This window comes from Musca vetustissima, unplaced genomic scaffold (genome assembly GCF_032173495.1).
Source record: "Musca vetustissima isolate MV318-11 ecotype Yass unplaced genomic scaffold, APGP_CSIRO_Mvet_v1 utg3273, whole genome shotgun sequence".
In the NCBI taxonomy this organism is placed as follows: Eukaryota; Metazoa; Arthropoda; class Insecta; order Diptera; family Muscidae; genus Musca; species Musca vetustissima.
Genome location: NW_026887631.1, coordinates 108,578 through 215,255, shown reverse-complemented (window position 1 = coordinate 215,255; position 106,678 = coordinate 108,578). Strand labels below are relative to the sequence as shown.

Sequence of the window (106,678 nt, the reverse complement as noted above, 5' to 3'; positions counted from 1 at the left end):
AATATTGTCTTCCCAAATGTACGATTTAATATCATCCACATTATAATATCGGGCCTTTACTTTATGGCTGTTTAAGGATATTACAAGGTCGGATTGTAATATAAAATACTAAATAAAATCCTTATTTAACTCGGCTTTAACAAAAGTTCGGGCTGCTACTAATTTTTTGTTGGCATGACTTGTTAGCACCTTGTGAAAGTCGCTCAAAAGGTATTGTACTGCACTTTGCGTATCCCATGCCATGAACTAATATTTTTATGTATGAACTTTCCACAAAGGTAATTCATGTGCGGCCTCTAAATTAAGATTATAAGATTATGTCTCAAATGATCTGATAAATAAGTATAATCTTCAAACTGACTGAAAATTTATTTAAAAGCTATATTTTAAAACCAATTCTCCCATATCTACCCTTCGAATAACGTTTTTACCACTTAATTGCATATTTTATGTAAAATATTGTATTATTACTATGTTCTGAATCCAATTTCTCCTTCCTATTTGACCCTCAATAACTTATTTAATTGTATACATAACATATTTGACCATCTGCTTCTAACCATTTCGTGAATATGCCATATTTTTTCAAAAGGTCATCACCAAAAAAGTTAAATAACTCTTAGGACCGCAGGACTCCGCAGCTAATTTTTTTTATTCCTTAAATAACACACTTTTCACCACTCAAATAAAAAAAATTAGAGCTAACCTTTTTTAAACTTTTTTTTATGCTCCACTAATTTCAAAAATTGTTTTACAAATTTGATGAACTAAGTACTACAAGTGTGGACGACTGTATACACCATATGATATCTATATACATACAAACTGCAGCGAATTCTAGTTTTTAACATCCACAGCAACCAAAATAAACACTTTTATAATAACCGTTAATTTGAATATTCAAATATTTGAGCATCAGAAAAACACACCCATTTTTCGAAAATATGGTAAAAAATCAGTTTATAAATAATTATCAGATTTGAACCTTTGTAGAGACAAAACTACTCGACATATCGATGTAAAATTTCATATTTATTCTAATTGGAGTATTTTCTATCAATCCTCATCAAAAAATTTGTCATCCGTGGTACTTGGTTTTGACCATTTTTGGCCGCGGTCGTGACACTGTGCGACGAGGTGTTGAAAAGTCGAAACAATAAATTTGGCCAAAATGTATCTACATACAAAACACACGTTACTAGAACATGTTATGACCCATTCAAGCGTCGACAGTTGAATTGGTATTTGATACACGATTTCCCTCTTTTACATATTTTATAGTCATTTTTATTTGATTGTATTTTTATGAAGACAATGTTCAGCGGATTCTGTAGATAGTATATCTTGACAAAGGGAAATTAATAACAGTGCTATCGGATTTGGAAAATCTGCGAAACATTTGTTTATCTCGATTTGTTTCTACAGCTTCTTCTGTCTTCGTAGCTCTTCTAGAATCCAAAAACAATTGAAAAACATGCAACAGTCGCAACAAAAACATTTCTAATCTTCTTTGAAAATCATCAGCACCATCGTTGTCGTCATCATCATCGTCGTCGTCACGGCGGCTGATTGCACTGACATGCCACTCAGCCTGACAGACAAAACAGACAGAATTATTTCAAGTTTGAAATAAATAACTCTGTCTTGATGTGCCATTGTATTGACAATCGCCAAATAGACGATGGGAAATTTTAATGTTTAGTCGAATAAAGAAAACAACAACAACAACAATAGTAACTTAAGACAACCACTGGTATTAATTAAATTAATCATGTTATACAAAAGGCAGCCAACAAATAGAAGAAAAAAATAACAATAACAAAAAATCTCAACAAAAAGCTAAAAGATAAATTTAATACATTGTTGCTAAATAATATTCTATAATGTCGACAAAGTAATGACACTTATTTTGAAGAGAACAGAATATGTTGAAAGCCAATAGTAATTCATACAATGAACCTCCTCATATCGATATTTTGGAAAAAAAATTACGGGGATTTAGGTTCCACTGTGTTCTAGGAAAGGTATTAAATCCATAGATGTTACTGATCATGTACTTAGAATAACTATCTAAGTCTATTTCGTGCAAGCCGAGCCGAACAGGTATAGATAGTACTTGTTGGGGTACAGCATTTATGGTCTACAGCAATATCTCTTGCACTTAGTCCATACCCTTCCAGTTGTAGATATATCCCCCATACATATCATTAAATGCTTCCCCTACACTATTATGTTGGACTGCATATAAAACTCATTTTAGTTCTATACGCCAAGAAATATGGATTAGAGTATCGCAGTTATGATCCGAAATGTTTCACATTGTAGGTACATTAGGATAGATAGTAAACATCTATGATTTTATTGTGATATGTCAATATTCGGATGACTTTTTTGGAAAATGACAAAAATTGTCATTTGTCATTATATGGTTGTTGCGGGTAGATATAGGCAGCGTAAGATGGAGCAACTGTTGAACTTCTCATTGATATTATTGTCCACAAATATGGGAGATATACTAAAATATTGTCATTAGTCTTTATCAATTATTTTTGTGTGTAAAATGGAAATGGAAACTGTAAAGACTCATAGTTTCTATTGAGGGTAAAGTTAGAATCTATCATCTGCCAATGTACTTTTTATACCCTCCACCATAAGGTGGAACGTATATTTAATTTGTCATTCCATTTGCAACACCTCGAAATATTCATCAGAATAAAATTATATGTCGATTTATGCATGTCCGTCTGTAGAAATCACGATAGAGATCGCAATTTTAAAAATAGAATTGTGAAATGTTGCACAGGATATTGCGCGTAGGATATTTGGTGGTGCAAATGGGATATATCGGTCCACGTTTTGATTTAGCCCCCATATAAAGGTACCTCCAAATATTCGTTATTTTGAACAGATTTTTTTTCCACATGCCCGTACCACAAATTATTAATATTGAACCAAGTTTCCGGGTAGCCCCATATAACAGTACCCCCCAATATTCGTTATTTTGGCCATTTTCGACACGTGTTTCAATCGAAATGACTGTAATTTAGTATTTTGGTTTCTTATTGTACATCACATCTCCATACTAAATATTATTTATATTGACCCGAGTTTCAGGATAGCCCACCACGAATATTCGGTATTTTGGGATTTTGGACATGTTTTTCAACCGAGTTGGCCGTAATTTCGTATTTGGCTTCTCATTGTACTAAACATTATTAATATTGACACAAGTTTGAATATAGCCCCATATAACGGTACCCCCCCACATCTCTGTACTAAAAATTATTTCACTACCTCATACCAACACTAATAGGTAATCACATTTTTTCGCGTATTATCGGTATATTTAACACTAGATTGCCGAAGGCGGTCATTTTGACCGTTTTTCAATGTCAAGTGCAAAAACAATTGTGTATATTAATGCACAGCTTCTTCAAATTTGTTGTTTTTTGTACCACATAGAACTACGTTTATTGAGCATAGTAGCTGCGTACCCCCCTCTTTCATTCCCCGCATTCACATGCGATATACCTATATAGCCTAAAATCGGTCATTTTGACCTCTTGTGAAATATTAACCCTTTGTGGCCCAATGTTGCCCACAGGCAACAAATTGTTTTAAAGCTTATATTTAATATGCAGCTAGTATATATATATATATATATATATATTATTTGGATTTCGTACGTCTAGACCTGATTATGGACAACACATATCAAAAGAAAAATCTTAAAAATTCAAATTCTTGGTAAAGTTATGAGTTTTTCAATATAGAGAAGAGGGCAAAAATGTGTACAAAACCAATTTGTGTATACAGTCCAAATTATTTAAATCGTTTCGTATTCGAAATTTACGAATTCTGACATCAGAAATATTTTTGATTCTTGGAAAACGTAATATAGAGAATAATTTAAAACGACTTTTTCGTCGATTTCGCTTTTTGTTTTCTTGATGTTGTTCTTTTATTTTTCAGAAAGAATGTACTGTATCTGATTGTTCTTTGATTACGGAAAAAAATTCGGGCCACAAAGGGTTAAATAATCAAACTACTTTTATTATTGCATAAAGTACATTTCTTATATGACCAGGGAATCTCGAGAGCCCTCCCACCGAAAAAAATTATAACAACGTTTATAACGTTTTGTATGATTGTAAATAATGTAAAAAATAAATTAAAAAAAAAAAATCTTTACACAATAAAAATTCTTTCAGAATGAAGTCATTTTGACCGATTTTAGGCAATATCGGTATATACAGAATTCCGGTCTTTCTAGTGTTAAGGTCCTATCATAACTTAAAATTTCTGCCGAACCGAACTTAACAACACTTTAACTTGTTTTAATGTCTACATGCCGCAGTTTCAATGACAGAGTTTATGCAATGTTAGACTTACTTATAAACCCATGAACATATTCTAAGATATCCGATACTAAAACTGGACCAAATTATTTCGGTCTTGGGAACCCTCTATTTATGATGTATTTTTTATGTAGTGGATATCTGTATATTATTTTGGGTCGCAATTGAAAATGATCAGATTTAAACTATTCAAGAGTTTTAGCCTGTAATAATGTTTCTGAAATCAATAAGAACTTGCATAATATCCACCCAGTTTCCAACTAAGCATTTTAGACATAATTTCCGCATATGACGTATTTTTATATTTTTAGCTTTTGTGATTTAATAGTTATGTCACAATGCTGCACTGCTCTTTTCAAATCCCTTTATTTATTGTTTTAAAAGTCAATTTATGGATCAATTGATTGATGATTGATTTGATCGCCAATTTATAAAAACATTTCTATATCAACAATTATACCAAACACATTCAACATTTATCTAAAGTACTTTCATGTGTTTTATGAAAAGCGAATTTCGATTCATTTAATCTTTTATCGCCTCTACAAATGAATAGAAATAATTGTTGTTGTTGTTTTTGTTTATTTCTTGCAGATTAACAACGGCAACGATGTCCAACCGTAACTGGTTCGTGTCAACGGTTGTGCTGTCGCTACTGTTGTCTTATCGAAGTTACTTCATAAGTGCTCAGGTGAGTAAAGGAAGGTGTTCTTAAAATATACAAAAAAAGTATAAAAATATATGCAAGCCAAAACCAAGCTGTCCAACGTTGATTTTCGTAAAAAAAGATTATAAAAAAAAATATATATATATATATATATATATATGGAAAAAGACATTCTAAATGATAATTACTTTGATGATTGTCTCTAATAAATTTGTGATGAGTTAATATTATTATCTTCATTATCGCCAATTCAATAGCGTTTTGCATAACAAAAGATAGTTTTTAACTAAGAACTTAAAAATAAACAAAAAAAAAACTTTAATATCCAATATGACTAAGGCGCCATAATATTTCCAAGTTCTTAAAGATCTCAGGAATTTTTCTTAAATCTTAACTTATAATCAATTGCATTAAAGTTTATTTTTTTTAATTTGAATATAATTAAAGGGTATAGCTTAATTAGTACCAACAAAATCTATATGCAAAATGTGTTAACTATTTGTTTTTTTTTTCAAATTGGAATGCACGATTTCAACTCAATGCCCCGGGGGAATTTTAATTGGCGTTGAACCCTGCTTCACACGCAAGAACAAATAAATATTTTTGTTAACATAGCTAAATTGAATTTTTCGCAAAATTGCCCTACCATCCGAAAATGACAAGAAACATGTTCAATATGTTATCGATCCCGCATTATAAAACCTATCGATTAATAGAAGATCCCTGAGGTTCAAGATGTCAAGTTTTAACAAATATTATTCTATTTCTCATTTTTTACTTTTTGACCCAAAAGAAAAATATTTCAGATTTTTTTTTTTTTCTGAATGCACACTTAGAACAAATCAAGCTTATCACAACAACTCTTCTGAGTATGTCCGTCTGTCTATTCACTTGTAGTCACAATGTCAAACAAATTGTATTGTTATGCTAAATAATAGGGAAAATATGCAAAACATTCATAAGATAAACATAAACATACATTCGTAAACTACATTCCTACCCACTTTTGTTGTAGTTTTTTTTTTCAATAACATCGCAGCATCTTTAAATTATAATTGTTGGAATTTAATTATATATTATTGTGTTTGTTGTCGTGCCCACTTGAAAATTGCGGAAAATCTAAATAATTTGAATTGTGTTTTTGTTCTTCGATGAAAACGTGCCAAGCCGATGTTATAATAAAATCACTTTTCTATTCTATCACTTCATCAACATCACCGGAGTCGTCAATTTGCAAATCGATCTTGTCATTGGAACATAGACTGGTACTGCGGAATCATGTTAATCAGGAAAAGGGTAGTTGTTGCGCATTTCAGAATAAATTATTTACTAACCAACTAACTGATCGTAGAAATTTAATTACACGGCTCTGCCACGATATTCACTCAATACCTTAATAAATCAAATATCTTAATAAATCAATATCTTAAATAATCAAAAAAAAAAATAACAATGAAATTGCTTCGGAATAACTTCCCAAAGTGTCATGGCGTGTGTCTACCAGTAATGGGTGAATATGTCATCTGTCGATTATCGGAAATCATAGAAGTAAACATTACTTCTGGGTTTTTTAATTTATTTATAGAGAAACATACACATAGATAATGATAGCTCTAATCAAACATTTTTTTTTGTTTTTTTTTGAAACTAAGCATTGCACACACAACAACATACATACCAAACATAGATGTAGTGCGAAGATACGGCATTAGACTCAACCTCTTCTAATTAGAACAACACATTCTTAGTAGTTTCTTCTCAATGAAATCCAAACATCCTGAAATAATTACATTTCGATCTTGCCGACATTTCTTTACAGATACCGCCTCTTATCATCTACGCCCCTGCCAGTTAATGCCACTCAATTAGGTGTAAACTTGCGAAAACAGATTTTCATTAGTTTCTGCTTTTTGAAATTTTTCTAAAATTAGGGTTAAGGTTGGAAATCTTAAAATCTGCAAAGATCTGTTTTCAAAGAAAATGTTAAACCAGTGGCTGTACGTGCAAAGTGTATGTTTACTACAGACATAGACATCTGCAAATGCCCATGCCCATGCACCCATGTGTATATATTTTTTTAGAAACACCTTAGTTCGGCGTTAAGTTTTAAGAAACCAAATTATTACAGAAGATATTTGCTCAATTGCTTTTGGGAAATCAGGGAACGGATTCTACGGCCAAAAGGGGCTGTGTGGCCAATATTTTGAAATCTAATTTGTTATTCATATTTGATTATAGATTTGACATCTAAATAAAATGGTATTTTATTAAAATAGTAATAAAAACAATGTTGAGTTCGGCACGGTCAATGAAATATCTAAAATTAGGACCTTGAACATACCGAAAAATAAGTGAGAAAAAATATGATTGAACTGCTAAACATATATTATAGTGGGGCTACCAGTATATGGGTCTATAATAAAACGGGGAGCAATATTGATATTTTTTTGGTACTGAGATTTGAGAGCCAATGTGAATAAAAATCACCGTGCCCAAAATCACTGATATACCGAATATTGGGGGTAACGTTATGTGGGGGCTACAGCGAAACGTGGACCGATATATCCCATTTGCAATACCAAACATCCTAGGAGTACTAGCAATATCTGTGCAAATTGTCAGAGCTCCATCTTAAACATTGCGATCCCTATCGCAATTTCAACAGACGGACATGCATAAATATTATTGTGATCAAGAGTATATACTTTGTGGGAGCTCCGGTGAATATTTCAAGGTATTGCAAATATTCAACCTTATAAAAATTAAATTTTAATGAAATTTGATATACGAAAGACAATTTGTATGCCACTCTCTGGGTTAAGAATTCATTTAAAAACCCACAGAGCAAGATATCTCGTATAATTCGTATTGAAATTTTGAGCAGATTCTTGCATCCATCAATATCAGAACTCATTGGGGGCCCCGGAATTTAGGCCTAACAAAATTGAACTCGCGGATACATGGCTCTCCTTACCAAATCTAATGAACCCACTAGCCTAATGCATAAAGTGCCCAAGTACTTCAAATCAGCAACACAAACAATTATTTTCTGATTGCGTGGTATGCTCTTTAGAATGTTTATTGTTTTTTTTTTCAGAGTTTTGCAGCATCATGTCTTGTGTGGCAAATAAGCAAAAAAAAAAACTTAATTCCTGACACATTCAATTTGTGGCAATTTTATGCAAATCTAAAGTCAATTGAAATCTTCCAAATCTCAACATTACAAACGACCACTTACCAGTAAGGAGTATTACATTTAACAGAAATGGAAGTGTCTGTCTGTATGTGGGTAGATATTTAGTTAGCATTTACATGAACATAACATATAAGCGTGTGGGCATTTTGTGTATGTATGTACCAATCCACAATTTTGTAGAGTTTAACATATTCTACTTACTGTGTGACCTTATTAGTAGATCTTGTTCAATGCCTATTTCAATCGGTTACATATTAACAACTTAGAAGATATCGAGCCATTTCGCCTACCGATATAATGTGCCCTAACGTTATACCACATTTCATAAGCTCCACGCATATACCCTCAGAATAATTTTTTATTAACAATTTAAATAAAATAATAATATGTCCGTGGAATATCCCATATGTATAATTGTAATTACGAGATGACGTTGTAATTCCAGTTGTTATTGAGCAGCATTTCAGTGATCGACTCATAATTGTTGTTGATTTGTACTTGAAATGGTATTCTTCACCCACATTTAAAGTGACACTACCAAAGAACATTCACCAGCTACGTTATTCGAGACTTCAGATGCTGCAGATGATGGCATAACGATTCAGACAGATTGGTAGTTACGGTGATTACGGTGGCACTAAAGTGGTGTCTTGACGACTCTTTGACGTAGAGGTGACAAATGAAAAGAAACGTTTATGACCACAATTAAATACGTAGTCTATTATGGTTTATTGATCACCTGTTGGCATTTAGAAAAACCAAAAATAAAATAAATAAAACACGGACTAAAAAGCAACAACAACATCAATTATTTACGGAATATACATTGGATATTTATGTACATGGTGTGTATGCCTGTAAACAGATGAGTTTATAGAGAACCCAAATCAACCCATAAAAGGAATTTATGTGAAACACCTCAAAATACCACCGAACCAACCCCAAAAGTATTAAAACAAAAAATCGGTGCGTATTTTGAAAATGTCACCGATCGACCACCATAATGATTTTACACTGAAATCTATAGAATTGGTTCCACTGCCAGCGCCAGTTATTTATGTATTTGTGGCTTTCAGTTTGTAGTACACACAAAATGGTTTGTTTTTCTAGTTTGTCTCCAAGTGAATTCGATGCTCCAATGTGCTTCCATAAATGGCAAACACGCAATACGACAACAATGTTCTTTTCTAAGGAACCAAATGCCAGACTATGTCTTAATTACAAATATTGCAATGTTGAAAAAAACATCATGTTGTGCTTTATAAGGGATGCTCGTAAACTTTGTTGATTTCCATTGTTGTCTGTGACATTTCAGGGAGCGATCCAACAGTGTTCTAGCCAACTGTCTTACAATCGAGCCAGTTATTGTCTTGGCAATGAACGGAATATTTTAATAGTTTACAGGAGAAGCAACTTAATTTACTGTCATTAAATATTGAAAAACAAATATTTGTAGTTGTATTCGACATGAACACAATTGATCGAAAAATTGACACAATAAGATAAAGATAAAATAATAGTAATGACACCATTTTTTGTTAATAGGTTAACCGATCTAAAACGGTTGGTATAATCACGAACCGCCAAGAATGTGTGGTTAGAAGTTAGGTGATGGAAAAAATTCACAATTTCAGACCAACGTTTATTTTTCACTTCATTCACTTACACACACACACACAAATATATTTTCCAACACCAATATTTATCCCATAATTAAGCGGTATATCGATAATTAATATGCAATCGGAATCAAATTCCGACTTGTATGGCATAAATTTACATTTCAATTCAGAAATATAATCAATCATTTTTTGTTAATACAAAAGATAATTTTCATTGATTTTCTTGTATGCATTTTAATAAAATAATTACAAAGTGTCTTGCATAATTGAATTGAATAATTAATTACAATAATCAATTGCATCGAAATGAAATGCATAGAACGCGGACCAGCAGCAACACCCATTGAACTTTCAATCAAATCACACAGCGATCAGAGCGGTAATAGCCTTAGATTTTTCCATTTGTTTATTATCTAGAATTTGGACGAAACTCAAGGAAAACTACTCAAAATTTTGTATTTTGCAAGACGACAAGTTAGTTAACATTTAGGAAAAACTAAATTAATTTCAAACCATTATTAGAAGAGAAGATAACATTTTTAGAAGATTTTTATAAAATATTCAATATTTTTCAATGTGGATAGTTTTACAAACATTTTATATGCGGGGATTTATTTAAAATATTACTTCCCGTGCACAGTTTGCGGAGTTTTCATAAAATTATTTCCTAAAATATTCCTTCAGGCTTAGTTTTTTCTAATTATGCAGGGACCGTAACGGTTATAACTTATATCAAATCAGGTAAAAAATAACTGTTATTATGTGACCTAAATAAAAAAAAATCCACTTTAATTTTTTAACGGAAAAAATAAACGTTGATTTTTAACTGTTAAAAATGATTTTTATTTTTTCCGTCAAAAATAAAAGTCTTTCTTTTATTTTTTCAAAAATTTTTGAACAATAAAAGTCTTTTTGTGATTTTTATTTTTTCCGTCAGAAAATAAAAGTCTTTTTACGTAAATAAACATATAGAGTTTGGTACCAGTTATATAACCTTTGACCTAATAGTCAGGGGAATGATTCTTTAATTTATATTCATGATTTGGTACACCAGACTATTTTTTAAAAATTTATAACAAATATTTTTTACCTTTGATCTTGATTACTTATGTGTACACTTATTGTAATAAGGACAGAGATTTATAAATTGTAATTTTATAACTGATTACAAGTTGTATAAACTTCTTTACATAAAAAGAGTTTTATTTCCTGGCGGAAAAAATAAAAATCCCAAAAGGACTTTTATTTTCTGATTAAAAATCCCAAAAAGACTTTTATTTTTGACGGAAAAAATCATGTTTAACAGTTAAAAATCAACGTTTATTTTTTTCGTTAAAAAATAATCCTTAACATGTGAGAGTGTTTTCTTCACTCAATATCCTCAATGGGCTCCTCAGTACGAATCTATTGGTGTATGACACTATTAGTGTCCCATGTCGTCTCTAACATGAAGATTTTTTTGTTCGCATTTTAAAAAATAACTGTTATTTTCGGTCCCTGTAATTATGTCTTCAAGTGTCGATATTGTTAACAATTCTTTAGTCGTAGATTTTTTAAAATTTTTCTTCAATTCTTATTTAAAGATTACTAGAGCAGTCATAGTGGATTTTTATAGAAATCCTCTATCTTCGAGCACTATTTCCTGAAATGAGCCTATAAATTATGTTCTTAATTTCAATCCTGGCACATGTTATGGAGCGGAAAGCCCGCAGTTTTATATTTCTATATATATTTCAGTTTATATTTCTAAATATCTGTTCTGGATGCCTAGTATGTTTGAGGAATTTCCTAAATAAAATACCCACTCCAACCATTAAGTCACAGGAAAAGAAATCCTCTGCACTACTATTAAGCAAGTAGTGTATGTAGTTCATTTTTTATGTACTTAATTGATTGTTTATTTATGAATCAAATAAACATATTTAAAAACAAATACTAAAACAGTTTTTTTTATTTATGGACGTCTATATGGTGGGGGTTCTCAATATTAGTAATTAGCTCGATAATATTTTAATATTTAACGCCACATGTCAATCCTGGCTCCCAATGAATAAAAAACCTAAATTTTTTGCATTTTTTCGCAAATTTCACAAAAATACCAGGAGCCCAGAATTAAATAGTAAGTTGCCCGCCAAAAATAATTCGAAATTTTTTTATATATGGCAACACTCGGCTCGTGAAAAAATCCAGCGCCTAAAAGTATGCTACACATTTTGTAGTTTCTTAGTACGGTGTTGCCAGATGCAATTTTTTTCTAATTTTTTTTTTGTCGGGCTGCTTTCAATTTTATTCTGGGCGCCTGGTATTTTTGTGAAATTTGACCAAAAATGCACCAAAGAAGGTGAAAAAAAAATTGTGACATCATCACATTAATATATGTAGCACGCATAGGATCATGTATACTTACCGTATTTGAAATCCGTAAATAAAAACAAACAATGAATTCGTTTTTTTTCAATTTTTTATTAAATATTCTTTGTAAAAAATAAAAATGCAATAATTGATAAAATATTAATTTTATTTAATAAATTTCTTAACAACTAAAACGGTTACAGGATAGGATCATTCCAAAAGATATAATTGTCGGTATAGGCGGGCTGGATTGCCATATTTTCAACTTATTTGTAGTAGAGTTGTTCTATCTAGTTCAGTTAGCTGATCGCTCTTTATAGTTCAGCTCTTTTGACTGAACTAGTTCGTTCTTCTAGTTCAATCGTTCGTTTGTGTGAGTAAAAGCAATACTACAATTTTGTAAAACATTACAACATGTTGGACCTATATGGCGAGGATATTAAAAAGAAAAATTTAAGAACATTTTATGGACCTATAATGTGTGAATTTTTAAATAAATGTTTCAAAGGAATTGATAAAGTGGTGAAATAAAAAAGGTTCCAAAGAAAATGTGAACCTAATGGGCGTAGATTTTTAAGAAAAGTTTCAAAATAATTGAATAATTACTTGCCATAAATGATAGGCAACATATTTTTATTTGTGTTTACTAAATTAAAGCGCAGTTAATATCACATGCAAAATAAAACTCGATCGGCGTCGCATCCATTTAGACCAAATCGGACTAGGTCAGGAAAACGCTCACATTTGAACTTAAAGGAACGATTATTCCAAATCGTTCTTTTAATGAACTAAAAAGAACGAATTTGTAAGACCGGTCTTTTAAGTGAATCGGTCTTTTAAGTGAATCGTTCATTTGAACTAGTTCGTTCGTGAACTGTACAACTCTAATTTGTAGATCGTTGCCGATTGTTATCATACGGAAATCCGAGCAAATACAATTTACACCCAGCTGGAATGAAAAATCTATATATACATATATAAAAATGAATTGCTGTTCGTTAGTCTCGCTAAAACTCGAGAACGGCTGAACGGATTTTTCTTATCTTAGTCTTGAAATGTTCGTGGAGCTTCAATATTATGAAAAACAATATTATGAAAAAAAAATATTCATTTGTCAAATATTGAAAATTTTCAAAATGTTTTATTTTATTCAATTGACATTGTAACGAAACTTTTTTTCTGAGAATGCAAAACAATAGTTGAGAATATACGCGATCATTGCAGTACACGTTTTCCATAAAATTCACGTACATTTTGGAACAAATGCAAGGATGAAAATCTGAAGATTCAGAAAAGAGTTCTGATTTTAAGACACATGCCCTAGATTATTCTTCTTGAAAATAATAATAATAGGAACATAGGAACATGTTGTTATTGAAGTACCTAAAATGTACCATTATATGGTGGTTATATGTCTAATCGTTGGTCAATGTCTTTAATCGCATATGTGTATCACAGAGAAAATTAAGTTCATATTGAAAGAGAACAACTATAAAAAGCATTTGTTATAACAAAGAGTCTCATGATGTTACCTCAATATGTCAACTACCGATATATTTAATACCATGAAAAATCGTTGTTAAGATCGAACTTTTGTACTTCCTAATATGTAGATTCCTTAAATCGGCCGGGACATTTATATGGGGACTATGTTACACAGTTTGTGTAGTAGATTGGAAAACGGGGGGTAAGAACTTCAACATACTGAAAATTAAAAGGGAAATATGTATGGTGCATTTTTATTGCATTAAGCCAAATCCATGATCCATCCATTCCGTCAAATTCTTTACAAAACCGAAAATGGTGCGGGACCCGTATGTAGGAGCTATACAAAACATGGTCCTGAATAGAAATGTTTCCGCAAATGTGTTTTACCCTTTCAATATCACGGAATGATATATGAAATGAATGATATACGATACTACAATGGGTATGAATATATATTAATACCACATGAGAAAATGCCGAACAATAAGAGTATATCATTATATGTATATCATTATATGGGGCTACCCGGACCAATTTGCACCAATATTGATAATTTTTTGTAAAAAGGTTTTCTTCATCCAAAATAAAACATTACAGCACTTGGGCTTAAACACTCCCTAAAATACCGAACTCCTCAAAGTACCGAATATTGTGGGTACCTCAAAGATTTAACCAATATTGACAATTTCAGTACGATTCATTCTACCAAATATACAACCAAATGTGCCCAAATCCCCTACATTATCGAAAAAGGTGGATTACTATTACATGGGGGATATTTGAATGCTTGGGCGAACATAACATTGCAGCCAAATACCGGATATTAAGGGATGCCGTTAGATGGGGATATCCGAATACTTGAGTCAATATGGAAAATTCTAATTAAGGAGAATTTCTGCCCAATAAGTATCCCTAATATTAGGTTTGGGAAAAAGAAATCCATTAGACCGGTGGAACGATCGAATTTTACAGGCATGTCGTAACATCGTCCAGGAGCTAAAAATTAAACCATTCACACAAACCTGGATTCAAAAAGAAGCTCAATGGTTGGGTGCCTCACCAATTAACAGAAAAAATGGAATGGATCGAATTTCCATCTGCGAAGCCTTGACCAAACGGAATGAGATACTCTTATTTTTATAAACGGATGGTGACTGGAAATGAGAAATGGATCACATGCGATAACCCTATGCAAAAACGATCGTGGTCAAAGAGCGGTGAAGCACCTCAAACGGTGACCAAACCAGGACTAACGACCAGGAAGGTTCTGCTATGCATTTGGTGGGACTGGAATGGGATTATTTATTATGAGTTGCTTTCATATGGCCAAACTCTAAATTCTGATCTCTACTGCCAACAACTGTACCGTTTGAAGATAGCAATTGGCCAGAATTGGCCAACAGGGGAGGTGTCGTGTTTCACCAGTAGTCCTATTCTGTAACTTTTAACAACATTCGATATTGTTTAAATTTCTTTTGTTATTGTAAAAACAATAAAACAAACAAATGAAATTGTTGTAAAATAGACAATATCGAATGTTGTTAAAAAGTTACACAATACAGGTGCAGGACAACGCTAGGCCATCTTATGAGTAGTACAAATGTATGTGCAAATATAAAATTTATATCTTAAATCGTGGAGGGAGCAACCAAACTCACTCATAAACATCAAATTCAGGTTTGTAATGTTACCCTATGTGTGCTCTGATAAATACCAAGAAGTTACAAAAAATATACAAATCACCTTATGATGGTGGGTATAAAAACAACCTAAAATGCCGAAAATTATACATCAACAATATTGTTAGGCAAGACAACGTTTGCCGGGCCCGCTAGTAAAAGATAAATTACTTTTTTAATTTAAAATTTGGTTTTCAGTCTTATATATTTTTATACCCTACACAACTATGTTGTAAGGGTATTATAGCTTTGTGTGGCATCAAGTATTAGTAACGCCGTGAAATATTGTTGCTAGGCTTATTTTTGTTATACAGATCGTCATAATTCGACTATCTGAGTCGATCTGTAAAATGTGTGGCCGTTCTTTCGATTGTCCATTATAATTTGAAAACACAGTGCAGGTTTGCGAGGTAATAAACTCTAGGACCACACAAATCTATATTCCCTGACAACATAGTTGTGTAAGGTATAAAAATATAATGAATATTTTTTTTATTACTAAGATAAATTTTCAATGAATCTTTTATCTATGTTAATAAAATTTTTACAAAGAGTATTGTGCAATTGATTTGAATAATTAATTACAATAATCAATTGCATCGAAATGAAATGAATAGAACGCGCGGACCAGCAGCAACGCCCATTAAACTTTCAATCAAATCTCATAGCTATCAGAGCGGCAACAGTCTTAGAATTTTCCATTAGTTTATTATCTAGAATTTGGACGAAACTCAAGGAAAACTACTTTAGTAGACAACCAAAAAAAAAAAAAAAACATAAGTAATAATATGTAGCATCCATAATATACATATATGTGCATGATGTTTTAATATGTTGCACGTTAACGAAGCTCAATTTGTTCATGTCATCTTTGGCAATGTTTTTACTGGATAAATTATGATGAGGGACAATACATAAATTTGAGAGTCAAGTAGATATGAAAAGTATAGTTTAGGCCGTTAAATACATGAAATGCATATTAAACGGCTGATGTATGTATGTAGGTATACGGAAAACTTGAAGTCAATGTGACATGACTTGTAAGTTATTATATTTGTTATTATTGTGTTATCCCCCTCGGCAGGTATGCAACATATTGAGTCGAATTATTGTTCTTCCAGTTTACAATATTATTGTTATGAAAATAAGTAGAGTTTCTGTAGTGCCACTGGGCATATTCAACATTTAATGGCACATCCATTGAAAATGGTGTCAAAAGTATTGACTTCTTTATTTATTTTTTTTTTTTGCAATAGAATATTTTAGAATATAACAACTAATAACCTTCATTTAATTTTCATATTCATTATTTGTCGTCGCTGTTTAAGTTCAAGGTAACCCTGTCGCAATGTGTTAACGAGATAATAGATTGATGGTGATTTTTTATTTAAGAAACACTTTTAAAGGCTTGGCTAGCTGCAACTCTAGATAGTTTCGGTTTGTTTTGGCGAACAAACATTCCTTAGTTTTCAAATAGATAAAGTAGAAGTATAGATTGCATACAATTAAGTTATTTTCAAAAAAATAAAACAAAAAAGAATGTTCTGCCGAAACCCGGGATTGAACCGGGGACCTTTAGATCTTCAGTCTAACGCTCTCCCAACTGAGCTATTTCGGCACATGCCCAGTGTGTGCCTAACAATATATAAAAATCCACACACACACACATAATAGTGGTTGTTTTGATTTAAATCAATGTGTATGCAGGCATACATACATATTTTTCTATGACGTCATCACTTGACAAAACAAATGAAATGGATTTATGCTGTTATCGAAATGATTCTGTTAACAGCAACTGCAACTGTAAGCGAATTGAAATATTAAAATGTAGATAACATTTAACAGTCCATGTAGATAATATTTACATTAAACTGTTAATGTTCGCAGCGAATGCTAACCCTTATAATTATAAAAAAAAAATACTTAAAATCGAAATTACCACACCTCCTGCACCAAAAATGTTTTAAGCAACCCTCATTAGACTTTCGATACCCTCAGCCTTATGGCTAATGAGGGCGTATACACTTTGCTATGGCAAAAATGAGCCTTATCGAAATATTGTTTTTAGACATCATGCTTCTTTGTATCAAATCCGTTTTTTAATAAAAAATAATAATACCTATTCATAGTTAGCATCTGCAATTTGGGTTATATTCCAAAAACATGTTAAAATATTAAATCTGTTCCAATTTTTGTTGCTCCGCCATAATGCAACTCGCCGACATTTAAAGGTGTTGTCCATGTTAATGACGATGACGAGTGCATGGATGGGATGTGTAATCAAATTTTATCAATTTTTGGAGTTGTTTACGTGAGAAACGATATTGGCAACTTCGAGATGCTAACACAGCCAGTTATTAATATGTCAATCAAGACTAACTGACTGAAGACTTCTGTAGGCTAAGACATAACTGCAGATGATAAAAATCTACGTGTAGCAAGCAAAAAATGACTGTACGTGAGTATGTGTGTACATAAAGACGTGGACGTTACTACATTAATTTCCCATTGCAAAAAATGGGAGGAAGAAGCATTGTGGGATTTAATGGCTTGTTTCATTGTGAACTTTACTCTTTTGCAGAGATTGTCATTCCGTTGCACATTTGCAATGAATGCTTACAATTAAACTGATTCCCAGATTGCAACATACAGGACAGACTACAACATCGTGTAATACAAGGAGTCCCTTAAATGAAGATACTCTTCTACCACACACACACACACACACATCCGCCTTAGCTGCAACGAAACATGGCGGCTAGTAGTAGTTCATTGTGACATGTTTACGGCAAATTGTCAAATGGAGTGACATCATCACTGCCAAAAAAAGATCGATGTGATCTGATAGAGAAGTTAAATGCAATTTTGTTGCTTGGGTATAGCCTTTGGCTTTGTCATTACGACGGCATACTTATATTGGCGAACGTGCGATTATTAGATTGATCCTCACAAAATATTTTGATGGGAGTTGGGAATTTTAAGAGACGTGTTGATATTTTGGGTTAAGTGCTAGTATATTTTAGATAATCGAGCTAAGTTTGTTTTTGGTACAAACCAATTGGAAATTCATAGAGAAAATATTTTTTTAATAGTTTATCGGATGAAGAGCACATACAACAGATGCTCGGCCTAAAGTTGATATATATATGTAACGTATTAATAATGAAGTTTGGTATAATAAGCGAAATTGCTCTCTTTTTAATGTAATATTTTTTTTTTCAAATAGGTGATATGTCATAAGGTTACTGCCCAGTGCTGTATAACTTACAGAAAAGAAGACATACATTTGTTGAATAAAATGTTAAACTAAGAAAAATTGCAATATCATCTACCAACGATGTACTCGATGTTCACAGCAATAAAGTCGGCAAAATATTAACATTATTTTCGCTGTGACAGATACACTGCGGATACATAAGAGTAGTTTTAGTACGGTATATACACTTAGGTACATTTGATTAAGTATAAACATTATCATAGTTTTGACAAAGAATACACGAAAGTGCTAAGATAAAAATTTAAGTTGAAACAAACAATGAATTAAAAAAAAACATCACTACAAAAGGCGCCAACACATTTTTGATATAGTAGTGATATAGCCAACACATTTTTGGTATATCAAAATATTTTTTTTTTTCTATTTTCATTATATCCCTTGTCATCTTCAAATTATCCGCAGTGTAAAGCGTATTCTGCCCTTTTGTCTTGTGATCTCATGCAAATAAATGCAAACAACGAAGTGAACGTTACAATGGGTTAATTTAAACTCCTACTGCAGTCCACAAACAGAGTGTTCCTACGTACATGTCCATCAACATTTGGTTTTGTTGAAATGCCTAACGGACAACGAAATGACTGAATGACATTCGGGCTGACAGCAATTAATCTCCCAACTCATAAATTAAATATTTATGCAAAAATGTGATCTCAGTTTCCTTGGGGGGTATGATAAGATAGACCGTCGGATGGATGATAGCCAGATTAGTTTTGATTTATGACTTCATCATTCCACCATCGATAACTAACTCGACGAGTTTGATTCATTGCGACCGACTAATCTCTGCTGCGACTTTTTCTGATCTATGATGCTTGTCATTTTTTTATTTTATTTGTAGAGCCAAAATGCAATTGGAGCCCATCGTACCTTCGCAAAGACATCATTTTCATGTTCAGGTCGGCCGGCTGGTTATTATGCAGATATTGAGACTGGATGTCAGGTAAGTTCATTTGTTGCGAAATTCGATAAATTTGTTTATCATCTATTGAAATGCCTAATAAATAACATATGGGAAATTACAAAATTCTTTTAAAATTCCATAAAAAAATTAAAAAAAATTTTTGCGAGCACATTCATGATTTTTGGTACATATGTTAAGAAAAATATGCTGATTCGAAATATGTTCGCGTTCAAAAATTCGGATGCTGTGCACAAAAGTTATAGCGATTTTAAAACTTGTATTTCAAATATAAATTAAATTAATTTCTATTTGTTTTAATTCACGAATTTCTCCACAAATAGTTAAACACATTGGTTTTCTTTGCATACTTGTCAAATCACATTGAATTACGGTTTAATTGTCGCGAAAAACAAATAGAAGCATGAAGATATCGGAAAATAAAATAAATTATTTTTTTAATTAAATCGAAATGCTTTTTGAATTTTCGATTTTTTAGTATGGTTAAGGGAATACGGTTTTGCCTCAATCTTCTAAAATATGCGACGCTTTTTTCTTCAAATTCTTTTAGATGATTGTTAAATATCGGTAGATTCCTCTGGTTAGAGTTTTGACATTAAAAAGGATGCAATTCGCGTATTAGTTGAAATCAGTTGATGCGCATGCGGTTTTCGTATAAACCGATCAATGTCTTTCAATAATTATGAATTATTCGATGTTTAATTCACTTCCACGCAACTTATTATTTATTACCAATATTTTAAGATTTTGACAAGAACACTTCATTTAAAAACAATGCATTTAAATTATATGCAATATTTGCATATTTCGCGAGTTATAACCTTGCAAACCTCACTTTCAAGGAATTTAAAAGATTTTTGTAATTTCCCATATGCATGTATGTAGACACGTAATTTTGAATTATGGGATTGAATTTTCTGTACTTCTATAGGTTTACCACATGTGTGATGGCTTAGGAAGACAATTCAGCTATTCATGTCCAAATACAACGTTATTCCAACAGCGAATGTTAATTTGCGATCACTGGTACATGGTGAACTGTTCTAAGGCGGAAAGCGATTATACTGCCAATTTGTTAATAGGTGAGATTATTCGACGAAGTTATTCCGGAAAAACTCAAAACACTTCATTACTTTGCAGGTCAACGGGACAAACCGTTTGTCAACGAAGAAGAGAATAATTTACGAACACCACGACCCGATTTGCTGGATCGACCATATGCTCCGGACTACTCTGGAGAATCGTTTAGGAATCAGTATCAAAAGGTATTTGCATTCAATTCCAAATGAAACAAAACATTTACACATGCTCTGAATTGCAGTCTCTCTCTTCGATATTGAATCAAATTTATGATAAAGATGCACAGAAGAAGGAGAAACCCTTACAATCATCCGCAAATCAACCTAATCAACCCGCAGGCCAACAACGATGGAAAATACCACCACCAAGTCGTTTGATTTTGCCACCAGCTTACGAGCCACAAATACCGGACATTGTTGTAACCAGCACCACTAGAGCACCAACCAGTCGAAACATCTATTACAACCCCTCCACCACGACAACAACAGCGAAACCGTCGACTTATCGAACTGTCACAGCTAATACTCGTTCCCAGGGTCTGAAATTTAATGGTGTTGCCGCACTTCACCACCGCAGTGATGAACACCTGCAATATGATCACGATGATCTGGGCACCAGCCACAGTACCCGATACAATACTTCGGCCGATTTTAATTCCAATGAAGACCGAAATATCAAAAATCGTCAGAAGAATACACAGCGGAAAACCACCACCACGACAACAACAAGAGCACCGCCAACAACAACTACGACCACAACACGGACAACTACCAGGACCACAGTTAATTCAAACATAAAAGTTCCCTCAAAAATTTATGAGCCACCATTACTGTACCCAATTTATAATTTGGAAGAATCGAGTCCAACAAAAACAACAAGCACCACAGTCCGACCCTTCTTTAAAGCATCCACAGCATCGCCATTTATGACACGACAGACAACCACCACGCCGGCCCCCTTCACAACAAGAGCATTGTCGCGGGCAACGACCATGGTGGGGAAACCGTTTACCAGAGCACCGACTTCTACATCGACAACGGTAACTAGCAGGGGCTTGAATCGTTATGATGCCGATAAGCTAAGTAAGGAGATAAGAACACCCGCTCCGGCCCAAGGTTTTAAGGCTCCCACACCCAGACCCACATTCAGGTCAAATAACACCACCAAAGCCTCCACCGAGAATGTACCCTCCAAACATCTACTACCCCCCTTAACTGATTTCATACAACATGATGTGGCCACTACACAGGGACCACCAATTTACTACGAGTGGAAAGTTCCCTCAGATGGTCTGGAACCACCAAAGAAAGAGGCACCAATCGGTGTAGATGGACGTGAATATCCCGACACAGTGATCGATTACAATTCCATTAGTGCCAGTGGCAACTTTGTACCTATTAACAACTTCGGCATCGATCAGACAAAATCGAACGACAGTAAACAAACCTCACGAACCCCTTCGTCCAGATCTATTAAGGAAAGTGCTCAACCGAATAACATTGCGACGACGAGGCAGAAAGTAACTACCACCACAGCTCGTCCTGCAACGCCATCGACAAGTGCTCCAGTTATGCCTGAAGATATTTTTCAAATACGTAAGGAACTCTCAGTACCCGAGTATGCATTTCCATTGGAAAATATAGGTCGCACCGGTTACCTTGCCACAGATGTCTATAACTCATTTCAATTGAAAATACCCGAAAGGCGATCCGACACTGATGAACATCTCCATTGGTTTGGTGAAAATCCCAAATGTCCAGAATGCCATCCGTCCTATGTAATACCCGGTACATGTGAGCCCTGCCTAAGGAGATAGGAGTCAATAACAAAAAGATCCTTTGTGTAAATTGAAAGTATTCCAAGTAAACAAATTCAAATTCCATTTTGAGAGAATGTCATCGAAGTGGATATTGGCAATCCACCACCCTCTACCACAAAAACCCCACACATATGCGCACTTCCATTATTGTTAATTATTTTAAGTAATACATCTATATATACATACCTACCTACATACATATGTTCGTAATTCCATTCCATATTAGTCTAATTCATAAATTCAGTTTCCTAGAAATGGAGTGGTTCTGGTCTAGTGCCACCTTAACATTTTCAATGACAGTCTCTATGTCCTTGATCATTTGGACCGAGGAACCCGACAGACATCTCTCCCTTGTATATACAGAAACAAGAGAAACGAATTGAGTGAACCCTCTGTTGTACAAACATGTTGTACCTTTATGCATACATATGTACTTATATTACACCCTTGGTTTTTACTTATGTAAGAGCATTTTCTGTAGTCTTAAGTGTCTATGTATACCTATCTAATTATGCTTATCTAAAATTATATACGAAAACTATTTGTACTTTTTATATATATTATAAGATTTTTTGTTAATAAAATTGAAGAAAAAGAAAAAAAAAACAAGTAAAAAAGTGATAGCTTGTGGTTTGCAGAAGTCTGCGGAATTATACACAGGTTTTATTATTAGTTGTATAAGGGGTATATGTTTTTATCAAAGAGATGACCATTTCATTCGCTCCATATTGAAAACGGTTACTCTCTTCGAGAGTTATCGTGGACACCAGTCAGACAGCCAGTCAGACACCAGTAAATCGACTGCAAATTGTCTGAAAAGAAATTAAAATTATTTCAAACCTAATCAAATTCGAAGACGATACCCATCGGTCCACTCCTTCTGGTACCTCCCACACAATGTAATATTCCCCTGAAATTCCAATTTCATATTAATATTCAACTTATTTCGAAATATTATTTATTTCACAAGAAATTCAACGATTGTGCCTTTCATATGACACCTCTTTTATTCGAATACCAGCAATACGAAAAAAGTCATAGCAAAAAGAAATGAGGTATGCAATTTTAATAAGATAAATTGTCAGAAAGAATGAAATTGTACCTTTCATATGACACCAATTTTATTTAACTATCTGCAGTAGGTCCAAAGTTATAAGAAAAAGAAATAAGGTTTAAATTTTGCATAATCGATTTTTGAATCTACCCATTCTATAGATGAGCGCTGACCACAAGTGAATGCCAGTGCATCAAAATTTACAGAAAATCTAAAACCAATATTTTCGCCGTAGCAAAGTAGTGTATATACGCTCAAAGGGTTGATGGTATTAAAACATGGCCGATCAAAAAGAAGATACACCATTCTAGACTTAATTCAATACGCTATGTAAAATTTATTGTATATCGAACAAAGATAGTGACCACTCTGTTTACTTTACAAAAAAAAAAAAAAATAGTCGATATATATAATATCTTTGAACTTTCACATATTGCTAATTTTCCCTTAAATAAAATAAATTTATATATATTGTCAATATCGAATAAAACTTTACAATTCCCTCAAACCATTTGTGCAAAATTTATGAAAATCGGTTAAGTAGACGCTGAGTTATTTGCATTTCAATCCGACGATGTTCCGAAATATACTTACTGTTCGGTGCTGGGCGCCTATTACCTGAAAATGAAAAATCACACAAAAATGGATTTTTAAAAATGGAAATTTTTCTTCTTTCTTGATTGATGTGGCTGCTGGTTTGCAAAGAAAATTATAGCATACTTTTAGGTCAAACGCAGTCTGTATGCAGTGAGACTTTTAAATTGATAGGTGGTTGTTTTTATGCACAAATTTAATGTAACACGACTTTACATACATACATACTATTATGGCGAACACAATTTTATTTCCATTTTAATAAGACTGAGTTTTGTGTCATTTTCATTTTAAGGGGACAGGCGTCCAGAACAGAACAGCTAGTATATTTCGGAACACCGTTGAATTCAAATGCAAATAACTAAGCGAAAACTAAACCGATTTTTATAATTTTTGCAAAAATGGTTCGGGTGAATTTAAAATGTTTATTCCATATTGGTAATACATATATGTATATAAACTTATGTTATTTAAAATAAAATTAGCATTATGTGAAAGTTCAAAGATACATTAAGTATCGACTATTTTTGTTGTTGTATGTAATCAATACGCAAGTAATAGATCACTGGAAAAGTCGAAGGCTTGACACATAACTGATATTTTTTATAAAATATGGAATATTGTGGGAGGTACCAGAAGGAGTAGACCGATGGGTTGAATCTTCGAACTGGATTTAAGTTTAAAAGAAATGTAACAATTTGTTGATACTTTTCACAGCGATCATGTATAACTAGTTCGTTAGAATATTTTTTGGTACCTTGTTGATTTCAACGCTACATTACCTTCACTAAAAAAAATGACATCCATCATCCAATGTGATTATTTTCAATCTTTGAGATGTATCTCCACAATTTTTAAGATGTTTCCCTACAATCTTTGAGATTTTTCCCCACAATCGAATATAAAGAACAACAGTTTTTCATTAAAATCTTGGAAGTTTTATTAAATGTTTCCATAAATGTAGTAAATATTTTTTTTGTATTTTTCAACTAACAAACAAATGAAAATTTTTAAATAGGTGTATTGTGTGTATGTAAAATATGTGTTTTTTCGTTTTCTTTTTAATTACAAAAATGCTTATTTTTACAAAAAATATAAATGTTTAGTTCATGTGATATTTGAAATTAAATTCTTTCATAGATGCAACAGAAGAACTCCTGGGTTTCTTACTGTTCTGTTATTGTTGGTAGGCACTTTCGCAGAAGTAGAAGGAAAACAAAATTAGAGATTTCAATTAAATATTTACACTAAAATGCACACTAATTTAAAAATATATATATATATATATATAAAAATCAGATATAAAGAGACAGCTGATACAACTTGTTGTTTTGATTTGTTTTTTACATTTAATTTCAAACTTAATAACCAAATAGTTGGTGTATATACTCCAATTTGAGTTTAGTTTGCATTATTAATTAACAACAATTTAAGGCACTTTCCGAAATGGTAGTCTATATAAGTTACATATAAATAAATTTTTTGTTTTTTTTTTTTTTTTTGATTTATGCTTCTCTTTGCACATTTCACACTACCTCAGCCGTACTCGTATGTAAGAAACCTAACATTTTGAAGGCTGTTTATAACTAATCTTCGGTGTGAGGAGCCAATGTTTTGATGACTCCCAGTATTCGAGATTCCAATTCGTGTGGTTCCAAAGTACAAAATGATTTGTCCGTTGAAATAGCACTGCCATTCGTTTGTGATATTCGTTTTTTCTGTTTTGTTCTTTTAACATGGACATTGACTAGCATTGCTTAAAATTAGAAATATTCGTGGTATTGAATATTCAAGAATTATAAAATTTTATTTGAAATACACCTTCAGCTCCTTGTGTCGCCAAGCAGTTGATTGCCTAAATATCGCAATTCTTTGTGGGAAGCTCTGATGTGGTTGTATGTTGAACAGGATCATATAGATAAATACTGGGTATCCATGATCTGTTGGATGGATTTATTGTTGTTGTATTCACAGTTTCATATGTTTTCCAAGCAAGCGACTTGCATGTATTTGCTTGTACCGATGAGCTACAAAGAATTTCCAAAGTCGAGTCCTGCATTTCCATTGACTGTGCCACAAGTGCAACTTTATGGGGTACGGTAGTGTCAACATCGGTAATAACTGCGGCATCGTGCCGGCTATTATAAAAACGATTCGTTAAATTGCCGTCCACATAGATCTGAAATAGCCAAAATGATGTAATCGTGTAATTATTTCAAATTCAAATTCGTGTGACATACCTCATAGCCCGCAATACCACAGCAGTCGTGAATAGTCCACTTAACATAAAGGGATGTGACACCAAGCACTTGGACTTCCGTAATTGTGACGGGAAAACTTTGACGTGCACAAATTGCCGTAATGGGCATGCCTACATTCTGCAATGGACAAATGAAAATATTTGAAATAAAAATCTGTATTTTGACGACACAAGTATTGTGATATATACCTTAACTTTATTACATTTACACCGTGCATGATCCATGGCTTCCAAGTCCATTATTATCGAATCAATGAAATATTTCTGAAAATAATATACAGAGTATTATCATTGGAATATTCGTAATATTTTCTATAAAGTTTTATTAAATAACTTACAAATTTCTCGGCTTCTAGGGACAGCTGCTGTTCATTACAGCTACAAACATCTTTGTGATTTCTATTCTTAAGGCGTTCAGCTCGTTTCTCCTTTTCCAATTCCTCGTACTCTTCATCCCAATCATTAACATCTCCATTTGCAAGGGTAGTAGTCAGTTTATATTTACGTTCATTGGCTTCAGTAGGAGCGGTATTTGTTTCCAAATTGTATTTTTGGTCTGGGCTAAATAGAAATTCTTCCTCCAACGACTTTATATGCATTTCATTATTGTCATGTTGCTGATAATAAATTACAGAGTCACGCTTTAAACCATTCAATACGTTCTGATGTTCTGGGTGAATTTGACCATTTTCAGGGAAATTCTTCTTATCAATGTCAGTTTGTATATCAATGTCATTTGGAGCATACTTTTGATCTAAAGCCGCCTTAATAGTTTTATAACCATCTGTTGCTTCTGTATCGAAGACTTCATCTTTTTCCGCACATAACTGGCCACTTTTACATTCATCTAAAGGTAATGTTGAATGGGCCATATCTCTACTCGCATTATCTTCAGTGAACAAATCTTTTTTAATCTGAATTTCTGGAGACATGTCGCTACGTTGCACAATAGCACCGTGCTCTTCGAAGACACATTCCCCAATGTGTATTTGTTCTTCATTTTGTATAAATTGATTTTGCGTTGGCTTGCCAGAACTACAGCTTACGGGAGCAATGGAAATGGGCATAACCAAACCATGGTGTGCTGCCAAAAGTGTCATGAAATAATTACAAAATTGACAGGGATGTTGGGCGTTGTTTGAACAACTTGTCGATTTTGCCAGTACCTGTGGGCTCTTACATTCATTATCTTCCTCTTCAGTAGTAGAGTCCTTAAGAGAACTGAACAAATGTCGATTTGGAACACAGAAATCCTCATCTGATTTCGGTGACTGAGAATCCTCTGATTTTTGATTGTGTTTATCCAAAAGAAAGCGAAGTTGGGAGCATGGATCAAATTTTTCGTTTGGTTTTGGTAGTTTAAGGGATTCCTTTAGTGATTCCCCGGTTTTAGGAGCTTCCATTAACAAATGAAGCATTTTATGTAATAAGTCTAAAATGGTTTCTTTTGAGGTTATGTTCTCCGATTGACTTGTTTGTGAACAACAAGAATAATATTCACAATTGGGAGTTGTAGCTTCAGTTATTTGAGGGGCAGGCTGTAAACGCTGTGGCCTGGGTATTGTCACACATCCGGATTGAGCAAAAAATTTCGTGTTTGCCACACGATTTGAATTTAAAATTAATCTTAGAGGGATGTGTTCGGAGATACTAGAGGAAGAGCTGCCAGACGTTTCACATGTACTCTCTGTTCCAGCTGAGTAACGATATTCTTGCTGCTGAGACATTGAACTATTTTCATCTTCCACGACAATGGGGGACGTGTATGAACACTGATACACAAATGGTAGACCAGGTGGAGACTGATATGGGTATGTAGATAATTGATCCATATTTTGATGGTTCGGCTGAGTTTGGAAAACATTTAAAGGACTTGAAGGTTGCTGCTGAGGTGTATTTATATTCTCGTTATTTCGGTCAAAATTAGTTTCGGAGGACGCTGCGTCTTCTGTTGATAAGGAAATAAAAAAAAAATAATAATCATATAATAACACTGTGCGACACGAAAATTTTTCAGGGGTTCTAATGTACCAATTCTGTTTAGTTGGAGTCCCTGGACCACGAAAATACCTTTGATTTTTTTGGGTCACTTCGAAAATTAATTTTATAACGGTAAATATAGAGAAAAACGTGGTTTCATGGATTTTCCATTTGAAACTTAAATAACTTATTTACTTTATAACGGATTTATATTATTCTTTTTTTTCTTTCAAACAAGATATATATTTGGTAAATCGGATGAGGATTGGCTGAGTTACAGCGGTTGAAATGTGAAAAAATACGCATAAAATGACAAAATTTATTTTTCTTCGGACTGTACGATGAAATTATGATATCAAGCCATATAAGTTTTATTATATTACGGGGAAGAAAATTAAATTAGCTTTCGAAAATGTTAAAAATATATTTGTATTGATATTTTTGTATTGATTCTATGCATATTCTCTAAAGGAACTATGGGTCAATCTCGTTTCCTTTATAAAGTAAATAAGATATTTAAGTTTCAAATGGAAAATCCATGAAACCACGTTTTCCTCTATATTTACCGTTATAAAATTAATTTTCGAAGTGACCCAGAAAAACCAAAGGTATTTTCGTGATCCAGGGACTCCAACTAAACAGATTTGATACAATAGAACCCCTGAAAAAATTATTTTGTTATTTTGTAACACAGTGTAATTAATGTTATATAAAAAATGTGCTTTAGTTATTTCGAGGATTCGAAAAATAAAACATCAAAACATATATTTAAAATATTTATTAAAGCAAACTAAGATTCATTGAACATTTTACTGGCCAAGAAGCGCGTTGAACCGGGTCGATCTGCTTCCCACTCCTTAACATCGATTAATCGAACTTCTTCGCCCCGCCTTGAATTACGTAAACGACGTTCATTCCTATGCCACATTTCAAAACCATATAACTCCAAATGCTTGGCTTCGACCTTTTCACGACATGGACAAATATCGAAATACGAAATTTGACTACAAATCGATTGAATGTCGCCAAAATTATCAAATATTGTTCCTCTATTGCGACACTTGCACACTTTCAACTTGGAGTGTTTCAAAACATCCTCCAAGCTTGATGTGGCCCTTGGTTTCCAAGCGCATAGGCAACAGCCGCAATTGCCGGGACAGAACACCTGGTCCTTCTCATCCAACAGAGGACTGGGATCAAAGCGACATTTAACGCAAACATCGACATCTTTGTGTTGGGGTAAGGCTTTACGATAGATATTTGGCGAATGAGCTCTAATAGCATCTTCAGATTTCACAGGCAAATCTTCGTAAAAACCAGAGCCAGGCTTCTTCTCGCCTTGGCAAAGTAAAAGCTGAGATTGTTTCTCAATTTTTACCGAGATCAAAGCATCATCAATTGAAGTAGTGAAACTAACGTCTGCCTTTTGTTCTCCCAACGTCATCGCACCTTCTGAAGGCCTTTCATTATGTTGGCGCCCTAATGTTTTAAACGATTCAAAGCTTTGACAATGGCAAACGGGTTTAGGGTTAAAAAGTGCTCCATCAGAAAGGGATATTTTACAAAATGCCTCATTCCATCGCAGTTTACAGCTGCTTAAACCATTTTCTTCATATTTACTTTGGCAACAATAATTGTTGTCAATGGGGATCTTTTCGTCAGAAATCCGAAGTGGCGAAACCACATCTGTTTCTGTTAAAGTTTCACAGGAATAAAAGATATCTGCTTCTAAGAATGACCGCTCGGATTGTCGCTTTTGTCTTTGAATGGAGCTTTTCTTTACATTTCCTACATGAATATCCAAAGGTATTTCGATGTGAAGTGGTTTCAATTTGAATCTTTGGTGGGAAGATTTACGTTTAGAATTTCGCTTTAAATCTTGTCTTAGGCAGTTGAGGAGATCGTGACTGAGATTGGAAATTTGCATCAAACAACCACGAAAAAGTTGTGCATCTTCCATGCACTCGTATACCTTGGACATGTCTACATCTATTTTTTTTGGCAAATTTAATTCACAACCATTAGATCCGTCATGTAAAAAAATACTTACGATATTTCAGATCATTAACTGAATTTTGGGATTCTTTGTCACAAAAAACATCTTTTTCACAAGGGTTTTGGTGGAGGTTTTGGATTTTCCCACGAGAACATGTTTCGCGATTACAAAAAGGTTTAGTATTCATTATAAAGCGAATAGTTCAGAAATTTGACAAGGGATTTGAATGACGAACACAAAAATTTACAGAGTTTATTCAACAAAAACTGTTTTGAAAATAAATGATTTTCAAAATGTTTTCAGAGTTATTACCAAGGTAGATATAATAATATATCTTGGTTATTACGAATATTTTCAATGCTAGGGTGACTAATTTATGGAATTTCTACTTAGTGCCTATATAATTAGGACATTGGTCAACCGGTCACCTCAGCAACAACAATAATATTTTCTCTCATCAATATATCTGAAAGAGTGCTTCAATCCTTATTAGGACTTCTGCACAAACATACAGACATATAAAGTGTATCAGTTAGAAGGACAACGATAAGTACACACATACATACGTATTTATTATTGTTGAATTACACACGAATTTAACAAATTCTATTTCATATTAACCACACTTAAATATATAATCGATATATTCGTTGTCTTATGTCCGAAGTCAACATCTATGATATATTACATAATTGCTTCTTTCAGCACAAATTGAGAGATTTCTACGGCATTTGGTCTCCTAACCGGATAATATACAGTACAATAGAATTGCGATTCCATGTTCTTAGTATGGAAAGACATTAGTTGTTCATTTATCAGTTCTTCCGTTTGACTGAAGGCCTAGAGAAGTGTGGGAGATAGAATCTATTTTAGAAATGAATAAATAAATACGACTTCGAATTACCAACCGAATTTAGATGGGGTTTAAAAACATCTTGCAAAATATTCAGACATGACATGATCTTAACAAAATCTTCATAACTTCCGGGGGCATTACGTTTCGCGGCACATTCATCAGTATTCTGTGAATTTGAAAATGCCACCAGCAATTCTAAATCTTCTCGAAACTGGAGATCTTGCAACCAATGTTTATAAAGGCTTTGATAGCATTCACAAATTGTTCTCTTGGCATTCGGAATAGACGTTGTAATTTTATCCACGAACTTTCCCAAATGAATTGGTAGTTGTTCGGTGACAGAATGAATGGGAAAATCATCTGAGACTTGGACACCGCAATCACTTGATTTCACCACTATTTCAACTGACTTGTCAACCATGTCCGGTTTAATTTCACACCCAATGGCCATATCGACACTTGAGCAAGTGATATCCCTCGTATCTTCCTGTATAGAGTGGAAGCTGCTGTTGGAAGTATTTCGTTGCAACAGTGCGGAAGCAACAATATCCAATTGGGAGGTATTGCGAAATTTGCGAACTTGCATTTTGGAAACGATACTTTTTATACGATTTGAGAAGTTTCTATATCTTCGGCGTTTCCTAATGAGTTTGGAAATGAATCTATTCTTCATTGGCGTTGAATTAAAAAGCGCGGCAGTGTCTGTTTGTATTTCTTGTTTTCTAGAAAGTTTGCGTAATTCTGAAGGAACTTCACAAATCAATTTCTTCTGTTCATTGGAGCAAGAGGGCAAGGTGTTTTCCTTTATGGCAAACTGTGGTACTAAAGCAATGCCCACAGTGACTGAAATATCTTCAGGCTCTAGTCTATGGCCAGTCTTCGCTTCTTCTTCTTCACTTCGATCCTGGCCAGAGAGTACCTCTTCAAGGGATTTTGTTAACTTCATTGGCGATGAAGTTGCTAAGGGTTTGCGTTCAAGCGACTCATTGACTGTTGGGGTAAGCACCCCAGTTTCTGACAAACTTTGATTTTGGGATAGATCCTCACTCGAAACACCACCCTTACGTGCATAGTTTATTTCTTCTGTTGTATTGGCATCACTTACCTCATCGTCATCTTTTAAATCGCCATGTAGAAGAGTATCGGCTAGTTTCTTGACATCTCGGGCTACGGTTTGAAATTGTTTTTGGGTGGGAAGCATCTTCTCACATTCCTACGTGTCCACCGGAAAATAATTAGAAATCGTGCGTTAATTCAATGAGTTTCAGTATTTGACAGAATGGGGAAGGACTCACTACTTACAGTCATGTGTCTCAAGGCATTACCCAAACCTTTGCTAGCTGTTTGCAAATCCTTGACATCTTCGCGTTTGAAGCGCTTCGAAGGTGTATCTCCCAGTTCGTCAGCTAAACTATAGCCTTCTGAACGTTCCAATCGCTTCTCCAATTTTTGGCATATTTCATCCTTGGTGCGTATCTCGTCGGTAAGACAGCGTACCTTTTCTTCACAATCCCGATGGGCATTCTGCAGCGTCTCCACCTGCAGCTCCAATGTGGCCACCTCTTCCCTTAGCTCACCATTTGTCACCTCAATGTGCAGATATTCCTTCTTCAAATCAAATATCTGATTGCGCATTATATCCAGTTCGCTCTTGGTTTGATTTTCGGTTTCATGCTGCAGCTTGCGCATAAAGGTCAGCTCGTCCATTAGGCCCTTGTTACGTTTCTTCTCAACATCCAGGGCTTCGGTTAGGGGCTTTTGTTGTTCCTTCAGTTGGTCGTGCTGTTCTTTGAGACGCTCAAATTCATTTACCAAGCATTTGTGCTCCTCGACAAGTTTTTGGTGTTCCTTTGAGACCTTCACAAGGCAGGTCTTTAGACCCTGTTCGGTCTCCTCTAGTTGACAAATCTTCTCATTAGCTGAACGAGCATCTTCACGCAAACAGTCTTGCAATTTTTGTATTTTCTGTTTCAGAGAAAGCTCCTTCGATCGGAATTGCTCTTCGCGTTCTTTGTATTCCCTTTCCAGATCAACCCAGTGGGAATCGGCAGATTCCATGGCCGCATAGTGCCGACTATTCAATTCTTTGATTTGATGTCGTAGACATTTGATTTCCTCCTTAAGGTAGTTAATTTCCCGCTCGTGGCAAAGACAGTTGTCGGGACTGCGTACTTCTTCCCTTTGCACCATCTCAGCACATGGAGAACGACTACCGTTTGAAGCGGCGGTCATTTGATTGCCCATTTCTTTTGTTGCGGTTGTTCCCTGTTCTATGGGTGGTGGTATTTGTTGCTGAGCCTGAGATATCGTACAGGCGGTGTTGTACACCAACAACACTGGCAAAATATTGTGTAAAAATTCGAAATTTTCTTTGGCCTTTTGTTTGTCTTCCTCCAGATGGCGGATATGGGTTTCGTTTGTTGCTATGTCGTCACGTAAAATCAGACACTCCGAATGACAATCTTTGTACTTGGCACTAAGCGCCTCTCTGGACATTTCCAGCTCAACGTTGCGTTGACTGAGAATTTCCAATTCGATTTCTAACCTCTGGAGTCGGAGTCTGGTGTCATTCTCAGCCTCCTCAAATTCACACTTTTCCTCCTCGAGGGTGCAGTTTTCACTTTCCAAGAATTCGACGCGATCTCGCAACTCTTTAACTTCTTTCTCGAGGAGAATTTCGCGCTGCAGACGCTCGGCCAATCGTTTGGCTTGCACGTCTCCCGAACTCTCGTATATTTGTATTTTGCCCTCGAGAGCTTCCAAACGTTCTTTGTAGTATTGCAGGCGCTTTTGTTCACTTAGGTTGGGCGAAGGTGGGTACTGTAACGGATGCAGATGGTGGCTAGTGTGGGCAGGTACGTTTTTGGTTGGTGTGCTCAGATAGTTGTCGAAATCGGTTTGGGTACAGACCGTATTCTCGCCCGATTCGCTTAGGAAATCGGATTCTACGAACACACCACTTTCACTTAGACTATTGTTATACTGGTGCTGGACTCGTGCTTTGCGAGGCGAATCTGTGGGGCTGTTGTGCGGTACAATCTGTTGGCTGTTGTACGGCTGGACAGTGGCAACAATGCGAGGCGTAGCAGGACTTGTTGATGACGATGATGCTGATTTTGTAGCTGATGAAGTGCAGCACTTGTCGCTATTCGAACGAATGCTAGACAATGGCGATGATGTTGTACTGCTGAATTCGGAAATGCGCGTTTTTACCTGAAATTTGTTTGTTTGAAATGATTAAAACAATTTTACAAAAATAAAATAGAAATTTTTGAAAAAAAAACTATTCAACTAATATGAAATGACTTTGAATAATAAATCAAAGTGATGGGCAGATAGATGGCAAATGCCAGGTGAATTCGACTTACCAAGCCATCCATGCTACTGGCCTCTTCACTCGACGAATTTGCCAGCAGTGAGCTGGGACCACTACGCGGTGTTAGGGCATCCAATTGTTGCACCAAATTCAGAACCTGTTGCAAGCAATGCTTCTCCTCATCATCGAGCGTCGTCTTCTTCAGCAGGTCGCCCAGACGGCGACACAACTCGTCGTTGTTGATATCGATTAGATCATCGTGATGGCTCTGACTTTGTGGTGATATAATGCCTGAATCCAGCTGGGCACTGTTGGACGTTGTACTTGTGTGGCTGTTACTGCCGAATAACATTTCGAAGGGATCTGTTTTCGTTTGGCCAGCACCCGACGGACATGACCAAACATTCTGATTGCCCTGTGGCACATTTGCACCGGGATTGACAGCGCTTTGTAGCGACCACTGTAAAATGGAAAAGGAGGAAATATTTTAGTTTAAATTAAAGTGGAATAGAATAGTGCATCTATTTAAGATCTAACGGGGCCGTACGAATACCTGTGTATTGCAGTCAATGTGGCCATCGTAAAAATGAAGTCTGGGTGTTAGGTTTCCATAAATCTCTGTCATTATGTCATATTTATTCAGAGAATGATAAAAACAGAATGCATTGCATCCAATTCTTGTTGAGCCTGTGAACAGACTCGCAAAGATGTGTGAATTGCATTGGCTATGAATAATAAATAACCGCTAACAGACGAACTAACCGCAAACAGCAGAAAAGTAAAACTTTCCAATTAAATTATGCCCAATTAAAGCAGTAAACTTTGTTATGAACGAATTAATGTAAGATATTCCGCCGATGTTTTGCTGCTGCCGCGTGCACTACATGTTTACGCTTGGCTAGACTTAACTGTTTACCCTGTATCGCCAATGCAACTATTCAATGTTTCCCTCAAATGATGCAGTAGTCTGCCTTACAAATGCCCTACACTGATAACAGGAGGGTTGCAGCTTATTATATACATTAATTTTAAAATGGATAACAAATATCTTCAGGAGGATATACAAGGACCCATATGCAGGTTCCATCCAATTAGGATTGAACTAATATGTACTACAGTGCGTATCATAACTATAGACGCACCCTTAATTCAATTGGTATGTTAGTTTGAAAAGAGGGGTGGTTTAAAAACCACTACATGTCCATTATGGGACATACACTTAAGCCATAGTAGGCCTGTTGTGCGCTCTAGGAAGGAAAGTTATTTAGATTGGAATTATTCTTAAGTGTTTTGTTTGGTCTCCCTATTCTTCCCCACACGCTCTGCACTTGCTGCTTCCCGAACACCCAATCTTGTGTAAATGTGACTGCAGGTTAAGGTGTCCTGAGAGAATGCTGTGAATTTGCTTAGTCTTATCCTCATTTGGGTCTCCCCATAAGATTTTTGTGTTTTTTCCAGTCCTCTCGTTATTCCAGAGTGTTTTGTGCGCCTCTTTCGCCCATGACCTCATTTCTAGACGTGGCTATCTGAGTGACCCGGTACCCATATTATACGTACAAGACCGTGTCGTGAGAAGTTGTTTATTGTTTTTATGCATTCCAGTACAGTTTTTGATGCAACTGTCTGGGATGTTATTGCATTAATAGCTTGTTTACTATCATTCATGATGTTTATGTTAGTATGCCCAGAGTTAGAGCTTAACCATCTTAGACATTCCGTTATAGCTTGAACCTCCGCCTGTAGGATCGTGTTGTGATCTGGCAGGCGAAGTGAGATTTCAGTCCCCGGTTCTTCAATAAAGAGTCCCAGTCCCGTCTTTCCCGCTAGCCGGGAGCCATCCGCGTAACAACAGTTCCCCGGAGGCATATGAGCTAGTGTTCCGCTGCTCCATGAGTCTCTGTCCGGTATCGGGATTTCAGGTATTCGATCTGACTCCAAGTGGTTAATTGAGTATCCGATCGTAGCCTGTAGTATGTTTTCGTGCGGTGTGTAGTGTCCGTTGTCGATCCACTCGTTCATGGCTTTAAGTCTTAAAGCTGCGATGGCCGCTTCGTATTTTATTTGGATGTCAACTGGGTGTATATACAGTATAGTTTCCAGTTTCAGTTGGTATGTTAGTTGAGAAATAAAATGGACCCATTAAGTTATTGTTCACAATAAAACGATCAAAAACACATATTATTCAACAAAAATAATTAATTTATTCTTTATGGTTTCGCCGAATTCTGCACTTTCAACATTACTGGTGTTGCATAACTATAGACGGACTTTTACAAAATTAGAGAAATTAATTTTTTAAAACTTAAATAAAATAAAATAATTTTTATAAATAATGGGTAGGGCCTCCCTTATTTTGAATAAGTTCAAAAATTTTATCCATCACACTGTTGATCAAAATTATTCGCAAGTCTTCATCGATTGACCGCCATTCATCGAAAATCACTTCTTGGAGGTAAAATACAGTTTGGTATTGGAGGTTTTCTGCATAGACACGATGAGTCAAGATTCCACACATGTTCTCGATCGGATTCTGGTCGGAAATTTTAATATTTTTTAATTTTAACCGTACATGAGTCCTGCTAAAAAACGAGTCCTTGATTGTTGCTGCTTTCCCAAAATGGCAATAATTTGTCTTCAAAGACTTGAACGTACTCCATTGAATTCATCCGACAACATGGAAATGTCAAATAAAGCATTCCGTGGCTATATAATGCTATAAATTAATTATTTTTGTTGAATAATGTGTGTTTTTGATCGTTTTATTGTGAACAATAACATAATGGGTCCATTTTATTTCTCAACTAACATACCAATTGAATTAAGGGTGCGTCTATAGTTATGATACGCAGTGTATTATAACATAGACTTATGTGGGGGAGAATGGTAAGGTTTATGATCAAAAAGTTGCATTTGTTTAATTTTTGATAATTTGTATAATATTTGGGACATATCCCAGAGGATATAAAAATTACTATTCCAACTTGTTTGCTTTTAGGGTCATTCCATTCCATAATGTCGACCACAATATCTGTAGGTATCATTCATTGTGGATGAGCGTGAAGTCATTACCTGAGTCCAACACATTAAGCGTTTTCAAATACAAAAAAAAAAACGATCACATCAAAGATATTTCAACGAACAATTACTTATTCTTTGTTTTTGCGAAATATTTATTATTTCAACTTCAATGATTTTTAAGGTCTCTTTTGTTTTTAAAAACCAAAACCAAAAAAAAAAATCCAACATCAACAAATGATTCGCGAAAGCAGGTTACTGAACCAAAAAAACTGGCTGTGTTATGTGTTTTGTTTCATAGATGTGTGTGCGTGAAATTTGCGAAACTTACAAAAAAACTATCATCATTTTTTTTATTATTTATATTATTAATTTTTTATTATATATTTTTTTATTATTTTTTTTTTATATTTTCAAAAAATATAAACTATAAATTTTTGATTGAATACCAAACAACACAAGAGTTATGAACGGATCCAGCAGCGATTTCTCTCTAACATTAAACGAAAAATCGAAGAGAAAGAGGTTTTGTGTTTAAAAATAGATAGCTACATATATTTTCTTTGTCGGATGCCAAATACACTCATAATTCTTTGTGCAAATATTCACTCATACCATTATTATTATTTTTATTATTCTGATCAGTTATTTTGTTTACACAACCGCAGCAGCAACAACAACAGAAGTCTAAATAAATGTCTATGTTAAATATGGTTTACAATGATTAATCAACCTAGGGGGTGGCTGGTGGAGAGAAGAACATCGTTTGACGCGTTAGCGCTGATTTTCGATTCGGAATCTGATATTCGATAGTATGAAATTACTGTCGTATTTAGTTGTGCATGTTAATTGAAGAAGACATGACAACGGTATTTTTTTAATTTTGTCAAAAAGAAACAAAAGTCCGAAATTTCCGTAATAGAAACGTGCTAACACTCGGCTTACTGCTGTTAGGTCACAGACATTTTTTTATCAAGCCGCTAAGTGTTTCATAATCTAAAGTTATTTAATGCTTTAATTCCATTAAAAAGTACTTGAGTGTATGTTTCTTTGTGTCGTCGTCGTCGTTGTTGTTGTTATTTGCTTAGCGTCTCATTAATTGTTGTCACCGAAAAAACATCACTTCAAAAGATTTATTATTGGTCCCATGCGAATAGTAGTATGTACACTGAGAAAAGTGTCGGGGCTGAATAGCTTAGATGACGCTATGCAAAACATTTTCATAATTTATGCAAAGAGGGTGAATAATCGGCAATTAACACAACAATTTATAAAGTCATTAAAATGAATAAAATATATTCCCTTTAGAATAAGCGTTTTGCACATTGTCTTGCAGCCCGGCGTAACGAAATTAATTCCTGAGATAAATATGGATATTCTTTTCGCAATATGAAGTTTATAAAATTCTCACGCTAAGCCAACTGTCAACTGTCAAGATAGAAGAAAACGTCACACATATCCAACGGCTAAATCTGAATTTGAATTTTTGCACAAAAAATATCCTTCAATCTTCATGAATATTCAAATTTTGTGACAAGTAATTAAAACAGCACAAACATTTGTTAGGTTCGGTAGTGAAATAAACTTCTGCCTCTGTAAGTAAATATACAAATATCGCAAAAGTAGTGTTTGGCGGGTAATTTGGGATACCATTTGTATTTTGTTTTTGCAAAATAGTCAGGCTTAATCCCAGTTTGTTGTTTTTATAAAAAACAACTATTTATTAGTGGGGAATGTATGGCATTGTCCGCAAAAGAAATAAATATATTAGGAGTATTTATATTATCGCTTTGTGGTATGAATATATGGTTAAATAAGGGTATGGGAATGCTTTATGACTATTAAACTGTTTGCAATAATTAGTTTAATTTTTCAATACTTCCTCAGTAGTTGATTTTTGTAACTTCTTAACGGCAACACAATCTACAATTATGGATAACTTTAAATTATTTTTTATTGTGATTGTGAAAAAAATTTGTGAGTAAGTTGACGACTAAAAAATAATATAAAATTTTGATTTTACTGATTTTTTCACACTACAAGTATATTGAAATATTTATCATCACGAATTCCAAGTAATATAATATTATATTACTTGGAATTTGTTTCGATTAAGAAGATCGGGGGACCTTGTTCACAATTTAATTAATTATAATTTCATAAACAGAGGGAACATTAGCAACAATTATAAAATGAACTTCAGGGAGATATTGATACAGTATTAAATACTATATTGATCATTGGTACAGTATAAGTATAAGTGCTGATATCAAATTAGGTGTATTATACCAATATATTTTTATTTACAGGGAAATCATAAGACTATATTTGTTTTAATAACAAAATAGACTTTAAAACTCATTGAAGTTGAAATAATTAATATTTCGCAAACACAAAGAATAAGTAATCGCTCATTGAAATATTTTGATGTGATCGTTTTTATACCCTCCACCATAGTATGGAGGGTATATTAATTTTGTCATTCCGTTTGTAACACATCGAAATATTCATTTCCGACCCTATAAAGTATATATATTCTTGATCAGGATAAAATTCTAAGACGATCTAGCCGTGTCCGTCCGTCTGTCCGTCCGTCTGTCCGTCCGTCCGTCTGTTGTAATCACGCTATCTTCCGAAGGAATTGAGATAGGGTGCTGAAATTTTGCATGTCTGCAGGCAGGTCAAGTTCGAAGATGGGATATATCGGTCCACGTTTAGGCATAACTCCCATAAAAGGGTACCCCCCAATTTTCGGTATTTTGGGGTTGTTGAGCGCGTTTTTCAACCGAATTCGCTGAAATTTGGTACATTGTGTTCTTATTGGGTACTAAATGCCTCCACAAAAAATTATAAATATAGTCCCACTTTTTCTGGTAGACCCCATATAACGGTACCTCCTAATTTTCAGTATTTTGGGGGTTTTGGTCGTATTTTTCCACCGAATTGGCTGTAATTTTGTACTTTGAGTTCTTAATAGGTACCAAATATCTCCACAAAAAATTATGAATATAGGTCCATTTTTTTCGGGTAGCCCCCATATAAGGGTACCCCCAATATTCGGTATTTTGGGGTTCTTGAGCGCGTTTTTCAAACGAATTCGCTGCAATTTGGTATTTTGTAGTCGTATATGGTAACAAATCTCCCTACCAAAAATTATTTATATTCGCCCCCTTTTTGGGGTAGTCCCCATATAACCCCCTTTTTTATATTAATATAGTTATCTAATTTGTTCCGCGTTTTGGGTTTGGTTCTAAGAGTCTGTCGTAATCATTTAACCTGCGGAGGATATCGACATAAAGCTAGAACGTAAGGTTCGATAATGAACTATACATGAACTATAACCCGCATTTAGGCCTAGCACCTGTATGGGAGGTATCAGAGGGAGTGGACCGATAGTCCACATTTTCGAACCTGAACTAAGTTTGGAAGAATAATAAGATAGGCACAGGTTGGATGAAATCATTATTTTGTGGAACATGGTTTACATAATCGCGTTGTATAAATGTCGGTATAGGTCCACTTTTTGGTATTTTCCCTACATTTTCATTTCAACTACCTTTTAGTATATCTATGGTGGAGGGTATAAAAAGTTCGGCCCGGCCGAGCTTAACACTTTTTCACTTGTTATTTTTTGTATTTGATGTGTTGGGCTCAGGTTATGTCTCCACGTTCATCCACAAATGATCCAAAATTGAACAACTGCAACTTCTTGACCATAAACCTTATGATTCTCATTACATCTATGGAATTTAATGTATACAAAACAAATTAGAAAAGTGGTCTACCTAATCTAAATATTAACAGGGATAATTGCATTGACTATGAATATTTACATATATGAATATTTACTCTAGGATTATTTATATATTTACTTATATAAGAAGAAGTCCTCATTAGAGTTTTTAATATACAAACATGAGTATATCGTAAAATTAAATTTTATAAATATATATTTTTTATTTATATAATTATAATATTTTTCGTATATTAACCTAGCAAGTGTCAACATTTCCATATTATTAACCATTTATAGGTGATATATATGTAAATAATGTTTATTACTTTCGAATAGCCCTGTTCTTGTCATTACTAAATTAGTTATCAATTTGATCACAATTTTCAATTCACACATATTTTGTACACTCACTAAGCAAATAAAATCATCATCACAAAGCATTTTGTTCTTTGCTTTCTTGCTGGCGATGCTGCTGGCGTATTCCAAGTATGGTTGATTGAATGGAGGCGTTCTGTTGTGGATGATATCAATTCTAGAACAGGTGCTTCATTTGTAGCTTCATAAATTTAAATTACGTAATAATTTATTCAAAATTACACATTAGAAAACACACACGCCCTCACAAACACGTCTTAGAGAATATCATTTCTATTCAAATCAATTGAATAAAATATGTGATCCTTTTTATAACACTCACTCACTATGGTCACAATAATGCACTAAAAACATGGTTAAAAATCATTCGATGCACTTTATGCACATTTAGATTTCCTTTAAGACCATATTTATTTCAAAATAATAAACACAACAAATCAAAATCAATCACAACATCATGATGAAAGATATTCAATTAAATCGAATGATTTGTTATTGCATTTTCTATCATTTATTAATATTGGGCGATTTTAGTTGCTGCTGCTGGTTTCGTTTTAACTGAAATGTGAAGATTTTTTTATGTCGATAACATGGATAAATATCCACCGCTTGAGTTTTGTTGTTTTTATATTTATTCGGGTTTATGGCAAAACCGTTGACGAACTATGTTGAGGCGCATGCGCATGCCATTCAAAGCGAACAACAACTAAACACTTTTTAAACTCCGAAAATGTTATCGCGCCAGAAGCGTGTCTGTCAGTTTGCCTGCTTTGTGTCTTTTGAGCCAACTCCAAACAATAAAAGCGCCAAAACAAGACTGTTTTCTTTGAATTGCTGTTTCGGTTTCAGTTTTGTTATTTTGCAAATCTCCGCTATGGAGAGAGAACTCAGTCATCCACGAGGAGAGAGAGACAGAATTATTCTCTTCTCTCGTTATTTTTGATTTTCAATGAAACGTTGGTTCGTGCTCAAGCCGTTGTAAACAAAAAAAAAAAAATTGTTCAAACGCCCGCCTCAACGTCCATTGGTAAGAAAATTCCCATCATAATGTACAATCAAATAACAACAACAACAACGACGACGACAGCAATAACAACAATTTTGCCATTATAGAGAACATTGTCTATTTTGGCGTTTGCTACGGTTGGGTATTGCAATAATAAATAAAACAACAAAAGCAACAAAGGGTCATTTTTGTATGACACATATTGGCGTTTCTGTTGTTGTTGTTTTTTGTGGTTTGAGACCGTTGACATATAAAGACGGTGATACATCCAGTACATACATATATACTTTGCACTAATACACTATTGGATGAAATTGATATAATAATAAAATAGAAAATCCAAGACATCGGTCTGGTGTTTAGTTCTAGTTGTGTAGCTGATCATAAACAGTCCTTCAACAACGATGGACCGTTAGTAGGACGATCTTATTTTTTAGGCGCTGTAAAAAATATATTTGTCTTAGACATATCTATGTCTAAGAAGACAATGAGCGTGCAGCTCTTCGAACTGTAAACAAACAATTTTGTTGACCGAGAGACATAAAAAAAATATAAACTAATTTTAACTACCACTGTACATAACTATTTGTGTAAGAAACACACATAGCCATAGGAGAGGAAGTGTGGCGATCACTGCATCGCGATTACATTTATTTACCGTAGCTAAACCCAGCCTTAAACAGTCATTATTTTTTATGTCGTTTGTTTCATATTTACGCCAATGATTGAAATGACCGCAATATACATATATAAAGAAATTTGGGCGCCAAAGACCAGATTCTGTAAATATTTTTGCCAGAAACATTGCTTACTTATGAATGGTGTATATTTCTCAAAATATAACGATACTCACAAGCATGCCAATGTATGTTTGTATGTGGGTTACATAATGTGAGTCATAAGTAGTTTGATGGCAAACAATTTTACTTCAATGAAGCACACGTGCATTTATTTTTATAAAATAAAAAACCAAAAGAAAAAAACAACAACAAAACCCCCCAATTAACATAGAACTTGGTCAATGCGTGGTCGTGGAACTTGGACAAAATGACGTTTCACAATATCAAACAAAAGCTGTAATGTGTATGAATGGAGAACAAATATCGGATAGAACTATGAGGCACTCGGTATATTCTAGTGTTTGTGTGTATTTGTTTGTTTAAAAATAGTTCTATGCAAATGTAATTGCTTGTAGCAAAAGCAAAATAAATAAAAATCAATTCATATTGTGGCCTTTCAACGGCTGTACATTCTCCACAAGAATAATAATAAGTGGCCCATTTTTTACAGCCATATCGGGTAATAAATATTCTTTGTAATTAGTTGGTGTGTAGGCGATTGAAGTGTAACACTTATTAGGAATTAAATATTATAGAATTCAAATTAAATTGCTTTCAAAAACCGACAAACGCACACATACATTTATTGGGATCACTTGAAATTATAAAACTAAAACAAAAGACTTAAGACACAAACGTATAAACATTCGTATCCCTCACAAATCATAATCCAAAAGAAACCATTAGCGCTCTCTTCTTTAAATACTCTCATCTGGGAGTAGTAATGGGATGTTAACATGATCATCAATTTCATTATAAGTCACGTTTTTGCAAAAAATAATGTGTTTTTTTTTTAATTTTTGGATGGATTCTCCGCAAAAGATTTGCATGCCCATCTGAAAGCCAGCGAAAACGTGATTAGACTGTTTTATTTTTAATGTACAACCAATAATGGGAATAAAAGCTCTATGAAAGGTCAAAGGTTAAGTACGAGTAATACCAGCATTTGATTGGCTGGTTTGTTATGCCCGTAGCATATTTCTTAATTAAGACTAGCGCCAAAATGTCATTTCTGAGTTTTGTTGTTTCTTTTGTGAGAGAAATCAATGATTGGGGGAGTAGGATTTGTCGCAACCACAAAAGTGTTGACTGTCAATTCGATTAGAAAAAAAATGAAAAATAAAAAAAAAAATAAAAACTTGTCACTACAGACCAGTTCCTTGTGTCAGCTCTAGTATGACTCAAGGTAAGACCAATATGTATATCATTGTAATACGAATATTGCCTGGAGTTTAGGTAAATGAAATAGTGACAATATTCTATTCAATTTCAGACATTGTAGGGAAGAATACCAGATTTAATGATATTTTAAACTAAAACAAATATAAAGGATTTAAGGGGTTATATTGATAGAATGAAGTGTCAAATTAACAAAGGCTCGGTAGGAAAAAATCTACTCACCCCAACCAGTTTTTGCCAATCTATATAAAAACAAATAAGTTAAATTCGATCGGGCCAAACTCTTTATACCTGAATTTTTCGGGACCTTTTTACATTATCCTTGCGTCCATAACCCCCAAATAATCGAATAAATCTTCGTAAGAAGCTTTGCCACCCAATTGTAATTGAAAAAGTGCCAAACTTCACAAAACTAACGAAATTTGGAAATTCGAAAGATTTGCTACCTGCTACAATAGGAATCATTGTTATGTAAAGGTGTTGCAAACGCAATGACAAATGAGGGCTTCATCAATAACGTGTGTGTTCTGCATTAAGGGAAATCTCCATTCTCGGTTTCAAAAAATTTAATTTCTGTTTTTTGATTTGATTCGAAACTACACTAATTAAAGAATATTCAGTGAAGGACTTTTCTTTAATCACAATAAACAACAATTAAATTTTGTAAATTATTTTGTCTTCTCTTTTAAATCTTCCAATATATGCAAAGTATGTGCAAAGTTACTAACCATAACAAGTATTGGTACTCATAAACAGGCCCTATTGATAATTTAAAATCGATAAATCAAACCCTCAAATTTCTGGCACTAATGCCATGTTCTGACGGGCATTCGAACAACGTAGTTCGCTCTCAGAATTGCGTACATGAATTAACCCGTTCATACGACACTATTCTTAGTTCATGTCATCAGAGTTTTTCATTTCAAACTTTTTGTTTCTTGTTTTACACCAAAATTGTAACTTATTCACGTGAATCACACATGGATCTAAATAGAAAAAATAATTCTCGTTCTCCTGACTATAGTATGAACCCATATCTATTTACTTTTAATTCATGTTTTCCATTTTTTCTGAAAATATTGTGGTTTTAAATATATTTTCGAATTTTCTCAATTCAAATGTCACATATGTATGTATTTGTAAATAAAAATTTGGAGAATTTTTTGTTTGAGTTTCCCCAAATTTGTTTCTTGTTTTGTACGCTAATTAGAATCAAGAGGAAAGAAATTCATATTGCATTATGTAGATAACAAAATGTACATCCTGCTGCATATATAAAAACTAGACTATTTTTTACTTTTCATTCATCATATTATATATACATAAATATTTTCAAGCTGTCAAAATTAAATTAAATTTTTATGGTTATTCAGAGAGTGATTCGAATTGAACTACATACAAAAATCGGTGTTCGCTCAGAAAATTTTGTATGGGGAACTAAGTAATTACTTCATAATTAAGGGTCGAACAACGAATGAGAGAGCGAACAACGCTCGTCTGTACATGGCATAATTTAACGCTTACAAATTTACTATTCAAAATTTTTATTTTCAAAAATGTTGCAAATATAGCATACTTTAAGGCGTCAGAGAAACAAAAGAGTTCGTCAACAGGGTGCTTCTCACAAAATAACACAATGAACAGGGTGCTTATATAGTTTTAAATGTATACAGGGTGCTGTGAAAGAAATACATTTTAGAACACGGCACAAGTCTCTATGTTTCATGATTTCAATTTCAAAAATATTTTTAGTTAGACAATCGTGATAATATCTTGAATAATACATTAAGCCACTCATGACAAAGCCGTTTATCACTGTAAAAGATAAAACTCCTTTACTGATTGATTAAATTGTACCCCTTATTATGAAGTGCAAAAACTAATTTCGTTCATATTTTCTACGTTTCTACATAAGAGATCGGGTTTCCCACTTACCTTATCACCAGCATTATCTTCCAGTTCAAGTATTCTAAATTCCAAAAGTTCATTTTGTTCCCTTAGATCGCTTTCGATGTCCTCCAAACATTTTATTCTTTCCAATAATTGTTGATGTTTTTCATTACTGGTATTGTGCTGAAATACAACAACAACAACAAAAACACACCATTATAATAAGTAAAAACCAACACTGCGAATGTACTACTTACCTCTAATGCAACATTTTCCAAATCAATGATTTGTTCTTTGGCCATACTCAATTCCTGGCGTAGCTTATCGTTCTCCTTATTCAAGGAATCGACTTCTTTCTGCAACTTTTCAATGTCATTGCTGTAGCTGCGTATCTGTGAAGAAATAAAACATAAAGAAACAGAAACGCCAAATTAAAATGCCATTTACCGAACCGTAGTTCGTAGTTAGTGTACATTTATTGACTGCTAACGTCGTCTATTTAAAACTAAGTTAATATGCAAATTGCCATAACTGGCGTCAAGTTTTTGAAGTTCATTCATTGATTGTCCCCTGAACAACAATCGTGAGATTTTTGCATTGTCTTCGTCAATGTGCGGCTGGCATGGCCTGGGATATGTGAAGTGCACGAGCAGCAACAGCTGCTGGGTTGCCAGTTACAAATATATGTGTCATTGAGCCAACTGACATACCAATCGTGTCCAATGTGCAAAGTCACCCAACACACAGCATTGTTTGTATGCCGTGGTGCAGCTATGTGACTGCTGCTTCCAACTTTGATTTATGGTTGAGAGAAAAAAGTGAAATTAAAAATGTATTTGAATTTTGGCGACGAAGATGCAAAGATGTTCGATAAATCTTTTGGTCATAACATTGATAACCCATCGCAAAGAAAAACAAAAGACTGAAGACAGAAACTCGATGAGAGGTCATTACACTCTATATGGGGGTGGTGTGTGTGTGTGTGTGTGGAATAAGAGATCGGGTAGGGTTGAGGTATAATATTGGTATCTAGTTTTCAACTTACCGTTTGCCAAATATCTGTTGGCTCCACACCATTAGCGGGCGGCTGTGGACTTATACTAGGCGGTGCAGAGGATAATGCCGAATCAGAATCCGAGTGACTGTGATTGTGATGAAGATCTGTTTGCTTAGCTATCTCTTCTTCTTCTATGGCCTTGTTATTTAAATGTTGTGTCAGTTCTTGATCATCTTCTGAATGATCGGCGATCAGCTCCTCTTTGTTGTTAGTTTCTAACATTTTTCCATTTACATTAGAAGATGGGGGAGAGGAAGAGTTGCAATTGGATGTGGTATGGTTATTGGTGGTTGAGGTGGTGAGTAGCGTACTAAATTGTCCATTCTCATTGATTAGATTCATGCAATTGTTGTGTTGTTGTACTTCAGGTATATCGAGTGCTTTCAATTGTTGGTGTATGGATTTTAGAGATGCCGACACATTTTCAACATCTTTGCCGCTGTCGCGGCTGGTGAGTATTTTTGTTGCTGATCTCTGGAGATTCGTTGTTGTGACATTTTTTGTGTTATTAATTAGTTCAATATTTTTCAATTTGGAAATCTGCAAGAAACAAAGAGAGCCGAAAGCAAAAAAAAAAAAACATTTATTAAAAACTGGTCAACTTCGATTGGGATTTGGCAAACTATTAATCAATGGTCGTGTTTTTAGGCATTCAGTCATTCATTCATTGGCTGTGTGGTGGCCTTGTCTTAGACTACTTTCAGTAACTTAGTTAAGCAATTCTGTTGAATACACGCAATTTAACGAGAAATGAGATCAATACGAGGCACACTATGATCAGTGCATTTAAGCTGGGTTAACATAGAAACGGAAGTGGAATTAAAGTTGTATTGGTTGTTTCCAGGGGATAATTAGTACAAATCACTCAAATCTTAAATCTTCAAATATTTTCACTCAATACTGCAAATTAGTTATGGATTGTCGATGTTTATTTTATAATTATTTCCCCATAATCGATTAGGTCACAACAAGTCAATGACAAATTCCAGTAACGATGTTTATTGTTGCAAAATCTTATTCGATTTTTACAATGGATAATTATTTTCATTTCTGTCTCATTGATACCATTGTGGGTGGGTTTTAGAGACTCTAACTGCCAGCAGGTGGTGGAAGAGAGCTGATTGTTATTGAATTACTAATGTTAAATAGAGAAAATGTAGTGGTATATATTAAGACTGTATATAATTTGTATTGCTTGCATGTCTAGAACCCTTTAAATATAAGCGTACGGAGTACAATTTTCCATATTCCATAAAATATTTTATAATTTACCCACTTTGGTGGGAGTTTAACCCATTTCTTACAACTGACCTTCAATGTAGAATATGAGCCCATAATTGGTTTTCAAGTAAAATTTGATACGCAATTTCTATCGTAATTTGTCGATACTAAGATTCTGTTTCAATTACAGGCAAATCTTCTTGAAACTACTTTTCCAATAGAAGTGGACAAACCCACAACTGAACAAATGTGACACACATTATACACACACGCACATTTCAGCAAAGATGGATGGAAGCGAAAGAGTTGAAGAGGTGTAAATGCCAATGAAATCAACAAACAACACGCAGCCAAATGATTTGCTCCACTTACGGTAGTGGAATAATGTTGACGATGCCGATGACGGCCAATCAACTTCCGAACACATTTTTGCTTTGAAGTGATTTGGAGATATTTTCACACAGCAGGTACAGAAGGTGGCCTTAATAACTTCATTGTTACAAAAAGAAACAAAACAACAACAAAAACTATAACATTTATGGTCGCAAAAAGACAAACCAAACAGAAAACGTTGAGAAAAACGGCCAGCAGATAGAAAAGGTTGACATGCCAAAGGTGTGTTTATGTGCGATAAATAATGTTTTACACCTTTTTGTGGATCCCAAGACACAGACCCAAAATCCCAATTATTTGCCATTTTTTTTGTCATTTCAAATAGTTCATTAAAAAAGAGAAACTTCGAATTTCTGTTGATTATTGTGTTGCTCCACTTTGACGTTCTGATTAGAAATGTTCAGCCGGCGAGCATAAAAGTCACATACCATCACCCTATGCACGAATGAATTTTATAGTTCTCAACATCTTTGATCTTTTCATCTGCATCAAGAACAGAACGAGCAGCAACAGCAACGAAGAGCAGCAAATAAGTCGTCACACCAGCAAAGTGTGCTGCATACGTAAGTAAACCAGTCTCACATAATATTAGTCTAGATATTAGACAGGGGCCATATTTAGTACGCAGCTGCTGCTGACGTACGAGTAGTGCCAGTAAAATAACTGCAAAAAAATCTAGTCAAATATTAACGACTTTTTTACAGCCTCCCTCTCAGTTGACATCAATGTGAAATATTCTAGAATGGTAAATAATTTTAAAGTTAATGTACACGACTTACGAACTTAGGGAAATCTCGTCATTATGGGAAAGGAGGGTGTCTGTCTGTATGAACTCATATAAATCTACCCAGGCCCATTAGCCAGAAGCAAAAATAAAAGGTCTTTGAAAGAAATTGTTGTGATTCTCAAACGAATAGCACATTCACCTACAAAATACCGATCTGAGTACCGACAAATAAATATGTTTCTGTATATTTACGAGTCCACTTATGAAATCTACAGCGACACATGTCATTTCATATATAATATTTCAATATTTTTTGTTTGCAACTTGAACAAAAAAAAAAGCTGCTGAACTTTGAAAAAAAAAAACAAGTAATGTTTTACTAATTTACGATAGTGCGACCAAGTTTTTTATTTGAAGAGATTATTTGCATTTTAAAGACGTTGAAAGTTGTTTGAAGTTGGAGCTGTTGCTGTTGCTTCGATCCAACTAATGTGAATGAGTGTGAACGAATGTGCTGTACACACCTTGACATAAATCTCTTGAGATACGCGAGAATAAATTGAAATAAATATTACTTTTTGTTTCGTTTGTCAGATTTGCAACGTCAATGTCAGTGGTAAAAATTTGTTTTTATTTTTTTTTTCACAGTTCTGTTTTTGTGAATGAAATCAATAATGCCAGCCACAACATTTAGTATTTGCATTGCAAGAGGAGTGAATGGTAATGGTGGATAGTCGACGAGTATCCGTCTTGAGTTTTATAAATCATTTATCATGTGGAGAGATGATGTGTTCACAGAGTTTCAAGTGTTTTGTAGGTTGTCAATACTAAACGACAATGGCGGGAATTAGCCCCCCCAAGACTTTGACTGTTAGAGTATTTTTGTAACAAATACTTATTTCAATGTGAAATATAGTTTAAATGCTAAGGTTAATAATATTTTGTAGAAAAAAAAATAATGTCCAAGGATCGCAATAGCTGGTTTAAAGACTCTACCATGACACGTTGTGTTACCCTTCAGTATCGAAAATTAAAACCAATATTAATATTTTTTTAACACAACATTTATGAGCATGTGTCCAGTAAAAGTGGTGCAATTTTTGTTGTTGTTTTAACAACAGTTCCATCGAAATTTTTATTATTCTCGTTTTATCGATCAATCAAAAATATGGAAATTTAATGATTGTGTCTTCATCACTTCGATCATCGATGTCTTACAAATCTACATAAATAAATTGAATTAATTCGTTTAATTTATTCTCTGATTTCTGGATTTCATCGCCTTTTATCTGTGTTCGTTATGATGCCAGCGATGCTGATGCCTATGACGTGGAGTATATCTATCAAAGATCAGCAATCAATCAGTCAGTCAGTCACTTTAGATGAAGTAACGAAAACATTATTCCACGATGCAATTGGAATCTCAACATTCATACATTTTCAAATTGTTCGCATCTTCTTCATCATTTTCGAAACTTGTGAATACGAAACTGAATTTCCTTTCCAAAGAAAAAATAAACCCATTCAACAAAAACTTGCAACAACATTGCAAACAAATGCTCTGCCTCTGCACCAAGTGGCAACATCATTCAGTCATTCATGCAACATTGATCCAAGAAAACATCATATTTTTTTCAATGTAATTTTCATGTTGCAATCGATGACAGCCCCTCAACACAAACGACCTACGCAATTTTTTGCCTACCATAATTTCCTCATGAGTAGCAAGCCAACAACAACAACAATAAAAACAGCAAAAAACGAAACACTCAATCCTACTTTGTTCATTTAATATTTTTCTACTGGCGAAGGTGCAGAGTTCTGTGGCCGGGTCGGGATTTATGAGATCATAAATTAATGGCTAGGTGTTTTAGAGGGGTAATGGTACCGCCAGAGATGCTACTCCACAACTACTGGAAGGCCGGTCAAACAAGTATTCTCTCACAAAATAGCATATAAAAGCCAAATTTATGACAATGAATACCGAGCCAAACAACTACAACAATTTGAAGAATAAAAACCTGCAAAGAGTGGGTCAAAAGTTACTGGACTATTTTAAGTTGCATGTTATAGCCATTGTACTTGTATGTCATTTACGTGGGTCAGTTACTTTTAAAGTAGAAGTGCTTTGAAACAAATTTTAAAAAAAGGTTTTGGATTAATGCGAAGCATTTCAGATCATTTCCGGTCAAAAATGTTTCAAAAGAAGGACACCGTGAAATGAGCAATCGGAATGGTTTCCAGCTCACTTCGATAGTTATTGGGCGATATTGGGCGTAATGTAACTTTTATACCACCTTGTAGTCAAGTTGCTATTTGAGCGAATTAATTTTCCGGCCTCTGTGGCCCAGTGATTGATTGATGAGGATGATAACACCATTTTGTGTAGCAGATCTATGCCATGCATTTGAAAATCAAGTATCACGAATGCCAGCCACACTGGCTGCCAATTGGTAATAAAGGAAATGATGTTAGCTGATGGTGTGGCGTAAATTTTCAGTTTTTTTCGCTTTTAGATTTCCATAAGTATCGATATGCTGCTGTAGGTGTGAATATCAGGGAGGAACAAACGGGTGGTGCTGCTAACGTTTCTGTGCCGCAAACACACACAGACTCGAAAGCACGCATTTGCTGCCACCAACCAAGTGCCACCGATTCCCACTGCCACTACTGATATTCGCCGTAATAAACTAATAAAATAATTGAATAATTTCTTGACGATTGCATGTCTGTCTATTTCTATGCTAAGGTGAGAAATTTTTGACGAAAGTTTTCCGGTATACGTTGTATCGCTTTTAATTATAATTCAATGAATTTGTCTGGGTGGCTGGCTGCCTGGCTGGTGGCATCAAGAAAAAGAGGTTAAATTTCCATTTAATTCACACTGCATACGAAAATGGGGTGAGCAGATACAGACAGACAGGCATACTGGCAGAAAGAAAGTTTTCCAAAATTATGTATGTACGTCGGCTGCAAACAATTTGAAAATGGCTTATTAATTCAACTCCAGCATTGGAATGGATTTTTTTTTGACAATTAAGCACCATTGTTGCCAAATAAAATTATATTTTTTATCTATGCGGCGAGAAATGTTTCAGAGTTCGTCATTAGCATTTTTTGCATCTAATGCCGAAATACCATACGATCAATTTAATCAAGAAATGCCTGGAGTAATGTGATTACGTGTATATGTGTGTGTGTGTGTGTTTGACTAATTTTGACCTTTCCCACTGACACAGTGCAAAAGAAAAGCGAAACACCAGCAACAGCGAATGAATTGATGAGAGTGTGCGGATTCATTGAATTCGTATTTATTTCATTACGAATGCAATTCGAATCAATTCGTTTCAGCTTTCAGTTTCATTCAAAAATTACATTACCCCAGGCGGTCATTATGTACACACACACACACACTCACTCACTCACAATGAGCTCATCCTTCTTCCTCTCTTAGCGTAAGAGATGAGTTTGCATTTCTGTGGCTCTTCTTCTTTGCCGAAAATGTCACGAAAGCAAATAAAATCAACGTTTGAACTCAAAAAAATCTACACACGATGTCTACTTATGCTGTTTTAAGAGCCCCTCCGTCTGTCTATATCTGTTGTTCATACACATGAGCAACGTATGATGTTGTTGTTGGGTGTGTGTTTCTTCTTTCGAACAAAAGTCAATAAACTTTTGAATTGAAATCCAAACGAAAGAAAACTTGGCAGCAAATAACCCATCAGGATTTGTGTGCCAGCTCTGCTACAGCATCGATGCTGGGTGAAATGAGACGAGAGGTGGTCGTTAAAGACTGGCAATTTGTGGGTAGAACCAAATATTGAGTGGATTGTTATATGGTAAATTGGTAATAATTGAGACTAAAATTCAAATGTTAACAAAAATCAGCGACATAGTACCAAAACCTGAACAATTTCTTTAGGTGAGAGTTAAAAAGGAACCACCTGCCTCAAATCGCTAAGTGATTACCATTACTTGTAATGTAAAATGTAACTCATGTGCCAAATTTGTGTTGTCATCAGGACCATGAACACCGATCAGTTCTATGGAAATGAATTAGAGTGTTCCGATGTACCTTAAATATACAAATAGACCTATATTCAGCCGTATATCCTTATAGTTCATTTGGAAAATGCTATCTAAATCGACTAGGTTCGTTATTTGATTACTTTATTGAGAATATTCATCGAAATTCGGATTCGGCAGACTTGGTTGTGATATTAATCCATGTATGAATTTGTTACGATTTAAAATGGACGCTCCCAAAACATGTTCTCAACTCCGAGCAACATTGGGGCTCAAAGGGTTAAACGGTAAATATGTCGTGGGTGCCTGTATAAAATGTATAGATTTATCTTTCTCCTCCTGGGCCTGTTGGCCGTTCAGCACAACAAAACGCATCTTAGCCCCACCAAGTCACTTGCAAATCCAGGTGAATGCATGGCATCTGCGAATTCATCCAATAACAGGTTTCATTTCAAACTTTGCACTTCCACAGAGTCTGCCGTGGCTGCATGCAGCGTGGTCATGTTTATGATTTAGCCAAACACTTGTAGATCGGCGACAATAGGCAATGGGGAATGGCTAAGACAATGTTGTTAAGTCTACACACAAAACGTGACTGTGGCAAAATTGAAAATAAAACAACAGCAACGACAACAGCAAAAAACAATCGCCCAAAAACTTGAAACAATGCCAAAGTTAAGTCTAACAAAATTTTTCGCAAAAACACAAGTATTTTGTTATTGTTGTTGTTGTTGCAAACATTTAGTAGGCCTTGAAGAGAAAACAATTGACCTTTTTGGCCTAGTAACCAAAGGATATGAAAACGAAAGGAACGGAACCCAACCAATGGCTAATTTTAGAATTGTAAAAAAAAAAATAAACCCAAGTCCCTGGGCACGGATGGACCTGTGTGGCCAAACGTTTAATGGCCAGTTTTAAAATCACTGCACTTTTGTGAGTTTAAGAAGAAAGTGAAAGTATTTTTGTTGGGATTTTGATAGACATTGTTTAACAAATACCAGCCAAACGGCCAGCCTGCCTGCCAGTGCGAAGTGTCGTTTTATATTTACTTAAGATTGTCTTGTTTTCCTCTTTGCGTACGTCTTCAAATCAAATCTTCAAACAGAGTTTTTGTCCAGGGCTTAACGCCGTGTAGCTGGTGTCAAATCTTAAATGGCCAAAGCATCTGTCAAGCATCTTGGCCAAATAGACAAAACCAAAACAATTTATTTGTGCAAAGTTTTAACACCCCAAAAGATGCCGTTGCCGGAAAACCGAGAAGAGTGACAGACAGACATGTGAGTGAGCCAAGTCGCATTTAATTGCAGTTTCAATTTAGTCGACTAATAAAAGCAACAAGCCATCTCCATGGCAGCCATTCCATTCACTTGAGCAGCGACAACCACCGTTCACCCCAAAATGGTCATTGTTTGCCCATTAAAGATGGAAAGTGTTCAAATACCTAGGCCATTTATAGGTGTCGCATTTTTTTCATCACAATTATAAAAATTGCAAAATGATGCAATGTAATGGCGGAGTGATGTGGCCGGAAGGAAGCAGTTCGCTGAGGCCGTATTGTGGCCATAAACATTATCTCTGTTGGGTTTGTTTGATTTTTTTTTTTGCGAATTGATTGATTACTCAATGCCAAATCGAGTGTAAATTAAATTTTCCAAATACATTCGTCTACCAATCTGTGTGTCCCCTGAATGCTTGCCTTAGCAGAAGCTTAAACTAAGTTGTATCAAGTTGACCTCTCATTCTCCGCTCCCCTGGAAATTGTTAAATCTTTTCATTTAATTTGATAAATGCAATAATTGCAGTAATTACCAGAAGGAAAACACCAAAAGCTACAACAACAAAAACAACAAATGAAGAGGGTGTTTGGAATTTGCAATGGTGGTAACCTTTTGTTGTAGCTTCTTTGTTTCGAGTTTTTAACTATTTACTTTGGTTTTTTTATTAGCGGGTTTGTAATTGTGATTTAGTTAAACGATAATTTGGGCTTCAATTTCATCTTAATTTGAGGAAATTCTCGCATAGCCTACGAAGAGTCAAACAATTTTATTACCAGCCTAAATAGGTTAAAGGTTTTTTTTTTTAAATAATCTGTAGAATCTACAAATCTTAACTACACTACCACTACTTCTATATTTAATTTTTAGTTTTCCAAAAATGGATTTCAGTGTATTTTAATATTCAGCCTTGAGTTTTTGACATTACTCAACATTGCAATTATGGCTTTTATTTTAACTAAATTTTATTTCTTGAGAACAGTATGGGCAAATGAATTATCTATTTTTTTTTTTGTCTACGAACCCAAAATGGTCTGGTAGTTTCAATATACTCCAAAAGAATAATAGCAATAAACCTTGATTGTGATATATTCTGGGGATCGAACAGGCGATGATGCACTTTGGGATACCAGCGTTTCACACAAAATTTCATAATCGATGGTAGGTTTCGGGTATGACATAAGTCAAAAATTGTGCTTTTTGAGTTACTGATACAGAATTGTTCGCTATGTTGTGTCAAAAATTCAGATGAATATCTCTAACACATTCTAATTGAGAAACTGTAGAAGTTCCTATGACCCTCTGTTCCTTGTAAGGTATAAGTCAATTGAAACCTAAAATGCATTTTCAGGTAAATCGATTTTGTTTTCATTTATGCCGGTTTTGCAGCAAATGAGTGTATTTAAATCACCTCTCAAATAATTCGGAAATTAACTGATATTTTGAGTATATGACTATTTTGCATATTAACCATCCCGTTCCACAAGATATATTTTTTGCTACATAAAATTTTCATTTAGGTATGAAGACCATGTCTGGAAATATTTGTTATGTAAATAATACTAATGACCCCTCCACCGCTGAATCCTCAATTCTATGTACTTCCCTCATCCCATTTCCCCATTCTATCAGTATCCCCACAAATAACGTAATACACGGCGGAAAGTGAGTATTTCTACTAAGCCTCGATGTTCATTACGGACTATTTCTGATTACATCGAACGTTTATTGAACTCTCTTATTTTAATTTGTTTTGATTTTCATTTGCCACACTTCAAATGGAATAAATTTCATAATTAGATGATGGCGATTATGATGAGGTGATCACGGTCTTAACCAGACATAACAAATACGATAACTGGATGGATGCACAGGCACTTAATAATATTTGTATTGATGTTGGTGTGCCATACATGCTGAACTTGATCGATTGGCAAAAACAACAACAACAGCATCAATACCAAAATAATACAACTTTTTTGTTTTGATACGCCTGGCGGTCACAACACCCGCTGTTTGACTATTTGAATATATGGTCAACAAACCCAATTGCGGAATACTTTTACTTTCCTGATTGCCCGAACATGGCTTTAAGGCAAAGTTAGCCTGGACACTACACATTTCGCCAGAGACACCAACATCATAAAAATCAATTTCAATGCTGATTTCAATGTAATGTTGGTGGCGTTGTTTTTATTTTGTTTTTTTTTTTCTTTATTTTCATGACCACCACACTACCACCGTCACGGCAGGCCATGCCAGACCGTAATTGTGGTCTGGCACTTGTTGTAACGCCTTTTTTCATGTGAAGACTTGCAGTGTCCCAAAACAGCCAGGCTAAGAAATTATGGTGTTGGTGGACTTAATTGCTGACAACTTTTCCTTATCTTGTGTATTTGTTGTTGCTGTTTTTTTTTTTTTTTTTTTTTTTTGTTAAAATATTTTCAGATCATATTTAATTTACATCATTATCTTCGTCATTGATAACCATCTGTATTGTCGTGGTAAATTTATCGACAATAAAAATCATTATTTAAAATATCAGTTAGCCAGAGAATTTTATATTACATCGTTGCCTTCTCGTATTCATCTCTCTCCCTCTCCCCAAAATTGTGGCCCCATTTTCTGGTTATCAATATGCCATGGCTATAGCATTTCCCTTTTAGTTGCAAAAGGAGTTACAAAAAAGCTACCGGTATTTTTTGTTTTGTTTTTGCTTGGTTTGATGAAATTGTTGTACTTTTCACTTTCACTTGTTGCTCTTGCAATTAAAGAAGTAAAAAAGTCCAAAAAAACCACACCAAACGCCTGTATTTGCTGAACACAACGTGGATTGCTGAATGGATGGATGTATGTACATATATACGAGTATGTATGCCTGTCTGTCTGTCTGATGCATAGATTGAACTCAAAGCGCCTTGGAGTTGTTGGCTCTGGTCTGGTGGTGGCCATGCCGCAGATCGCGGCAATTGTGAAACAAACATTTGACGGATTGTTTTCCCATTCATTGCAAATGGGGAGTTTTGTTTTGGTTTTGCCTTTGCTTTTTGTGTTTGTTTTGTCCACAACTTTTTTCAATTCTCTTAACTGGCCAAATTGTGTAGCATTGTCTTTGCTGCATTACAATGAAATAAATCCTGGCTGGATGGCTGACTGGCGTTTTTCTTGTTGCCTTCTTCACAAGGCAATGACTTAAAGAGCCGATTTTACATAATGTTGACAGCAATGTTGGTCGGCCATTTAAACCGCAGTTGCATATGAAATATGACCATCACCATCACTTGGCTTAAAGGGAAGCATCAGTCATTCCAATCCAAAACATTGCCATTTCAAGGTTTTATTAAAAAAAAAAACATTGATCTGGTGTGTAGAATCAAAACATACATTATTTACAAATATTTTTCTATTTTATATAGAAATATTTATAATATTTATAATTTCGCATTATCCAAAAATTTACAATGGAATTTAATTTGTTCGGTCATGGCCATAGATGGACAATTGCAATTTGTTTTATTTATCACTATTTCTTGAATTGTTGTTTTTTTTTTTTTTTGAAACTCATCTTCCTATTGTTTGAATTTGTTTTATCAATGATTTGGAATTAAAAAAAAATCATTACTCATGTCAAGTTTGGTATTGAATAATAAACTAGAAATGTTAGTAAATGACTCAGAAATTTTATTTAAAATGGAGGGCATTTTATAAAATCCAGAAAAATGTATCAAAAAAGAGTGTAAAAAATGAAATTAGTAAAGAAGAGAAAATTAATATATGAAAATAAATATGTGTCCAGACATAAAAAAATCCACTAATTGCAATTTGTTCATTAATGGTTTATACAGAGTCCTCACCAAAATTCCAAGTACTCTAAGGCAAATAGTAAAAAACCCCAAATAACTCTCATTCTTCAGTTCCATAAAATAAAAAAATCCTGTCCTTGGAACTTTTCAATACGCCTTAATTGTGGGCATTAGAACTTCCCCAAATGTCAGTTATCAGTTATTACTGTATTTTTCAAAACGACCTTCTAGATCGGATTTAATACTTTTGACACTTAGTTTTTCAACTAAACTGTATCGAAATTACTGTGCTAGCAAATATTTTAATTTACTTCAATTCGAAACGTGCAACAAACTAGAAAAAATCTCCACCTTTTAGGCTGGAAGCGAACAATGCCCGGACATGTCATTAAACCCATTAAATTGAATACACTGTTGTACGAATGAAAAATAAAACCGGCCGCAAGACTCTTTGAACTTGAAACCTTTTCCGAATGAAAAACCAAACATTGTAGTCGTATTCTGGTCATAACCGTACATTTGTTGGACTGTTGACACTACCAATTGTTGTTATTGTTATGGCTGTGTGTTAGTGGCCCAGACTACACAGCCATTAATGCGATTGGAGTGTGGCTCCAAGTGACCAAAAACACACAATTAAACTGGGCGAAAATGAGAACAGAACAGCCTGGACACATACATCTATTTTCGGTGTGAACAACTGTAGTGAGGAGTACATTTTCTGGGAACTCTAAATTTTATGGCTTCTCCTCTCTGTGATTTGTTCTATAAAATTAATTTCTTTTTTGTTCTGTTTTGTTTTTCCAAAGTGACCATTTTTCTTTTGCTTTGGATTTCTACAACCAGCCACCTTATAATTTCTTTTTTAATTCCAGTTGGTTAGCTATGGATTGGTCGCAATGGCCGCAAAAACGTTAATACACTCCCTTTTAATTCTGGCTGCATTTCTTTCCATTTTTTTATTTTTGGAAAAGCCTAACAAATCTTTAAACTACACCAATATCGAACGAAAGAGGGCATTACAAATCACCATCGAAAAAAAAAACAATAAAAATAAACTGCCGACAAAAGAGCAACACCAAAGAAAACATTAAATTAAGTTAAAATGCCAAAAGGCTCTCCAGCAACCATCCGACTAACTAGCTTCGACGTTTACTCACTTTGCACTTGGAATGCGAGGCAGGCCAACCAGTTGCCGCATGAGAAAATAATCTGGAAATAAGCCCAAAACCATAACGACGACAGCGACAGCCACAAACAACACCGGCAACAACAACAACAACAAGTTCATTAACAAGATCAAGTGCAGGGGAAGAAGGTCTTGCAGCGTTGACATTACGGGCTTCAATTCCAAAGCTATTTTCTTACTTCTCATGTTGTTGTTGTTGCTGCTGCAGCAGCGGCTCCTGTAATGGGAACCTGTGTGTTTGGTACTATTTCTAACCGCAAGCTAAGTTAAGGTGGTGATTATTATGATTAGTTGTTGCAAGATGCTGGAGTGTCATGCGAAGAAAATGAATAAGTACAGGTTAAAGATTCAGATTAAAAAAACAATTTTTTATTGGGATATTTGAGAAATTGCGAAAATTATAATTATAATTCTGTCAAGGTGCAAAGGTATAGCTCTGATATAGAGGCTTCTGAGAGGTCTACATATAAAATTATTATTGCATTATATACGACAAACTTAGTTTTTCGTCTACGATATTCTTTGCAGTTCACTGTTCTCATTCGAATGTTCACCAGTGCATTTTCATAACAAGGTATTGAAAATGTTTTGCCTTTGGCATAGAATTCGGTTCCACACAAACAAACTAACAGCAATACACCACACTCCGTACGTTATTGCCTAGGGCCCATATTTCTCAAGGAAAATCGTGATTAATGATTAAATGGCAACAATTTTCCTCAGATTTTCACATTTCGCTTCCTCTACAAATAGATAGGCAACATCAATGGAAATTAACAAGGTCATTATTATGTTGGAGCAGTTAAATGATGATTTTCCCAATTCGTAGCAAGCAAACGGAGACTGTACAGGGGAGGGAGTGGGGTATGGATTTTTGATCAAGCCTCCATTCACGACATGTAATGGGCGACTTTGCGGCTGTGTTATGCAACATAGACCAACCAATGCACAAAACACAATCACGTCAAATAACTCCAATACAACATTCAGAACACGCACATCTGTCCATCAAGCCAGGTTGCGAACAGTTCTTTGCTCTTACCAAGAAATCCATTCAAATGCACGTGGAATACTAAGCGAATGCCATAGAACAATTTCAGTCGCATTACCTCCCGAGTATCGATCGCTTACAATTCACAACTGGGAATATGGAAAATAAATGTCTTGTAAAATTGGCATTTGTGAGCGATTTGCTTAAGCGCCCTATAAGGGACGAGTAGGAAAAGGATGACAAGTAAGGTACAGTTCCTACAAAATACGGAGTGGGAATATCCTCTATGATGTGACCAGAAATTAGAAGAACAACAACAAAAGTGAATTGCAAGAAACTTCCTATTCAATTGACCAAGCTATCAATCATGCATTTCCAACCAAACATTTTCATTTCAATCTTTGCCAAAAACTGTCACTTAAAATTCACTTTCGGATAGATACTTAGATTTCACTCTCTACCTTTGAGAAACACCAAATCCGCAACAACAAAAACTGGGCTTTTTGTAGGGGAATCAATTTCATAGCACGGCCGTCACTGCAGCACCAATGGCCGATGGCCACCAGCATAATGCCTGTAACTGGGTCAACAAGTGCGTTTGCGTACACAATCTGGAAATTACTTCCCATCCCCTCCCCACCTCGCAATGCAATGCAAAACGAACAACAACACACCACGCACAACGAGGCCATTAAAAGCAAAACCAAACGGGCAACTTATAATCGTTAACTAACCAACCCAGCCGAATGCCAACCAGCCGCCAGCAACATTTTAGCCAGGGCAAATTCTTGACTTGTTCGGATGTGAAGTTTGTTTTACTAAATAATTTCTCTTGCCACAAATGCATCGACGGCAGCAGCAGCAGCAACATCAACAACATCGAATCAACGAAAGGTGCTCCCCAAAATTGGAAATTCATTCATGATTTCAAAATACACTTTTACTTCGGCTCTGTCGTCGTCGACGACATTGACGGTTTCTGGGGCGTTCATGACCAAATCGATTGATTCTATTGCAGTGATTCGAATCTGACATGAGAAACGGACATTGGCACAGGGTTCAAATATTCATCCAACCAACAGAGTTAGATGGAAAAAAAGAGTAGCATGGTAGCTCTTCTTTTGGTTTGTGTGTGGTTAGAATGCCATAAATGGCTGGAAGCGTTTCCAGCCTCATCTCGTAAGAGAGTTGAAATGTTGTTGATGTTGATATGGCTGCTGGCTGTGACATCGTTCATTGATGCTTGAAATAGAGAGAGAGAGACAAAGATAGATTGATAGGCAAACAAAACATCTAGTCAGCCTAGCTTGTCTGTAAACACAAGGAAATCAGGCTTCTATATTGTCACAGCTCTGGGATTGTGAATTATGAAAGCGTTGATGTTGAATATAAAAATGTATTCTATAGCATGCTAGCAAAAAAAAATGGTCCTAAACGGCGATTTTCTCAATTATGACAGCCATATCGGAGAAAGTGATCCTGGTAACGTATTATTTATATTTCGGATATTTAACATATTCGAAATAATAGCCTTGTCAGTCTGGTTATTACAAGTTATCCTTAGTATTAATTTTGTGCATATTTCTCTCATCGGCTTTTGCACACATCCCCTTGGCCCGCAGAACAGTGCTTCAGAAATTCAGATTTTCTAAGTCAAACGCCCTATATTTGTTTTCGTTACCGATCTTTAATTTATATTTGAGATTGAAACTAAGGAAACCACAAAATAGGTTACAATATTAGAGGCTATTGGGGTGCGTATCCCCAAAAATCGGGGGGAAAACCCCATTTTGGGAACAATATTAATGTATACCAATTTTCGGGAGAAAGATTATTAATTTATTCTTGAATGGATATTGTTTGGATATGAAGAATTATTTCCCCAACAGAAGATAATCTATTTCAATGACCGTTGACTGTTAACAATTGTACTTAAATGGCTTCAACTGGCTTTTTAATGTTAACTAGTACGGGTGGTTGGTCTCCTCTGGCATTGCTCGTATGAAAATGTATGCTATTATGGTACAGCGTTCTAAAAACACGACAATATCGATGGGAAAATTTGGCCATAAGAAAACTAAATGGTGAAGACCATAAATGGCGAAGACCAGTCCGGTCGGCCAGTCAAAGAGGAAGATAAGAAAGAAAAAGGAAATCTGAGCAGCGGTTTTTATTACTTTCTTAGATCCGTAATTGCCAGGCATGGCAGTTAGAAATGGGATGTCATTCTGAAGTAGCTGCTTAAGGAGAGCTAACATTTGAGGCTGTAGAGCTGCCATGTGTGGCAAAATTTCCAAACAAATTTGGTATGTGCAAAAAAAATCAAAATGAAATAAACTCATTTGCCGGAAGTTGCTGATCGCTGACTACGTCATTATTATTAGTTGGTGGCGTTGGAAATGCCAATCGGCGTACCCTCAGCAGCTAAGCAAGCAAGCAAGGTGTTTGTGGCCTTTGTTAATGGAATGTTGTTACTTCTTAAGGTCTCAATTTAAATGAATATTTGGGTTTATGGTCATTTTTGCCAACACCAACAACACAACTTTTATTGTTTTTTTCTTCTGTTTTACAACCAAAAACGCAACCTATCCCAAGAGAATGGGAAGTGGAAGGCAAACTCAATAAACTAACAGAGAAAGTATTTGGTCGTAACACCAACAAAAAAAAAAGAATTCTTTACTTTCGTGAGAAGACATCAAACAATGTTCGACCCAAAGATGGATGGATAGATGAATGACTGACTGGCTGGCTGGCTGAATGATTTCTTGGATTTCTTACGTTCGAAGTCGAAATAAAAAGTAAAAGTTTGCCAAGCTGTTATTAGCAAAATTCATATAATTTTATGGCTTAAAGAGAGTTGAAACATTTGGATGTAATATATTTCGGAAATAATACAGGTGTGGTGTCAAGTTGAGGCAAACACACACCCATACACAAAATCATAAACTAGAGATATGTTTTTGTCAAACACCTGTCAGACAAAGGTGATAAGCTTTCTTTTTTGGTAAATTTCTTCCCAGAAAATTAAAAAAAAAAATCAATTCATAATTTACAAAAGAAAGAGTCGTGTTCGTGTGTGTGTGTGTCCGACATTGTTTAACATTGGTTGTGACAAATTATGATGTAATTATTATTTGTTTATTTATTGGCTAGTTGGTCACTTAGCGACCAACATTCATTCACATTCAGCGTTAATATTGGATTTCTTAGACTTCCTGCTTGGCTCGGATGACAGAAAAGCGGGAAAATTGTTCACCCAAAGACCAATGCGACTACCATCAACACCACACCACCGTCTATGTGCACAGTGTATGGATGTATGATCATCGACAATGTCAATATGATGATGGATCCGTATCAGAGTACAATCCACTATTGTAGCACCACACCATGGATGGCTACAGCCCGCCAGGGTGTCACACAATATCAACTGTCGCCGCATCACTCAAAGCTATTGTGTTGGCAGTGTTGACCGTGTTTCCGTCTCATGGTCTGTTGACCATAACATAGATCATGGGTTTCAGCTACAAAAAATGTATGCTGAAATGCATCTGCAGAGAAAAACTCTGCTTATTTTTCCGGACCAACATTAAAATGCAGAACTCTTTTCGGTTAACAGCGGACAGCGGACAATTTGTGTGTTTGTTTTATTTTGATTATTATTGTTGTTGTTGATAAATATATGCACGTATTTTGATATGAAATCATATTTTTTATCATTTCCAAACATCACCAAATCCGGAGTTAAACGACCTCCATTATAAACAATCCAACACAAACAAACAAAAAAATAAATAAATATTTAACTACAACAAACATATTAAACAGCACTGACACACACACCGACACATAATCGGATTGTGAGTGTCCATATCGGCAAATTCAAAATGATTACACTTGACATAATAATCATAGGTTAGGAGACAATACCTTGCACAAATAGAATTTGGACTCCTAATTATTTTGTGCTACAAGATCACTACAGGACTCACAGGGTACAACTGTGAGCCAAGAGATACAATTTGGACATATCCGTTGACACATATTGAGGAATTCCTGCAAAATTTACTTAAATGGTCAATGTGATTAAAGAAAAACTGTATACCTATACAAATGTCTGACAGTGTGACAGTTACATTGCTACAAATAAAAAAAAAACACAAATTAATCGCACATACGTTTCATATTTTCTTATTGCCTGTAAACAAAAAATACATAACTCAGTGTTAATATTCAACAGCAACAACAACACATCAAAAGCCCAAACTTAGTTGGACTTTTTTCGCAATTCATTTGTGGCTACTTTTCGTTATGAATAAAATATGAATGCGACAATGAAGCCGTGGCCAGAGGTGCTCCCACCATGCCTAAAAATCCATTTTCAGACAGATTGTTCGTGAAGTAAACACTGAACGTGTATGAAATAACAAAAACAAAGCAAAAAAAGAACAAATCACCTAACCCCAAGAAATTGAGAATGGCTTTCGCATAGCAGTTATGGAAATAATCATCGTCATCCACCACCACCACCACATCATCATCATTATCATCAGCATAGTCGCCAGCCATCATTGTAACCATCAATCTTATAAAAATCAGAACGATTTTTTTGTTATAACCTCCACCATAGTATGGAGGGTATATTAGTTTTGTTTTTCCGTTTGTAACACATCGAAATACTCATTTCCGACCCTATAAAGTATATTTATTCTTGATCAGCGTAAAATTCTAAGACGATTTATGCATGTCCGTCTGTCCGTCTGTCTGTTGTAATCACTCTAGCGTCTAAACGAATTGAGATAGAGCGCCAAAATTTTGCATAGAGTCGTCTTTTGTCTGCAGGCAGGTCAAGTTCGAAGATGGGCTATATCGGTCCCCGTTTAGGCATAGCTCCCATATAAGGATACCGCCCAATTTTCGGTATTTTGAGGTTCTTGAGCGTGTTTTTCAACCGAATTCGCATAAATTTGGTACTTTGAGTTCTTATTGGGTAGCAAATATCCCCACTAAAAATTATAAATATAGGTCCATTTTTTCGGACAGCTCCCATGTAAGGGTAACCCCAAAATTTCGGTATTTTGAGGTTCTTGAGCGTGTTTTTCAACAGAATTCGCTGAAATTTGGTACTTTGAGTTCTTATTGGGTACCAAATAAACCTACTAAAAATTATAAATATAGGTCAATTTTTTCTGGTACCCCCCATATAAAGGTACCCCTCAATTTTCGGTATTTTGGGGTTCTTGACCGCGTTTTTCAACGGAATTCGCTGAAATTTGCTATATTGGGTTCCTATTGGGTAATCAATTTCTCCACAAAAAATTATGGATATAGGTCCACTTTTTCTGGTAGTCCCCATATAACGGTACCTCCTAATTTTCAGTATTTTGGGGGTTTTGATGGTATTTTTCCGCCGAATTAGCTGTAATTTAGTATTTTGAGTTCTTAATAGGTACCAAATCTCCCCACAAAAAATTATGCATATAGATCCATTTTTTCGGATAACCCCCATATAAGGATACCCCCAATTTGCGGTATTTTGGGGTTCTTGAACGCGTTTATCAACCGAATTTGCTGCAATTTGGTATTTTGTAGTCGTATATGGTAACAAATCTCCCTACCAAAAATTATTAATATTCGCCCCCTTTTTGTGGTAGTCCCCATATAACCCCCTTTTTTATATTAAAATAGTTATCTGATTTGTTACGCGTTTTAATTTTGGTTCTAAGACTCTGTTGTAATCATTTCACCTGCGGAGGATAGCGAGATAAAAAATTAGAACGTAAGATTCGATAATGAACTATAGCCGCATTTAGACCTAGCCCCTGTGTGGAGGTACCAGAAGAAGTGGACCGATATTCCCCATCTTCGAATTTGAACTAAGTTTGAAAGAAATAATAAGATGTGCGAGGTTTGAATGAAAACCAACTTTACTGAAACGGATTTGGTCCAAAGAAACATGGGGTCTAGAACCAATATTTCGATGAGGCACATTTTCATTGTGTTAAAGTGTATACACCGTCATTAGCTGTAAGGCTGGAGGTATAATTATCCATTAAAATTTTCTGAAATTCGTATTGTTGTTTACATTATGGTTTACATAATCCGTTTTTAGAAATGTCGGTATAGGTCCACTTTTTGACATGTTCCCTATATTTTCATTTCTAGTACCTGCCCGTATATCTATGGTGGAGGGTATCCAAAGTTCGGCCCGGCCGAACTTAACGCTTTTTCACTTGTTTTTCTTGTTGTTGTTTGGGTTCTATCAAAGTTGAATGATCTCCGAAGAATGGGTAGCTGATTGTGGGCCTGAACGAATACAATTGTTGTGGGTGCCATGTAAGTTCCACTTTTTGGTTATCACACGTACCACATGGACAGAAACTTCATTTAAATTATTCTTGGTTGGTGTTGTTGTTGCTGGCCAGTTAACAACTACAACAATAATAATGAAACAAAATAACAAATTATGAGAATCGTGCCCACTTGGCTCGAGACGTTGAAGAAGAATACCAAACTGTATTCTGTTTCGGTTCGAAAGATTGCCAACATTGATATCATTTCAAATGTAACGGTTCTTATGATGTAGCTATCTGATGGATGGATGAATGTATGAAGTAGGTATGTGGTAACAAGCTATGAATACCTCATCATAAACCAAAAAATAAAACTTGGATCGAATTGCCAAAATCCAAAAAAAAGTAGTGGAGTATTGTTTGTTTGTAATTTTTGTGTTCAGACAATTGCGTAATCTACGGCTGGTTAGGGCCCAAATGGCCTAACCAACAATCATCGTTTTTTGTTTCTACTCTCCACATAATTGGCTAACTGAGCATCGTAGTGCATGGAAATTGTAGTTATCTTGTTTGCCATAGATTTATATTTCCACGAAATGGACCAGTCAGCAAGCCAGCAAGCCAGCCAGCCAGTCGGCTAGCAATCATATAGTTTCTTCCGCTGCGGAAGGAAACCTCCACAACTTACACAGCATTACACAGTCTCTTTTTGGCCGTCTATGAGAAAAATTGTGGTGGGGGAAAATAATCTCTGTAGCTAAACAATTGACGTTGGCCACTGTTATTGATGCCGCTAATACCGCAATAACCATTGTTCAATTGACCACCATTATCTTTCACTTCGAACATAAAACAAAATCGATTCATGTTCATATTCCTGTTTGCCGTCATGCTTCCATCCATCCAGGCCGTGAGTTTGCCAGCCAGCCAGCCATTCAGCTAGGCAATCTGCCGAATGATGCAGCATTAACAGAAAACACATTCACATACTAATCGGACATCAATAGGCGGACATATCAATTGATTGAGGTAGTTATTGTTTTTTTTTCAGTTTCTTGGTATCTTGGATTTTTTGTAGACGTCATTTTGTCTGTAATGTGGTTTCAGGATCAGCGTTTTACGTTTATAGCAAAATTCAGTTAAATTATAATCGATTTTAGTTAAGATATTCGAGGTAAAGAGAAAATACCTATTAATTGAGCATTTTTGTTAAAGCGTCCTAGGAAGCAAATTTCAATATGAGATTCTCATGCTGGATGTTATAACATTTAAATAGGGTCTGCAGTTGGTCATTCGATTCATGTTTTCGGATATTGATACAAAACTTTTTGTACACCACTGTTTTCAAGCGTAGATTCGTTTCACCTTCTATAAATTGCCGATATCGATAACGTCAATTCGATGGAAATGTCATTGAATGACTCATTAGTGGTTTTTGATTGGAAATCAACTTTTGAAACCTTAGCACGCACTTGCATGTTCTTTTAAAAATTGCCATTAGCGCGAATTAAATTGAAACAAAGCCCTGAATTAAATTGATTATTAAAATTTTGAAAAAATGGCGGTTTCAAAACAACAAAAATTAGCAACTTCCCGTGTTTTCTGTTTGACAATTATATAATCGTGTTGGTTTTCTTTAAAATGAATTTTATATAACTTACTGTTGGTCGTCATATTTATATTCTCCAAAAAATATGTGGTGTTTCCGACTTACCTAAAAGAGAAAAAAGAGAAAGAAATAAAATTAGTAATTGTCACAAATTAGATCTCCCATAAAAACAATAGAAATATATATAAAATTGGTTATCACATTTCCCTTTCGTTCACATATATACAAACTACCTTATCTTTGCTTCCCCCAAATACTTCCTTATCTATTAATATCCGCTACTTGGCCATTTAACAAACCACTCAACAATAATTGGCGATCAGAGTGTGCCAAGTCATTATTCTATCGCTGTGAATGTAAATATGTAGACATTAGTCCGCATATAAGTTTATAATTGTGTTGATGGTTTCTTTAGTGTTAATATCCTGTCATTAAAATGAAATGCACCACCATTACCACGGCAGCTACACCAGACAGCCAGACAACCAACCAGGGAGATAGCTTACATCCATCTCGATCTATCCATCAAACTAACATTGGCTACACTTTCCATTGTGTGTGTGCTATTGTCAGACGATAACAAAGTCTGGCGCTATTATTACCCTCCTCCTGTTATTCATCTATCTGCTGTTTGCATCGTTAATCAGCTCGTGCCAATTTCCGCTTCTTGGAGTTCTTTACATTTTGGCATCGAAAGGGGGAACATTTTTTTTTTCAAGTGTAAATTACTACAAATATAACATATGTAGACACGGTATCGGCTGATGTTCCCCGATAGCATCACACATACAAAGAGTTCCACACACATACATACACCCATACATATTAATATTGTTTGTGAAATGAGAAAAAGGGGGATTAATTGTATGCAGATGTTTGAAATTAATTTCAGAAAATTTATTATTGGAAAAGTAGTGAACGAAAAAGAGGACAGGTGAAACCTATGGAAAATTACTTTTTTAGGAAGTATGAAATACTGAAATAAATAATAAAAATGGTAGAGATAAACTCTAAAGAGGAGGACAATTCATATATTACGAGATCAGCTAGCTAAGAAGAAACCCTATATTATAGGAGAACTAATGTTGGATGCTATAAGGGAGCAGATAAGGGATCTTATATTATAGGCGAGCTGATAATGGAGACTATATTATGGGCGTGTTGATGAGGTAGGCTATATTCTATTCGAGCTGATGAGGTAGCCTATATTATGAGGGAGCCTATAGACTAGGCAAGCTTATGGCTTATAGGCCAACTGATGAGGCGGCTTATATTTTAGCCAATCTGATGAGGGAGCATATAGGGTAGCCCATATTGTAGGCGAGTTGACGAGGGTAACTTATTTTGAAGGCGAACTAATTAGGGACCGAACATGTGAGGAAGTCTATATTGTAGGCGACCTATATTATAGATATTACGGATGAACTATATTACAGATAAACGAATAAGGGCGCCTATATTATAGGCGAGTAGATGAGGGAGCCAATGTTATTGGCAAGCTGATGAGGTTGCTATATTCCTATATTCTAGGCGAGCTGATCAGGGAGAATTTGTTGTAGGCGAGATGATAAAGAAGCCTATAATATATACGAGCTGATGAGGCAGTCTATGTTATAGTCGGGAGCTTATATTTAGTCTACAAACGTGCTGAAGGCAGGGATCCACTGTTGGCTAGCTAAAGGCAGCCTTATATAGTTTCCTTATGTAGCCGACATTTCTAACAGAAATCTATACTGGACCTTATATATCATAAATTTATAGTTTTTTTTTTAATTGAATTTTGCTTTTCGAAATGTAATGACAAATTAAAAGTTCAAATATGAAGATTTAAATATTTTAAAACTAGCGAACCCGAAATATATTGGAAACTATTCATGTTCCCAAAGTAAAAAAAAATAAATAAATTCCCAAAAATTGTATGTAATAAAAAAATTCTATGAACCCATAGTATAATTACAATTTTAATCACAATTTCCTCATTCCGATGTAAAGATCAAATTATAGCCCTCTCTGTCACAACTCGGACAGCTCAATCACATAAATTTGTGGTCATATTTATTTAACACTTGCAACAGCATTCAAAATATTGGAAAATTACCAGCATCTCGCCATAAGTGCAACAGGCAGTAACACCAATAAATATACGTGCAGCATAGAAATGTCCTAAGCCAAGTTATTCGCAAGTGTTGCAACAAGCCTCGATTTGTGTGTACGTGTTGTTGTTGTTGATTTTCTTCTAGTACTACAGCTTCCGAGTATGCTGTGCAGCTGCAATTCTCAGAAAACAAAACTAACGAAGAAACAACTACAACAACAACTTGTGATATGTTAGTTGTGGCAACCACAATAATCAGAAAACAAGCAACCTTCATCATTCCCCAGAGTAGAGGAAGAAACAAAACAGAAAGAAAAATAGCACAACAATTCCAAAATGGGCAACAGTGGCATGCCACCAACTGGATGCCTTCTAGATCTTGGTATCATTGCAGACGAATTACACACGTGTTTGCTTGGTCTGTCTGTCACACATACACTGTGAAATGTTGATGTCCGTTGGGCTTTTGTTTCCTATCGGAAGCTTTATGGCAATCCATGAAATCATAGACCCCCACTTGCCGGTTCTGCACTGGCGCAGTATTCAATTTCATGTGAGTGAGTCAACAGTACCGTAACAGTAGTAGTTGGATATCCGAGTGCTGCTGATGTTCTCATTGATGGCTTGGATACTCAAATGACGATATGGGTTTTAATTACAATGGTGATGCAGTCCCCCGAAGTGGACTTCTTGGATTATAGGGAAATGGATTTCCCTCTCCCGCCAGATGGCAGATATCTTAAACGACTTTGAAGGAATATTTTAGAAACTCTTTCTGTTGTATTTCGAAACATTACCATCCCTGATTTTATGACAAACGATTCCATTTTTCAATAGTTAACAACGAGTTCAATTGTTAAAAACAAAAGGTATTCTTAAACAAATGACGAAAAAACAACAACAAAACAAATACAAAATAATTCTGCCATCATTATCAGTTTAACCCAACAAACAAAAAAAAACATTCTTGCGCTTCTTTGTTGGTTTTGTTGTCGAATTGACAAAACAAATAAACGAAACGGAAAATAATGACTTTACTGACATTCAAAAAATAAAATCATTCGTTTAATGGATATTTTTCAAGTTTCGTTTTTTTTTCAAGACGAGGCGATACAAAATGTCATGACCAACTGCAAAGTAATTATTCAGACACGTTAATTTGTTGTTGTTAACATCGAAGTGCTAGGGTGAAGAATTTAATTTTTTATTAGTTTATAACAGAGTTTATTTTTCTTAATTTAGGCAAGGGTGGGTCAAGGCAAGCTTTGGCAGTGGTCGACAAAATTAGCGCACAAGTCAAAGAAACCCTGCTACGAATAAAAGGCGTTGTTTCAGAATCTTAACTCCAACCCTGAATACAATATAAAGAATTTTCGGGATGCTATCAAATGGGAAGATTGTGAGACTAAAAATGTGTCGTTATCGAACGGAAAAGAATGCAGGAAATGTTTCACTGCCCTGCACAACAGCAGTTCTTATGGGTTTCTGAATGATTTGGAATTTCGTACCAATTTTGTTCAAATATATTAATTTTTTCAGAACTTACTTTTTGGTATTTAGTTCGTTTTTGTTTATCGTAATAGACTTCCATTTCGTTTGTGTAATTGGTGAACGAACGGGAGGTAATTTTAAAATTTAATGTCATCATTTACTTGCATTTGACCAAGGCTTTCTCTGCCAATAATTGTAGCAATGATTGATTATGGCAATAATTATGATGACGATAATGATGGTTGCTAGTACATTCATTCATTCAATCAGTCGATGAATGGATGCATTGAAGCGACCCATCACTGTTTTGTCATTCACTCATCATTTATCAAAACAAAACAAAAACTACAAATTAAAAATGCAAGAGGGAGGCTCATAATGTCCTCCCTGCTTAGCCGGAGGCATATAGACAAAGCCAAGTTAATGACCTGTAACAATGAGACAGCGGCTAATTTTTATTTTATGTTATTTTTTTAATTTATTAGTTATTGAAGCACATAATTGATATTTGTAATCACTTTGTTGAAGTAAGACCCTTCGATAATAGGGTGTGTGTGCATGTGTCCAGTGTTGTCACATGAATGCATTATTCAATTCAGACATTATTTATTTATTGCTTTCGAAATCATTTCTTATCAAATGCATTACTGGGGGAAAACGAAAGTCATTCCCAAATGCAAATGAAAAGTGACAGCATTAATGTGACCGTTCGCTGGAATGTCACGGCACTAACAGGTAATGCTTCCTTGCCAAACCGATAACTGCAAAGGGACTAAGTGGAGAAATGGGATAAGAAAAAAAGCAAAAGTACTTTGCTGTTCGCTCTTAATGAAAACATTAATTCTGTCAGGATGGACATTTTTTGTTCCTTAGCAAAAAAACACTAACTTTCTCCCGCAAAGTGGGCCCTAAGGCTTTGCATTCATTGCTTTAGTTCCCAAAAAAAAATTAAGTGTTCCATCATCTTATCAAAAAACGAAAACCACATCCACTATGCTGGCTGGCAATGAATGGCAAGCACATTTGCACTTAAGACCCACCTTGCAGCCAACAAAGAGAACGGGTTAAACAGACCAATCAAGCCTTCTTTTCGCACTAGAGACCCATATTTGAACGGGTAATGCAACAGCGATAAAGACAACATGTTTTTTCCTGATGAGGGTAAAGCGGCAATTAATAAGCTGCCATGACAACAAAAGTTACGCAGCCTCTGTGACAGAGGAGTTTTGGGCCCAGGTGAACAGGGATACTGACTGCTGCCTAAATGCTGTAATGATGTTGTACCACAACAAATCCAGTTAATGGACTTTACTACGCAATCAATAATTATTGGTTGCATGGCGGCTGGTCACACCAGTAAAACGGTTGCATAAATGCAGCATGTGTGTGTGTGTGCACGCACTTTTCTTTAATGATGGACGAGGCGACCGAACGACAAACCTACACAACCGAATACACTCACACTTTGACGAAGTAACCGTTGCAAAGTTGTCGAGTTGCGGTTGCATTATGTCAACACGTTTGCCAATAATGTGACCATACCACCACCAACGGGCTGACTGACTGACTGACAGACAATTTCGCATAGTTACGTGTTGTAGTACTGCTAACATAAAGACTTAAATATGCCGTTGACTGATTGATTGTGCGGCAAGTGGCAGGGTCCGTTGTTTGCAATTGCACTGGATGGCAATAAATTTATCGCCTGGTTAAGATATTCGAGTTTGAAGTTGCACGACAAACGGTACAAATGGTTCAGAGTGGGTTCGGTGTAGAGAAAAAGTGAAACAAAGCAGTTCTAGACTTTGGACGTAAATGGTAAATTCTTAGTGACTGTTTTTCCAACTACTGCTTGGTCGGACTATATTTTTCAGGAAATTATTTAGAATGTTTTGGATTGTTTTTTTTTTATTAAATTGTAAAAAATTGACAAGTTTATTACAAAATTAAAATCATTCGAATGTAAAGAACTATTTATCGCCTCAAGAAATTTCTTGTAATCCAAGAAAGAACTAAGAACAACTATTACTCCATGTAACCAAAATGATAATTCACACAATAGCTCGATAGCATTATAAACCAAGCGTTTCAAGGAGTGTTCGTCGCGTCCACGCTTGAATGATTACGTGTGTAAAGTAAATTTTCCTATAAATCTGTAATCCATTATCAATGATGGATTTTTTTTATGATCTAACAACAGCCGAGAAAACAAAAATTGTCGAGCGTGTTCCACGGAGGAAGTAAACAATTTCACCCAAAAACAGTAACAGAAAAAGTCTGCCGCCCCAAAGATAGAGGCTTTGATTAATGGGCAAACCCGACAGACAGACAGACATTTTCATGGCTTTTGTTGTGAATTAAAAAATGACGACGATTGCCACGCTCGATTGATGCCAGAAATGTTCGAAATCTTCACTGGGTTTGTAGATTTTTATGTTTCTTGTTTGTCTTGTCTTGTCGTTGTTTTATGGCCGCTTTTTTGTTTTGGTCTCGGCAAGGTGATGCGATGATCAATTTCTTTCTGCTCTGTTGACGTTCGTCACACTGGGCCCTTTCTCAATTCAAAAACAAAACAAAAATAGGTGCGGCTTCTTAGTTTGGCTGGCTTACGCAAGATATATTTTTTCAATTTCAATTTGAATTTGTAATGTAATTGATAGCCTGTAGCGGTTTAACCGTCTTAAATATATATTTTTTGTGTGTTTGATCGGCAGTGCAGATGAAGAAAGGGAGGGCATGGACATAACTGCTGCTGACATGTTAACAAATAAACAAACCTTACAAATTTCTTTATAATTACACAAAAACAAATACAAGCCGACATTTCGTTCAACATAATTTATTTATTTATTTAGTTGTGTATTTATTTATTTTTCTTTTTTAATTTTAGTGTTTGTTCCATTGCATAATTTCGCTTGCGATGGCTTTTGCGTGAAGTGCGTGCTGTGGTTCGTGGCGTTGGATGCATTGGAATTCACTTGGCCCTTTCATTAAGTTAAGGCATGCGTTTTTTTCCATTTAATATTTGTTAATGTTTATCTTTTTGTCAGGCCGAATATTATTATGCAAATTTCCATAATGCAGTTTGAAAGCCAGCAGCAAGTTTCTTCTTCAGTATCAACAACTGCTGTTGCTGCTGCATGCTTGATAACACATTATGCAATGTCTTCGAAAGAAAGAAAGACGCATGCAACCCACCGCCAACATGGCTGGCCGTTAGCCATGCATTCCAGGGTTATGAAAACATAAATGGGTTTTTAACACTCATTTTTCATTAAAGCCAGAAAAAAAACTAAATAATCTGCACAACTCTTTATTCAAACTGACCGACCGACTGACTGACAGGTAAACAAATAAGCATAAAAATTATAAATTACCTCACCACCAACAACAACTGCAACAAATGCAATTGTTCACATGCAATATGTTAATACACTTTTTGGGATTTTCAATTCATGTCATAATTATGCCGATATTTTAACAAAACGATCAACATTATGGGGTTGATAATTACGTTCGGCCGATTTCGATGCAAATTTTATTGTTATTGTTATTTCTTTGAAGACAATTGCACTCTGTTTGCACCCACTAGAAGTGCAGATATTTGAAAATTCATTGAAACAATGCCAAGCCCTTTTTTCGAATGAAAAAATAAAAAAAGTGGCGCCCAACGATTTTCATTGTATCGAAATTTGAACTGAACTTCAATTTTATTGTTTTAAATCCGAATTTTAAGAATGCAAAATATTATATTATCATTCCCTAACCTAACCTCCAGATACCAGTTTCCTTCGTATATTGCCCTGGATTCGACTCCCAAATCCCTCAACAGATTAACACACTATTATACTAGCGTTTCCACGAAAATCTAGTCTTTACAGTTTACTATTTCCAATACACAAATAATGGCGCCCAACATATTTGAAACTTCAACAGATTATTTTTCGAACTTTTAAACCTTTTCAAAAGGTTTTAAAATTGTTTAGTATGAAATATAAGAGTTGATTGCCTGTTTGTTTAATATCCCATTTTCCATTCATAAACACTTTCTAAGAATCTCCTAGATATTCTTAATAGAAATTAATTCCACACAAATAATAAATAATTTGCTTTATGTCGAGTGTAAAACAAAAAATAATTTGTTTATGGGCGTACGTGTCTCCAATTAAAATAATGAAAACAAAAAAACTTGTAAGTCACCTTCCATTGGACAAAAGGTTATTGACACTTTTTCTTGTAGGCCTAGAAGATTGAAAGATAATAAATCTCCATTCATAGTTTCGAAGAAAACAACATTACAACGACAACAGGGCGAGTGAAGTTGGGGGAGTCGGTGGAGCGAAAAGTGTTACATTTAATAGCTCCAAATAACCCAACAATTACAATTTGAAACAATAATAAAAAAACAAATATGTTTTGATTTCATTTGCATATCGATTATGGCAAGACAATTACTAAACGTCAAAGAAAAGTGCTCCAAAGCTGTGGAGTGTCAGATAGAGCCAGACCGGCCACACACATGTAAACAAGACAAACCACACATACAGAATAGAAACACAGCCAAGTAGTTTAAAGTCGACCGTGGGAGTTTGAGATCTTTTTGTCGTGTAACCGAAACTCGGAGACAAAACATAAAGTCACGCCGTCAGTCTCAATCTGCCAGTGTGACAGACTGAAAGACACCACGCCGCACCGCCCCACCCCGCATAAGTGACAGCTATAAGATACAACTAAAAGTTATTGCATTGAATATCGAAAATATCAGCTCATAAACAATAAATGGGGCTGAAAATGGAAATCGTAGATCGGCTTCGACAAAAAACCCAAACTTTTTTCACACGCATGCAAGTGGCTAAACGGCTGGTCAACAAGCCTGTAGATGTTGGATTTTTTTAAAGCCGCTCGTATGCGGTAGGCAATGATCTTTTTTATTTTTGTCATGCTTACCATCCATTCAGCCAACAATTTGAATTGAATGAAATCTTGAGGGGTTTTTCCATTTGGCCATTGTCTTACTAATTTTTTCGTCGCCGTTGTTATTGTTTATTTACAATGAAGACCTTTCATAGATTTGTCATTGTTAATAACTATTGTGTGTGTGTGTTTTAACTGTTTCGGTAACAATCATCTCTTCCAGCATCTCCAAATTCAGTCATTCAGTTATGCTCTTCAGAAAGTTCAGATGTATTTGTTGTTGTTTTTGTTCAAGAGCTATATAAGTGAGATTTTATTTTTTTAAATGGCCAACATAATTTACTTTCTTTTTCTGTCTGATTTATAGACCATAGGCAAGTCAAGGTGGTCCAAACAGACACAGTTGTCGTCTCATGATGCTCTATTGTTCCATACCCTTACCCAGTGTGACAGATTTGTAATGGGTTCTCACTTTGATGTTGTTGTGGATGTTCTGATTTCTTTTTGGTTTTTGGCAATTTGTCATAGCTGTAGGGCTTTGAGATTTATGTCGACAACATTGCACTTTTAGAGGGAATGGTGCTTTGGCGATTAAAACCTAAATTCAAATAAATGACATATTAAAATTTCCAAGCACTCGACAACATTTGAGAGCATTAATATAAAAAACAGCAAAGGCTAACGTGATGATTTTATACCAGTAAAAATATAAGTAAACGGGCTCCAATGTTGTCAAATGAAATGCCAAAATTGAAATAACAAGGTACCATTCTCGATAGAGAATTGCAATTCCATAACATAAAACAAAGAACAAAGTTATATTTTTGTGGCGCACAGTGCCAAAAACGGGTCCAAATTTTTATATTTTGTATATATTCTTCCGTCTCTAACCTTCGTTCTTCCACCACTTTTTTATAATACATCACTGAAGCCCAATATCTTCATCACTATTATTAAAAATTTTACTTTCATAAAATTATTTTAATTCAATGTCATCATGCCAAGCAAAACTTTCAATTTTCAAAAGAAACAAAATCTATCAGAAAAAAATTCCACTGAAAAAAGAGGCAAAAAAAAAACATTATTGCATATATTTTTAAAGCGATGACCCAACCAAGCAAACTGCCACATGATATTAACACGCTTAGGCTTGTAGCAATTAATAGTCGTGGCTTATAACGCAAAAAAAAAACAGAAGAAGACGAAAAAAGAAACCTCTGGACAACACGCACTTTCCATCAGATAATGCAAAGATATTCCTACATACACCGTCTAATGTTTACCAAATAAATAATAATATAAAAACTTAAGAGGACTTTAGACTAGACAATACCACCACCAAATTGTGAGCATTTCATATGATATATTTATATAAAACTGCAGATCGTTTTAATTAAAACTCAAAACATATTAATATTGTAAATACAACAGCTACAAAAATCACCTAACCTAAGTAGGCCTTAATTTTCCATCACCAACCAGCAACCAATCGTAATATCTAAACGACGAGTTTGTAATAAATGAATAAAGCTGAAATAGAAGTTGCCGGCAACAACAGCCAGTGTCAACACAACAACAGCGATAACAATAAAACCAAACCAAAACAAAACAAAAGAAAGATGCATCGTCTTGGCCAATGAATGCATTTCAACATCAGCGCCGTCGACATCGCCAGTTCCAGGTTGATTCGTCTTATTTTTTTCTTGTGTGCCGTTATTATAGCATTATCATCATCATCGTGACCGTTAGTGTTGGTCTGACACCAAAAAGATTTCAAATGTGATGAGTTTGGCGAGGTCATGATGCAACATCTATCGAACAATCAATCGAATTGATCGGACGGTTGGTCGGTCTGTGTCGATCGATTGCAACGAATTGGCTAATACGAAAGCAAAACCAACAACAGCAACAACAAATGTTGCCGTGACACAGGCGAAAGCATCTGCAGAATCATGATTCAAGCCAAACATATTAGCCGATATGATGTATACTCATCACACATACACACACACATGTAGGTTTCCTAGTCATTGGATGTCACATTGTACCCGGCCCTCTCGCCCACCTCCATGATTATTATTGTTTATTATTATTTTTTTTATTTCCAAAGAAATAAACGTTAACTTTATTTGGTCTCCACGTCGATTATTGCAAAACAAAAAAAAAAAAAAAACTTTTTAATGGAAAAAAGGCGGAAAGCAAATTTGGTTTGCGAAGCTAAGTGAGCGCATGCGCTTTGATTTTTAATTATTTGTTTTCCTCCCCACTGTGACAATGATATGGATGGCGTGAATGTGAATCATATACATTTTTTGTTGTTGTCCCTAAACATAATTTGGTTTGGAAATATTTATTGTATATTCTTTTTTAGATTATCAATTGATAGAGGTTTGAAGTCCTCAGAGATCATTCATGGAATAGATGACCCCAACAGTTGTCTCTAATAGAGAGTACGACCCCCTAGTAGTGTACGGTGAAGTACACGACAACAGTCTCCGTCTTATCAGGAATAGACTATTTAATTGGTGATCTAGTGTGGATTAAATGACCTCCGTAAACTGTAACGTTGTATAATAATAAATAGACAATACTTGACTACTGCAGATATTCTCCGCAGATTCAGTAATTCTACAGGGGATGATTTGATTCAGGGGTAGTGTTGCCGTTCAAAAAAAAAAAATCGAACCATTGAGACTAATACTAAATTTTCGGTTCAACATTCAAACAGATTACTCCTAAATTTAAACATAAATATGGACCAAAATATCCAAACCATCGAACCCAATTGAAAATTGGTTTAAACACAACACTGTTTAGGGATGCTCGAAAATTGCTCAAGAAATACAAGTGTGTGAGAGTAACTGAGAATCAACCATATGAAATAGCTTTAAAAAAGGGAATGAGTTTATAACCAGGGACACTAGTACCCATACATGAGCAGCATTGACCATTTAGTCGTTTACTATAAAGTAGGCTACTAAGTGGCCGTCTATGTAAGATCTCTGATTCCCTCTTTTGTAGCCCTCATGATGAATTATATTATTCTGGTAGTAATAACCAGCAGAAAAGTTGACACATTCTCTACAATTAATACATCTACTGTAGCTCCCTGTAGCCCCATCTTCTACATGATAAACACCTGATAGTTTTAAATCAGGCATAAAAACACATTTTCTCTTTCTTTCTCTTTACGTCAGTGGTTTTTAATGGTGAATTCTCAGTTACGCTCGCACACACTTGCTCTCAATTTAATTTTGCCCAACACTGTTTTAAATATTACCACCTCATGACGAAGATAAGTCAACTATATGGACGATTGTAAACGGATCATCGAATAACTTTGCTTGCTGTGGCTGTTTGATTTGTTTTGATGTGAACCGATTGGTGGGTGGATGTACTTGAAACTATTGTTGACTTTGAAGAATGCACATAAACGTCATCATAAACACACACGCACACATGCATGCATGCAAATATGTTTGTATGTATAAACAGCCAGTCCTCCAAACGTAAACGATAAATTTTATAAACATTTTTTTAAATGCAAACCAAACAAAAGAAAACTGATTTGAGCTTTCGCACGACTCTTTTTGTTCATAAGTTGGTTCGGTAAGTCATCGCGTATAAGTACACTTGCACACACACACACTTACACATGTATGCATATGCGATTTAACAAATATGCATAGTTGTTTTATGGAAATGTTTCATTCACATTATACAAATAATGGTAATAACAAACGGTTAATAATAATACAAAAATAACAAAAACAGTAAAAAATAACCAGCCATTATTAACATTGCCGACATTTTCAATCCCATCTTCATTACCGCCATTGTCATCGTAATGACGGCAACATCTCGGATGGTGATAATGATATCTAGAAATCCCAGCAAAAGTGATAAATTGCATAGAAAATGAAATTAACAACAAATAAGAAAAAGAAGAAACGTAAAACAATAAAAAAATAGAAAAAAAGAAGAAAGAAATTCAACAACCATTGCTGGATAGGTAGCTACAGCGATTAACGCCATACCTATCACCGGCAATGGCTAATAACTTCTTTATTAAAATTCAATTTCAGTTAAACGAAATAACAGCGAACCGAGTCAGCGGCCGACCACCATTAAAAGCGAAACTAAATACGAATCTAACAGCAGCTACAGCAGGTACCGTTCAATTCGGTTATTTGAATAATTATGAAACTTTACAGCTCTGGCTTTGTGGTCGATTGAAAGAATGGCCAATGCTAATTCTGGTAGGTTTTTATTTTCATGTTTTGTTTTGACTTTCTTCTTCTTGTCCAATTTTTACGCTTCACGATGTTGATTATGAAGATGTTAGGGCAAAACTCGAGATAGAAAGAAAGCTGGCTGTGATTAAAAAATTGGCAATAAAACAGATCTATACAGAAATTTATGAGCTGTAAAGAAACAACGACAAACAACCGTTAAATTATGAATGGGCCGCAATATATATAAAAATGATAAATAAGAAAAGAAACATCGCCAGTGTTTACATGACAGCCACACATCGAAATCGTTTAGCAAAATCTATGCCAAAGATGGAAAACAAAACAACCTGTTCGATTGGAAACCTTGAGGCTAGCCCCCTCATTTGTGGTGACCTTTCATAAAAAAATGACAACTTCAAATTAATCTGGCATTTGTTTTCATTGTGGTCTTTTTTAGAGTTTTTTTTTGCAAATCCCTCAATTCACCTCAAATTGCCCTAAATATTAACCCATACCCATACCAAATTATATAATCGCATACCGGCACAATTGTGTGTACATGTGTATGTGAATGTGCTAAAAATTAAGCACACCAAAGCCAAAGGTGAAAGGCAATCCCACGGAGTAATCACTCAATTTCAGGTTAAGCAAGAGTACCACAAACAAAACCAGCCTTCAATTCGAGATTATCTTTCTTATTGTCTTTCTTTATTTGCTGTTTGCAATAACATATACCACCACCACTAACCCTCCCCATTCTCCCTGCCGGCCCCGGGGCTATGGTCTATAAATGCCAGTGTAATCAAGTTATTGACCACTTTATTTTGGCATTTGCAGATGTTTATTTGTGAAGTGAAGAAGTTGTATACGATACGCTTATCAGATAAATTTGTAGTTTTTTGTTTGTTTATTTTTGTTTTTGCTTGACCCACATGTAATCGTATAAAATAATTATAATTATATTTATTATATGACCGTTATAATGATGATGAACTGCGATAAGTCAATTTGCTGCAAAAGATCGCAAACACATTATTATTTGTCATTTATACTCTTTTTTTTTAATTTTAAAATGTTCCAGAACTTGCAAGTATGATATTTGTCGATTTGACAAATATTGTATAGAAAAAAAAACACATCTAATCTGATGTTATGGATTTAAGTAATTTGAAGTGGAGTATTTTCTATACCTTAAAAACTAAATTAAACCAGAATGGAACAGTGAACATATTAATTAATACCGTTGGATTAAAAAATCGATACTGGTTTCCAATAACAAAAATTTATGAAGCTTTTCAATAGCGGGAAAATCGATTTCATAATTTTTACCACTACAGTGTGGGAAGCCACCGCTCATGATTCGTCTATACACTAGAACCCAAATTTCCAATATATAATATATTTTGAGTCCAGACCTACCTTTATTTCATTTGTTGTTGTGGTCTCGTGGAAATCCATTTGTAAATACATGATTGCCAATGTTTATTATAGATCATCCTCTTCAAGGATGGCCGTTACTCCTTTTTGTACTATATGTCTTATGAACTTATTTTCAATAATGATACAAATAATGTTAAATTATTTTATACCAACAAAAACGATATATTGTTTAATTTTCATTGTTAAATGTCAGTACATTATTATTATCCGTTTATTTGTTTTTTTGTCACACCTCTTCTTTTCCATTTTTTGTTAACAAATTAAATAATCACCGAGTTTATTGTCCATCAGAGTTGAAAACCTCCCGGTTCCTGGTATTTTTTTTTTTTTTTTTGAAGATTTTTTATTTATTTTTTTCTTTTTTGTTTTTATTAACCCGGCTTTTTATTTCGTTTTAGTACGAAGTCGGATGTTTAACAACTTTGGGATTTTATATTTGTCTGTTAGAGAACATTATATTGCTAAATGGGGGAACATGGCAATAGAGAAAGAAAGAACGAACGAAGGTGAGAAAACACATTTGTTTGTATTATCATGTTTGTTTGTGTTGCCGTTGTTTTGTTTTTTGATTTTGTGTGCTTTGAATTGTGACAAGTGCACTTTTACAGCTTCATTATTACAACGAAAGGAATAAAGGAAGGGGAGAAAGAGAGAAGTGTGTGTGTGTGTGTGTCTATGTACGTGTGTGAGTGGTAAAAAGGGGTTTCTTCTTTATTATATCGGGGTACATATTCTCTGTTTACATATTTGGTAATAATACCCAAGGCAGAGATGGAAATTTGCAATTAAAAAAATATGATCTATAAATTTGTTGTTAGTTTTCTTTAATGTACATTAGGCAATTTTAATTATGTCAATTCTGTAGTTTGACGGTGAGAGAATTGAGAAGATTGGCAGTCCTTCAACTCTCGTAATTTTTTTTTTTTTCTTCTCTGCCTTTCCCGAAAGTAATCAATGTGACCATAACCCACTTTAAAAAAAAAAAAAGCTTGTTGTTTTTAAGCTGGCTACCTAAATTATTAAATATTATTACATAAAAAATGTATTAAATTAAAGATCAAAGGTTTAATTTGAAAAATAGTTTCTACATAAAGTAAATGTCGGTTGTAGCAGGTTGAAAATGCGGTTTACAACATAGAATGAATGCAAAAATTTCAAAAAGTGTTTTTGCAAATAAATGTTGGTCCTAAATTTTTATAAAGCCACATATCAACTTAATATATTTGTTAATAAATATTTCTTCCAAAAATTTTTCTTTGAAATTGCACTTTTCCATCCCTGGCCAGAGCTAATTTGTTAGCAACGTTAAATATTTTGCTAAATGAACAAATCTTTCGTTTTGGCCAAAACTTAATTAAGAAGGTGGAAGCCAATAACCACAACAACAACAACGAAACAACGAAAAGAAAAACTTTTTGTTATTGTTTCGTTTTTTTTTTCAATGAGACAGACGTTCAAAAACCAATACTCTTCTCGGTGGCGGTTTAAATGTTTTGTGCTTTTTCTACAAACTAAACACTTTTCACTGACCTCAATCGGGCGATTGGTTAGTTAGTGACTGACGGACGGACGGCCGGTCAGACTGACTGTTTGTCAATATTCCCCAAAGGGGGCCCTCCCCACTCCCTATATATTTTTTTTGCAAAATAAACAAAAAAATATTTTCTTAATACCTCTGTAATGACATACTCATACATGACCAGGTAGCCGGCCAGGGCTGGGTTAGTTGGTCTTTACAGTAGCCCCATGAGGCGGAGGCAGCAAATAGAGTTGCAGTGTGTTTTTTCTTCGTAGTACCAGTCGTCGTCGTCGTGTATATCTATGTTAATAGCATTTTGTTTAACAAATGCTTACACATTGCTGGTAGTTGTACTCATATCATTCAAACCGCACATTATAGCGCATTACTTAATCACAACTTTTCCGTTTTTTTTTTTCGCAAAGAGGGAGGGGATTTTTTAGAAGAAGAAAAAAACCATGCCAAAGAAATGCTCGCTCTTGGTTCATCGTGTCAGTGGGAATTGGCTCAAATTTTGGCATTACTTGGTCACTTCGGTGTGGCAATATCAAAATCTCACAGCTCACCATCTGATACGTTTGATGTAGAGCGCGAGTGATGCCGAAGATCTGTTATATGCCCGACAGACACATCAAGTAACAATTCCAACCCGAACACAACCATTCACGCATAGCTTAGATACGCAGGGTTTTATTGTAATTTAAGGTTGTTGGGCTATGAAATGGATATCTTTAACAGTAGCATTAATGTGGTCATACTTCAAGCTTGGCTTGTTTTGTTCTCTACAGAGAGAAGGCCTAAAGTGATTCTCATTCAAAAGATTTCGAAATTATTCTGCTAAGCAATTTAATCTGTTTGGATATTCACTTTCAAATAAACTCCCAGACTATGGGAATTCATTCGACAGTTGATAACACATAAAAAACAACAACAGCAACAACAAAGCGAATTAACAGTTTTATTTCTAAGCAAACTGTATAAAAAAGCGTAAAGCTGTTGACTGGGTCAGGTAAAATCGAAAAAAAAAACACCTTGCCAACTATGACTGGTATTTGTGTTTTTTATGAATGATTCACTTTCCAGGCGAAGAATGCTGGAAATGTTTTCTATTGTGGTTTTCAAGATTTGATTCATACTTTTGCACATTTCAATCGCTCGAAAATGACAATTCATTAGAAGCTTTGCTAATTTGCTGTGTAATTGAGTCATTAATTAACAACAATTCAGAAGCATCTGTATTTTTTTGTTTTTGTTGTGACAATTCATGAATGAATGGGAATTTGTAATCAGTACACTAATGATTGGTTCCGGACTAAAATTGTGGTTCTCTGATCGTCATACATAGCGGATTAGAATAAAACTAAGTGATTTCGTCAATCATTCTATTTATTCAACTTGCAAATAAATTATTTTAATAGATCGGAATTGTCATCGATGCACAATTAACATTTCTATTTGGAAATAATTGTGGACAGCGGACCAAATAATCCTTCGATCATATAACGTTTCCAATAATGTTAGATCCGCCGATATGGCACCGACGTTCCTCCATCACATTTGGAGCATATGATGTCTGCCTGTTCAAAATCCCGATGGATATCGCCACTATATAGTACAGACCAATTTTTGAAAGTTTTAATCGCATTTATCACCCGAAGAAGTTGAATCTTGGTACAGTCCCCTCACCATTAAAAGCAATTTAATGGTTCTTGCCTAATTTTTAAAACATTTCAGATTTTCATAGGGTATAAGAACGCATTGCAGAAAATTGTGAATGTATGTCCATGTTCTGAAATAGCCCCATATAATGACTCCGCCTCATAGTATGTATTTTTTATGGTTCTAATCGTATTTCCACCAGATTTGTCGATCATTTGTCATTATAAGTTTGAAGAGCAAAATCAGAGAGAAATATAAGTGTCTCGACCGATTTTAAGAATTTTGAAAACTTTTCTCCTGCTGGAGGGTATAACAAATGTTATGCAAATCATCATATACAATTCTTCAGTTCCATGTACTATGACACCCCAGAAAATATTTAGAATTAAAATCCTCATCAGAAGTGATAATAGCTTCCGCTTGTAAATGCATATGTCATTACAATCAATTGAAAAATATTCACTAGTAGGAAGAACCTTTCAGCTATACAATAATTTTGTGTTTACACAAAACCCTAAAATAGATCCTTTTTTGTCATCCTCTCATGTTTGGAAAACCTGCAGGTGCCTTTCGCATTGCGTTGCAGCACTCACAACATAAACAGGAAAACATAAATCCTATGTCATTAAGATGTTGACGATTATATGTATGCGTGTCCCCCATGGCAAGGAACGGCAGTGGAAGGAATGACGACGACCAGTGATGTGAAGCCTGTGATGGAAACCGCATGTAAAAGTATGACATTACAGACAAACAGGCAGGCTGGCTGGCAGGCAGTCAGCCATGTGAAACAATTTAAAGTAGCATCACGAACGAAGAAAGGCTTCGTACAAAAAACAAACATTGAAACCAAATGAGTCCCGAAAACAGGAATCCGATGATTATTGAAATTCCAGACACATATTCTCACACACACACACGGACACACGAATGGAACCTCTCAAATTACTCAACAATAAAACGATCGAGTGGCATTTACTTTGCTCTTGAAATTGAAGAAAAAAGATAAACACTGAATGGAAATGTTTGTTTATTTGGGATTTATCTTGTTCTCCCTCTCTTCCGCTCTTCAATCTTTATGCAGGTGTATCGCAGACTGATGCACCGAGTAAAAGGCTTCGTACACACATTTTGTTTGAAGGCACATCAAACACCTCAATTGTTTTGGTGGCTAAAAATGCACTTGTTTTGTATTCGTTGTTGTTGTTTTATATTTTTTCGGAATATCTTATTACCGCCTTTTTAATGTGATTTACTGAAGAAACTTGTCTTACTGGTATTGAATTTCACAAATGTTTTTGAACGCACCACGAGAATCTTTTTTTTTTCTTCATTGACGTTTTGCAATATTCAATTTATTCTCGTTCAATACAAAAGAAACACAAACAAAGACGAAGACAACTTTGGTTCTTTTTTGTGTGGATTTCGCCCGTTTAGTTTTATTTTATTATTTTTTTAATAGGTCTTGAATTGCTTTAAAGGCCAACCGAGCAGCGGACCATAACATTGGCCCATAAATAAATAATAACAGCAACAAAAGAAAAACGTTTCGCAAATGGTATTCCTTTTTTTTTGGTTTTGTTTTGCTTAGAAATTCAAATAACAAAATCGCACTCTTCTATATATAATTCTCTATTTTTTATGACAATCGTAAATGCTGTTAATTTGTTGCAATTTTTTTATTATTTTTGTTTTACTATTCTTTTCTTTTAATTTGCCATAATTGAACAATCAATTTTCACTTTTTTTCTGTTTTGCTTGATTTGAAGATTCATTAGCATTTGTCGATAAAAATGTTCGCGCCATACGCATGCGCACCTGACGACCCGTACTCACAAAAACTCAGCTCAAATTCTCAAACACAACTGAATCGGCATTGGCATTCGGCTAGGTAAACAATGCAGCCAGTCATTCAACAAAACCGAGCCGACCAAAACAGCTGAAGAGTCAAACAACGGTAATGTGTTTGGTATGATGTTGGGGTTGAAAACCGGCTTTTCGATGTTTGAACAACACCGTACATAGCTATTTGGTTTGTGGTGAGTTTCGTGTATATGGGAATGATACCTTACATACAAATCTAAGTTTTCAATAACGTATATGGATTTCATTACGAACAGAGTTGTTCGACGGTTCCTATTGTTTTAGGTGTTATTAATGCTTTTATTATGAGATTATGACTGATTTATGGGTGAAGACACGACTTATTCAGAAAACTAGGGGCTCTAATGAGAATTTGTGACGAGATCTAAACTACAATATTGCCTGATATGGCCCTTACTGAAAAATGACATATTTGTATACCCTTCTGGCTAATGAGGATGGAAATATCCTCATTAAATATTGGTTTTAAATTTGTTTCAGAGAATTTAGAGTCGATTTGCAAATGTCCGTCTGTCTGAGACGATAACTAACGAAGGAATTAACCGATTTGTTCTAAAGTTTGCACATCGCAATAGTTCTTAAAAACTTAAATCAATTTCGAAGATATGAAATTTCTATCCGATTTGACTTAAACTTTGCACAACCTCTCCCACAAAGTGTGAACATGTTGAAATTTTGTAAATCAAATATAAAATATAATCATTCAACTCCTTCTGATGGTTTGCGGAATTACACACAGGGTTTTTTTATATATAAGGTATGTTTTTATCAAAGAGGTTTCAGATTTAATGTTGATCAAATCGGTTATTAATTTTGGTACAATTTAATAAAATTTACAAATTTATAAAATAATGACCCTTTCTGGGGGAGAACTTGATCTAGGCATTGTAAAGTTAAAAGATTTCCCAAAATTTGGTTTAAATATATATTGGTTTTATAAATATTGAAAATTATTACATTTTGTGGGAGAGGTACCATGGGAGTGGACAATGGGTTCGATCTTTAGGCTTCATCTACGGTTGGTAAAGGTAATAGGTTGTACAAAGTTTGGTTCAAATGGGATAGTTCGTTCGCATGATATTATAAAATTTTTTTGCACGCCAGAAGGAGTTGGCCAATATTCCCCGTCTTCGAACTTGAACTAAGTTTGGAAAAAATATCAAGATGTGTAAAGTTTGGATGAAATCGATTATTCCCTTTGAGAGTTATAGTGCGCACCAGTCGGCCAGACAGACGGACGGACATTTGTAAATCGATTTCAAATTTTCTAAAACGGATTTGGTCTAAAAAATGGGATCAAAAACCAATATTTCGGTAAGACATATTTTCACCGTATCAAAGTGTATATACCATCATTAGCCATAAGGCTGAAGGCATAAAAATGACCCACCTCGGGACTAGACAGTAATTCCGAAGACCTCCACAAAACAAAATAGCATGATTTGTTTTTATAAATCTCAGTCATAATCTAAAATATATATATATATATACGTTGAAATATTTTACAGTTGTTTTTAGATCAAAATAAACCCTCTAACCATCATTTTTCTAAAATACAAAACAAACACAAAAATATTTCCGAACTCACCTCTTCGGAGTTTTCCAACTCTGTTTGGGTTTCCTTCTCTTTTGTTTCCACGTTGCATTCTTCCTTAACAGGTGTGATGGGGATGTTTGATGCAACATCGTTAGACGATGTTGTTTGGCGGATTTCCGTTTGTGGTGGTTGTTGCTGCTGCTGTTGCGGCGGCATTTGCTGTTTGCAATTGCAGCAAACACCGCTAGGTGGCAGCATCTGGGTTTTGTCATTATTATTATTACTACTACTTGATGTAGTTGCATTGTTGCTATTATTATTATTGTTGTTGTTGCTGTTGCAGTTGTTAGTACTAATCTTTGGTTTTTTATCTAAATTAAGCGTCGTCGTTTTATTCGTTGAAATATTTGATTTATTTGTCGTTGCATTTCTGCTGGTAAAACTCTTTGAGTTTTGTAATGTCTGTAAATCCTTTTTCAGTTGCCCAATATTACGTTCTTTGGTTTTTATTTCCTCTAGCTATAATGGTAGAAAGAAATAGAAGAGAAATACAATATTAATAAAAAATGTTCGAAAACAAATATGAATTGGTTTTTTATAAAAAAATAAGTGCCGCCAATATTAATCTACAAACGTATTCGAATTCCATGTTTTATAGTTCCCACCTTCAGCCAATAGTACACACTGTTAAATGCTGTGGCTTAAAGGTCTTGTCCTTATTGGCCAAAGTTTACGCAATTTGTCGAACAATGTTGCTAAATATGCAGCACTATGAACAAGTCAAACGAAACACACATGTGGTCAGTTCAAAATTATGCGTTCGCTTAGGAAAACCACCAACAAAAAACTCCTACCAATCACCCATACATTCATCTATTCCGCACAATAACAAAAAAAAAAACGGCAAAGTCGTAAAAAACGACGTGAGAAAATATTTTGATTCGATTTATCCTAAATGTTTGCCTTTGCCGGTTTTTTTCGTTTCTGATTCATTCATATGGACACTTATGTCCAGACATACCGCCACAAGACGACCACCACATACACATATTTATGTATGCACATCCATGGGTATCTTGTGCAGACTTTAAACTCCATTGTCCAAAAAATCCAAACTGTCTGTTGTTCCCTGCTTCGCTCGAACAGCAAAATATGAATGAACTCTAATTTGTTGTTGAAAACCCCAGGCTATTCATTCCGATTGGCAAATAAGCCAAAGCCAGACATCAATGAGAACCAAATTGCAGGGATTTTTATGATACATTTGAAGGTGTAACAGGACGATAAAAATGTCCAATTATTAAAAAAAATCTATAGACTTTTTGTGATTAGAGATCGGGTTCAATGACTTGGAAAGGAATGTTTAGGAGATCACAATAACCTGAATGAAAAAATATGACACAAATATTCGAGTGAGGTAATTCGAATTGTGTCCTTATAAAGTGAAAAGTATGTTTAATAAGACGTTATGAAATCGGAAGAATGTACATTTCGGATTCCCTTCTTGTATTGGAGTTTATTTAGTTTAGAAAAAGTATATCGTAAATAAAACAGAATGACAACAGGAATATTTTACTGTATTATATGAAATCAAGAATCCTTGGTAGGGTATGTCCACATGCTTTGATTTCAGTAATATTTAGTACAGCGATCTATCAAATAAATCGATATCCGAGAAATAAGTCGCAAGTTGTGTATTTTAAAACCCACCTTACAATGGCAGAGTGTGTAGTGTGATTAACCTTCCATCTGAAACTCTCCAATTTGAAAATATAAACCCCTTTCTAGGATCCAGATTTGGAGCTTTACTATTCACCTACAAAATTCTACGTCGCCACAAAAAACTTTTGAGGACTTCTTATTATACGATACATATGAGATTATATATATCATCAACAAAATTTTTATATTTACACAATTGTTCTCAATGCTTTTCAAAACAACTACAACAACAACTTACCAATCGTGATATTTCAATTTTGGCAGATTTTTGTATTTGAGTCAATCGGATTTCATAAGAATCTTTTAATTCGCGTATATCAGCTGCTTTTCTTCTATCAGCGTCGCAATTAATCTACAAAAAAAACAACAACAGAAAATCGCAGGAAAGGTCCCCAAAATATTAAGGAATTTTAATATCCTTGATACACTCTCAGCGAACAAAAAACAATTCACGAACGGACATTCATAACTTGTCAAAATGAAACAAATAGAGAAGGCGTTTATTGTTGGCATGCGAACAATGTTAGTAGGATTAAAAAATAAGATTGGCAGTAATGCGTTGCAGAACATCCCGTAGGCGTAACCAAGCTCCTCACTCGGAAAGTGACAATAAAACACTGGACATCTTTTTGTTCTTTCGCTTCCAGAAGTCATGCATTAAATAAATTGAAAAGATGATTCGCCAATGATAAGCCAGTGAATGACATTTGGTCATTACGATGATAAGCATATCCAATAACCAGTCGAATGCAGCGGATAGGAAATTTTCTAACAAAGGCGATGCATATAAAAGCTATTGGGATTCTTCCCTCGGCCAGTTAGTTGTTAACAATGTGGCTGGTTTTGTGGTTATTTGGTATTGCAATCAGCTGTATTTCCACGTCTCAGCTGCAGCAGCACACAGGCGAACATTTCTATGCGGCGGCATTCAATAACTCGTGGATGGATCCAAAACGTTGCCATCTCACTGACTTTGTAAAGGGTGTATTTTGTAAATCTCACCTGAAGGTGGTTCATGTCTACCATGAAACGGATTTGTCCCTGAGATATTCCGGACAGATATTAAGGGATTTGAATGATTGCGGCATATCCTATGTGGCCTTAAGGTATAACAGCCAGTGTTTTGGTAATATCAACCCACTTTTATTATTTATCCGTGCCTTAATTTTCAGAAATGATCAGCAATATTCACATTTGAAAATCATCTCAGATGATGGCATTCTCCTCCACCTGGTAATAATTTTACGTGACATAACCCAAATCATGGATCTCAGCATAATTCGCAAGAAATCCGCCGCCAAACACTTGACCTATATAATGATTTTGATTCAGGACTCCCACTCGGTGACGGAGAAATGGCTGCTGACAACATTTCAGAATTTCTGGAAAATGTGGATACTCAATGTCGTTGTTATCTATACTGAATCAAGGAACCGCTATATTCTGGTGTATCGTTACGATCCATTCGCCAAACAATTAAGTCGTCGCATTGCTTTGGGACCCAGACATTTTGATTTAGATAATCTCTATCCCAAGGATATGCTAAACATGAGAGGAAGTCCTTTGCAAATTTGCCTCTATCAGGATAATATTCGAACGATTTTCCAAAATGGTAATGCAAACATCATGGGCACCGATGGCCTCATGACGACATATTTAGTGGAACGTCTGAATGCCACTCCCATTGTGAGGCGCATCGGAAGCTATGGCAATGATTCCATCAGTGAGGATCTATGCTTCAAGGAGACCTTCAATGAAATCGACGACGTTGCCACAAATATTCGTTTCCTGTCGTTGGAAACTTTTTATGGCCGCGTTGAGTACACCATTGTTCTGAATCGTGATGATCTATGTGTTCTGATACCCAAGGCCAAGATAGCTTCGTCATTTTGGAATCTGTTTCGTTCTTTCAGTATCAGTGTTTGGGCTTTAATCTGCGTCAGTTTGGCCATGGCGTACCTCTTTTGTTTACTCATCTATCGGAACATCTTCGCTGGCGACAAGCTATTGTTGGACCTCCTGGCCTGCATTATTTCAACACCACGTGCCAAGCTACAGAAATCCAGAATGTCCGCACGACTCTTCTTTTATGTTTGGCTAGTCTATGGTCTCCTCATATCGGCCGCATTCAAGGGCAACTTGACCAGTAATCTTGTGGACCGAGAGTATTTACCGGATGTAAATACTCTGCAAGAATTGGCGGAATCTAAATATCCCCTGGCAACATTGCCACGGCACATAAAACACCTGAATCGCTATTTGGATCTGCATAAACCGTCCGAGGCAATGCTGAGGCAAAAGATTGTACCCCTACCCGATGCCTTTTTCAATGAACTCATTGACAGCAATAATCTCTCCTATGCCTATTTGCAGAAAAATCACATTTCAGTATTCCGGGCAAATTCCCGTAAACATTCACTGGGTGGAAAGCCCTGTTACCATGCCATGGCCCAGTGCATTGTTCCGTTCCATGCCGTCTATATCGTACCCTATGGATCACCCTATTTGGGCTATATAAATAGATTGATACGCAATTCGCAAGAATTCGGATATCTTCATTACTGGGACAGTATGATGAGCGCTGTCTTTCGAAGGTCTCGTCGGAATGGCCAACTGCAAAGACGTGACGACAGTGAACCTGAAGTTTTGCAGTTGTTCCACTTTCAGGCTGCCTACTGCTTTTGGGCTATGGGTTTGTTAATTGCTGGCGTTTATTTTCTTTGGGAAATGATTAATGCAAGGGTGGCATTTTGAGGCGAATGGAGGACAACAAACGAAGGACATGGATGCAAGAAGGACATGGATTCAAGTTCAAGGTAATGCGAACAGCATGCAAAACATTTGGGCAACACTTCAACAAAGCACATTGAACAGAGCACTACATCGGTTTCTTGACTTACCACTTTCTTTTCTTCCAGGGCTTTATTAGCTTCCTTTAAGGCATTAATTTCATTGGTCAGTCTTTGGATTTCATAGTTAACGAGGCCGCCCACAGCGGCCTGTGGCAAGTTATCGGCATTTGCATTGGTTGAGGATGTCTCGGATGTCTTCTTTGGGACGCCAGTTTTCTTCAAATGTTCAACAACATTTTGCAGTTTCTTTACCTCGGCTTTCCATTTTCGAGTTTCAGCTTCATTTTGAGCTCTAAGAAAAAGGAAGAAATTGTTTTATTAAAAGTATCGAAATGAATATTATAAATGTAGCACTTAGAAAATAAAATTCATAATATAATATACGTACATTCATAATATAGAATATAGATTTCGAAAAATTGAAATTTTAAAAATTAATTAACTTTAATGAGTCTAAACAAGATATCCTCAAAATGGGAAAAATAAATGGGTTAGACTGATCATCAAATAACTTTCTTTTGAAATTTAGATGACGCCAAAGATGCAATATATAGGCATTCTGGTACCTGCCCCAAATGGTTAACATTATAATACAAATCAAAATAAATTTATATTACAGTTGTACGGTCAGAGGGTAGGCAACATCGACTGATATTAGATAAGCCCACAATATTCACATTTTCCATTCAGAAAATTGGTGTTATGGTTCGAACAGCTATTAAACCCAAAAGGATACTTGAAGGAATTCGTACTGTATTTCAAATTTCTACTAGATAAGTTGAATATTATTATTATTTTATCCTCATCTCAGTTGAATATTATATTTAATTCATCTTATTTTTATCTTATCTTATCAATTTATCTTATTTTTGACATGAGCGACTTTATGTCCCCAACCTAGAAATATTAATTACAATTTAAATTGTAACTAGCGACTTACCTCAGCACTCGTACAGCTCCCCTTTCGGTGGTCAGGTTGGATTTAAGTTCATTAATTTCCAAACGTAATTGCTCTGCCAGAGCATTTAACTTTTGTATTGTCTGAACATTCTCCTGAAGCTTACGCTTGAGTCTGGGCGGAGGTGGTGTAACTCCTGGCGCCTTGGCATTTGGCGTAGTTTCACTTTGATTGGCGATTTTTGGTGGCAACGGAGGTTTGCCATTTGATTTCTCTGGCTTTTCCAAATTTATGGCTGAACGCCTTTGTGTTTGTTGTTGTTGGTGCGGATGTTGTTTTCGGTTTTGATTTTCCGCGCTTGTATTCTGATTTTCCTTCAGATTCAATTTACCGCGACAATTCAATTGTATACCCTCGATACGAGTACGTTTTTCCTGATTCACAGAATCTGTCACTGAAGTCAATGACGCCGAGAGGGTCTTCTTGCGCTTCAGTTTGTTTTTAGGTGAATACACCTCCTGCCATTCTTCGTCCGACGACAATTTGCCATCCCTCAACCGACCAGCGGCCGAGTTGTGATCTTGCATTTTCATTTGATTTGTCAGATCGTACAACTTATGTTGTCGATGCTTGACCATTCGATAGCTGTCGCTGATGTGTTCGGCCAGCTTGGTCATCAGCTCCGCCTCCCTGCTATTGGGCCGAGCAGTGGAAGCCTGTTGTGTTGTATTCGACGATATGCTAGAGGTCGTTTTCAATTTATCTGCCATTTTGTTGGTCTGTGTTCTGCGTGATAATAATTCATACAAATTCCCCGGGAACTGTATGAAGTTCGTTATGATGCGTTGAACGGTTTCGTCCGACCTTTTCTTGTTTGGTTGTGTCTGTCGACACAAAGTTCTCTCTTTCTGGATTTTCTATTTCCACTGTAAGCTTTCCTAAAGCTTTTTTCTTTGTAATATTTTGTTTTTGTTTTTCTGTTTTGGCGTGTTTTCTTTACCGTATCTTCTTTAATGTAAAAAAGATGTTTGAAACACACAAGTTTTGCAAAAAAATCCCGTTTGTGGTTGCGAGTCAATAAGTCAGTAGTTAATAATTGTTGTGAATGCATGCACGTGTGTGTGTGTGAATGTAGGTAAATGTGCAGCCGTTATCCAATCCAAGTCCAACTGTTTACGTTTCTTATTTCTTCTTCCGTATGGCACTTCGTGGGATTCTTTTATGGCGTTTATCTGTAGAAAAGAAAGGAAAATTTAATTTAATAATTGTTGTTTTGTTTTTATTCTTTGTTTGTGTATTTATTAGGAAATGTTGTACGGAATATAGATAATGTATAAAGCCTAAAAATATGCAACTAAAACTGAAATACAATTATTGAAATGTTAACCAAGGCGAAATAATATTTGAAAGCGTATTTGTTGTTCAAAACATAAGCAGTGGGACACATAGCAGTGGGAAATATATTGTAGTTGTCTGCAAAAGCCTTGTTGACCACGAAGTCAGGCACCAACGAACTTCTCATAGAGGTGTTATAGCTTGTAACGTAAGTACTTCGCTTTGTCACAATATACTTTTGAAAGGATTTTTCGAGCAAAGAAGCAATAAATATATATCCCAACAAAAAACTAAAAGAACTGATGAGGATCAGTGGCGAGATCCGAAACTATTGTCTTCTCTGCCTTACCCCTCGGCGGACAATGCCATACATTCTCCATTAATAAATAGTTGTTTTTTTTTATAAAAACTAGAAACTGAGATTCAACCCGACCATTTGCAAAAAAAAAATCTAAATTTTTCTATATATTTTCTTTACTATGCATTCCACCACAACCCTATAATATATATAAATAAAAGATCAGTACCAAGTTCGCAGCCCTAGTAACGAAAATAAGACATTTAAAGGTTTGAAAACCAATATTGCACTAGCATATGTTGGCGAACATAACATATTCCGTGTCGACAGTTTGTAACCGAATAAATTCATACTTAACAAATAACCCTATCACCTCACAGTATATACGCAAATAACATTTGTCCAATTTAATCTTCTTTGGAAATGGCATAACATGAACTATGCTCTTAGTGGCCAAACGAATATTGTTTCCCATTATTTACAACAACAACAACAAAATCTTACCCTTCACAATGGGCAGGCAGTACAATGACCTCTATGCCGATAGCTGCGAACTTATTGTGGTCTCTGTTATGGTTTTGTATGCCTATTCAATATATTATTCGCCAATATAATACAAGAGGCGCCCCTTGGCCGAACGAGTGTGTAAACAAATAATTCCTTATTTTTCACATTTTCCAGAAAACAACAACAGCCACCTCCCCTCTGCCAAACAACAACAACAACGACGACGACATCAACAGATATCAATCAATTTGGTATAAATGTATCGATTTAATATCAAATTTATTCACTGATTGTTCGGTAATGGCCCCAACATTGTGGCGAATTACGGATTTTACTTAGTCGATTCAGATTCTCTTTTGTGGTTCATATTTATAGAGTTTCGGCAATGACGTCAATATATGTCATATCATTAAATCGCACTTGGAAATTTCCCTTTTCCAGCAGGGTTATGACCACTAGTCACGCACACTTTGTCTGGGAGAAGATTTCTTTCAGGATGTTTAGTTAGAGAATAGCGAATATTTTTTTCGCTTCTTGCAAATTGAACCGAGCCCGCAAAGCCTGTAAATGCTTAAAACGCGCAAATTATACTGAAATGAAATGCGAACACTTCATTTGTGGTGAAAAACAAAGAATTAAAGAATCGAATCGTGGAGGTGCGTTAACAAAACAAAATGAAACGACAAAACAAAACAGAAAAAACGACCAGGATAATTCGTTGTGGGAAGCTCTGTTGTGTGTGTGTTTGTTGCAGTGACGACAGTGTCAACTTCTACGCCATTGTCACTGACAATTGCAATTGAGCTTTTAAAGTTTCTAATCCCATCACCTAGTTTATATGAGGCTAGACGTATGAGTGATATTAATACAAAATATTAATCATTCGCCCATTAAATAAAATATTGATTGACGACTGCATTAGAAAACAACGACACAATGATAAATCACCCACAATCGGCTGATGAGTTCTTTGGTTTTCATATTTGCCAAGATATAAATATATCATAAAATACACAGCAAGGTGCAGTACACCGCGGTATATGATGCCAAAACTGCTGACAGCTACTAAACTGCTGAACAACTAAACTGAATTATCATTTTCAATCACAAGGTCAGCCACAAATGAAATCATTTCACAATTCATTTACATGATGCCATTGCAGGCGAGCAGGCAAGGATTTTTTGTCTGAATTTTGTTTTTAATTTTAATATAGAAATGTGCGTGTGTCTGTTGGTTTTTGGCAGAATGGGGTATAGGATAAGGTATTCATATATCAATAAATACTAGCATAGATTGTAAACAATATCAAATCGTGAGAGTTCCTGACTTGTTGTTGACCTTCCATTCGATTTCATTTGTAGGCAAATTTAGTAAAAGACAACTATGTCGATCCAGCGACATATGTGTGTCTGGTAAAATCTCAACTAAAAAATCTCAAAACTTTTTTGTTTTTTCACTTCAAACTTACTAGAAGTAATATCAACGAATATATCAGTACTTTTAATATTTTTAGCTGGAATTACCACTTTTTGGCATATCGCTCACCAATCCGTACCGATTTATTACACTTAAATTGAGGGCCAAAAGTTGATCCTTTTCAATCAAATTTGGCTGTTAATTATTTTTATGAGAATTTTTAACATTTAAAAATAGATTTATGTTCTGACGTGCTTTTAGGGTTGCGGGTAAGGGTGGCAAATTACTTGGCAGTTTACGATCCCTAACGTGTTTCAATGGTTTCCCATAGGACAGAGTACAGTAAGTACTTGTTTTGATAGTTTATGTCAATGTAGGTTAATCAAGGTAGTTGTGCTCGATTCCCAAAGAAGTATCGACTGGCGCCATATAAGATCCTGTAAAATGGGATCCAGCTTAAGCAAGTTTATATAATTTTTCGTTTTCGACAAGACTCTTGTGACCGGGATCCAAGTAAGAACTACGTATTCTAAACATCTTAATGTGCACGTTCTTCTGTACAGTCCACTGGGTATACTAGAATAACCTCGGAAGTGCACTCCTCTAGGAGCTTTACAAAAATTAATAAATTTATTTACTCAGATCTTCACATCTAAATTTGGAGACAGCAAATAATAACTAATTGAGCATACATTTGTGTGTATCTGAATCGATATTTATTTAAGTATTCATTTTCACATTTTCCAAATTAAGTTGTTATGGAAAAGTTACTAACATAATGGAGTCAATTTTACCATTATGTTAGTAACTTCTTCCATAACCCTTTACACACACATTATGTATATGCCCAAAAAAAGAACATATACAAACATATATGCACATTCACATACATATATGTATGAATTTTGTTTAAAATGAGTGTACAGACAAACCAAAAATGAAGATAAAGAACAGGAACCAAATCTAAATTTGTTCTTCTCAAAAATTAAAAAAAAAAAAAATGTTTTTCTCATGAAATTGAAAATTGGAAAAGCTCTTGACCTCGTGTTGGAACGATCACTTGTTATAGATATTTAAACACATTAAAAATAATACGTTGTATCTTTCGTTTTTGTTATTGTCCAAAAGCAGCAAATAATTTTGCCAGTACATCTGATCCACACATTCGTTGTTGCCTCTGTGTTGTTCTTCGTGTACTTGAGCTTTTACTTTAATTAAATTTAATTACTCGGTAAAATAAAATGGAAACACCCTTTTTTTGCGCTGTGAGCGAAAGATTTTCGTGGTTTTAAAAATAGTGATGATGTTGGTGGACACCAAGTTGTTGATGATGACCTCAGTTTGCTTTTATTTATCAAACTAAAACAACAACAATGACAAAACAAACAAATCCTCTAATGTTTAAAATATGCGTGTCCACAGAAAAAAAAACATAGACAGCAAAAACAGGTGTGACCAAATTGAGTTATGATATGGTTTAAATTATTAACCATAACCCAAGGGTAAACAATTGCGTCGTCCTTTATTATAACATAGTTTAAAATTGTATGTGCATCTATATGTAATAAACGAAAAATCAACGGGCGTCATGTGGTTTGGGTGTTCCTGAAATTTGCATTCACCCATAACAAGGAAATTATCCCACAACAAATGCCCGTATCGAAAACCACATGGCCACCTTGACTACTCTCCATTAACATCCACGCATTGCATTGCATTCCACAGAGAATTTTATTCAGCTTCATAGGAAGCTTTATTGAATTAAAATAACAAATTCTGGCGAAATTACTCTTATCATCAACACAATATAAATATACAACAATAAACAAATATACATATGTATACAACTACAACAACAAAGGAAAAACTTTTTTGTTATTTATAATCCATCGGATGGCTATGGTTATGACCCCATCTGTGCAAATGATAATACGGAGCAGAGACGAATGAAGAAGGAAAATATACTAAATGCGGTTGCGAGAATGTCTGGCTGGCTGGCTGCATGTCTGTCTGTCTGTGCGTGTGTCTGACTAGCCGAATAACATGTCAACCACAATGGAAATAACATCTCACCTTCTCCTCCTCTCCACTAAGTATGTATGTAATGATCGATTTACGAGACATATTTGAACATGTTCAAGCAAAACGCTTCCAGTTAGCTGTTTGCTATTTTGGCATCTGCCCTCACCCTCATCATCCTCGTCATCTAATTTATGATAGCGGCTAAATGGTGGCCAATCAATAAAACAAAACAACAACAAACGCCCATTTCAAGGTGAGACCGATGATGTAAATGTGTTAATATTACACACAAGCCTGTTAGTCAGCGATACGATATGATAATGCAAAATGTTGAAATGGAGAAAAACGAAATAAATAAATAGATACATATGTCTGTTTAGCTAGTCAATAAAAATAAAATATTTCAATTTTCACATCAGGAAAAAAACAACGAAATATACGTTTTTTTAAGAAGAAGAATGCTGTGGATAATCATTCAACCTTGCTAGAATATATATTTAAAAATTAACGAAAAATGAAGATAGATTCACCATGAGAAAATCTGATTTTATGTACTAAATTCAAATAGTTTACAATACTGGACTGTCGTCAAACCAAAATTTACTAACAATAAAAGATGCAGAAACAAATCTGACCTCAAATTTACATAAAGAAAAAAATATACAGGAGAACTTCATGATGAATAAGGTAAGTGAAAACCAGTAAGGAATGTAGTAAAATCGGACTGGGACGACTATATTATACCCTTCACCAATTTGGGTCTATTCTACATATGTGTCCCAACATAAAATTAAACGAACTTAAATTTGTGATCTTTATCTATAAGTGAACCGACTGACATCAATCCATACACATGCCTTTCTGCAACCTATGCTAAGTTTCATTTCATCCGGGCAGATTTAGAGTCGTTTGTGTAGAATGAGACTAATCGATTTAAAGCAAACTTGATACACGATATTCGGTATGCTGCACTGTACAAAATGTATTCCAAATAAGACACCCGTTCGAAATATATTTATATGCATCTGTCAATCGGACAAACATTGGGAGTTTGGTGCACCATTTACATGAAATCATATATATATATATATATATATATCCAAATCGATGAAAATCATCATAAATGCGACCTGTACTTTACAATGTACAATTTTTTCATGCACAGACGGGTGGACGGGCATGCATAAATCTACTCAGAAAGTGATTCTATGCATACTCTCAAAAGGAACCATGGGTCTATCTCGTTTCCTTTTGCCTGTTACAAACATATGCACAAAGACATAATACCCTGCAGCACAGGGTTCCAGTAGCACAAGTTCAAGTTATATTTTTTCAATTTTTTAATCTTTCGGAACTTTTTTATTTCAGACACTCAGGTTGGAAAACTAGGCTAGAAACTTCAATATACAAAAAATCAAGCGGAAGTGTATTAGGAACTAATACGTCCAGCTACTTGTTACCAAAACCAATTTTCAGGTCGATATAGCCAAATTGCCAAATTATTAGCAATCAACTATGGGCCAGAGATTTCATTTTTTGCCATAATTAGAGCATTTGTTTTATGAAATAAATAAGTATCACATATGATCACGATTCAAAATACTTAATTATATGCAATTTGGTTAATAAACGCTCATAAAACCCCCAAAATACTACAATTGGGGTTATCATTTTTGGTCCAATTTTTTGCCAACAAAAAATTGTATTCTTATATTTATTTCATTTCATTTTTCACCATTGTACTTCCAATGTATTTCAAATGTTCATCAATTATCAAACTATAAATATTATTCTCTAATATTATGGTCTTTTTATTCTCCTATCATGCCGTTTTAAATTCTGATATAAACCTCGTTGGGATCCTGGAAACTCTAAAAACGTTTCAATACATAATTTCACAAGTGAGGCATGATGAGGTCACTTGATCTTTGTCGAATTAATTTTGTGTTTGAACAAATATGTGATGTATGCTAAAAATATTTTAAGTATTTCTCTCTCTCTCTGTCATGCTCTCTGTGTGCGAATTGACCCAAATCCGTTTGGCGAAATTCGCAAATAGAAATAGAAAAATTGTCTTAATATGCTTTTCGCAGTTGGGCATACTTGCGAAGGCGAAGACATTTTTTCTCTCTGAGTGTTTTGTGGTTCATACAGTGAGCGTCAAAAAGTACAACATAATACAGATATTTATTTTCTAGTATGCGGTGTATATTTATGAAGCAATTTTTGTTTTCAATGAAAACAAAAAGGAAATTGGATATTTTTAATCGATCTTGGCCTTTTGGGCCATATTCTCGTTTACGAAAATAATTTAAAATTAAAAAAAAAACTTACAAAAATCAACAATTTAAAAATTATTGCAACTTTTTACTCAAAATGCGAAATTTTTCAACCAAATTTTACTCGAGAGATTTGGACCATAAAAGTGAATCCTGAATACCTTTTTGACTATTTTGTTGATCATGTATGTTCGAAATTTTGTTTTTAAAGTAACTTCATTGTCAAAAAATATAAATTTTATTTCCTGCTCAGTTAGGTATCTACATGGCAAAACAATAATATACTTTTTTAATATGAAGTTTTCAAAAGATCTAAAAACGGAAAATGCCTTCCTATTCCAACCAGCAACAGCTCACACTTTGTATCTCCCCGAAAAAAATCATATATCAGTCAATGAACTGTCAATTACTGTAAACTATCTCCAACAAAAAACCCGTTTAATGACTCTCACTGTATATATTCCACACATATGCTCGTTTTCATTTAATAATACCGATCTGCATGCAAGCCCAAGCATCTTTAAATACATTTACAGATTAATGGAAGCAACAGACAAACATGCGAAAGACAGAAGCAGCATATCTTAAAAATCTATAGCTGGTCGGCTACTACTTGTCATGTGAATGACAAATTGAAGTGCTTTATGAACAATGGTGCGGATGTGCGTGTGCTAGGGCTGCTTCTTCCTCATGTCATGGCAAAAGGGTATTGGTGTATTCATTATGAACTCATAGATGAATTTATGTTTACTTCGAATGTGAAAAACAGTTTCCATTTAAGAATTGGTTAATACGTTAGTGATTGAGTGAGTGAATCATAAAATAAAGACCATCTACCGGCAGGTCAAACACTCTTGACGTCAGAAAAAAAAAACAATACCAACAACAGCAGCAGTCATACATAGATCATTCGTCAGTGTGGTAGTTTATACTTCATTGTAAACGAACAAAAACAACAACACCAGCCAGATTAACAAAAATCCGAAATAAAATAATCAAAAAATAAAAGATTTTATGGATAGTTTATATTTCTACACCCAAAGTGGAAGAGGAAACAGCGGTTGGGGAAACAAGAACAACAACAACAACAAACAACGAAATATTAAATTCTGTTAACACTTTCGGTGGTTAATTACAAACAATGGGGGTGTCAATCGGCTGTGTGCTAATGTGTGTGTGTGTGTGTGTGTGGGTGTAACATAAACAAATCGAAATACTCAACTGAATTCAATGATTTCCAGTGATGGCTTTGAAGGGGGAGAGGGGGGAAGATAAGCTAAAAACCAAAAATACTTTATTAGGAAAACCAAACAATAAAATGTGATTAAGTAGTAATTGGTAGAATGCTTGGTAGCACTTCAAAGGTAAATTTGACGATATATCTCAGGGACAGAACGACTGAAAATATTGCAGGCATAGTGAAGCTACCGAAGTATATGGAAATCGGCAGGTCGATCTACATCGAAAATTTAATACCCTGCAATAGAATTTAGAAATTGAAATTAATTCTCAAAACAGATACCTTAGGTTTTTCTAAGCAGTTGAAAAGATGAGGTTTTAAATAGTTATTTATAGAAATTTGGAAAGGCAGTTTTTCTCCGGCCCGAAATATTTGCAATTTGACAAATATATATTGAATCTATGCATTAAGGGTATAAATAGTTCGAACAATGTGGGTGAATCAATTGGATTGTATAAAAACATACTTCGCAATTTTAGCTTATTATTACCAACGTAAATCAATGATCAGATCCATTGTACGCTTCTGGCTTCCCTTTTCATTTCAAAACTTTGATATATTGTTATTTCAAAAATTTACAAACGGAATGACAAACACAGCATACCCTTAGTTTATAGTAGAAGACCTAAGAAGCTTATGTCTCAGTGCTATTCAAAATCTTAATGCCATGTGTGGGGGAGCTGACTTAATCGTTTGCCGATTTTGGTGATATTGAATGTGTGGTGGCTTTCACAGGCGAATACCTGTGTACCAATTATCATCTTCGTTCGCACTTGTATTAGACAAATTTGGCAATATCAGCAGCAAACTAGACCACAGACAAACACTTCAAACTGGTATTCCAAACAACAGCATTTGTAGTGACAGACAAACAGACACACATATAAGACAAGCTAAGCAGGCTGGCGTCGTATGACAGAATTCAAATTTTCGTTGGTCTCAAGTCAATTAAAAACAATTAACCCAAATTCATTCATTCATTTTTTATTTGTGTTATAATTTGAATGGCAATATGTCTATCCACACATGTCATAGGAGTTAAAACAACATTCTACAGATGATTTAGAAACCCCTCAAAACCGAGCGGCAAACCCTAACCAAAAATAGTCATATACAAAATATATTTTCATGGAACTTTAACGCCAGGAAAACGAATTTTGTATTCAAGTTCATTAATGGTGTCTGACAGTTTGCTCTCGGTTGCTACTTTTGGGCATATTTACATCAAAACCCCTGGCCGGTCGTTGGCAAAGTGATGTCATTCAGCTCCAACAACACACAACGCCCCAAAAAACATTAACAATTACAAGAATCCGCCAACAGCAGGCGACGGCAAACGAAGAAAAAAACATCTGTTAGGCATAACACAAATCATTACTAATCTATATTTGTGGACAGATATGAACTTCACAGGCCATGTGGACAATCTTCTCCATCTCCTCCCTTTAATACTTCATTGTGGATTTTTTTTAAGTTGTGAGGAAATGATTGACAAAAAATTTAGAATTCATTTTTCTTATAAATAGTTTTACGGGAAAGAAATTCCACAAGTTATGTCTTTTACAGCATGACATTTGGTGGAATGGTAATGGTTTAATGACATAGACAAATATTTTATGGGGTATTTTCCAAGGGGCATCATTTTTCCCAAAGAGTTGTTTAAAGTTTAATTTATCTGCCTGGTGATAATGATGATCCAAAGAAAATCTGTTAAATGGATACGAAGACACGGCTGGTCGTAAAATTATTTCTTTAAGGATAGACCTAATATGAATCAATTACTTTATTAGTCATTAATTCCCAGTTGTATACAAATTAATATTTCAAATCGAAATTCAAATAACAAAAGTGGATGGGACCCCTCCTCCCCCTCTGATAATTGCATGTGTTCATCTCAAAAGAAATGTTTAAAATAAATCGCACACCAAAACATTTGACAACGGTATGACTAATTGACATTGTTGCTTAATATTTCACACACACACACACACACCCACTCACCCGATTTGCCAATTTTGAGAGATATGACAATAAAATATAAATAAAAAAGTCTGAAAACAAGAGAACATCAAAGGGTGGCTGCTACAAGACAACCAAAACAGGTTAGTTTAGAAAACGAAACAGTTTCATACAAAGTCATTAGTTTTATGACTAATAAAATTTTACTCCAATTATAAAACATAACGAATTCT

At 34.9% G+C, this 106,678-nt stretch overlaps 3 protein-coding genes and 1 non-coding gene across 4 annotated transcripts; 2 read left to right on the top strand and 2 right to left on the bottom strand.

Annotated features, from left to right (window-relative positions):
- The first annotated feature begins 4,964 nt into the window (after window positions 1–4,964).
- LOC133335273 (mucin-2) lies at window positions 4,965–22,467 on the top strand. The gene is made up of 5 exons (XM_061543562.1): window positions 4,965–5,049; window positions 19,481–19,582; window positions 20,493–20,643; window positions 20,702–20,826; window positions 20,883–22,467. Exons 1-5 carry the CDS (start codon window positions 4,969–4,971, stop codon window positions 22,455–22,457), a joined length of 2,034 nt encoding a protein of 677 aa, XP_061399546.1. The 5' UTR covers window positions 4,965–4,968; the 3' UTR covers window positions 22,458–22,467.
- Window positions 16,908–16,980, bottom strand: Trnaf-gaa (transfer RNA phenylalanine (anticodon GAA)). Its single transcript has one exon. It is a non-coding gene; the product is annotated as a tRNA-Phe (tRNA).
- A 5,774-nt stretch (window positions 22,468–28,241) lies between the features above and the next one.
- On the bottom strand, window positions 28,242–96,158 carry LOC133335272 (repetitive organellar protein). Its single transcript, XM_061543561.1, has 11 exons — window positions 95,431–96,158; window positions 94,539–94,782; window positions 91,877–91,990; window positions 89,968–90,435; window positions 47,602–48,153; window positions 46,814–46,948; window positions 46,602–46,739; window positions 34,569–34,976; window positions 32,503–34,413; window positions 32,306–32,413; window positions 28,242–28,316 (listed from the first exon to the last, which is right to left on the bottom strand). Exons 1-11 carry the CDS (start codon window positions 96,156–96,158, stop codon window positions 28,266–28,268), a joined length of 4,857 nt encoding a protein of 1,618 aa, XP_061399545.1. The 3' UTR covers window positions 28,242–28,265.
- On the top strand, window positions 92,470–94,392 carry LOC133335321 (uncharacterized). The gene is made up of 2 exons (XM_061543609.1): window positions 92,470–92,744; window positions 92,811–94,392. Exons 1-2 carry the CDS (start codon window positions 92,470–92,472, stop codon window positions 94,390–94,392), a joined length of 1,857 nt encoding a protein of 618 aa, XP_061399593.1.
- Window positions 96,159–106,678: the final 10,520 nt, after the last annotated feature.

Bases quoted from the DNA above. Each gene is read 5' to 3' on its own strand.
- LOC133335273 (XM_061543562.1), top strand. From the start codon at position 4,969: ATGTCCAACCGTAACTGGTTCGTGTCAACGGTTGTGCTGTCGCTACTG. The intron at 20,644-20,701 runs GTGAGATTATTC...ATTACTTTGCAG, and splicing joins TACTGCCAATTTGTTAATAG to GTCAACGGGACAAACCGTTT. The intron at 20,827-20,882 runs GTATTTGCATTC...TCTGAATTGCAG, and splicing joins TTAGGAATCAGTATCAAAAG to TCTCTCTCTTCGATATTGAA.
- LOC133335321 (XM_061543609.1), top strand. From the start codon at position 92,470: ATGTGGCTGGTTTTGTGGTTATTTGGTATTGCAATCAGCTGTATTTCC. The intron at 92,745-92,810 runs GTATAACAGCCA...CTTAATTTTCAG, and splicing joins ATATCCTATGTGGCCTTAAG to AAATGATCAGCAATATTCAC.
- LOC133335272 (XM_061543561.1), bottom strand. From the start codon at position 96,158: ATGGCAGATAAATTGAAAACGACCTCTAGCATATCGTCGAATACAACA. The intron at 91,991-94,538 runs GTAAGTCAAGAA...TTTTTTTTGTAG, and splicing joins CCCTGGAAGAAAAGAAAGTG to ATTAATTGCGACGCTGATAG. The intron at 46,740-46,813 runs GTAAGTAGTACA...GTTGTATTTCAG, and splicing joins TGGAAAATGTTGCATTAGAG to CACAATACCAGTAATGAAAA.